At 52.3% G+C, this 125,309-nt stretch overlaps 5 protein-coding genes across 6 annotated transcripts; 2 read left to right on the top strand and 3 right to left on the bottom strand.

Moving 5' to 3' along the window:
- Window positions 1-100: 100 nt before the first annotated feature.
- Window positions 101-1,229, bottom strand: POU4F3 (POU class 4 homeobox 3). Its single transcript, XM_039701613.1, has 2 exons — window positions 1,110-1,229; window positions 101-838 (listed from the first exon to the last, which is right to left on the bottom strand). Exons 1-2 carry the CDS (start codon window positions 1,227-1,229, stop codon window positions 101-103), a joined length of 858 nt encoding a protein of 285 aa, XP_039557547.1.
- Window positions 1,230-7,889: 6,660 nt separating this feature from the next.
- On the bottom strand, window positions 7,890-30,488 carry RBM27 (RNA binding motif protein 27). Its single transcript, XM_039701429.1, is given in 23 exon segments — window positions 7,890-10,497; window positions 11,090-11,200; window positions 11,639-11,725; window positions 11,987-12,178; window positions 12,468-12,572; window positions 12,986-13,150; window positions 13,259-13,333; window positions 13,817-13,939; window positions 14,769-14,897; window positions 14,982-15,236; window positions 16,305-16,458; window positions 16,736-16,883; window positions 18,693-18,842; window positions 20,775-20,909; window positions 22,347-22,411; window positions 22,413-22,530; window positions 23,063-23,326; window positions 23,632-23,715; window positions 24,128-24,318; window positions 24,889-24,995; window positions 26,797-26,921; window positions 27,689-27,807; window positions 30,354-30,488. Coding segments are annotated over 23 exon segments (3,048 nt in total). The 5' UTR covers window positions 30,413-30,488; the 3' UTR covers window positions 7,890-10,410.
- A 271-nt stretch (window positions 30,489-30,759) lies between these two features.
- Window positions 30,760-55,749, top strand: LARS1 (leucyl-tRNA synthetase 1). Of its 2 annotated transcripts, none has more exons than XM_039701431.1 (32): window positions 30,760-30,911; window positions 31,690-31,808; window positions 32,935-33,022; window positions 33,696-33,776; window positions 34,209-34,349; window positions 35,184-35,345; window positions 35,924-36,036; window positions 36,427-36,490; window positions 37,023-37,090; window positions 37,432-37,657; window positions 38,704-38,791; window positions 38,880-38,956; window positions 39,600-39,653; window positions 40,328-40,468; window positions 41,159-41,236; window positions 42,128-42,213; window positions 42,304-42,369; window positions 42,466-42,548; window positions 43,147-43,285; window positions 45,307-45,519; window positions 46,372-46,429; window positions 47,165-47,228; window positions 47,818-48,001; window positions 48,220-48,310; window positions 49,167-49,307; window positions 49,820-49,960; window positions 50,047-50,157; window positions 50,998-51,108; window positions 52,919-53,023; window positions 54,127-54,222; window positions 54,605-54,737; window positions 55,372-55,749. In XM_039701431.1, exons 1-32 carry the CDS (start codon window positions 30,906-30,908, stop codon window positions 55,575-55,577), a joined length of 3,534 nt encoding a protein of 1,177 aa, XP_039557365.1. In that variant the 5' UTR covers window positions 30,760-30,905; the 3' UTR covers window positions 55,578-55,749. The 2 variants fall into 2 exon arrangements, with proteins under 2 accessions (XP_039557365.1, XP_039557366.1); XM_039701432.1 differs by lacking the exon at window positions 30,760-30,911 and adding an exon at window positions 30,925-31,059 and having other exon boundaries at window positions 55,372-55,660.
- Window positions 55,750-56,194: 445 nt separating this feature from the next.
- Window positions 56,195-80,809, bottom strand: SH3RF2 (SH3 domain containing ring finger 2). Its single transcript, XM_039701433.1, has 8 exons — window positions 79,835-80,809; window positions 68,796-69,053; window positions 66,904-67,209; window positions 63,198-63,292; window positions 61,151-61,321; window positions 60,734-60,951; window positions 59,916-60,250; window positions 56,195-59,152 (listed from the first exon to the last, which is right to left on the bottom strand). Exons 1-8 carry the CDS (start codon window positions 80,204-80,206, stop codon window positions 58,868-58,870), a joined length of 2,040 nt encoding a protein of 679 aa, XP_039557367.1. The 5' UTR covers window positions 80,207-80,809; the 3' UTR covers window positions 56,195-58,867.
- Window positions 80,810-89,821: 9,012 nt separating this feature from the next.
- Window positions 89,822-93,897, top strand: GRXCR2 (glutaredoxin and cysteine rich domain containing 2). The gene is made up of 3 exons (XM_039701543.1): window positions 89,822-90,169; window positions 92,133-92,348; window positions 93,352-93,897. Exons 1-3 carry the CDS (start codon window positions 89,822-89,824, stop codon window positions 93,529-93,531), a joined length of 744 nt encoding a protein of 247 aa, XP_039557477.1. The 3' UTR covers window positions 93,532-93,897.
- Window positions 93,898-125,309: the final 31,412 nt, after the last annotated feature.

The following is a 125,309-nucleotide window of genomic DNA, read 5'->3' as shown; positions in this document are numbered from 1 at the left end:
TCCCCGGCTCCGCGCCCGCCGGGCTTCTGTCCCGGGCTGGCGGGGCGAGCCGAGCCGAGCCGGGCCGAGCCGAGCCGGGCCGGGGCGGGGCGGGGGGCGCTCAGGGCGGTCCGTCCCGTCCCTCCCCGTCCCGTCCCGGGTGTCGGGGCCGGGCGGTCAGTGCACCGGGGCGGGCGCGCCGGGCGGCCTCGGCGCCCTCCAGCCAGGCCTGCAGCACCGGCCGCAGCGCCGTCATGTTGTTGTGCGACAGCGTCAGCGACTCGAAGCGGCAGATCGTGCTCTGGCTGAGCGAGCCCACGCCCGGCAGCTTCAGCGCCGCCAGCGCCGCCCCCACGTCGGCCTGGGTCACCCCCAGCCGCACCCGCCGCTGCTTGAAGCGCTCGGCGAACGCCTCCAGCTCCCGCGGGTCCGCGGCGGGCGCCGGAGCCCCCCAGACGCGCACCACGTTCTTCTTGAGGTCCAGCTTCTCGGCGATGGCCGCGATCTTCTCTGCCGAGGGCCGCGGCTGCAGCGCGAAGTACGCCTCCAGCGAGCGCCGCTCGGGCGCGGCGATCGAGGTCCGCCGGCGCTTGCGCTCCGACGGCGACAGGTGCTCCAGCAGGTCGGCGCCGTCCAGCGCCGGGTGCGGGAGCGGGTGCGGGTGCGCGGCGAGGGCGGCGGGGTGCGGGAGGGCGGCGGCGGCGCAGGGGACGCCGCTCATGGCGTGGAAGGCGGCGTCGGGCTTGAAGTGAGGGTGCAGGTGGTGGCCCTTGGCGTGGGGGGCGATGTCCGCGGCCGCCAGCGCCTCGGCGCGGGCCAGCAGGCTCTCATCGAAGCTCCCAAATATATTGCCCTGCAGCTGCGAGCAAGAGCACGCATGGCGAGGTCAGTGGGGAATTCTGTCATCTCCGCCTGAAAAACCGGCCCCGGCACCGCGGGTCCTCCCCGGAGCTCAGGTCATAAAAATTAATAGGAAGACAGCGGCCCCGCTCCGCACGGCGCGGATCGGGGCGGGCACGGGGGGGCGCGGGGCCGCGACGCGCGATGGTGCTGCCGACATGAAAAAAACATTACCCCGGTGCCTGTCAGAAAATGTGGCTCGGAGCGGCAATTGCGCTGCATCCACGTACCTGCGGGGCCGGGAGGCAAACTCTGCGCATCGCCTCGCTGCCGGCGTGCAGGCCGGGGAACTTGGGCTCCTGGAGGGCGGCGGGCACGGCGAAGGGCTGCTTGGCGTCCATGGCCATCATCTCGGCGCGGCCCGCGGGCGGCGGGCCCCGGGCATGGGCGCGGGGCTGCGTCTGCCCTCGGCACTGCCCGAGCCGGCGGGGTTGGGTGGCAGAGCTCCCGCCCCCCCCGCGCCCCCTCGCTCATCTTACAGCCGCCCTCCCGCCCGCCCGCCCGGGGCGCGCACGGTGCCCCCGGGCCCGCCGCCCCAGCCCCGCTCGGGGTCCGGCACCGCGCGGCGCCGGGAGCGGCGCGCAGCCCCCGCTCGAACCCCGCTCTTCCTCGGCCGGCAGGTCCCGGGGGAACAGGGAGGAGCGGGCGTTTCCCCGCGGGCAAACCCCGCACACCCACCCCGGGAAAGCGGCTCTGAAGTTGGCATCGCTCTGCTGCTGAGCCGCCCTTTCATTTCTGCTCTCCCAGTCTTCACACGTCTTCAGACGTTACTGTGCTTTGAGGCACCAGAGATGCAAATATTTCGCAAAATTCAAACCTCTTAAGCAGAAATAAAACCTACTCCGAGATTTAAAGTTTCCAAGTCTTATAAGCCTCGGCAAACACGGACCAAGAGCCGGAGAGCTGCTCTCTGGTTTCTGACAAACGTACTGGCTCTGACCGCGGGCAGAGAAGAGAAGCGCTGCTGCTGCGGTGAAACGGGTTCCTTTGGGACACACGCAGCGAGCCCGGATCGCAGGTCAAGGAGCGGCTCGGGTTGGAGGGGGCTCCCACCGCGGGTCGGGCCGGCCCGGCCGGGCGGGGAGCGGCGGCGGCGGGGCGGGAGCGCGGCAGCAGCACCGCGGACGCTCCGACCCGCTCTGACCCGCTCCGGCCCGCTCCGACCCGCTCCGACCCGCTCCGACCCGCTCCGACCCGCTCCGGCCCGCTCCGGCCCGCTCTGACCCGCTCCGACCCGCTCCGGCCCCCTCCTCGCCCTCCTCGCTCCCGTCCTGTTCCTGTTCCCGTCCTGCTCCCGGGCCGGGCCGGGCCGGGCCGGACCGGGTTAGCGGCTCCCTCCCACCGGGGGGAACCGGCGCGTTGTGGCGAAGCTGCCTGCCCTGATTTATGATAAAACATTTAAAGGAAATCATTTATATTTCAGAGGCCCTAAATAGCTGCATGAAAGTTTTATCTGAAGTGGCACCGCTTTAAAGGCGGCCCTGCTTGCTGGAAGTAATTAATAGAGGGATAAATTTCAGGCCTTTGTTTTGTTTTGGTTTTAGCCCTCCCTTTATTTAGTGCCAGTAAACAAGAAGATGCGGAGGGCGGGTGCAGAGCCCGACTAGCGCCAGTCCGGCTCCCCGGCCCGGCTCCGAGGCTGCTCGCACACTGGCAGCTTTTCCGTCCCTCTGCTGTTGCCTCATTCTCTCCCAGGTGAGGAGAGGCTGCCGGGACCCCGCACGCTCCTTCTGCCGGTCCCGTGGTCGCTGCCACCGCCGAGCATCACCCGCTGTCCCAGCTCAGAGGGTCCCTGTCCCGGCCCGTCCCGGGACAGCTCTCCCGGCCCCCGCCCGAGGCACGGTCCTGCCCGCCCCTCCCGCAGGCAATGCAGCTGCTGAGCTCCCTTTAATTAATGCTGTAAAATATTGATGCTCCTGGCCCCGTCTGCTGCCGTTACACCTTACAGCCGCGGGAGAGGAGTCCAAAGGATAAACAATAACAAGTTAAAGGAGCCCAGATGGTTTGCCATCAGAAACTGTCTGCAGACTCAGAGGTGTCACTGCAATAGATTTCAGAGATCATTCACCTACTGGTAAATAATTAATGACATTTCTGGAAGAAAAAACCCAAACCCATACTCTGATGAAACATTGCTGGTGACTCACTGGAAATCTGAAGGCAAAAGTCAGATTAAAACATGTGCTATTTTATCCTTTGTCACAGTTCATGGATTGTTATCCATTTTCTTAATACATCAAAATATTCTGTTCTTATTTAGATTTTAATTCAAAGCTCAAGACAGAGTGGTGCCAATAGGTTCTAGGTTTCATTGTATGAACTCCATGTAGTTTAAAAAATATGCAGTACATGCTGACACAGGAGTGATGTCCTGTGAAAGTTTGTGAAAGTTTCCTGAGATAAAACCATGAGTTATTTAATCCACAATTCATGCTGGTACCCTCTCAGCCATGTGCTGGGGGCAGCACGATGTGTTACAGTCACCAAGCTGACAGAGCTCACCTCTTTGGATGTTCTTCAGCTGCTGTTCAGAGCAAGCACACGATGTCCTGCACGCCCAGCTCCTCTGGAGGAGGCTGCTGCAGCGTCTGCTGTGAGGCAGCTGAAGCACACACAGCTCCCTCAGGGACAGCTCCCTGCACCTTCAGCCCTTTGCTCCTGCTCTGGAGGCTTGGCTCCCCTCCCCTGCTCACCTCGAGGCCTGGCCAGGTCTCACTGTTGTGCCCTTGTGTTTGTCTTCACTGTGGATCTGGAAAAGAAATCCTGTTTCCAGACCTGAGTCAAGGTTTATGTGATAAAATAACTTCTGTTGCTAAAATACAGCCAGTTCCCAAAACCATAGAATCAGGGGAGGGTTTGTGCTGGAAGGGATCATCCCCAGGCTTTGCTGGACCTCAGGAGGTTCCATGGGCCCACTGCATGAGCTCCTGTGCCTGCTCCACGTGGAGGAAGAGGGCTAGAGCTGACTCTGGAAGGTTCCTCTAGAGCCTGAGCTTGCAGAGCACATTTCCAGCACCCCATGCTGCACCATGGGTGATGCAGTTGTTCCACTGCACAATCTGATCGAGGAAATATCTCGAGTTACCCAGACAGTCAATTATTCATCAGCTAAATGGCCAAGCATCAATTACCTGGCCTGATTCTCTTATTCATTAAGGAGATTGAAGAACCCACCTTAACAGAGCAAAAAAAAAGTTGCTAAGTTACAGGAGCTGTCTGCTGCTGAGGCAGTGTCGGGCTTCCAAAGGAAAGGGCTGCACTGACACTTCCTCTGGGTCTGCAGAGTGACCTCCAGAGCTCTTGCTTCTGTGGAGCCCGTTCCACTGCAGGTCTGGGAGAACGGGCTTGGGAGAGCAGCTCGAGTTGGACTGTGCCTTGTGTGGAACCCTGGGGCCTGAAAGGGAGTCTGGCAGAACTTGGAGGGTTAAAGGGAGGGACCAGGGCAGGTCCCATCGCTCTGGGGAGCTTTCAGTGCAGGTGGGGAAGGGATGGAAAGTGTTTAAAAGAGCACAGCTGCCAGTGGCATCACAGCAAGGACAGGCTTCCTCTGCAGGCAGGGAGCACTTGGCAGGGGCACAGTGAGGGCCACCCCACACAAACCCATGGGGTCTGTGCATCGCTTCAGATTAAGTCAGAAGTACTTTCTCTCCTCTTGTGTAGTTAACATCCAAGCAGATTTGCTGGCTGCAGAGGGGCTCTAGGCAAGCACAGCCCTGGGCAGGTCCTTGGCCTCAGCTGGTGGCACAGGTGGCTCCAGGGCTCAGGGGGTGTTTGTGGGTGTTAATCCCAGAACAAAGCCCAAAGCCTTTGGCACTAGCAGAGCATTGTGGCCCCGTTAGAACACAAGAAGTGCTGAGGCTGTGCTGCAGCTCTGCTGTGCTGGGTGATGGGGCAGGACAAGCAGCCTTGTCCAGCAGCAGCAGGTGGAAAGCTCATCAACTTAGTTTTGCATTTTTCAGGAAGCAAGGTTTTGATTTGAGATCCCAGGAAAACAGGAGGCCACTCTCTTGGGAGTGGCATCCTTTACTCACCTGTAGTGTACATGAATTATAGAATTTTTTACATGCATCCCTCACTGTAATTAAAACTGCAATAAAGGACACATCAGTCCTTGATCAGAACAAACTCCCCCCTTCCTGCCAGAGAGGATGGGAGCAGTGGGGCAGTGCTTTCCACAGGTGGAACAGAACACTCAGCTGCCAGGCATCTGGTTATATTTGCTCCTAATTCAGAAATACATCTAAATGCATCTAACAGGACTGTGCCACAAGAAGTTAATGAGGAACAGGCATTAATTATTCATGCCCTGAAACAGTAGGTCTCCTAATGTTTTTGCTAATCAACAAGTGAAACATCTGTATCTTCTCAGGGCAGTCTTGGGGGGACAGAAGGACAGCGCTGACACGCTGGGCTGCCCCAGTCTCACCCTCTGGCTCAGGGAGGGTATTTGTTCCCAGCCCAGCAAAGGTGCCTCGAGCGTGGGAGCAGGAGCAGTGCTGGCCCTGCAGTGCCCCGGAGCAGCAGCTCTGCATCCTGACACGCTGCTGCTGCAGCCAGGGGCACGGGGCTGGCCGGGGAGCACGGACAGAGGGAAGGCTCAGTCCCATCCCACAGCAGGAGAGCTCAGGCTGTTTAGGCAGAGCCAGCTCCCTCTGGGTGCCGACAGCCGCAGCTGGGGGTGCTCCAGGAGCCCCCTCGCTCCTCTCGACCCGCAGGTAACCCAGAGCCACGAGAAGCAGATAAAGGGAAGAGGATGGAAGAGTTGTCTGACAGAGCCTTCACCACGAGAGAGCACCGGAGAGGATTGTGATGTTGAGTTGACTTCAAATAATTTTCACATGAATTACTAAAGAAATGTATAATTTATCGGTGCTTAAATAAATCACTGGCAGGAGTGCTTTCAGGCTGCCGGCGCAGGACGGGCTATAATTAACTCACATCACGGAGCTCGGGGCTGCTCCAGCAGCGCCCGGCACCGCCGGGGCTCGGCACGCCGGGGCACAGGAGGAATTCGGCTCCTAAAAACAAGGTGAGTGACAGCAGAGCAGTCAGAGCGCTGGGCTGGGGGCGATGCGGTGTCCCCGGGCTCCGGGGGTGTCCCTGGGCTGTCCCCGGGCTCCGGGACAGGGTTCGGGCTCCCCCGGAGCTGCCCCGGCAGTGCCCGGCCCGGGCTGAGCCCGGCTCCCGGCAAAAGTGACCCCGGTGGAGGCACAGGGACACTGCTGGGGACCCGCTCTAGTGACAGGGGCCCCTGCTCCCGTCCCTGCCCCTGCTGCTGCTCCTGTCCCTGCTCCTGCTGCTCCCGGGGCCCCTCTGGCCCGGGTCGCTGCCTCTGCCCGGCTGGAGGCACCCAGTGGTGACAGCTCCTGTCATGGGCTCTGCTTGGGCTGAAGACTCTTGATCAGGTAAAACGTGTTTTTGAACTTCAAATCCAAGAGATGTTTCTGACAAAAAAAAAAAAGTGTTTTCCAGATGCTGTGAAAAAGTAGTGAAGAACCCTGGATATTTTTGTGGGAAAAGGGGGAAGCTCCAGGTGGAGGAGGCACCTGGCAGCATGGCACAAGGCCTTACCCACCCTGTCAGCCCTGCACCCTGCAGGGCTCAGCCTACCTGAGACCACCACACAGCCCCTGCAAACTGTCTGTGGAATGATCCTGGCGAGAAAGAAAGTGCTCTAGTTTATGAATTTGGGTTTTGATCATCACAGTTGTAAGTCTGTCACAGAATAAAGCAGTGGAAGCATATGAGAACCTCCAGAGAAACATCAGACAAACTCATTTTTCCCTTTTGAAAGCCCCTTGTATCAGTGATCTCACCAGTAAAGGCATGTTACACAACCTGCTCCAGAGGACAGAACTGGGTCCCCCGTTTCCAGACAAGTTAAAATTAGATTGTCACCTTTGGGAACCCTCCCCAGAAGTTAGTGCTGAATTCCTTACAGCCTCCACTGCAGACAACAAAGAGATTCTTGGCCTGACAATGACACCAACAATTTACCTTCATGTGACTGTTCCCTTCAAATACTTCCTGCTGGCATTTGTCTCCTTCCAAGGGCTCCTGGCAGGACTGGCCAGGGCTGGGGGAAGAGCTGTCCCACCCTGCTGAACGCTGCTGCTGTGCTCAGGGAACTCTCAGAGCACATTTGGAATGGCTAGGGGAAAAAATACATTCAAAGCCACACACACAAATGCTGCTCCCCTTCCAATTCCTTGTACACCCTTTTTCCACCAAAATGAATTTTAATCGTGTAGGAAGCAGCATTGCTTTGGCCACCAAACCTTTCCTGCTCCACGCCAGGATCTGCCTCCTGAAGGAGCTTGCTGCTTGCTGCAAACGGGGCTGGCTGTGGACAGGGAAGGGCCTGGGGCAGACTCCAGAGTTTAACTCTTGGCACTGAGATGTCTCAAGGCACAGGTTGCTCATGGAGAGCCTCTTCAGCAGCACAAAGAGAAACACAGGTTTTACATCAGCCTGCAGCACCTGGGCACAGCAGGCACAGGGAGGGGCTGCAGGAGGGAACAACAGGAGCTGGTGAAAGGGCCAAAGACCAAAAATAAAGTTAATAATAGAACATATTAGTTTTCACCCCAGTCTACAAAGGAGCCAGAACTGGCAGGTGTGTCCTGCCAGGATTTGTGTCCAACAGCCCAGAACACTGCAAACCTGTAAGAGAGGGAACCAGCCCAGACTGCACAGCTTCCTCAGCTTCTGTTAAACTCTGAGCCCCCCACGAGTGCCACACAGCCTTTACTGACTCCCTCCACCCCTCTCCTCCCACACCCATTTACCTGTCTGAACACCTTGGAAGATTTCTCTCTCGGCCCTGACCTAAACCAGACCTGCACACACATCACACACATAAATCCCCCTTCACACACCCACTTCTCTTTTTCTGGATGTTGTAATTTCTTGAATGGTTCTCCTTCCAATTTATTTCAGTTAGAATTTTGTCTTTTCTAAATCTTGAACCATTCCATACTATAACTTTATTGCAAAAAAGTCAACATGCATCTTAGAAATTTGGCTTGTAATCAATAAAACAAACATTACATATATGAATTTTAATGTGTAAACAATTAGAAATTCAACAATATCTGCTATTATCCTATTACACAAGTTCACAATCTGTAAAAACTATAGTACAAGGTTACTATACACCAAGAGGAGCTTTGTTCCTTTTCACATGATTTTGCTAAAGTGGTGTTTTCCTAAGCAGGCGCCTGGTTTCAGATTTGAGGTGGTTTTGTCTATTTTGCTCAGGTTAATTCAGCACAGAAAGGGAGGGAATGGTGTGCAGTGACTTCCTTTCCCCATGCCCCCACCCTGCAGTGGCTGGCACACGTGGCTGGCACACACAGGACCCCCCAGGGCTGCTTTGCCCCAGCTGCAGGTGCATTTCCCAGAAAAGCATCCCCACGAAATGAACTTGGCTGCACTGCCCTGCTGCCTCTGGAAGCACAGAAACCCAAGCCAAGCCACCCCGAGACAGGCCCTAAAACACAGAGGTGTTCAGAGGCTTTGGCAAAAGGCAGCCCAGCTCCAGCAGCTCCTCTCCTCCTCCTCCAGCCCCTCTGCCCGGGCACTGCCAGCCCGGGGGCACTGCCAGCCCTGGGGTGGCACCTGGCACTCAGGCCAGCCTTGCTGGGGCACTGGAGGGCAAACTGCAGCTGGGGACAGCTCTGAGACGGCCCTCGCTGCCTCACCTGACACAGGTGCCACCCCAGGGTCACTTTGGAGCTAAAACCATATGAAAAGGAATCCATTCTGTGTGTGTCGAAGGCTACCGCAGTTTTTCTTACAGCTTAATTAATCCACTGTAATTTCATTTTCCAAATACAAAAATACGACAATTCTTATTGAAATCTATACGCCGGTAATTTTAGTACACAAAAAAGCAAAATATTTACAAAATTATACAGTTTAAGAAAAAACTCTGTACAAAAAAATATATAAATCCTTTTGATCCCTCTCTCCTTTTTTAAGTTGTCAGGACTCGGACATGTTTGCTGCAATGGACTTCTCAAGATACACACTGTGCCACAGACATTAAAACCCCTAGAGGTGGTGGGAGAAGAGCAAGACATTCTTGTAAGTTCATGGGGTGGGTTTCTCCTCCATTTCTTCATGCCTGGAGTTCAGTTTCAGCATTAGCAGGACAGTCCTAATTCTAGGAAAAGGAGAGGTTTGGAGAGAGACAGAATACTGGAGACATTCCCTTCAGCTGACAAGAAACAGGACATTACACAGGATGGAAACCTCAGCACAGCACAAGGACAGTCAGCAGGGCTGTGACCCCAAAGGGTGCTCAGCACCTGCCCTGCTCAGGCAGGGAAAGGGTTTGGTGGATGCTGCCCTTGAGTCAGGAGGTGCTGGGGCCTACACTGGCAGCCATGCAGGAGAGAAGAGCACTGTGCATGGCCATGGTGCTGCTTTTGTGTAGAAATGCACAAAAAGCGTGTTGGGGAGGGGCCAGGGCCAGTGGGCAGTCAGGGAGGTGCTGCTGGGTGCCCCAGGCACAAGGCACAGAGCCCAGCCCAGCCCTGCTCAGCACAGGGACAGCAGAGCATGGCCATGGGACACAGGGCACCCAGGGCACCCCAGCCACACTGGAGCCTGTCTGGGGCCAGGACACCCCAGTCCTGGGTGAACCCACCCTGCTCTGAGCCCCAGGGCTTGCCTGGACACAGCTGGGAACAGCCAGAGCAGGGCAGCTCTTTGAGGAAGACTGGAACTCCTTCCATGCTGCTCACAAATACTGAAATGCAATAAACAGCCTGACCTACACTGAGCCTTACACTGAAATGACAGAAGGAAATCAAGGAGTGGAAATGCACTCCAGTGTGTGCTCCTGCTGATGTTTTCTGTGAAGCAGAATCTGGGGAAACAGAGTGAACTGGACAATGTTATAACAATACCCTGTTAAATTGTTTCTTCCACCTCCTCACAAAAAGCAGCACAACACAGAGATAGTGTGGCTGTCACACATACTGAAGTAAATGATTTAAGAATCTAGCCACAAGTAATTCCTAAAACATGAGACTCCACAGGAAATAAAATGCTCCCTTTTTTCAACGAGCAAATGAGGCCAGTTTTTCTTTCATAATATTTAATGAAAGTTTGTCTTTCCCCTAACCTCGTAATATTGCTAAATAAAACCTGTAATATCTTTTCAATTATAAACTAACAAACCAATCACATTATAAAAAACCCAAAACAAGGTAATACAGGTGACACAAAAGAGGACAAGAAAATACTGATTTCCAACCCCCTCCCCGCTTTTTATCCTTCTTAAATAGAAAAAAATCACCACCCTGGTGAGCTTGATAATCCTGTAAGAAGTTCCTGGGCCCTTGGCTAGCTCAGTCTCACAGCTCTGTGTCCCAAATGTTTTCATACCAAACTGCTCATGGTAAATTTTGTGGTTTGAAAAGAAAGTAAAGCTCTTTTTGGCTCATCAACTTCCTTAAATAAACGTTTAAAAGATGTAGTTTGAACTATATTCCTAAAATTATACATTTCAAACATCAAGTTTCATCTTCTCCAAGAACGGGATTCATCCTCATCTTCATCATCATCATCATCATCTTCGTGCAAAAATAAATCTGAGGTTTCAGTCTCCTGGAGGAAGAAAAAACGAACTTTCAGACACAAGTTCCAAGCTATGCCCAGGGACACATCCCAGCTCACTGCACCAGCTGTGCTGGTGTCTGGCTGTCTCTCTCAAACTCACATAGTTACAATTCAATTTCAGGGGAAGAACAGCAGCCTCAGGCCAGGAAAGAGAGCAAAGCTTCAGAGGAAGCAGGAACAAACCACCACTCACCCTCTCCCAAACAAGGTTTCTGTTAAATGCTACAACAAAATAACCTTTAAAAGCCCAAGGTGTTAAGGTGAATTACAGGGAACAACACACAACTCCTAGAGTAGAGCACAGAGTGAGAAGTAAAAGGCTTTGCAGCCTGCACATACAGAACCCGAGGCTTGTTTACATCATTGGCAAATTAACAGCCCATCCACAAAGTGTCTTTTTTTCCCCCATTTTCTCTGTTTTGAAAGGTGGGAAATGTACCTGACTTCAAAACCAGTTCAGTTCCTGGTTTGTAAAAACATCTTTTATGACATTTCTTCAGCACACAGGAAACTGTATCCTAAGAGCTCTCAGCTGTTAGAGTCCAGTAAGAGTGATCAGGTTATTAAGAGATTTCCATACCTCTTCCTTGGGCTCCTCTTCCTCGACTTCAGTGGACACAGAGGGTACCTTGGGCTTGTGCCACGAGATCTGGAGCCGCCGGTCCTTGAAGCGCGAGCCCTGGTTAGCAGCCTGGGTCGAGGGCACACATTCAGAGAGAGGACCAAGCAAAGAACTACTAACATCAGCAACAAGCCAGAGCACGTGGTACAGGGGCATGTTTGAAGACCTCAAATACATAAACCATGACCACCCACTTCAGTGCTCCAAGAGCAACTTCAGCCACACCCAAATGTGCCCAATCCTGCTCCTGCCCCGGCACTGAGAGAGGAGGAGCAGAGCTCTGACCTGCCAGGGACATGCAGCTTTAGCAGGGAAAGCCCTGTGCCACTGCTCAGACCACCAGGAGCTACTTCCCCTTCAGGGGCACTACCTGCAGCAGCACCAGGCACTATCAAGCTCTAACTGGGGGATCAAAGCCTTTGACATTTTAAAATACAAAGACAGACACAAATAGTTAAACACTCTTATTTTAGATATGTGAAAAAATATATCCACGATTCTACTTACATTTTCAGCTTCTGAGCGGGACTTAAAAGTTACAACAACACTTAATGGGGAATCCTCTTCTTGAAGATCTTCAATATCTCCAAATTTCTGTGAGGAAAAGATCATTATGACTGGCAGTAATGTTCTCCTCCACTTCCATAATTGTGGTACAACTGTAGTGTACTGAAGTGACAGTGAAATCTGACTTTTTGGGCAGGAAAGTGAGAGCCAGAGGACTCCCAGCTGCATCAGCCATCACTATTGTAGCACTCGTATTTTTGGGCAAAAGCTCAGATTTATTGCTACTCTAAGACGAGCTTGATTTCACAGCAGTAAAGGCAAGGTGTATTAATTTCCAGGCAGACTTACAGAGAAGTGCTGTAGCAGTTCATCCTTCTCCTCCTCGACGAAGCCTCCCACGGTGAGCGCCTTGGGCCGGTGATCCACCACCATGTGGTTGAGCATGGCCCGGCCCCTGCCGCCCCGGCCCCGGCCCCGGCCCCGCCCCGGGGCTGCCGCTGCCTTCCCTCGGCCGGCGGGGAGGATGCCCAGGCGGGCAGCCTGGGGAGAGAGCACAGCCCCGTCAGAGGGGTGACCCCCGCAGCCCACCCAGAGTGCCTGACTCCTGCAGCCCAGGAGAGGGGTGACCCCTGCAGCCCAGAGTGCCTGACTCCTGCAGCCCGGGAGAGGGGTGACCCCTGCAGCCCACCCAGAGTGCCTGACTCCTGCAGCCCAGGAGAGGGGTGACCCCTGCAGCCCAGAGTGCCGGACCCCTGCAGCCCGGGAGAGGGGTGACCCCTGCAGCCCGGGAGTCACACACGCACCAACAGCAGCAGTCAGCCCAGCTCACCTCCACCTGTAACTGGTTCAGCTTTTTCCGCAGCTCGGTCGTGTCCTCTCCAGAGGACAGTCTCTTATGGAAGTCCAGCTCTGCATCCAGCAGCTCCTTCTGTGCCTGGCAGAAAAAGAGGTGGGAGGAGAAAACAGAAGCAAAGGGCAGAATGGTAAGGACAGTAGTAGTGTTTTATTCCACTTCAGCAGTACATTCATGCAAATGATACAGAACAATCAGGACACAATAGCCATACTTTAAATTCAGTTTTGTTTTAATTTCCTCTGTGTGGGTGTGGTCCCCCCCATTTTTGAAGGACCCACAATTCTCTACTTTAGAACTGGAACAAACATGAATGAGCTACAAGCAAAACTAGGTCATGGAGCTCCTCCAACCATGGCTTGTTTGTCCATGGTTATCACTCACATTAAAATGTTGCTTGCAAGTGATTTGATCTGATGCTGTTGCATTTTTAAGACACATTAATAGAAATAGTTACAAAAACCAAGCAGGCAAGTGTGTTGCACAATAAATACCTCTGTCTTGGACTTCAATTTGGATGGTGTGGAGGTTGTAGATGAAGTTTTTAATTCGTCCTTTAACTGAGATATTTTTCCTGTTAGCTCTTTTAAAGTCTTCATAATTTCTGCTCTCTCTTCTGGTTTCATGGCCTTGTTTTTCTCCAGCTTGGATATCAACATCTATACAATAATAAAAGAACAGGAACATAAAAATCCAGGAAAAACAGCCTTCAACAGACAGGTATGTACAAAATCAGAATGTATTTACTAGCTACATCCCAGACTTACCTTCTGGCATTCTATTTGTTTTTCTAACATCTCCTGCTTCTTTTTCCTCATATCTTGCTGGAGTTTCATTGCCTCCTATAAGAGGAGAAAATTCTTTCCATCAGTAAAAAGCAGTCTAGCATTGCAGGTACTCATACAGATCATATTGTCCTCTTCAAGCTATGGAAGTTAAACCCACAACCAAAAGTACTGTCTGCAAAAAGCAGAAGTAAGAAGTGCAGCTGATTCAATAAATAAAAAATAAATAAAATCCTCATTTCCTACTGCAAGGTACTTTACTAACATTTTGCCCCTTTCAGACACCTCTTAGGAAACATACTGTGTGCACTGTCATGCAAGTGTCTCATACCTGTAGAGATTAAATCCAAGCAAACCCAGAAAACCCAACGTGGCCAAGTGTGTCAAGTAAGACACCCCAAAAGGACACTCCACATATGATTACCCCCAGGTGTGTTTGCAAGCTCTAGAGGGGTGGTTGAGGTTTCAGGTGCCCATCAAACCTTGCATTTAAAGCACCTTGTTCCTTACACTGCCAAGCAGCCATCAAGCATTAAGTACCTGCTTTTTTTTAAGGGCTTCTTGCACATCATGAGGTTTAGACCCTGCACCAGACTTCAGAGTTGTCTTCAAGTTTGGAGAACTGTAAACCATTTTAGAGTGGCTTGTAGAAGTAGGAAATACCTGAAATAGTAAAAAACACATAGTAAAATATGGAATATTTCAAAGTAACAGTGATATACCAGCAGGGAACTTCAGTAGATCATGTCTCCTGAAACCCCAACTCAGATGTCCAGATTTGTGCAAGGAGATAGAAAGACCAAGGCAATTAAACACTTGGATAAAGACATCAGTCCAGTTAAAAGGATCTCTGAAAAAGCGACTGTCTTTCCTGCTCCATGGCAGACTCCCTTTGCATCCTGATTCCCACCAGGACCCTGCTGAAGGTGATGATCTGCCTGTTGCTTAATTTCAGTTCTGCAGTCACAGCCCAAATCCCACTTTCTGATCAAGGCAGCAAAAGCCACTCCATGCTTCCTTTCTTAAAAGGACTTCCCCACAGCCCAGAACACATGCTGCACTATGGTATCAGTGTGAATTGAACACTTATCAGCTTGAACTCTGGGTACAAATACTCTCTAAGCTTCTAGCACTGCTGTTAAAGCACAGCAAAAGCTCAAAAATTACTGGGAGAGCCATTACATTTGTCAACAAAAGGCTGGTCTCACATACTGGTTGTCAGACTTGTTAACTATCAAGCACTGCTAAAATACTTTATGCTATTTACAACACTGATAGTGTTGCAGTTGATAGTTCCTGAAGTCATTGTCCCTATTCCATACAAACAGTTGATGAAACGAGGAAGAAGTGACTGACCATGGCTGCACAAAACATTACTGAAAAGGAACAGAACCAAGAGGAAACAATTCCCAAGTTCTCTTTGCTTGCTCCTCCCTGGCTGACAAGCTAAAGCTGTACCTCACAGCATGAGCATGGTCCACTCCCAACATACCTGAGACTCCTCCACCCCAGCCCCGGGCTGGCTGAGCTCAGGCTGGCTCCCACCCGCTGCTCCCAGGCGCCTCTTCACTGGGACTTTGTTAAGGACGTAGGCACCAGATGCCAGGGGCTTGTTCATCACCTGCGTACCCAGAGATTTGAAAACACCCAGGTTAGGTACTGCTGTGCCCCTCGGGAAGGCTGCTGAGCCCTGCACAGCACGTACCTTGGCCAGGCTGCTGTGCACGGTGACGGCGGGCGGCGCGGCCAGGGCCTGCTGCTGCAGGTGCTGCAGGGCCTGCGGGCTGGGCGCCTGCTGCTGCTGCTGCTGCAGCAATGCAGGCTGCTCGCTCTCCCTGTGCCACAGCACCCGGATAAAGCGATTGCTCAGCACTGCCTCCGTGCTGGAAATGGCCTTCCTCGCCTCGTCGTTGCTCAAGTACTGAATGAGGGCAGCTTCAGGATCGTTCTGGAAAGCCACCTGAAGCAAATGTGCACAAACGCTTTATTTCTCAAGGAGGAAAAAAATCATTAGCAAACCATCTACAAATAATGTGCAATGATGAGTTGAGTATCCAGTGTATTAACAGCTCTAAACACTGGTAAGACACTATGCAATTAAAGCAAAATAGCTTTTGGCAAAGCAAAGTCTATACACATTCAAATAAACAGATGAATGAATCTCCTCCACCAACAGCATCACATATTCAGAGAACTGTGCAGTGCCCCTGGGTATGTCTGGTACCACTGGTGTTGACCCAGAGGCTCTTTATTCCAGCCTCCTGAGGGACAAGTGCTGCCTGAGGGTGCACAGTGCAAAGCCTCACCACACCCTCAATGCAGCAGCATCTCAGAGTCTTGAATAAGCATTTTTTCCTCTGAAAAAATACATAGCAATAAAAATGTACCTTGTACTTTCTAGTGTAGTGATTGAGATGATATGTTTGAAATACATTATTTCATTAGAGAGGTACAGAAAGCACCACAGTATCTTTTGGGCTAAGAAAGTTATCAAGAAATACAGAGGCTTCCCAGGTATCTCTCTCTTATTTAAACCTCTAACTGAGGACTTGAGAGGCAACCGTTTTGTCTAGAAAAATAAACAAAAATTAAATGGTATTTTACCTAGTATTTTTAAGTGCTTTTTCTGTTTTTTACAAGGCAAGGGCACCCCTGAGTTGGAGCCAGTTCTAGGATGCCAAGTGGTAACAAACTGAAGCAGATAAAGACTGTCATATACGACAAACTGTCAGATCATCTCTTTGAAAAGTTAACACAAGTTGCTCAAAAACCTGAGTTGGTTTAGACACTGTTAAACCTGCCAGCCTTTCAAATGTAGTTAGTCATCATGAAGGCTGAAACCAATATGTTTTACAGTATTAAGATAACAATACACAGTAAAGCAAGAAAAGCTTTCTCTGACCTTGATTACCTCCTCTCCCAATCCGTCTCCACTAAGATTTCTCAAAGAAACTATGCAGTATTTAAGCAGGCTTCAGGGAAAATAAAATATCCACACACAGACATAAAACTGATTTTGGTCTTTTACCTGAATGTTTACAATAGTTCCAAATTTGCTGAAGTGTTCATTGAGCTGTGTAATATTGTTCAATTCTGGTGGAATTTTTCGAACTTCTAATTTTGTATTAGTATACTGATTCTTCTTCAAAAACCCTGGCTTATTCTGGCTGTTATTCACTTGCCTAGAGAAAAGGAGAATAGGAAGAGTTCAGATAAGTGCATAAATGCCTAACTAAGGCAGCAAATGTTAACATAGATCTAAATTGCATCTCTAGAAAGTACATCCTCCAGCCACTAACAAAACAGAGCTTCCCCCGACCCCATGTTTAGTCTCCACATTATGGGAACACAGACTTGCTGACCCAACCATCCCAAATTACAGCGACTGGTGAATAGCAATGTCCACAGCACTGACAGCAATCGAGTACATTTGAATTAACATCTGTAGCTAACTCTTACTTTCCCAGCCAGGGTTTCTTCAGTGGTGGACATTCCATGCTGCTTGGAGATCTCTTCCTGCTGTCGGGCTCCAGGACAACTCTAGTGACATTGCTGCTGTTATTTGTAATGGGAATGGGAGGTTCAGTTTGGATGATAATGTTGGCAGCTGGAGGGAAGGAAAAAGGCCTGTGTTATTCCACCACACATGGAAAAGCTTTCACAAAGCAAAACAGAACTGAGATTAAAAACATAAACATTAGGATGACTTTATCAAATCGGTCAGTTTTGTTTCTGAACAAAACCATTCAGATCATTCCCTAGCCCAACTAAACATCTTGAAAAGAGAAACACACATGGTCCAGCTGGGAGGGATGGGTTCTGACCTTTAAGGCTAGTACTAGCTTGAAGAAACAAAGCTAAAGCTTCATTCTTCAGGTACTAAAAACTCGGATTCCGCAGTAAAGGGAGAGAAAGAAAAAAGAAAACCCCAAATCCCAACAAAACAGAAAAGGAGGGAAAGAACCCATGGATGGATCCCCAGGCTTTAAGTTAGAGCCCTGCAATGGGCAGGGGCTGAATTAACAACCAGCTTGCCATGTATTGACCCTTGACAGACCAAAGGCAACCGAGAACCAACCCCTTCTTTCCACTGCTATCCCACTGCCAGCCCTCCAGCCAGGTTTCAGCAACAAACTGTTAACTAAGCGCCACTATTACACTCTTTTAAGACATTAGATTTAAAGTTTGAAGCAAATTCTACTAACACAAAGTTTGCTAGAAATTTATTTGCAACCTTTTCAAGATTATGCCCTTTGTGTTAGTCTCCTGTGAATGCCAAATATTCAACCCCTAAAAAGAAGTCTGAGTTACACATCAATTTCTATGGCTTTTGTATAAGCCAGGGCTCTGCTGGTTACACTGGTGAGAACAGAGACTGGGTATTTCTGGGCATGGGATCCTCATTTTGGAGGATGGTCTGAGAGCAAACCTTTCATACCTGTGATAAAGACAGTAAAACATGTCATGTGAGGCCCTACACTGAGCACTCACCCCTGCCTTACCTGGGATGGGCTCTCAATGAAGCCCCAACCCTGCCTCTATGATAGTCATTAAGATGCAAACAGCAACAGCAATTTCTACAATAATATTTAACCATAATCCTTATAAGATGAGTCACTGGAAGGAAATACTGGGGGAAAAAAAATAAATCTTTCTTATCTACTAAGTAAGAAATACTGAAGTAGAACAATAATACCCAAAACTTAACATTTTTGGTTTTAAGAATCAGGGCAGAAAAACATAGGGGAGAAAGAAAGTTTTGCTACTACAACTAAACTTTGAAGAGCCTTGACCTGTGCCCTTCCCTAAAAGATGCTTTGTGCAAATCACCACTAAGAGACAGCAGCCACATCTGTTCAGGCAGGGGCTAGGAATTATGTAAGTGCAGACTGGGATTCCCATTAGCTGGGAAACTGGAATGACACTGGTGATGTTCGTTTCAGAGAGAACACCTGGCTGACAGTCAGAGCATGAGGCACCAAAACATGCCATGGCAGCTCCCTTCTTCACTACCATCACAACAGCCAAGGCAAGGAGCTTGGATCATCACCTCTGTGCCCTCGGCTGATCAAAAGCAGTCTGCAGACTGTGCTGCTAAATCCATCTTTAGGCACTATTTTTCTTTCTAGGAGCTACCAGTACCTGGAAAAGACCTTCACAGGCTTAAGAGGAATAAAACCCCAACCAACCAACAAAACCCTTGTAGCATTCCCAAGCAAGTGGTTATTTTTAATCAAAAAGGCTGCTTTGACTTTAATATGGGCATGTTAGCACTTAAAAAAGGTAGAAATGTAAAAAAAAAAGCTCTGAAACACTAGATCAGTGAGAAAAACTGGTGCTTTCAGCCTGAAAAGAGGGAAAAGTGTTGACGGTCTTGGACAAAAATAGCAACAGCAATGACCAGAACCCTTCCTACCTCGAGGGTTTGTATCCATCTCCCCAGATGTTAGGCCAATTAGATTTGGACGCTGCATTTGTGCTCTCGTAAAGAACTGCCGATACTGAGATCTACCAGCACTGGTAATACTAGGAGCTTCAGGGTTATAGCCATCTGGCTCATATGTATCTACAAAAAAAGGAGAGAAACGACAGAATTTTTCAAGTGAGTTTAAGACTCGGGGTTAATTTTCCTTCAAGGAAGTGCATGGATGTCCAAGAGTCAGAAGCTCTCTTGGGTGAAGAGAAGAGAGGTGGTACAGCCAACCTGTGCAGCCACTGCAAACCCTCACCTGAATTCCAGGCCTAGCCTATCTGGACACATTCTCCTTTGGTTCTTGTTCTGGTACTGTTTGTCCAAAGCACACAGGTCACAATACAGAGTAGTGCTGATCCACTGCCTGGGAAGGCCTGAGGTGTCTCTGTGACAGCGTGCACAACGCCTGGCAGTGTTTTAAGGGCAACACAGGTTTTGGTTTCAGCATTTATACTGTAGAGTCTAAGATGCAAAGAGATTTTCAGCCTTTGCTGCCCAACAGTCTGGGTCTCTTCAGACAAGAATTTTAGGTGAAGAACATACTTAAATGATTTCAATCAAAGAAAGCTGAGAAATGAGGTAATGGAACCAATACTTACCTACTGAACTCTCTTTATGTAAGAGTGAGATCAGCTGCCTAGCTTAGGTAATGCACTAATGATTATTTCCATTAGAAGTGGTCACCACAAGAATACAAGATGACAATTGACTCCTATTGTTCCTCCAGCCCAAGGTCCAAATTGAGGATAACACATTTTTTTAACCTTAAAAAGGAGAAGCTGCACAAGAACTAGAATGAATGAAGTCTGTGAAGAGCCTCCACAGGAGCAGAACAAATGCCTGTACAAGGGAACCTGACAAACATGAACGCCTCCAAAATCTCAGCTCCTTATTCTGCAGCAACAAAGACAACTCTACAGTTAAAATCAGATGCCCCCCAACATCCACACTGATAGCAGGGCCTGACACTGTAAAACAAGAACTTTCTCTAACCTCAAAGGAGCAGAACCACCAGCTCCTCTTCCCTTATTTAGAACATGATTGACTGCAAGAGGGCAACCAGCAGCTGTTACCACAACAGCCCAAGAACAGGACATGAGACCCTCCACAGAGGCTCTGGAGAACAGAATTACTGTGGAGCCCTGTGAGCTCCAACAGGCAGAATCACCCATTAGAAGTTCTGGAGCTGAAAGGATCAGATGGTGACACCTGAACACCCAACAGGACTTGGGGATAACTGAACAGATTATCTAATAAGAAATTTGATGTCTCAAGTTCTGAAAAGCATGGAAGTTACAAATAAAATGACATGGATCATGAACTGAACTAGATCCCCTCTTTGAATAAAATTCAGAATATTTACGTTAAAAAACCCAGATGAGAATATTATAAAACACTGACATTTAATTATCTTATTTTGGTGATAGAGAACATAGGAATGCCATTAATGCTTTAATTATAAAAGAAATAAATTTTGCTGTATTTAAATTGAGCAATCTAGGACTTTCCAGGTATTTTGCTATATTTTTCCCTCGTAAAAACATACTTTTGAAATTTCTGAGATCTGTTAAGGAAAAGAGATGTGTCCAGTGAAAGCTAACAACCTTTAGAAAGCTAGAATCAGTATGATTCTGGAAAAAGAAGCTCTCATCTGTATTAGTCCAAACTGGAGAGGAATAAAACCCAAGTTCAACAGCAATTACAGGTTTGCAGATCCATCTTTCACCTACTAATGTCCTACTGAATCCTACTGAAGAGGAAAGGAACATTTCTTACACAACAATGGGATTGCTGCGAGCACATGAAACCCAGAGCTCCCCACAGTGCTCCTCCTCAGACCAGGGCAGAGCACTGCTGCCACTCCATCCAGAACGGATGAAGGGCTGACCCAGGGAGAGCCATCAGACTTCTTTTTAGATTTGTATATATTGGAGGAAGACAGATCATAATTCCTAATCACACACCAACAGAGGAAATGTAAAGTGTTTCCATCAAACAGATTTAAACCAAAAGGCATTTGCTTACGTTCTGACACTGTATAGAGCAGGTTCTGAGGCAGAGGAGGAGGCAGCCTTGCTCCCACGGGTGCAAGGCTGGGCACTGCGCTTGTCCCCGGCTGGTCACGACTGTTGATCAAGCTGGACTGTGTTAAAGGTGGCCCTGCAACAACACCACCACAGAACACATCACACACTGACAGCCCAAAGGCAGAACGTGCAAACAATTCAGTGCTGTGTTTATGCCTTGCTTTGAGCAAGGTCAGGGTTGTAAGTATGCCCAATCCCACCACAGTAACAGTAAACTGAGAAGCCTCTTCAGGTAAGCTACTCTGAGTCCAACACATTTTCTCTTTCTCAGGAGAGACAAAGCTTTAAGGGAAAAGAAAAGTGTCTTTTCTTCCCCAGTGGTTTGTTAGTGCCTTAACCATAGCAGCTCCTCCCTCAGCTCTACCATGGAGAGCCAAAGCTTGCTCAGAGATCACCTCAGCAGCATTCAGACTGCAGTTCTGAAACAAGAACTGCAGGGCAAGAAGCATCCCCAGACAAGGAATTTCTCTAGCTGGTTGTGCTTTGGTTTCCACATGTTCCATATAGACATTCCTACTGACTGTAGGATCCAAAAGGACCCCAAGTGACACTACACAGCCCATCGTGTGTCTGTTCTCCCACAGCAAGTCACTTCCACCTGCTGAAGGGCTCATGCAAAGTTTAGGGTTCATCCTGGATCAAATTGTTCCTCATCTCAAAACTGCTGATACTGGACACAATTATCACAGCATCTATTTTGTCCCTGGAATAGACAGCACTGAAACAGAGTAAGCATGCCCCTAATATGCTATTTCTTCATAGACTTTATAAGATGCAGTAGGATAACACAAAAAGGTTCAACATCTCAGACCACTGCTGAGCTAAGAAATCTCTTAAGCATGTCAATAATATATTGCTTTCCAGTATGCAGATAATGTAGCACCAACACTAGATCTTTATTAGAACCTCTAAGAGACTGCATCACAACACTTCTTGCATTACAGCAGGGAAAACCTTGCCAGTAAGTGTCAGTGGCCAATCCAATCACCACCAACTGACACTGAGGTGAGCTGAAAGTCCCCCAGCTCCACTGCCCTGCCCAATTTAATTCAGTTTGCAGTGCTTGGAACATCACAGTTTACCAGCTGAATATTCAGAATTCTTTGGGCATTGCTCTGAAGAGCACCCTGCAGCAGAGGAGCTGCAGCTTTGGGCATTGCTCTGAAGAGCACCCAGCAGCAGAGGAGCTGCAGCTTCGGGCAGTGCTGTGAGCAGCGCCCTGCAGCAGAGGAGCTGCAGCTCTGGGCAGTGCTGTGAGCAGCGCCCTGCGGCAGAGGAGCTGCAGCTCTGGGCAGTGCTGCGAGCGGCGCCCTGCAGCAGAGGAGCTGCAGCTTCGGGCAGTGCTGCGAGCAGCGCCCTGCAGCAGAGGAGCTGCAGCTTTGGGCAGTGCTATGAGCAGTGCCCTGCAGCAGAGGAGCTGCAGCTCTGGGCAGTGCTACGAGCAGTACCCTGCAGCAGAGGAGCTGCAGCTCAGGGCAGTGCTGCGAGCAGCGGGCCCAGCGGCACTCACGCGGCACGGGCAGCACCACGGGCGGCGGGGGCTGCGGGTGCGGCTGCGGCACCGGCAGGCGCAGCCAGCCCCGGCGGCGGCGGCGGGAACGGGATCATGCTGGGCAAGGAGACTTCATCCACCACTAAGGGGTCGTTTCCGTGGTCGAACTGGCAGAGATCGCCAAGGACACAATAGCCTCGCTCTGCAAAACACGACATTTCACCTCGCGTTAGAAAGCACACGCAGTAGTTCTCAGTGATTTGTAACACTTTGTTTTCATGGAATTTCTCACTAAAGAAAACATGCATCCACTGCTACGTTACTATATTGTAAGGTAAAGTTTCACAAAATAATTAAAATTAGAACAATCTTTCATAAAAGCATACAAACTTACATGTATTCATCATAAAAGCTGTGGAAAAAAAGTCAGAAGTACTGCGGTTTATTTTAAACATCCACTGCAATCTGCACCAGGACTGCCAGTGGTTGAGGTATTTGTCTAGCACATAGAGAACTGTGAAAAAACTCCATATGTTCTTATCCAGCAATTGCCACAGCATACGCAAACTGCTTGCAGTGAGACTAGTTATTTATCCAGTACAATAAAGGGCACCTCTGCATCTGTTACATACAAGTACACATCACATTGCTGCTCAGATTTAGTGAATATCTTAAAAAAAAAGTAACAGAAACATTGAAATAAGGCATGAAACTGAAAACTAAGGAACAGTTACCATCATAATCTTGACATCTTCTTTTAGGAGGAGGGTTTCTGCCAAATGAACTGGGATTGCTGTGATTGTTGAAGTAGTTTGACCAGCTCTCTGTGGTGCCTTCAAGGTGGTGTGCAGGTGCAACTACAGTTACAGCACTGGGAATAGCTTGTGCAGAGGAATACTGCTCAGAGGATTTACTGGGAGATGCGGACACCGGATTATATGAGCTTTCGACATCATTTTTTTCACTCTTGTATTTTGACCTCTCTCTCTCTCGGTGCTCTGTTTAAAAAAAATAAAGCTGAGTAAAGCCTTCATGTTTTGCTCTGTACATCAGAGCCGTGAGCAAGAGATAACAACACATTCTCTGAAATACTCAGTGTTCTGCACATTGAGCTGTTCTTGAAGGAGCTCGGTCTTACCAATGGAGTAATAACTAAATATAATGTAAATAAGGGTTTACCTTCAGAAACATCCAAGTTTTCTTTGCAAAATGCACATTCATTCCTCTACTACTTATTTCACTCTGGCTTACAGCTCTCTTTTAAAGGTGAAAGAAGGGCAAAAGCCTGAAACAACAAACCTACCTCTGCCCTTAACTAACGCGGTCTCAAGGTGCGTGGAATGCTGTAATCTGTGCCACCTACTTTTCCGACAGACCTGAACTAGCCCTAAAAGAACAATCATATGGTAACTACCTGCAACTGCAAAGAAACCTTCTCTAAAAATACACAGTAACAAAACGAAAGAGGCAAACACTGCTTTGCAAAATGTTCAGTCCTTAAGAGGAAAAAAGGATAAAATCAACAGCCTTGTCAGAACACACAGCACAAAAATATGAGCTACTGCTATCCACAGGAATACACCTGTGGATAAATTAAGAGGTTAGCAAATAAGAAAACAAACCCCTTAATTGTTCTACTCTGAAGAACAGCATCCTAACTAATAATTTCAAGAACACAAAGCTATCAGAATTTGCTCCAACTTCTCAAGAGCATCTCCTGCCTGCTAATCACCCGGGATGCAGAAGTGACACTGTCACTGCAATAGGAGGCTCTCCTGCAGCAGCACCCTGGCACTCACCGCTCCTGCTGCCGTCCCGGTCCTTGCTGCGGCCCCGGCTGCGGCTGCGGCTCCGGCTCAGCCCTCTGCTTTTGCTGCGGCTCTTACTCCTGCCCCGGCGCCAGCCAGACTTCTCCCTGTACAAGTCACTCCTATCATAGTACCTGTCATAGTCCCTCCACTTCCCATCATCCCGCTTTTTCTCTCTGGACCTAGGAAACACAGACGTAGACCATGTCAGTGAAAAGAGAAACAAAATTAAAAAAGAAGCTTACAACATGGAAAGATACTGTTCACCCTTCCCATCCACCTGGGCAGTGAAACACTTAAGTCAGAATTTCACAAATTACACAGGGAAGTACAGAATCTTAAAGCTGATTCTCCAGTCTGTAGAAAGCAGGAGTAGGAACTGGCAAGGTGAGACAGTTATGATGCTCAAACCAGAACAGGCTTTAGAAGCGATGCTGACACAGTGTGAACAACTGCCCCCAGAAACTACAGACCCCAAAAATGTTCTTCATTTACATAACAAGGGAAACAATGGAACTGATGACATTCCTAGGAATTGTAATTTGAAGAATATTCGGCCTCTTTTGCAAGAGGCCAACTTCTTGTGGAGGTTTCTCATGCATGTGATCAGCATACGCACAATGTATCACAGTCAAAGGAAGGAGAAAAATCTCTATTTTTCACAAAAATCACTACCTACAAGGTAAAAAAACACAGTCAAAGGCTGACAGCAAATACAGAAAAACTTCTTAACATTGTGGCTCAAAGCTAACCTTTGCTCACTGGAATCTGTACGGCTCCTCTGGGGACTGGAATACTTCTTCTTCCTGCTCTCCCGCTCTTCTTCAACAGACTCTTGAAAATTCTGTTTAACACACAACTACCAAACAAGGACGAGTATCACTTTTTAAAATTAAAGAAAATTACACCAAAATGTAGTTCAAGTTACAGACAGCAATGCAAAGAAAACCATATTCAAGTATTACTTGCCCAGAGTACTGAAGCACTACAAGTAATCAAGCATTAGAGTCTGTTGAAGAGTTTTGGTCTCAAAACTTCCTTTTTTTTTCCTGCAGAAGAGATGCCCCTAAATAAAACCACTTTGATGTTTTGTTTCTAAACAGGATTCATGAAGGACAAGATCTCTCTTCATTTTACTTCCTTATTTAGCATAAGCAATTATATAAGTGAGGTATTTCCTGAACCTTTAAACACAAAGTCTGCAGTCACCTCTCCAGGCAGGGAAGTCACTAGCTGGCATTTTAAATAACTGCTTCAGGGCAAAAACCTGCTCCCATGGTGGAACTGGTCACATTTCTTGCTGGCCTCCACCACAGCAGGTTCAGAAGTCTGCCAGCTGTACCACTACTGCAAACCACTGACCCATTCTGTACTTCTGCTGCCATTTCACACTGCTCACAAGTTACTGTAAATTTTGGTGGAAAAAGCTTACATGCACTGATTTTTAAAATACTTTTTTTTTCCAATGGAAACCAAAAGGAAGGCTTCCTGCATCCTTCTAAAACAGGATTATCTGGGGAGAACTGGCAGAAATACTCAAGACTTGGCTTGACAGGGCTCTGGAGAGCTGCACCTGCAGTCCTGCTCCCAGCACAAGGTGTATCACATGGCACCTGGGGTCCCCTCCAGCCCTGGCCTCATTGTGATTCCACACAATGTGGATTCCACACAGTGTGGTTTATTTTGTGGCCTCCATGTGTAGGAATCACACCATACAGAGCTTCATGACACATCCTGAAGGCCTTGCTGATGTCAAAGTAACTAATTAATGTCCTGAATTCCGTAACGTTGTCCCATAAAGCTGTCCTAGATATCTTCTTTTGCTTTTTGCCACTCCCCTCCAGCCCCTCAAACCTTCTCCTCTGCCCCCACCAGAGCACTGGTAAAGTCAACTGAAGGTAGTTCTATGGGACTTGCTATAAACTATGACAGTACTTTGAGAACAGAGGGGAAACTCTCACAGTGAAAGTCTTGTTCAAATTATGAACTGCCATAAGCAAAGCTACTTCCATAAACTGTCATAACTCTGCATCACATCCTCAGGTAAAACAAGTCATCAGAGAAAAGGAAAAAGAAGTAAAAAGCAACTTTAATTTCTATCAGTTGATGAACCACAGTCAGGTAAATAAGGACCTGCATTTGCTTGGGCTGACCTGGGTTTGGCTGACTGAAAATTTCTGCAATTATTTGTCACCTTCTCTCAAAAATTTGATTGCTTTCAATTTTGCCAACAGAACTTAAAATCAAGGTATACCTGTTGGCATAAAAACCCTACCTACCTTTCCAAAGTAATTATTCCAATACAGAGGCTGACATATTTCAAGGATTTTCAGCATCACAGAAAACATTTCATGTAATTTTCATTCCTTACAGCATATACAAAATGGGAAATGTTTTGGAATGTTTTTGCTGCTTCCACCTCTCAAACCCTTCCAAGTAATCATCCACTGGAATTGCCAGAGCTGTGAATAGGATTTCTGAGTGCTTAATCAAACGTAGACTCTACAAAGGGATGTAAAATGTTCTTGTGTGAATAGTCACTGTTCTCTGGACACAGAGATTGTTAGTCACAATAGAGTACATTTTTCTGTCACATTTTGCCTCACAAATGTAGGAGAGCTAATTTGAAAATAAAAGGCAGGCAGAATAAATAACATTACCTCCTCCTTGACTTCTTCTTTCTCTTGCCCTGCAGGCTTTGTCTCTGCCTTTGTGGGCTCAGCAGAAGGAAGGTAACTCTTGGTGTACAAACTTTCAAAAAGTTTATCTACAAACCCTGAAGTTTCTGAGGATACAGAACACGAGAAAATACTGTTAAATATGCATTTAAGTGCATGCTTACATTTACCAGACAAGACCCTGAAAACAGTCAGCCAGGTGGGCTGCTGGCAGCCCCTCAGATTAATGAGCATTAGCTCCACTGAAGGAGCTGGAATTACATTTGTAGCACTTGAGGATGTTCATTTAGAGACAGAAATTCCTCAGGCATGTCACAGACAGCAACAGAGACTCTCCTGCTCTAAGAGGCAAGCATGATTGGTGCCTGTGACCAAGGAGCAAGTCCACAGCTCTCCACAAGTGCCATCAGCTACACTCAGCAGCCTCTCAAGGGCAATTTTTATGAGAGTAAATAATTTTCAACACCCTCACCAGCAGTTGAACATCACAAGAAATGCACAATAACCTTCCCAGTGAGTGTCAGACTTTCAGGTGTTTAAACCCTTGACTATGAAGCCAACTGCCACATGTGAAAGTCCCAGCAATCTGAAGGACTAACATGGACCAGGTTTTCAAAAGTTACCAAACACCTGTCAGAGAAGCTTCTGGCAACACGACTGACACTTTAAATTAAATTGCTTTTATTTAAGAACATTTCTTCCCACGCACTGTGAAAAGTCCAAGTTACCTGACTTCATCTTATGATTGTTATTTTTTTAATCACAGGATTCCTTCAAACTGTATGGAATATTCACAGCTACCAAGAAAGATTTAGAAGGCAGTAGTGGGGCACCAGCCTCCCTCCTCCCACCCAGCCAGCCGTGGCCAGCACACCTTTCTGCAGGAACACATCCAGCTGGTCAGCACAGAAAGCTTTCAGCTCCTTCTCGGGCTTGTCCTTCTTCACTAACGCCACGACATAGTTGGCCAAGGCTGAGGGGTCGGCGTCACATCTGGAGAGAGAGAGAGCTGTGCTTGGCTGCTGCTCAGGCACTGCAGAGCCCCAGCAGCTCCTGCAGCACCAGCACAGCTGCCCTGGGGCCAGCAAAGGGCTTTCTGCAACCACAGCCCAACATTGCAGCTGCCCTGGGACACCCCAGGCACACCTGACAAAGGCAGCCCTGCTCTGCTCCTCCTGGGCTCTGCTGAGGGAAAAGCTCCTTTCTTCTGGCCAGACAGAGCCCCTGCTGCTGAACCTGCACAGCTCCAATGGCCCGACAGGCACAGCAGGGCAGGCACTGCACAAGGATTAAACTGCCTTTAGAAATTAAAGCATCGTTATAAAGGAGTTCAGAAGATGTCACAGAGGTCCATTTTCCATACACACACAGGCAGTGGCTGCCCTGCTGTGCTGGGGGTTCCTCCTCGAGGACACTCCCATGCCATGTTTTACAGTAACCCTTTAAGGCTGGTAGAACACCTTGAGGGGAGCAATTACTGACCCAGGCTCTCCCCTTGTGCTCCCTCACCCGTGCCTGGTCCACAGAGACCAAACTCACCAACTGAGTGTGCAGTGATACTTCATCACTACTCTTTAAATTGGATATTGCTTTAGATCCCATTATTCAGCTGCTAGGAGCACCCCAGGTATGAAATAGAGCAACAGTATGACTAAATTACAGTTCCTTGTTTGGCCTCTCAGAGTGTGCAGATGCCAGCTATCAGGTGGAGGCAGAAACCTAAAATACTCAAAAGACTTCAAAAAAAATTAAATTAACATTTAAAGAGGTGATTGTGTATTTTCTGAGAACAGTAACTCTGGAAATTGAAAGAAAAAATTTGAAGTATGTGTACCTCAAAATAATTTCAAGTAAGAAAAAGATCCAAAAAACAAGCAAAAGGCAGAAAGCCAAGCAGAGGGCAACAGGTGAAAGAAATAAAAATCCTCAATGAGCAGCAATCAAGCAGCTCTACTCTCATATAGCCTCCAACAACATCCAACCTCCACTGAAAGCCAGGGTAAATGGAGCAATTAAGAACAAAGAAACCACAAATTGACAGATTTTACAATTCTTACACACACAGAGAAATAACCTGTATGTGATGCATTCACTGCGTGTGATGTACTGGGGCCTCACCCACTGACCCTAAATGTTCAATTTCAAACAGAGGAAGCCATCCCTCACTTCAGAACCATTCCCTTTCCTTTCCTTCCTCCATGTGTCAGCCCCCCAGGCACCCATCCCATCCCATCCCATCCCACAGTGCAGTACAGGGGCACACAAGGTGAGTGCCCTCCTCCGGGCAAGCCAATCTGTACTGGCACTCCAGTGCCACTCCAGTGCCACTCCAGTGCCAATACAGTGACACCAGCGTCAGGGCCCACTGGCCCATCCCTTGATCTTCTGCCTCACACTCCACAGTGCAGCTCAGATGCCCAAGGAGTGCTGGACACTGACTGGACTGGCAGGGAAAGTGCAGGAGCAGGAGTCGTGCTCCAGCCCAGAGACCTTCAGCAGGGTTTGACCAAACACCAGAGCAACCCTGATTGTAACAAGGGAAAAGAAAGCTGTGAAGAACTTCCAAAAGCCTAATCCTTAATGATGGCAAGTGAGCAGACCTAAGGCCTGTAAAAACCCTTCCCACAGGCAAGGGAGCCCCAAGCCTGGCCAGGCACTGACAGGCAGCTTCCCCCATGAGACCCCTGGCTGTGCCTGTGCCAGCAGCACCAGCTGTGCCCAGGCACTGCAGAGCTTGGGGCCAGCACACCTCCAGCACCCTCTGCAGCCAGTTACCAGAACCCACCAAATGCACACCCTGACCCGTGTCCACGCTGACTCCATCCCAGTCCCACTGCAAGCAGCAGCAGCAGGATGTAAATGCAGAGTCCCCACAGTTTCAACGCTGTTCCTGGTTTTGTCAGCTCCTGCAGCAGCCCCTGGCTCTGCTCCGAGATGACAGAGCTGGACTGAACTCGACAGCACAGCTGGGGCAGCAGTTGGGAGCACAGAGAATCACAGAGACTGGAAAAGCGCTCCCAGAGCACCAAATTCAATCTCTCCCCACGCTGTCCCCAGCCCAGAGCCCGAGTGCCACCTCCAGCCCTTCCTGGGACACTCCAGGGATGGGGATCCAACCCTCCCTGGGCAGTTCCAGTGCCTGAGCCCCCTTTCCATGGGGAAATTCCTGCTGTGCCCACCCTGAGCTGCCCTGGCCCAGCCTGAGGCCGTTCCCTCTGCTCCTGTCCCTGTTCCTGGAGCACAGCCCGACCCCCCGGCTGTCCCCTCCTGGCAGGAGCTGTGCAGAGCCACAAGGGCCCCTGAGCCTCCTTGGCTCCAGGCTGAACCCCCCAGCTGCTCCTCATCAGGCTTGTGCCCCAAACCCCGCTGCAGCTCCGCTGCACGCTGCAGCGCAGCGGGCCCCGGCGCTCCCCGGGCCCGGCTGTCCCGCACTCGGCCGCGCCGGGCCCGGCCCGCGGCAGGCCCGTAACGCCTGGGCCGGGCCCGGCCCGCGGGAAGCGCTGTCCGCCCGCCCGCCCGGGCCGCCCGGCCGCACTCACATGGGCTCCAGCAGCTTGGCCAGCCAGGACTTGAGCGCGTCTACGCTCTCGATGATCATGGTGGCCCCGCGCCGCCCGCCCGCAGCTACACCGCCGCCATGGCCGCGACCTGCCCGGCACCGCCCGCAGCGCAGCCTGCTGGGCATGGCCGGGGCGGGGCCGCGCGCCGCCACCAATCAGAAGGTGCCGCTCCGCGCTGCCAACCAATGGCAGCCGCCCAGAGCCCGAGCCGAGGGTCAGGGAGAACCAGCAAGTTCGGTAGAGCGAGCACATGAACCCTCGGCGACATCTTGGGGGGGGCGCTCTTAAAGGGACAGCGTGCCGGCGGGCACACCCCTCGGCCCGGCGCACCGGGCTCATTCCCCGCTCCCCGGCCGGGACGAGAGCCCGGAGCCATCGCTCCGCTCGCTCTCCCTGCCGTCCTCCTTCTGTCCCCTCCCTTCACCCTAAAAAGGGCCCGGTGCCCCCCCTCCCTGCCTTGGTACGGCCTGGGCGCCCCCGCCCGCTGGCGCCGTTGGCACGGCCCGTGCGGCCGGCGTCAGGCGCGGCAATATGGCGGTGAGTGCGGGAGCGGGGCCGGGCTCGTGCCGCCCCGCGGGGCCGCTCGCCCTCTCCTCAGGCTCGCTCTTCCGCGCCGCGGTCTCCGGGAACAGGGTCCCATAGCGGTGTGCGCGGGGCCTTAGCCCGGCGGCTGCGGCCCCTTGGGGTAAAGGTCTTAGGGAGTGTCTTGGTTTTGATGGGAAAAAACGAAATCCTCAACCTTTATGAGTGCAGAGTGCGTGTGTCTATAATGCGTGTGTCCTTTAACTATTCCTGTGTGTTATATGGTGAAAGAATAAGATCCTTTAGTACTTGGCATGTGTTATGTGATAAAAGAATGAGGGGAAGGGCTGCTGAGCACCGGTTTAGTTCAAATCGCTTGGAATGCTTTACCCATGAGCTCCTGAAGCGCAGCTAGAGCTGTCGCCTGCCCTCCTTCTGGCACAGGAGTGCTGTACGTCCAGAGGGGGATGCATCGCATGGGTTAGTGGGGAGTCTGGAATAAAACCAGAATTCTATAGGAGTTTTCACTTATAGTTTATATATCCTTCTACCTGCCCAGTTCAGACATGTCTGGCTCTTTACTGGCAGTGTGTGTGTGTCCTGGCTGCTGGGGAGCCTTTGCTGTGGGCTGTTGGTGCTTTGCTGCAGCTCTGAGCTCTGGTGTCAGAGGGCTGGCTCTCAGGACACAGGCTAGCAGAGCCCTTACCCGAGCAGATGAGGATGGGCTGGGGTGGGCTACAGCTCTGTCATTGCCCTGTTCAAACAGACTCCTCTTCCTTCCTCTGCTGAGCAGGAGCGCAAAGGAACAGCCAAAGTGGATTTCCTGAAGAAGATTGAAAGGGAGGTGCAGCAGAAGTGGGAGCATGATCGAGTGTTTGAGATCGATGCTGCAGGCAGGAGGGACCAGAGGAGGTATCGTTGTACTCAGTTTTTCACTGCTTGAAATGTCTTTTCATTCAAAATCTGCTGGGGAAGGCCACAGCACTCCTGCTTTGTTTCTGCCCCAGAGTAAACACTGGAAACTCCTTTATCCTGGGAGTGTGGAGTGCTTGGAAGCACAGGTCCTTTGGAACTGGTGGGATCCATGCTCTTCACAGGTGTGGGGGCTGGCTGGGGCAGCAGCATTCGTCCTGTGGGAAGGTCTCTGGCTGGAAGAGCAGTGACCTTGGCAGTGTGGGGTTAATACTTGTGTGTGGGAAAGTCAGACTGAGCCAAGGCAATAACTGAAGTGGTGTAACAGGTGTCAGGTTCTTGAATTGTAGATTTTGCAGGCAAACAAACGACTTGGCCTTTATTCCTGTGTGTTCATGGATTGGGGGAGTGTGTGAAGGAGTGAGACAAGGCGTGAAGTACAAAGGTAGAGGTAGAAATTCAGTGTCCTAAATGTAAATATTTCCTTAGCTGCTTTGAGAGCTCAGTTCCAGCAACTTAATACATCTTTGAAACACCCTGCAACAATATATCCCTGTGAAAGTAGTGATTGCTTGCAGTGTGCCCTTAAAATTTGAACTCACACAGTGGGAGATTAAACAAATTACTTTAAGCCTTTACTGTAATTAATTTGCAGAAGCATATTTTCTTAGCTGCTTTGAGAGCTCAGTTCCAACAACTTAATACATCTTTGAAACACCCTGCAACAATATATCCCTGTGAAAGTAGTGATTGCTTGTAGTGTGCCCCTAAAATCTGAACTCTCACGAGATTAAATAAATTACTTTAAGCCTTTGCTGTAATTAATTTACAGAAGTAAGATTAGAATTTGTTACTTTTGGGAGCATGCAATATCTCTTTCAGTGTTTCTGTGTGATGTCAGTCCTCTGTGGGTTTTTTCTTCTGTGTTTATTTTTCAGGATGATAAAGCCTGTTAGTGTATCAGCTCTTTAAAATGAAATACTCAAGTTACTGGCAAGGAAAATATTTTAACATTACTGTGGGCTGATAACAGCTGGACATTCCAGTTATGTGTTTTGCTCGTGTATTGTCTGATGGTCATTTACAAAGCTGATTATGTGTTTTAATTCTTTGGCTCTCTTCTCAGCAAAGGGAAGTACTTTGTTACCTTTCCTTACCCTTACATGAATGGCCGCCTGCACCTGGGACACACATTTTCCTTGTCTAAATGTGAGGTAAAAATTCTCCTTTGCTGATACTTTACATACTACTGTAGAACAAATGCTGATTTTGTAGTTCAGTTTTGAGCTAATAGGATGCCATGTCAATTCCTTTATAGCTTTAATAATGACTTATTAAACTTTGCTTTTTTCCCACACTTTGCTGATACTTTACATACTACTGTAGAACAAATGCTGATTTTGTAGTTCAGTTTTGGGCTAATAGGATGCCATTATATTATATTGACATAGGATGTAATTTCCTTTATAGCTTTAGTAATGACTTATTAAACTTTCCTTTTCCCCCCTTTTTTCAGTAGGAATATTGCTAGCTGAAGGGAAATTCCATTAATGTAATTTTTAATTTGATGAGATGAGGCTGCAGGTGTTTCCCCTGTTTGTTCTTTGAAATGAGATATTTAGGAGATGCTGCTAAATGGCTCAAACTTCACAAGAGCCCTGTCCCTTTGGTTAGGTGGCTGTGCTCTGTGACCTGTGTGGGAGCAGGTTTGGGTGCAGCCACAGGGGCAGGCTGGGACCAAACTGGGCTTCACCTTCCTGCCAGGGCTGCCCCAGCTCTGTCACCTGCCAGTGGCTGTGCTAGAGGAGGAGTCTGGGCTGTGTTTGAGCAGGTGCTGGCTCAGCCAGGGCTGTTCCCATTTCAGCTGCTCCATTTCCCTGTCTGCAGTTCGCAGTTGGGTACCAGAGGCTGAAGGGGAGGAGCTGCCTGTTTCCCTTTGGGCTGCACTGCACGGGGATGCCCATCAAGGTGAGAGTTTGGCATTTGCTGGGGGGTTGTTTCTGATGGGGTTTTTATCCCTAAGGCTGCTTGGAGAGCCTTGCTTGCTGTCCATCTCCAACATCATCGTAATTTATTTCAAAACTCACCAGGACAGTGTGATTTGGAACCTGAATTTGTAGTAAACATGTGTTGTGCTTGAGCTATACCATCACTTTAAAAGACAAAGTGCTGGAAAACTGAATTTTACCTGTTGTATGTTTTCCTTTACAAGAAAATCCTTGTGGTAAATCTCTTCCTACCCTGGAAGGTGTTCTGGAAATGGCAGGATCTCCTAGATCTTAATGCAAGGTCCAAAAAAAGTTTCAAGTGTGGAATGCAAAATGTTATCAGTAAAACCCACTCCTTGGCTGTGATTGTAGCTGGTGCCCTGGCTGACACACTCCCAATAACTCTGTTCAGGCTTGTGCAGATAAGCTGAAAAGAGAAATGGAGTTGTATGGTTGCCCACCGGAATTTCCTGATGAGGAGGAGGAAGAGGAAGAAAATTCTGGTAAAAAAGAGGAAGAAATTATCATCAAAGACAAAGCAAAAGGCAAAAAGGTAAAGTTTAAACCAAGCCTTCCTGGACTGAGAGCTGTGCTGTCATGGTGTGCACATTATAGGCTTTTCTTCCTTTGGCCTCACAGAAACCTTGATACAAAGATTTTTTTTTTCAAGGCAGCTGAGTTACCTTTAGGGTGGACTTGAAAAACTATTTTCACTTACCAGGTATTTAAATGAGATTTAAGCTTTTGGGAGTATCCCAAAGCAAGGCAAAGAATCAAGTCTGACCAAAGTTTAGAGATGCTCTCTATGTTGTTAATGTATGCTCTGTATGTATGTTAATGTATTCCAGAGGAGATTGTCCCTCTGGAACTGCTGGGTTTGGGGTTCTGGCTGCTCTACAGGACAGAAGGTGTGACCTTGCCTGGGTCACTGCTGGGGAAGGTCAGGAGATTCTCAAGGGACAGCAGCTGGGAAAAGTACCATGAGCAAAGTGACAGCAGCAAAGGTTTTTGGTACAGGGGTGCAGGGCTATCCACCTTTCCACGGTGCAAAAACCCATGGGTTTGAGCAGGGCCTTGACAACAGGCAGTTCCTTGCCAGGTTGTGGTGGCAGAGCCTCTGGAGGTGTTTTGGACATTGGCATGGAACAGGAGGCTTAGGGAATGAGCAGGGAACACAAGGTGTGCTAGAATACACCCTGCATTCTACACCTCTGTGAACACAGGGTGTAGAGTGGAACTCCAATCAGTTATCCTCCCTGTTAGAGGCAGGATGTGAGAATGTTTGTATTAGCTTGTGTATCTGGAACCAGAAACCAGAACATTAACAGAGGCAAATGCTCTTGTGACAAGACTGTGGGCTTCTTCCTAATCCCAACTGTTCTTTCAGAGCAAGGCTGCTGCCAAGACTGGCTCTTCCAAATACCAGTGGGGGATCATGAAGTCTTTGGGTCTGTCTGATGAAGAAGTGGTCAGTTTTTCTGAAGCTGAGCACTGGCTGGATTATTTCCCTCCCCTTGCTGTCCAGGATCTGAAGAGCATGGGATTGAAGGTGACTCTGGGTGATCCCAACCTCAGTTATGCAGGCAGCCATACCTCTGTTGTTACTGTGTTGGTGAATGTGTGCTTCTCCTTGAGATTTTCTGAGTAATACCAGCATAATTCAGGAATGTTTCTGATATTTATGGAATTAGTCATTTAACATTTAATGGTCTTGGGTGATAATTAAGTGCTTTCTAATATAGGGCTTGTACCCTGTACAGTGGTCACAGCTGGAAATTAGTCCAGTAAAGACATTATGACCCATGGTTCCCATGTGAGAACTTTTCTGTAGTCAGTATTGACAGCAGTTCTATTTGACATCACATCATTCTTCTTCCTAAAAGTACTTGTCCTGCTGGCAACAGATTTTTGAAAATGGAGAGAAATAAAGATGATGAAACAAGGCAGTGCTGAAATGCAGCCTGAGTGGTTGGTTTAAACTACTAAAAAACCTCTAAATTTCTCAGTCAGTGGAGGGCTTTTGGAGAGAAAGCTCTTTTTATTTTTTAAAATAATAGTTATGGTATTGTGAGATTCCTTTGGTTTCTTGGTTATGCTTACTTACCAGAGCCTCTTGGCCATTTTCAGGTGGACTGGAGGCGTTCCTTCATTACAACAAATGTCAATCCCTACTATGATTCCTTTGTGAGATGGCAATTCCTTACACTAAAGGAAAGAAACAAGATTAAGTTTGGCAAACGGTAAGCTGCCACTGAGCTCTGGGATTTTGGGAGTGTGGATAAGCTCAGCTGTACCAGACAGAGCCCTGTGGCACATCTCTGGAGCGTTTTTAACTCACATGAAACCAGAATCAAGCCTTGCTGGTGCTCTGCCTGACACAGTGTAGTTGTTGTGCCAGCAAAGCCTGTGAAATTTGGCTTCCAGGTTTAGTTTTCCTGTGGGTACCAACTCCAGCAAAAAAGGGTCAATTCTGAAAGCTCTTGTGAAAACTGAGCATTGGCACTGATGGAAACAGATACACACAAAATTTGAAAATGCCATTAAGAGCTCTTTTTTTCCCAGAGAGCTATTTTTTTTCTTCTTGCTGTATACACTATTTTACTCACTGTTAAATTAAAATATTTTTCTAGGTATACAATTTATTCTCCTAAAGATGGACAACCTTGCATGGATCATGACAGGCAAACAGGAGAGGTAATATTTTAACTTGACATTTTTATGCATTGCTTATGATCTTAAATACTAAATGGAAAGTAAGCTGTATATTAGGGCAAAACAGTTTGGATGTGCAGAGTCACTGGCTCTCAGCTGTCAGTGCATGTGAAAATTGAATGAACTCCTCTCTTGAGCAGATTTGTCTGGAACTATGGATAGTATTTTCCATTGTGGCTGGTTTCTGTGATTATTTGGCAATCTGTGCCAGCAGCATTACTCCTTTGTGTTGTTTTCTATTGAAGCTAAATAAACAAGCTGTTGTTAACTTAGATGTTGCTGAGACAGTGTCTGTGACTGGTAAGTTTTTGGCTGTAGGAGCACAGTATAACTTCTCTGCAGTCTGCATTTTAGTGAACAGCCTTTCACATTAATGGAAATAGGATTTACTCTGAGGAAAGCAGCAGTACCTTAAATAGTGTTTGGATTAGGTTCCTACAGAATAGGATTTATTTTCTTTCCTGCTCAAGTGACTTTAATTTATTGATTATTGCATTTTTTGTGGGAATTGTAGGGTGTTGGGCCTCAAGAATACACACTGATAAAAATGAAGGTGTTGGATCCTTACCCTGCGAAATTGAGGTAGGTCTTGACTTTTTTAGTGGCAGCTGGGCTCTATCTCCTGGCCAGAACTGACCATTGAATTAAACAGTCTGTTTTGCCTAGTGCAGAATTTAATTTCACCTGGTTATTTCCATCACTTCAAAGACCTGGTCAGAATTTTGACCTGCTCTCTTTGCTGTGTCTGCATGGACCTCAAGATGGAATTAAAAAAAAAAAAAAGGAAAACCCACAATGAACTCATGACCCACTTCTGTCTCTTAGGAAATGTTGCTTGGAAGTTGATGTTAGTTTAAAAACTTGTTCTGTATGAGCCGTAATGATTTTTTTCTGGTAACTTACCCAATACCTTTTCCCTGCAGTGGCTTGAGAGGGAAGAACATCTTCCTGGTGGCTGCCACGCTCAGGCCAGAGACCATGTTTGGGCAGACCAACTGCTGGCTGCGGCCGGACATGAAGTACATCGGCTTCGAGACGGGCGGCGGGGACATCTTCATCTGCACGCAGCGCGCCGCCCGCAACATGGCCTACCAGGGCTTCACCCGGCACTGCGGCGTCGTGCCCGTGGTCAAGGAGCTCATGGGGGAGGTGGGCAGGCTCCTCCGGGGCTTAGGAAGGCGATGCTGGGGTTCTAATTGTAAACAACTACAGGAGGGATTACAGAAATGTTGGAGTGACTGAAATCTTTGGTGACAATGCAAGCAGCAGGCAGCTTCCATGGCAGCCAAGCCAGAGCTGCTGCTGGGAGAATAACCTGGTGCACTTAGCTGGGGACAGGTGCACTCCTGTTCCCTCAGCATGATGTGGTGAGAGGATGGTGTTAAGTGATGCTTTTCTGCTTGCTGGGAAGAGTAAATGGAAAGGGAGGGGGAAAGGTAATAGCTAGAAATGGTTATGTGGAAAAGGCTTTTGTTGGTACTGATGTTTTTAGTACATCTGTGTGAATGAAGCTTTCTTAGCTGAGTAGTGATTGTCAGGGGTTTTGGGGTTTGCTCTCCTTAACTTGTGTGCTTTGTGCAAGTGTCATCAGTGGCGTTTATTCATCCTGATACAAAGCACCTTCAGCTGTTTGCATCCCTTGATCTCCATTCACTACAACTTGTCACCATATTTCCTGATCTTTTTTAGAAGAATGAAGTAGAAAATATGTGTTTTTTTCCTTTGTTAGTACACATGATGTGAATTCAAGCAAATTAGTAAGGTGGAAGACAGCTGCTGCATCTTGACTGCCTCCTGTCAGTGTGTGAATATCTTGACAATGTGCTTTCTTTGTTTAATGTACTTTTGATGCTGGCTTCCTAAGCCACTTCTGCCTCAGTGCTGCTGTGCTTCAGATACTTGGAGGCAAACTACCCTTCTGCTTTCTGTGCTTTCCCAATTCTACATACCTGCAGTTTAAGTTTCTTGGTATTTGACTTTTCTACCACATATATAACCTATATCCTGTCTCAAATAGTACCACACATTTTCATATGTATTTCCTCCTTGTCCCTCTGCATATAAAATGCATTTAATTTGTTTGTAATGTGTCAGGAAAATTTACAGAAAATTTGAAGAATATCAGCTAGGAGAGCTTACTCTACTAGGCTGAAAGCCCCTGATTTACTGTAATGCTGTTCCTTTGTCCTGCTCAGGAGATTCTTGGTGCTGCACTTTCAGCACCCCTCTCCACCTACAAGGTCATCTATGCCCTGCCCATGCTCACCATCAAGGAGGATAAAGGTAATTCTGCACCAGAGCCTGCTGGATGGGCACTGGCATTCAGTATGTGGGGACAAATCCTTTCATCTGTTTCTTTTCCTTTGCCAAGGAACTGGAGTGGTGACAAGTGTTCCCTCTGACTCTCCAGATGACTTTGCAGCCCTGAGAGACCTGAAAAAGAAGCAGGTCAGTCTGTTAACTGAATTGTTTGTTTCCTTTCCCTAGTGAAAAGGGTCAAAAGTGAATATCCAGTGAGTAAAATGAAACTTGCTTTAATTAGCATTTTGCCATCTCTAACTTGAAATCAGAGCAGTTAAAAATAAATGAAGTTTAAACAAACTGGGCTAGGACAGATGGGTTTTTTTTCAGACTTTAGGTCTGAGTTTTGGATGAGAATCATGTAACTTGTGCTGCATGTTAAGGTAGAGAAGAGCACCAGTGAAACAGAAATGAATTCCTGTTGTAGAAATTACTTCCAAAAATGAGATTAAGATTCTCTGTGAATTTCAAATGGGACTGAAAGTGGTTGTTACTAACTGCAGGAGTACATCAGTATCTGAACAGCTATCCCTGGCTACTGAATTTTGCCCACTCATTTCAGGGTAGAGCAATATCAGTTTTTCCCCTTTAAAAAATGTAGACAATTATGGCAAAGAATCACCTGGAAATGAGGTGGGGATTGAGCTCAGGTGTCAGAAATGGTGAGAAGGCAGGGAAGTGGCTTTCTCTGATTTGTAATAAAACATTATGTACAAAAAAACCACTATGAATGGATAAAAACCTTTACATCTAGATGACTTCTATTGCTTTTTTTCTTCCATCTTTCAAGGCTTTGAGGGTGAAGTATGGCATCAGGGATGACATGGTGCTGCCATTCGAGCCGGTGAGTGCACCCAGACGTGTCCATCTACAGCACATAGGATGTTATGTGTTATGTGCTCCCTGATGAGCAACAAACCAGGAGCTGTGCTAACAGACTTTCTGTTTAACATCCTTCTCAGCTGAAAAATGTAAAAGTTTTAGTACTGTCCTGTAGTTGCAATATTTGGTCTGTTAAGGGTTGCAACCAAGATTTGTTGTTCTATGCTATACTTCAAAGAGAAAGGAAAGTGTCAATTTTTATAGGAGTTATTGTTTTGGGAAATGGAATGCATCATTATCCTGATAACCTGTTGGTTGATTAAAACTGAGTGCCCTCATGGCCAGAGGAGGGTATCTGTTCAATGCAAAAAGCTGAAGTCCCTCCTCAGTGTTAGCACAGCCTCGAGGCTGAGGCAGTTTTATCAGGAAATGCAGGTTCAAGTAAAGCCATCCCAGTACTCTGCAGTACCCTTGGTTCCACGTGCCAGCTCCAGTCCTGGCACAGCTCTGTGTGGTGTCATGTGTGGGGCACACCTGGGCAGCTCAGGAGTCCCCCTGCAGCTGCCAGAGCTTCTGGGCAGTGGGTGGAGTTGCAGCAATCTGGTGTAAGCCCTGTGTAACTTGTGTTGGATGCTGTGAATGTACGGAGTGAGCAGTGGTGCAGGAGGGGTTTGACAGCCCTCTGTTAATTCTCAGGTGCCCATCATTGAAATCCCAGGCTATGGCAGCCTTTGTGCTCCATTTGTCTGTGAGGAGCTCAAAATCCAGAGCCAGAATGACAGAGAGAAGCTTGCAGAGGCCAAGGAGAGAGTGTACCTGAAAGGATTCTATGAGGGAGTAAGTAATACAAGATTTTGGTAAGTCTTGGTGAGTTCAACAACAAGAAAATAAAAGCAGGTAAAGAATTAAAAAAGAAAATCTCAGGAAAGAGGGATAGTGTCCTTTTTTTCCCAAAAAAGTTCCAAAGGACTTTTCATTTAGACTCTTCCTGCAGTAAGGTTCTGCAGTTGAAGGAGTGATGTAGAATTGGAGAAAGTTTCCACTCAGACATTCCTGTGTTCTCTGGTCATTATAACCTGGTTTCTGAGCAGGTGATCACCTTCTGGGGAGCTGATCCATTTTGTTGCAAGTTTAGATAGGGAAACTGATATGAAATGAAGGTGTTATTGTTTGCAGATTTTTTTGTTGTTGTTTTGCTTTTTTGGGGTTTGTTTTGGGTTTTTTTTTTTCCTCCTGTTTTTACCTCAGTAGCTCACCATGTGTGTTTCTCAGCTGTTTTTTGTAAGCAAGCAATAGTTTTTATTTCTGAATCTTTGCAATCTGCCATCTGTGTGGATGCTGATGTGTACAAACTGGTTTTGGGTAAAGATGACTGCACATAACGAAAAAACCCAATATCTGTACTCTTATTTTTTGCTTGTCAAAGATTGCAGCACCTGCTGCTTCCTTATATTGATTTGAACACCTGTGGCACATATTTCTTGCTGAATTTTGAAAAAAATTATCTCCTGTGACCCATCTTTGCAGGTGATGTTGGTGGATGACTTCAAGGGACAAAAAGTTCAGGATGTCAAGAAACACATTCAGAAGCTGATGTTGGATAAGGTCAGTGACAGTGGGCACACAGCTGCTTCTGAACTGTCTGCTTTGCCTTTGCACAGGGCTGGGTGCCAGAGAAACCCCTGGTGTGGTTCTGCAGCCCTCGGGCTGCTCTGGGTCGCTGCAGAGAGGGGGACCTGGTGTTCTTGGGCTCCTGGGCTGAGCAGCTTCATTAGAGATCTCTTGTTCCCTGCTTCATTCTGTCACCTTCCCTAGGACATGTTTGGTGGTCCAGTTTATTCTTTAGCACAGCTGGGAGGATACTAGAAGTGTAGAACCTGGACTGTCAAGTCTCTTTTGAGCCTGTGAAGGAGATGTGTGATGTGCAAATGCCCCCTTGCTGGGCTCCTGTTTCAGAAAATGAGAGCAGTAAACAAACAGTGATTGTGGCATCCCTCTAACGAGACTCCCTGATGAGGATTGGGAGTGAGAGAGGCTTCAGGCATGTAGTCATCATTCCCTTGGTATTGTGGCATTGTTATGTCCAGATTATAATGCATCAGCATGACGTGTGCAAGTAGATTTGAAGCTCAGCATCCCATTTTCCTTTGTCTTTCCCCCTCCTTCTGTCCCCCAGAGTTTCCTAGGAGCTGTTTCAATCAGGGGGCATAGTCAGTGGGGAATATTTTGTGCTTGTGTCCTCCTTTTCCTCATGCATTCTCACAAAGTGCTGTGAGCTGGTACCTTAGAGAAGTTGTCCCAGGGTACAGAGTCAAGCCTTGCCTCATTTTGCCCAAGGGGATACTGAGGCAGAGAGCTTGGGCAGTGGTGAGAGCTGTGCAGTAAATGCTGTAAACCAAATTAGAATGGAGGGGATGCTTTTTAGTAAGTTGTCAGGATTTTCAATACTTTGGTAAGTACTTAAATCTCAGCTTTTGTTGCCCTTTCAACTCTTAGGGTGAAGCCATGATTTACATGGAACCTGAGAAACAAGTTATATCAAGATCTGCTGATGAGTGTGTGGTGGCCCTTTGTGACCAGTGGTGAGTGAAACAGAGCTGCAGTTACAAAGTTGCTCCAATTGTACACTACTTCTCAATTGCTTTATTACAATAAACCTCTCCTGACTGTAGGTATTTAGATTATGGTGAAGTGAACTGGAAGAAACAGACGTCAGAGTGCTTGCAGCATCTGGAGACGTGAGTTGTGAATGTGGCTGTAAAGGAGGAGAGCGACTTTGCTGCTCTTGCTGGGGTCTGAGAGGGCTGAAGGCAGTAAGAGCTTCTTTCTTACAGGTTCTGTGAAGAGACTAGGAGAAATTTTGAAGCTACCTTAGGTTGGCTACAAGAGCATGCGTGCTCCAGGACATATGGCTTAGGTAGGCAAAACATTCCTTTCTCCGTTGGTTCTTTGTAAGGATGGTACTCCTCGATTACTTTGGAAGGCTTAAGTGCTGTACAACATCCCCAGTGGTATAGGGAAGTGTGGGAACAACGTTTTCCAACTTGTATCTTGGCCCAGCATCCCAGAGAAGGTGTGCTTTGCTGGACGTGCATGGGGCTGGTAATATTTGCACTACTACAGGTAGTCTGTGCAGCATCTTAGTAGTTTTCTACTGGGCCATTGATTTGGAAGGGACCTCAGAAGAGGGAGCTTATAGCACTTCTTGAGTTTTTTCCTTGAATCCTGATTGGCCTTCATCTTTGTGTAGCCTGACATGGGACAGCTGCTAGATGTGCACTGTAACCCACAGCAGATGCTCTTGAGCTGAGCTGTGCCAGGAAATAGATTGAAAATCAGCAACTGTTTGCTCTTGACTAAAATTTTCAAATGCATAGTTTAATTTTTAAACCAAATATTTTTTAAACCCATAAGCATGAGTTCTAAGGTATGTGTGTGTTTGTGTTCCACTGAAAGTCACCAGCTGCTGTGTGTGGGTCGGGGTGGTGCTGGTGCCTGACACAGCCTTCCTGCAGGGACCCGCCTGCCCTGGGATGAGCAGTGGCTGATTGAGTCTCTCTCTGACTCCACCATCTACATGGCCTATTACACCGTGGCTCACCTGCTGCAGGGGGGGGACCTGAGGGGCCAAGGAGAGTCTCCTCTGGGCATCAGGTAAGGAGAGCGAACCATTACGTTCTCTTGTTTAATTCAGTGCTTGTCTCCTGAACTGCTCAGCAGAAAGACTTGCCGAGGAGGCTGAGTCTTTGCTTTTGTGTGTAAAAAGTGTCTTTATTGAACTTAACCTGCCTTGAGCTGAATTGGAACAGGTTTGCAGAGGGCCAGTAAGGGAAGAGAGGAGTGTGACAGGCAGTGAGAAAAAGCCAGAGGGAAAAAATGCTTCTGAAAGCACCTCTGAAAGAACTGTGTGGAGAGTAAATCACCTTTTTCAATAGTTTGACTTGCCTTGAAATGGGCCTTGGCAGGTCGTTGGGTGATTGGTTTCAGTGGCTGCTTAGGTGTCTGAGACTGCTGTGCACCACAATAAATTGTGGTGCACAACTAAATCCTACTACAGAGGGAGTAGGATTTAGTCCTTGGGTTTTGTTACTGTCACTCTCCTGGAAGCTCAGAACCATCTTTTATCCACAACTTGTCTGTGGGAGCCTTCAGAGCAAGGGGGAGGAGGCGTGTGACCTCTTGGTTGGGGTGGCTTTTGAAGTGTGGTGAGAGGGGTCAGAGAGATGGCATAGTACAGCTCACTCTGGAGTTGAAAAAACACTTCAGATTGTGCCTTGAGTCATCTGCTTTAACTCTGTGTGGTTTCTGGACTAATTTCTGGAGTAGTTTACATATTGGAAAGGAAACTTTTCTTACTTTATGTTATAACTAATCTGAAAATCATTTCCAAAGTAAAGATTGTGATACTTACAGACAGAAATACCTCTGAGACTGGGCAAGGCTATCATTTGGGCTCAAACCTCTGTAATTACAGAGAAGCTATGCACGAGCTAGTTGTGTCTAGAAACAAGCTTTGAAGTGAGCATCCTGGGCCCTGAATTACAGATCTGGTGTAATTAAGCATGTACAATTAGAGTGCTCTCCTATGCAAGCAGATAACATCTAGCAGCCTTGGAAAATGCTTTTTACTGATACTTGCTCTGTGGTGTGAAGGAAAGGGGGATTTATGACCCATCCTTTCAGTCACCTTCAGTTACAATGAATTTGGCACCAAACACAAGCCCAGTCACAGCACAGCAATTTAAAGCCTAGAACGAAACCTGCCAGAACCAAAGCAGCAAATCTGTGCCTGTAGGATTTCTTCTGGACTGGTAGTACAGACCACTGTCTGAGGTGTTTTTTAATGTGTACTGGAAGTATTTGGGGTCCAGAATGCTTTTCCTCTCTGCATAGCACAGGTCAGGTGATAACACATAGCAAACTTTGGCTTGAAAGTATTTAATTTGGAATGCATGCAGTATCTGGTGCCCTCCACTGAAGTTCTGGGAGCCAGGAATAAGAATCTCTGTAGAAACAAGCAGGATGTGTCAGTGCAGCCCAGTGGCCACAGAGCTGTGGGTATCAGTTGCATCTCATCAGTACTTTCCTTCAAAATTGTGGATCTTACCTCTGGTAATTGGTAACATGTGTCTTGCAGTAAATGTTAATTTTAAATTTTCATTCCATCTGAAGTGGGAAAAGACCACAAATATTTTCCATGTAGGAGACAACCTTGAACTACACAGCAGTTCTCTCCTGTCCTCCTGCTCTTGGGCTTCTGGGAGGCCAGAAGGAATGGCTCCTTGAGGCATGCCAGTGAGGGGCTCTCAGTGTTCACTTAAGGCCACAGGTGCTGCTGAGGCTTGGGTGGTGACATTTGGAAAAGAAATGATCAGTTTCCAGGATATTCAAGATTATGCTTGAATTATTAATATTTTCTCCTTTATGGGAGTCTTTATCTTTAATTGGGAAATCTCTAAAGGCAGTTTAAGCAGGGCGTGGCTTGAGCAGTTCTGAATTTTGTTTCTGACATTGGATTCACTCACCTGAACTCAGGTGAAGGCCCTGGGCACTCTGTTTGCTGATCAGGTGGACTGTGTGTGAGAATGGAGCCACAGGTTTAAGCTGCCTTGCAGAAAGTGCTGTAGAACACGAGGAGCTTTTACTGACTGCAATGTGGGACTGATTCTGTGCAGGGCACATCAAATGAGCAAAGAGGTTTGGGATTACATCTTCTTCAAGACAGCTCCATTCCCTAAAACTGAGATTCCAAAAGAAAAGTTGGATAAGCTGAAGGAGGAGTTTGAATTTTGGTATCCTGTGGATCTCAGAGTTTCTGGCAAAGATCTTGTTCCCAATCACCTGTCATACTACCTCTACAATCACGTGGCCATGTGGCCAGAGCAAAGGTGAGTTGGGAAGTGATGCAGGTAAAGCTGGAGACTTTGCAGTTCTGTTACATTTACTAATGGTCTTTGGACTGTACAACATTTAGAATTGTCTTGAAAATGTATTCTTTCATATTGCAGCTTTGATATAGTTTTCTGTAACAGAAGTTACTCAAATGGAAAGATTTTTTACCATTATTTCCCCTGTTTTTTCTGCATTATCTCCTCCTATGGATTTCCCAGTGTTCAGTTGTATTCCTGCACTGGAATTTGTTTGACTTGATTATTAAGTCTCCTTAATTCCTTCTGAAGGATGATTAAAAGAGCCCTATATACTCCCATGGGCTGTGCAGGACTGGTTGAGAATCTTTGCCCATTGCATGATGCATTTATGGTGAAGATACTGTTTGCATTCCCTTGAATTGTGGTTTAGGGGTTGCATAAAACTGTATCTAGGAAAAGTGTGTTTCTGATGTATAGTGAAGATGATTGTGGATAATTTAATATCTCCTTCCTTCATGGGTAGAAATGTGGACCCAGCACCACTGTATGCTCTTGGGCAGTGCCAATCACTTGTCTTTAAATTAAAAATACCTGAACTGAAGAAGGTGACGTAAATGAACTGTAATTGCAGGTGCACTGCTCCCTGCCCTGCATTTCAGCAATGATAATCCTTAGCCTTTATACTGTAGTTCTTTTCATCTTCAGAGACACTCCTTAATATATTTAAGACAACCCTTAGGTATTTTTTTTGAAGATTCCACTCAAGGCATTCATCTCAAACTGGAACATAAAATATTTATTCCTTTTCTTAAAAAAGAGAAAATGTATTTACTTGGCCAAAAGATTTTTATCTTGCCTTTCTTTGAACAGGGAAAAATGGCCAGTAGCTGTGAGAGCCAATGGACATCTGCTCCTCAATTCTGAAAAGGTATGGTGAGGTTTTGTGTGACATGGCTTTTGTGTGGTCAAAATAGGCATTTGCTAACCCGACTGGAAACTTCATCTTGGGATGTAAGCAGGGGTTAGAGTGACATTTCTTCATTAGTGCCCTCCACTTTTTCATTCATTAGAGGTAGAGACCTGCTTTGCCTGTGATTCTATGTAACACCTTCTCTTAAGTCAGCTCCTGTGTAGTCTCACCAATTTAGTGAAGAGTTTGGTGCATTTCTGTTAAGTTTTATGGTAATTATAGAATATTCATTTATTTAGGTTAAGTTTATCGTTTCAGAGCATTGGAGTAGGTGCAGTGAGAGGAAAAAGTTTTGCCAATAGCCTGCTAATATGTGCAAGTTCTGACACTGAATTGAATGAAAAGTGCCTGAACCCAGGAGTTAGGCCTTGGATACTGTCTGGTCTGAATCAAAAACCCCCAAAACAAACCCTAGTGGAGTCCTTCTTGAAAAATCAATGCATGGTGATCTGAAGCTGCCAGTTTTAAAGTAGTTTTTAAGTTTAATTTAGGGAATTTCTGGGATTATGTTTTGTTGCTGAGTGCATGCAGAGTTCAGTCTGCTTTTGCTGTGAGACCTCATTCAGATTTACCAAATGCTTTTTGCTGTGATTCATGAGAAAATTGTTTGCTCAAACCCTTGCTGGGTTTGTCTTGCTTATCCACCAACACAGGGGATGTGTGAAAAAACAAACACTCTTATCTTTCTTTCAGATGTCTAAATCGACAGGCAACTTCCTCACCCTCACTCAAGCTGTTGACAAGTTTTCTGCAGATGGTGAGTGTGTTCTGACCTGCATCTGATTGTCAATTATGCCAAAATGACTGAAATGAGTGTTTAGCTCTCAAAGGAGTTTATTGGAGTATTGAATGGCAATAAATCTGCCACCTACCACCTGTTCCTGTTGAAAAGCTGAACTCCACTTGGAAGACTGGGATGTGTGTTAGCACACCTGGTTCAGCAGGAGCTGCTGCTGGGGCTGAGCTCTCCAGGAGCAGCCTGCTTGGTCTCTACGTTCACTGGAGAGATCAGAGCACAGGACACACTGTTGGTGTGCATGGGGTGTGTCCATATGTGTGTCCTGTGTATCCACGTGTGCCGTGCTCCTCCCTTGCCCCTGTGTTTGGGCAGGGACCGTGCTGGTCTGCTGGTGTCTGCCTGCTCCCCTCCCCAGGAGGGCAGTGTTCCTCTCCCAGGAGAAGTGCCTCCTCTGAGGCATCTCTGGCTGGCCGGGCAGTTGGTGACCTGGTTTTGCATTTGTTACCTCCAGCTGAAGGGAGCTGTCACAGGGGCAGGAGGCACAGCACCCCATGGGTGGGGGCCAGCTCGTGGCACCCAGCCCTGCAGCTGATCCCCTTTCCTTCAGGCATGCGTTTGGCCTTGGCTGATGCTGGAGACACTGTTGAAGATGCCAACTTTGTGGAAGCCATGGCAGATGCTGGTATTCTTCGTCTCTACACGTGGGTGGAGTGGGTGAAGGAGATGATTGCAAACAGAGACAGCCTGAGGAGTGGCCCAGCCAGCACCTTCAATGACAGAGTCTTTGCCAGGTGTGGTACAAAGGTTAATAATACAGTCTGGACCAGGATTTTCCTTGCAAGGTGGAATCTTGTAGTTATTTTTTCAAAAAACTAATGAATTCCATAAAGCAGAGCTCATTCCAGAACAGGTTATGGGGTTTGGCTGCATTGGTGACAGTTTTACAGTGTTGCCATTACGTGGGGCAGACTATGCTGTATTGATGTTGTCACTTCCCTTCCCTCCCCAGTGAGATGAATGCAGGTATACTGAAGACAGAACAAAATTATGAGAAGATGATGTTTAAGGAAGCTCTGAAAACTGGCTTCTTTGAGTTTCAGGTAGGAGGTGTAAGAAAGTGACACCCAATATTTGTTACTTAGTGAATTTCTTTTGCTCCTTCTGTGTCTGATCCTTAATCATACAGCTGAATTGGAATCAGAATTGTGTCAAGAAACAAGAGTACTTCAAGGGAATAAATGTGGAATTGTAGAGTTTTACAAAGTCCAGAGAAAAGCAAATGCAATTCTATAATCATACAGCTGAATTGGAATCAGAATTACGTCTATTGCAATTCTGCAAATAGTCTTGATATCTAATATGAGCAAGGAGCTGCTTAAAAAAAGACACTATTAAAAAGAGTGTTGCCTTTCTTTAGATCTTTTGTGATAAAGGACTCTTCATAAGAAATCCAGATAATGCATCAACAAAATTGTTTGGAAGCATAGTGCTTTTTGATACCCTCCATAAACCATGTCTCCAGAGTGTCTGCAGAGCCATGCTGCTCCATTTAATGAATTACACATGCTCCTTCATGTGGCTGCTTTGAGATACTCAGGAGCAGGGTTAAATAGGCTGAATTGTGTATAATGATAGATCATATTCATTGCCTTTTTCTTAGTTCTTATTAGTATCTGTATGTAAGTTATTTGGGATGAGAGCACCTGATACACAGCTGTGGATGTCTTTGTCTTTTATGTTTGTGCCAATAAACAGTTTTGTAAAGTACCACATAAATGCAAAAATCCAATGGCCAGCTGGCAGATTCACATGTGGGTGCTTCAGGAAAATACAGTTCTTAGAGCTCAATGATGGATTACGGCAAGCTGCTCACGTTCTGAAGGCGTGTTGGAGCCTGCAGGTGTGTGAGTGACTCTCCCTGGCAGCAGAGGGCTGATGGCTGTGTTCTTGTTGCAGGCAGCCAAAGACAAGTACCGGGAGCTGGCCATCGAGGGCATGCACAGGGAGCTGGTGTTCCAGTTCATCGAGGTGCAGACTCTGCTGCTGGCTCCCATCTGCCCCCACCTGTGTGAGCACATCTGGTCCCTGCTGGGGAAGGTACTCACGTTTTAGTGCTGTTATTGATTCAGATCTGAGCTTTTATGGATTTCAGTAACACCCATGTCAGGCTTACAGATATTCCTGTACAAGTAGAAATGTCAGAATCCAAGAAGTCATAGTGGCTCCTTGTCCCTGGGACAGACCTGGCCTATTGCTGTGATGATATGTGCAACATTAATACCAGTCACTATCATTGTCTGCCTACAAAGAGGTGATCTGATATTTAGTGCAACAATGCAGTAATCTTACACTTCTGGGTAAAGCTTAGTTTTGATGTTTTTTAAGCCCTCTGCTCATAGATGGCATTCCATAGGCATATGGTAGTTGTGATTGTATGTGTACTCCTGAACACACTCGCAGTGTGTGCCTTGTCCTTTAGGCTCTTGTGGGTAGGCTCTCACTGAGGTCCAGACTGGCTAAGCTCTCTTTTCCAATCAAGCTGTAGTGGTTGGAAGCCCACCAGGTAACGTGTGTTCACTCAGTGCATTCCTGCCTTGCTCTGCCCACAGGCTGAGTCCATCATGAGGGCCTCGTGGCCAGCAGCAGGGCCCGTGGATGAGGTGCTGATTCGCTCCTCTCAGTACCTGATGGAAGCAGCTCACGAGCTGCGCCTCCGCCTCAAGAGCTACATGGCACCTGTGAAGGGGAAGGTGAGGCTGCTCTGCTCGTGTGCACCTGTGATAATTCTGTAGTGCCTAGGGACTCCTTCCTGATTTTATTTTTTTTATTTCCTCAGAAAAGTACAAAAGAGCCTTCCCAGAAGCCTTCTCACTGTACCATCTACGTGGCAAAGAGCTACCCGCCCTGGCAGCACACCACCCTGTCCGTCCTGCGCAAGCACTTCCAGGTGCCCATCCCCTCCTCTGCCCTCCAGCTGCCTGCCAGCTGGCTGGGGGCTCATCTGTAGAAAGTTTATAAGCTGTACCTTGTTACCAAATTATTTCAGTACAATAATTTTCTTTATGCTTTTACAACTGTCCAGTAAGTTTTGATGCTTAATGAAAATGTCGCAAGGACTGCCATTGATTTGACAGTTGCATTTCATTGGTTTTGACAATCTGAGTAAAAAACATGCCTGTGCTCTGTTTTTCTTTCAATTGTAAGTGGTTAGTTTTTAAATATTCTTTACAAGTATGTTTTTGAGGAAACATGGTTGACTGACAGACTGCTGCTGCCTTACTCTGCAAGCGGGCTAGGAAGCTTTGTTCTAGTCCTTGAGTAAGTGTATACCACTCAGCAGTGTCACAAGAAACAGCTGAAATGGAGTAAGTCAGTCATAAGAAGTAGTATGTTAAGGGAACAGAAGGATCTGTGCTTCTGACATGGGGAAACTGCTGAGAGTGGCTTTTGGGATCCTGATGAGCTGTCCTCAGCATGAACCCACCAGGGTTGTAGCTGATAGATTCGGGAGTCCTGACTATTCCAGCTTGTGGCAGTGAGATAAACCAACATTCCTCTTGTGGAATTTCTTCTTGGGGGTATTCACCTTTGGGCATTGTATAGGCTTTTTTCTGTATTAGTGTTAAATGCTGTTTGGGTTTCAGAAGGATGAGAAAACCATCTGTGGAATCAATGATGCTGACAAACCTTGCTGGTATTTATGGGAAAGCAGGAAAGGTACATGATATTAAAAGGCAAGTTGTTCATGATAGCTGTTCTCTTTAATGCTTGTTCATCCCTGTTTTAGGCCAGTGGAGGTCAGCTGCCAGATAATAAAGTAATTGCCAGTGAGCTGAACACCTTGCCAGAGCTGAAGAAGTATATGAAGAAGGTGATGCCTTTTGTTGCCATGGTTAAGGTAAGTGTCAGAGGGACAGCTGTGGTACAGGAAAAGCTTTTGTGATTGCAGTGTCTCTCCCCTTGCCCTTTGCTTATTTGGCATCTTCAAGGGTTTGTTTATAAACGTCTTGTACATCTCTAGAAGAACTACATAATAAAAATGTGGCTGTGTGAATTAGCCCAGGTGAGCTCTGGATCTGGTTGAGCTTGGTGCTTTCTGTGTTTTGTGGGTGATGCAGTCTGTAATTCAGACATACCTGGATCCCTCTGTATTTGAAATGCATCCTGTTTGACTTCTCCAGTTTTTTTAAAATCTTGGCTTCCATTTCTTTAAAGAAACTTTCTTGTGCTTGTGTTGCAGATGAAAATTCAATACAACAACTAGGGAGAGCCAAGAAGCAAAGAATTAACAAATCTTTTTTTTTTTAAGAAATGAGGGGTTGGAGTGTATTATTTAAAACCTTTTTAATGACTTTTCATGATCTGTAGAAATTGAGAGGGATTAGTAATGGAAGAAAATCTTAATGAGTTTAAAAAAAATTTACTTTTTGTCCTTAAGCTTTAGCTTGATTTTTGAAATGCACATAATAATTACTTCTCTTTGTAAGCTTTGTCATGTGGAGTGGAGCTGTTCTTTGCTGTCTCTGTGGGGTTGTTCTGATTGTTCCTTTTCATGGGAGCTTGGAATCTTCAGAGGAGCAGAGAGCACAGAGCAGTTCTGGAGCTTCCTAAGTTTGTAAGAACAGTAGGGATGTGTTAGATCCACTGATCCAGCTGGGAAAGGTCAGACAAAAAAGCTCTCAGACCCAAGAGTTAGGGCTGAAACATTGCTGTGTTTTGGTGTCTTTAGTCTGGCAGCAGTGAGTGATCCTGGGGCAAGTGGGGAAGGAGCTGAGGCTTACCTCAAATCCATCTTTTTGCTTCCAAAGAGCAGAAGCCTTTGTTTCCCACAGAGACATGGAAACTCCCGAGCTCAGACTCCCCTGAGCAATGTCTTTCTCTGAAACCAATTATTCATCAATTCCAGGGTACAAGGAGCATCTCTGCTTGTGCTTCCTACTCATCAGAGGAGGGCTGAAATGTAGGAGCACCTCTGTGATTTACAAAGGGAAGCAGTTCCATGTTGAAAGGGAATCTTCACATTAAACTGATGAGGAAACCAGGAAACCACAGCCATGCTGAGGCTGACAAAGCAGAGCTTCAAAGGAGACAGCTGGCTCAGCATGTGAGAGCCAGGCAGGGACAGATTAAACTCCAAAGAGGAAGTTCTGTTTTAGTTAAAAAAAAAAAAAATTGTGTGGTTTTTATACTGCCTTTAATACTGTGTCTCCTGTGACTGTTGCTGCTGGCTTTCTGGACTAATTAAGTTACTTTTATGTTAACGTACAAAGTGGTTGTTATTTCCCTGCAGAGAACTCACTGTGAGCACGTCCAGGTGTTGTGGGCTCGTCCTTTATTTTAAACTGGGTCATAAGCCTGAGTTTCCTGCTGTGAAATACCACTGAAATGCTGACTGATTTTGTGAATTCTCAACCTGCACATTAAGTAGGGATTTAAATAACTGTGAATGTCAAACACCTTTTCAATTCTATATTAAAAATGTGTTCTAATTGCTCTTACTCCTCCCATCAGTGTCACCAGCTCCCTGTAGAAGAAGAAGCCCTGTTACAAGAAAATTATTGCTCCAATGCTAATGTTGTGCCAGCAGAGAGCTCTTGGATTTACAAGCCTATTCTTTTCATGACTAATGTGGATAGTTTGCCATTTTGAAGCATCATTTTACTTGCAGCCTTTAGAGGGTTTTAATACTTTTTCCCTCCCCCCCACAGGAAAACTTGGAGAAAAATGGTTCTCGTGTTCTTGATCTTGAGCTGGAGTTTGATGAGCGTGCAGTGCTCATGGAGAACATTGTCTATTTGACAAATTCCCTGGAGGTGGGTACAGACCTGGCACCTACCACTTGGCATTTATTGGGGTAGCTGGAGCAGCAGCCTTCCCTAAGGCTCTAAGCCTATTTATTAACTTCTGGGTGTGCATAGCTCAGGTAACAGTTTTCTATCAGCTTTGTCTCCATTTGTCACGTAGATGGATATGGATCTGCTCAGTGTTGGCATGAGGTACAGGGGTGGGTGTGCACTGCAAGCATGGGCCCAGAAGCCAGGGCTGCTTTTCACTGCAGTACTGGTGCAGCTGTGACAGGGACGTCCACTGGCACTTTGAGGACACGTTTTTCTCTGAGCCAGTCTGTATCTCACATTTCCAGCTGAAGAAATGGGAAGGAGCTGCTTCAAGGCATTAGCAAGACCCCTCAGTCCTTGGGCACCTACACTGGTATGCTGGCCACAGCAGGCTGGCTTCCCTCTGCAAGGAGCAGGCCCTGGGCAGGGCTTTTCACACTGTGCTGTGTGAAAGGCATCCAGCCTGGCAGCAGTTGTGCTGCTTCATATGATGAGCAGAATTTAATTTAATAGGGGCATGGTAATGAGGGGACAGCTCAGGCACGTGGTGTTAAAAAACCCCAAACAAACAAAACCAAGCAACCCCAACACCAAAAGCCAAAATCAAAAGCAACTGTTTTTTAAGAATTAGAAACTATACATATTGCAGGGCTGGATGTAACCTGTGCAGTGTGAAACAAGTGTGACTTTATTGGGCTTGTCCCATGTCAGAGCAAAGCTGAGAGCGAGCAGCAGCTTTTACTTAAACTCTCTGTAAACCTTCAAAGCCCCCTGACATGGGGGAGGGAGCAGTGTGTCCTCAGAACAGCCAGAGGGGCTGGGAGGTCTCTGGGGGTCCCTGTCCCCAGACACTGACAGTGGGGTCTTGGGCACCTCACACTGGGAGTAGGTGACCCTCAGAGGTCTCTTCCAAACAAGATGTTGTTGCTTCACTTGTGCTTTTGTTGCTTTATGACAGTGCAGGTTTGCTTTCCCCTTTCCTACATGAACAGCTGTTTCATGGGACTGTAACCTCTGCTGTTCCCTCCAAAGCCGTTAAAATCCTGCTTATTCCCTCCTCCCCATTTTTTCTTTTACAGCTGGATCACATTGAGGTGAAGTTTGCTTCTGAAGCAGAAGATAAAATCAAAGAAGACTGCTGTCCTGGAAAACCATTTTCTGTATTCAGAACTGAGGTAATATCAGAAATTCAGATATTGAAAGTCTGAAAACTTCATTAAAAAACTTACATTGAAACTGTACTTTTGTCTGGGTTTTTTTAAACATGCCATTTAAAAACTCTGATCAGACATGAATGTTTATCATGTATGAATATTTCTAACTCTCAAAGTAAAAATGTCATGATTTCCCTAAATATGTTTTAAACCCTTGTTACACTTTGGGCTGCATTTTAGAGTTGGGGCAGTGCTGGTATCCAGCCTGGTCAGGCAGGTTCTAATGGGATTTTATCCCTCTGGAAGATTCATTAACAGCAGATGTTTGTTTGGTTTAGTTTCCTGTTTCTCCTGAGGGATCACATGCAGGGTTCTCCTTTAAGGTCTGTGTTGTTTCTCACAGCCTGGCGTGTCCGTGTTCCTGGTGAACCCTCAGCCCTCCAACGGCCACTTCTCCACCAAAATGGACATCAGGCAAGGGGACAACAGAGAGAGCATCATCAGGCGCCTGATGAAGATGGACAGAGGGATCAAAGGTAGCCACCAGTGCAGCTGTGCCAGCTGTGCCAGCTGCTGAGGGCGTGCACACAGGGGTGGGACATGCCCTGTGTGTGCAGGGATGTGTCACTGCCAGCTCCTGGCGTGGAGGTTGGGCAATGACTGAGGTGAAGCAGGGACTCCCTCCCTGCCTTCCCAGGAGGTGTCAGTGTGCTGTTGGGCACGGGGCTGGAAGGCTGCACTTGCAGGAAGCCTTAGCTGCAGGGTCCCAGGCTTCTTGGTCTGCTTAATCCCAAATCTTAGTCTGCCTGTGGATGGGGAATTGTATTGAAATCAACTCTCACCTTCCCCTTCCTCCCAGTCTCTGCAGTTCACTCCTCAGAAAATGAGGAATAATTGTTCAGTTACTCAGACCTGTCCTGAGCCAGATAAAGCAAATTCAGTGCTTGGAATGTGGTATTAGGAGCTGGTGTTTCTGTGTGGTTTATCCCTGTTTCTGTTGGTAACTCGCTGTGTAACCCCTGAAGGACATTGCTGGATTGGTGGAAACCTCAGCATGAGTTATTCCCATGAGAATGCATTTCCCTGGAGCAGGTGTGGAAGTTCCAAGGTTCAGCATTGCTGTGGTCTGTGTACAGCTCCCATGGCCTGACAGCTGCTCTCTCTGTGCAGATCTCTCCAAAGTGAAGCTGATGAGGTTTGATGATCCTGTGCTTGGGCCCCGCCGTGTTCCAGTCCTTGGCAAAGAGGAAGCAGGGAAAACTCCAATCCTGGAGCAAGCCATCTTCCACATTGACCTGGCCCAGAGGCACGTCTGTGTCACTGAGAATGGCCTGACAAGGGACATTGGGGACACAATTGTTTACCTGGTTCATTAACTGCTGTGTGTCTAGTGAGAAGGTTCATGGAGGGACTTGGGAGCATTTGTATTAAACAAAGGGGAGAAATTGTTCTGTAAAAATAAAAAGCCCACTCAAACCAACCTGAGTTCCCATGTGAGTTGCCCCTGCTCATTTAAACAGGGATTTAATAAAATTATTTTCCTCTGGTGCTTCAGCTTCTCTTGGAAAGAAACAGTTACCCTGGAGCCCCTTCTTTTCCAGCTGTGGGCAGGGTCTTCAGGAACAAATTTGAATGTCATGCTTAGAATTCCACTCCTTCCTCCAGGGAGCTGTGCTGCTTCCCAGCTGCATTCAGCTCCCCCCGAAGCTGCTCCAGCCAGAGGCTTTAACTGCAGAGCCTGGTGCTGCCTGCCTGGGGAGAGGGTGGCCCTGGCAGCTACAGTGCCACAAGGCCAGGAGCACCATGGGCACCTGTGCTGCCTCAAAGGCCTTCTGGCACACTGGATGTCTGGGGTCTCATCATTGTTTGTTCTCTCCTGGTGCTGCCTCAGGTGCTTTTATTCCATTTCATACCCACAGCCAGGTCACCCCCTCCCCTTGCCATCTGTTCCCAAGAGGCAAAACCTGAAATAAGAAAGTGAAAATAAACATGCTTTCATGCAAAAGGTTTTAATGGTGCCACAGCAGCTCCCAGAGGCTGGTGTCTCACACGGTGGGTGCCAAAGCTTTCCTGAGCCCCATTTTCCCCAGTGCACCCCCCAGTGCTTGCAGTGCATAAGGGGCTGTAATCCATTTGACCCCAATTAATTTAATTATCTACAGGCTACAGAGCTAAGCATAGTGCTATAAACTTAGATGAATAAACTTCTGAAAACTTAAAATGTCTTTAAACTATTGCTTTTTTTTTTTTTTACAGAAATACAAAATAAATAGCTTGAGGATTAATACAAAACAGTAAACTAATATCTTCTTGTTTATTGACTTTTCTCCCAAATAGTACCTTAAATTGAAAAAGCCTTTTTAAAAAATTAACTTCATGGAAAAAATACTCAGCATCCCTGGATTTGTACAAGTGTCTCTGAACAATAAACTAAATATATTTTATTTAGTCCTCCTACCCATCACCAACTAAGCAAATATTATGCATCCTACTGTTTCTAAGATATATATATATATATATATGTAAAAATAGTAATTTATGATTTCTCACTGATGGTGACCTGGCTGTAACATTTCACTGGAGCATTCCCTGGGCTGGATGCAGAAAGCAGACAATGGAACTCCCTGTTTGGTTGTGTAAAGGATTAGGGAACTTTTGTTGGCCCTTCTGCCTGTAGGATCTATTTTGGCTGTGACTTTGGTGTGGATAGATCTTTCCCCCCTCAGCTCCCTCCCCAGCCTGCCACGGGTCCCTGTGTGCTGTTCCCCAGGCAGTCTCGGCTCTGATGGATCCCGTTGGGAGCAAAGGGAGCAGCCAGGGCAGCTCCCACGGGCTTCATGGGCAGTCTGGGGTTCTAAACTGATTTCATGGATATTTGGAAGTGTTACTTTTCAAATGGCACAGGTACTGAAGTTTATACAAAAAACCTGAAATGCCTTGAGCTGTGATTACACTTCAAACATGCTGCTTCACAAACTAACTGCAGTGACTGTTGGGCAGTGAATAAACCTCCTAAGAATGATAAATGTGTGATTTTACACAGTCCCAGGCTGCTCTGGTGCTTCCAGCTAAAACCTTTCAGAGCCAGTGTTTGCATTCTTAGTTCTCAGAGGGAGAGAGGGGCTGGTGGGCTGGGTGCAATTCTGCTCATTTCTGGGTGTGCTGGGATGTGTGGCTGTGTCCCAGCCACAGAGCCAGCTGCCTTCTGGTTCATCAAAAGGATGACAGGGTCAGCACAGAGCCAGCACTGTCTGCCCCGTGGCATTCAGCTGTCCCTGAGGTGGCATCGCTGAGTTGGACTCACCCTCATTTTGCAGCTGCTGCCACCTTCTACACCTGGGCACAGCGCATGCCTTCAGCATGCCGGGGTGTTCCTGCAGGAGCTGGGGTACTGACAGGGCACAGAGTGAGCACAGATCTGTGCCTTGGAGGTTGCTGTGCCACAGAAAATCCCCACAGGCAGACCCAGCTTTCCTGCTCCACAAACAGAAGTCTGGAAGAGGGAAGCTCCAGGGGCTGTGGTGTAGTGAATTGTTTTATCCACTCCCTCTGTGTAGTTTTAGGAGAAGATGTCCCCCTCTGAGGAGCCTCCATTGACAGTGGAGTTCCTTCCCCGGGTCTGTAGGCAGGGAGCCGAGGATGGGATTTCAGGGCAGTTTCGGAGGGAGCACAGCTCCTGTCAGGAGAGGGCGGCCGTGCCTGCAGCTGGGCTGGGAGCTGCGAGGGATAAACCAGCGAGGGAAACTGAGCATGAAAACCAAAATCTGCTGCGCAGAGGTTTGGCAGAGAGCAGGCACAGCTGTGAGCCAGCAGAGCTGTGCTGGCTTCCCTGGGATTCACAGGAGAACGCTTGGATCGGGAGCTGGGAGCCAGAGCTGGGGCTGCTGGGGCACAGCGGGGTCTGGGCACGGTGAACTCTGCTCTCTCTCTCACAGACAGTGTTTCATGCTTCTGAAACCCATGAATCCCACTAAGATATTTACAGCAGCCACGTCTGAGTGGGCGGGCGGTGGGAGGGGGCTGGAAGGAGCTCATGGGCAGGAGGTAGCTGACAGGTGACCAGAGGAAAGCAAGCAGTGAGGAGAAGGGAGATTCAGTGCCCTCACTGCAGAGCCTGCGTGACTGCAGTGATGGCAAAGCCCCTTCCATTGGCTCTTTGCCTTCCAAATCACCTTTTAGGCTTCTGTGTTAAAATTCCTGGGCTAAAACCAATGAGAAAAGCAAGCAAGCAACCAGCCTAACAAAAAATCTGAGTGACCCCCTCCCCTCAAAGGCAGCATGAACCATCAGCCAGGAGCTGACTGATTCTGATTTATGGTTTCTTTATCCTGAGGCCGGCAGGTAATGAGCCGGTGTTTGATCTCTGTGGGCCTTCCTGCAGCCCTGAGGAGATCAAAGCAAGTGTCACTCCCTCCGATTCCTGCGCGCTTTCCTCCCCTGCCTGCAGCGCGGCAGCGCCCCGGGGGAGGTGGGTTCTGCGGGGTCCCGCACATCTCCCCGCCGGGCAGCCCGGGGCTCGGCGGGGTCCCGCAGAGGGGCCCGCAGCTCTCGCAAGCCCCAGCTCGCAGCTGCCGAGTGCGGGGGCGCGGGGGAGCGGCCCCTGCCCGGGGGGCGCGGGGGAGGATGCGGGGCTGGAGCGGGAGGAGGGCAGGCGCGGGCGGGCCGCTCAGTTCGCTGAGATGCTGCTGTAGCTCTTCTTGATGGGGAAGGTCAGCTGCCCCGAGAGGTCCAGCGAGAGCGCCTTGGGGTGCAGCGCCCGGCGCGGGTGCAGCGGGCTGGAGCCCAGGCGCGGCGAGCACAGCAGCAGCAGCTCGGGGCCCAGGCGGGGCTCGGGCAGGAGCCCCTCGGGGCCGGGCTCGGTCCTGCTGCGGGGCAGGCGCGGCGAGGGCTGCAGGCTGTGCCGCTTGGGCGGCGGCGGGCTGTGGTTCTGGAACCTCACCGTCTTCACTTGCTGCAGCGAGAAGGGGGCCAGAGTCAGGCGGGGGCTGCGGAGCTGCCCGCCCGCCTGTCCCTGGGCACCGCGGGGATGGGCTGGGTGTGCGGGGCACAGCAGGCGGGCAGGGCAGCCCAGGGTGATGCCCGGTGGTGGCAGGGGCAGAGAGCCCCGGGGAGCAGCGCTGGCAGCTCAGGGAGAGCGGGTCTGGGAGCGGGAGGCAGCGCAGCACCAGGAGATCCTGCTGATGCTGAGCTGCCTGCGAGCTCTGAGGTTGGCTCCTGGGGGCATGTGGAACGATTTGGGCACGTCTTTGGGTACTGTGGGAAAGGGAAGCTGTCACAAGGGCAATTTTCAGAATGATTTTACCTTTATGGAATTTCTCTCTAGCTGCTAAAAAGGAAAGAAATGCCCATTCCCAATGGCTCAGCCCAAGTGACATGAGGGAGATGGGGGAGTTCTGCAAAGCTCTGCCTGACACCAGCTCTGTGGAATTTGCTCCCAAGCTCACCGATTCTTGCCCAATTTATGACCTCAGAAAAGTCTCGAGATTTGCTTGTGACTGAGCTTGGTGGCAGGGACAGAGCCCCTGCAGCGCCCTGCCTTTCCCCAGGGCTTACTCTGAGCAGCTGCACCGGCAGCACCAATACCCGATTTCCATGGGAAGGAATCGCTGAGGATGGAGCAAAGCCCTGGGGCTTTGGCCCTGTCGCTGCTGGCTGGGGGATGCCCTGGGGATGCCCTGGGGATGCCCTGGGGCACGGGCGGGTTCTGGCCGTACCTTTTCGGCGCTGTTGCGGGAGGATTCTGGTTTCACCAGGATGGACGGCGGGGCTGACGCCGGCGGCTTCGGGGCTGCCTCGCTCTTCACCGAGGGCTCTTTGGCGTCCAGGATCACCGAGCTGCACACGGAGGGGCTCCGGCTCTCCCCTGCCCTGACCAGCAGCGCCGGTGCAGCCTCATAGGAGGGGCTGGGCCTCGTCGTCTCGTCCGCGCTGGGGATGCTGTGCGGGTAGAGCTGGAAGTGCTGAGCTCGGCCCGCAGCCGTGGGACGCCTGAGGGAGCCGGTGATCTGCACGGGGGTGCCTGCCTGCCCTGGCCTCTGCAGGGATCCGTCTGGGGAGCAAGGAGCGCGGAAAGGCATTTAGTCAGGAGTCCAAAATGTGCAGAGTGAGCAGCAGTTACAGCAGTGGTTACAGCCCCGCACCACCAGCCCTGCTGACAGCATGCTGTGTGTGGGGCTGCAGCCCCGGGGGTCACCCTGTGCCCACCCCTGTGCCCCGATTTCGGTGTAAAAGCACTGCCAGGGGCCCCTGCCCGGGCACTGCTGCCCCCAGGGGCTGCTCTGCTGCCAGGGCTGGGAACACACGCCTGGCTCCCAAACACTCTCGGAAGTGCATTACAAAACAGCGTGTCTGGGATGAAGATAAACCTTGCGGCCTCCTTGTAGGGAGTACAACCGCCCAGCTCGGCACAAAGCTTTGCAAGGGGTTTTTCCAGGCTGAGTCACAGCCCCTGGAATTCCCGAGCGGGACCATTAACCCAGCAGCTGGGGTGTTTTTTGGGAACGTGTCCCCGCTCCCCCAGGCCCGCACTCACTCCTCCTGGCGCTGCCGCGGCCGCGGCGCAGCGGGGCCGGTGCCAGGCGCGGGGAGGGCACGGGCACGGGCACGGGCACGGGCAGCAGCAGCGGCCGCAGCGCCCGGCTCTGCCGCGGGCCGCCCTCGGCCGCGCTCCCCTGCGAGGACAGCGAGGAGGTCGACAGCGTCCACGAGGTGTACAGGGCAGGCATCTTCGAGTCGGACAGGCTGGATTTCCTGTTGGAGAAGAAGGGCGAGGGCTGCCGGGTGCCATCCCGCCTGGAGAGGGACCCCTGGCCCTGCTCAGCTCTGGGGGGTCCCTTGTCAGCACGGGGGGGATGCTTTGCCGTGGGTTCTCTGTGGAAGCAAGAGCGCCCCAAGTTCTACGTGTTACCCCCTTCCCTCTCCCCGTTTTGGTTTTCTGTAAGTGCCAGACCTGAAGAGGGGAGCGACGTAGTTGCTGGGGAAGAGGCCGACCCTGCCGGTGACGAGGGACATGCCCCGCAGCCACCCGTCCTGCTCCTTGCCGAAGACACGGACCCCTTCTCCCCTCTGCAGCTCCAGCTCGTCCGGGCCGTGCGCCGCGTAGGAGTGGAGAGCCACGCACCTGGGGAGAGAGGGCATGAGGGGAGGCAGAACTGCCCCCGGCGGGGCATGCAGCACCCCGGAGCCCCGCGGTGTGACCCTGCAGGGGGAGGATGCTGCTGGCCCTGCCTGGAGCATCCCGGAGCTCTGGTGTGACCCTGCAGGGGGAGGATGCTGCTGGCTGTCCCTGCAGCCTCCTCAGCCAGTGCTGGGTGCTGCCTAGCAGGGAGGAAACAGCCTGGCACCTCAGGCCAAAGGGGACATGGATAAAAGAAGAGCCAGCAGGAATGGGGAACCCCAGGAGGGTGGTTTCTGTCCCAGAAGTGCCAGCCCAGGGTGTCAAATGTTGTGGGGAGGAAGCTGCTGCTCTGCACCTCACACAGCCAGTGCTCCATCAGAAACACGGATCAGGGCTGACAAGTGCCTGTCCTAAGGCAAAGCTCTTGAAAGAGCACAGTTATGGTGCTCAAGATAGCATCAGGCAATTCTGCCTTTGTAGCCAGAGGCCTGGATCTGCTTGCCTGGAGCATCACCAGGAGGTGTTGGAGGCCAGGGAAGAGCACCACTCTTGCCATGCCTTCCTTCCTCCCTCCCTTGCTCCCTGCCTCCTTCTCCTTGAGTGGAACAGGAGTCCCAGCCACTGGAGGCCATGGAGAATGGACAGAGCAGGAGGCAGGAGGAGGTACATGACTCCACTCCAGGGCAGTGAGGAAATCAGACCAGAAATTAGTCTGAAATCCCCCCTAGACCTCTCTTTTGTGATTCTGGGATTGGGACCAAGGGCTGAAGCTTTGTTCTTCTCTCTGACCCACACGTGAGCACACAGCAAAACAACAGCAAAAGCAAATAGTGTATTTCTCAAAACTTTTCCCTATCTGTTCCTTAAAGAACTTGAATTTGTCTCCAGTGTAACACATTTAATTGCACTGTTGTTTTTTTCAAGGGGAACGTGATCTGCTCCAAGAATCAGTGAGTTACAGCCCAACACGCCAGGTATCAGGTGTTATTTACAAAACAAACTACAGACAGGTGTCTGGACAGGCAGGGCTACCCCAGAACTCTTAGAAGGGTTTCTCTCCCCCTGTTCCGCACAGGCCTCTGAGGGTTTGACCTGCTGGGTGGGTGTGTGAGGGGGCTCCCTGGGGCTGGCTCAGCCCCGCTGGGCTTGGGGTGTCCCTGCTCAGGAGCCACCTCGAGGGGAGGCTCTGCTCTGACACTGCACCCGGGCAAGCCAGGCAGCTGCTGGATGCTCTCACACCACCCTTCTGCAAATTATTTTAAGGCCTTGGGAGTTCTCTTGTCCTTTGGGCTTTTTGTGTGCTGGAGTCTTGGCTGGCTGATGTTGGTGTGTGTGGGTCCCAGCACTGAGCTGAGCTGAGGGTGCTGCTCTGGGCATTCCCACAGCCTGGCCCTGCACCAGGGGTGCTGGGTGCTAGTAAACAGCGTGCTGTGATGCTGTTGTTATTTTGGATGCTTTACTAAAGTGCCAGGGTGGTGAATCTCATTTTGATGTAATCATCACAGAGCATTATCTGCAAATTTTAACTCTGTGAAAGTTTTCAGAAATTGGATTGTTCAAAACACCAGTGGCCATGAAGGTTTCAGGATAAATAACTAGAGGCACTTAAGGAGTAATTAGTTTCTTTACACTTAAATAAAATTAAAATGCATTATGGACAAACAGACAGAGCTGTTTCTCCACAGAAGCTGCAGTGAGGCACAAGGATTCACTCAGCTGTGGTGTCAGGTCTCTAAGACCAGCCAGGCACACTCCTGCTTGGATCTGCGCTGGGATCCAGGCTGTGCTCTGCTCTGCCTGCACCTCCTGCCTGGCAGCAGCAGCTCGGGGTGAGGCTGCAGCAAACCACACCCCAAAGCACCCCAGTTCCCTTACGTACAGGTAAGCTGGCCCGTGGTGCTGCAGGTGGGGAAGGGTCACGATGGCTGCCGGGGGCCCCAGGGGTGCTGCTGTGGGGTAGTAAGAGGTGCTGACCTGTGGGAGAAAGGAAGCAAAGAAAACAAGTTATTAATCTGGTTATCAGCTCCTTTCAGCCACTGCAGGAGCAGCTAACACTTGACTGGCTTCACCCACCCTTCAAAAAACCACCAGAGACCTTCCAGGAAATAGAAGAGCCTGGAAAATTTGACTTAGAGAAAGACCAGGCAGCAAGAGGAAGACCCAGAATCACGGAGTCATTTAGGCTGGAAAAGACCTCTGGGATCATGGAGTGATCCCCACCTGGTCCTTTCCCCAGTGTGTTTGCACCTGCAGAGAGGTACCAGCCACCACAGTGTCCCCTCCGGGCTGTCACAGGGGTCCCTGGGGTTCCAGGGAGGAGCTGCAGCCCCGTTTCTGAGGTCACTGTGCCTTCAGCTGTGCCAGAGGGTGGCTCCTTGTCCCCCCCTGAGGCCACGAGCAGCGCCGGGCTGCTCCACTCCCTGTGCTCCTCATCTCCAGCTGGGCTGATGATGATGATGATGCTGTCCCCCCGAGGGGGTCTCTGAGGAGAGGTGTGGGCTCTTGGGTGTCCTGTGCCAGGATCTGCTGAGCATCCAGCCACGACCCCCGACCCAGGGCCTGCCTGGGGGTGTTTCTGTTCTCCTTCCGAGTTTGGTTTTGTGTCCCTCGTGCTTGCTGGGCTCTGCAGGGTCCCAGCTACCAGACGTGTGGGTCTGTGCCACCTGGGCACACTCTTTGTGTCCCTCTGCCTTTGCCCTCCTGCTTGCATTGGCGCTGGCAGCACAGCAGCCCTGGGCTGGGGAGATGGAGCACGCCGTGCAGGCAGCAGGAGGGAGCAGGAGGGAGCAGGAAGGAGCAGGAGGGAGCAGGAGGGAGCAGGCAGGGAGCAGGCAGCCCGGCATTCTCGGGACGCCCTTCCTCCTGCCGGGCTGTCCCTTATACACAGCCGTCCCTTTTCCCAGGCTGTCCCTCCTTGTCGGTCTGTCCCTTCTCTCGGTGTGTCCCTTCTCTCGGGCTGTCCCTTTTCCCGGTCTGTCCCTTCTCTCGGGCTGTCCCTTTCCCCGGTCTGTCCCTTTCCCCGGGCTGTCCCTCTTTGTCGGTCTGTCCCTTTTCCCGGGCTGTCCCTTTTCCCGGGCTGTCCCTTCTCTCGGTCTGTCCCTTCTCTCGGTCTGTCCCTTTCCCCGGGCTGTCCCTTTCCCGGGCTGTCCCTTCTCCCGGTCTGTCCCTTCTCTCGGTCTGTCCCTTTTCCCGGTCTGTCCCTTTTCCCAGTCTGTCCCTTCTCTCGGTCTGTCCCTTTCCCCGGGCTGTCCCTCTTTGTCGGTCTGTCCCTTTTCCCGGGCTGTCCCTTTTCCCGGGCTGTCCCTTCTCTCGGTCTGTCCCTTCTCTCGGTCTGTCCCTTCTCTCGGTCTGTCCCTTTCCCCGGGCTGTCCCTCCTGCAGCACAGGGTGACTCCCCGGGCTGAGCAGCTGCGGTGGGGAGCCAGCCCTGCCCGGGCCGCAAGGCGCCGGCCGTGCCCGCAGTGCCCGAGCCGGTGCCAGCGTGGCCTCTGCCGGGGCAGAGCGGCCCGGGAGCGCGGGGCAGCGGAACGCCGCCGGGATGCGGCTGCAGCCGCGCTCCCCAGCTGCGACCGCAGCATCTAGTGATGCCAGCCGGACTTTAATCTCGTGTTCGTTTCAAATCTAATTTCTAGTGGTCATGTCTGTAAAGCGGTGCTGGAGCACTGGCTTGGCAAGGACCTCGGGAAAAAGAAAAGTGACTCACCCGCTCTGGTGCTCTCCAGTAAATTAAATTAATTAAAACACCCCAGCAATTCCGCTTCTGTCTCGGACCTGGTCAGCTTCAAACCCTCTCTGCATTCCTCGTTTTCTAGTCCAGGCAGGATTGGACCAGGTGCTCATAAAGTTGACTGGAAATTATAGTTCTGTTTTATTAATTACCATGATGCTTGAAATTTGGATATTTGGAGCTTCTTTTTTCCACATTGGAACAAAATGACAGCCTTTTGCTGGTTTTTCTGATGGAACTGTGTTGAAGTGTTTCTTTCTGGGTGGCAAGCTCCATGTTTTTCACCTCTGTGTTCCCCTGTGCCTGGGAGCAGCCATCATTTAGAGCATCCTCAAAGCTGCCTTTGCATTTGCAGCATGCAGAGGGGAAAAAAGATGGGGAGAAATATTTTCGAGCCACGTACAACTGATTTCAGCGCACTTGCTGATCTCCCACGAGCACCTAGTAAGTACGGAGGGTTTAATTCCCTGCCTCTCCCGAAATCCCTCTCTGGCTCCATCTCCCTTTCCGGCGTGTCCCCGATGTGTCCCGGCTGTGCTGACACAGGCAGGTCCCCGCTGGGAGTGTCCCTGATGGAGTGTCCCTGACGGAGTGTCCCTGCTGGCAGTGTCCCTCCTGGAGTGTCCCTGATGGAGTGTCCCTGCTGGGAGTGTCCCCGATGGAATGTCTCTGCCGGCAGTGTCCCTGACGGAGTGTCCCTGATGGAATGTCCCTGATGGAATGTCTCTGCCGGCAGTGTCCCTGCCGGTGCCACCGCGGGGCTCCGGGCACGGGCCCGCCCGGCTCCCCTCGTTCGTGGCTCGGTGTAGCGGGGTGTGCTCCCTTCCCTTCCCTTCCCCGGGCTGCAGGGCACAGCACAGCTCGGTGTGCCCGGGAGAGATCCCAGCGGCGCAGAGGGAGGGCGTGGGTGCCCCGCTGCCCTCGCCCCGCCGCCGCTTGCACAAGCGGCACAAGCACAGGCACGGCAGCCCTGCAGACCGGTTCTGGCTCCGGCCGAGCCCGGCTTGGCAGCCGGGGGGAAGCGGAGCCGGAGGAGGAGGCTGGGGCAGCGCTGGGAATTCCCTTTACGGGCGAGCGGAGTCCGTCCCGGGGCTGGTGAGGGATGCCAGGCAGGCAGAGCCGCGGTGGAGCCCTGCAGCCCCGGCACAGCCCCTGCCCCGCTGGCTGTCCTGGCTGCAGCCCCTGCTCCCTCGGCTCCCCGCACCCTGGCAGGGATACCCGGGCTTGGAAGGGATCTCACTGCAGCTCGGTCACTGCAGCCCAAACCCAGGGGCAGAGAAGGAAAGCTGCATCTGTGCAGCCCAGAAATGGCACAGCTGAACATCTGGGAGCAGCACTGCTGATGGGAAACAAGCGATTTCCAGCCCTTGTACGGCCCAACCATGACATGTCCCCTCTCTCGTTTCTGCTCTTGGCAGTGGTTCACACCGAGACTTTCGGGAAAGACCCTTTTGGGGGTGTGAGAGAGGATACAGTTCCAGCTGAACTGTGGAACTCCTGCAGGGTTTGCTTTCCCCTCTGTAAGCCGGGATATCACATCCCAGCTGTCTGCAGGCTGGTGCCCAGGACAAGGAGCCGGCTGGGTGTTCCTGCCTGGACACTGCCAGGGGCTGGGTGACTTCTCTAAAAAAGGCTGGAGCAACCTTCACTATGAAAGAGGTCATATAAATGTAAAACCCCCTTTTCCTCCCATACCAGATATCTGTGAAGATTCTGTGCTCAGACCTTCAGCCAGAGGGGGCAGAAGGAATGAGACTCGCTGCCTGGAGCGGATGAACTCCACAAGGCCAGCCTGGGTGCCAGCCCAGCCCGGGCTCAGGGTGCCCCAGGGTCACCCCGGGCTGGGGCTGAGCCCTTACCTGGAGCGGGGGGCCGCAGGGCAGCTCGGCTTTGTCGCTGCTCTGGGTGGGCACGCTGGGGTTGCTGGAGCTGATGAGCACGGGGGAGCTGATGTGCAGCGCGGGGCGCTCGGCGGGCGCGTGCACCATGCGGTTCAGGGTGTTGAGGGCCGTGGTGATGGAGAACTGCCGCAGGCTCTTGCGCCGGGCCTCGGGCGCCTTGGGGAACGCCGCCGGCTCCGCCGCCTTGGCCTTGGCGCGCAGGGACGCGCCCTTGGGCGGCGGCGACCAGCGGCCCTTGGCCTGCAGCAGCTGCTGGGGGCTCGCCTGGAAGAGACAACACGAGGCACGGAGGGGTGTCAGGAGTTACCCCACACAGCCCTCCTCTGCTCCGCTCCCCTTGCCTCTGGCAGCGGGGGTCAGGTGCTTTACACTCTCCTTTACACTCTCCCCTGACACTCTCCTAGTCCAGAGCTTTGGCTGGCAGAGGTGCCAGGAGAGCTGTACGTGATAACTCTGACTCTGGATTAGAAGGGATGTTTGGACTCGTTGCCCTTTCCCTGTCTGTGCTGGCACACGTGGGTGCATCTTGCAGCTGAGGGTATGGCACAGGCTCAGAGAGGCCCTCACTGATGCTGGCATTCCCAGCAGGATTACATCCACCCAGTTCCACCTCTGCCAGCCTGAACATTCATGGCTTGATGCTGCTTCCATTGAAAACCCCTGGCTTGTCAAGGACTGGGGCTGGTGAGGGAGAGGCAGGCCCTGAGTTTGCATATGGGCACTGTTCACACAGAACTTCTTGGAAACTGCTGATCAGGGTGTTAGTAGCAAAGGGCATGTGGTGACAGCGTTCGTCACCACCATGGTGCCAGAGGAATTAATCATGATTTACTGCTGACATTAATGAATTGCAAAACCTGAGATTCTCACCCACTCGTGGGAGGCAATGTGCTCAGTGCCTGGGATGGACAGGGAGACCATGGCAGGGGAGGTACAGGTGGCTCTAGATGTTGACATTTACAACAGGGGTGGTTTTCTCATTTCCCCTCTCCAAAATAAGGCTTAAAGCCCACAGTGTGTATGTAGGTACACACGTGCCATGGCCATCCTGTCATTTCTGTGTGTGTGCAAACTGGAAATGTTTTTCTGCCTATCTAAATCCCAGGAGACATGATGAAGTGGGGCACAAACTGCATGTCAGAGCCAGGAGAGCCTCGTGTCTCCCACAGTAGCCCTGCCTTTGCCTCCTCTAGAATTAATTTCTAATTCCTTGGTGGCTGTATGTGTCCCTTAACTAACTTGTGTCTCTCAACGCCAGACTTGAATAAGTCATTATTAAAGCTAGAATGATTTCATTAAATGAAAAGTCATTTAAAAAAAAAAATATTAGAGCTTCAAATAAGATGTTTTGCTTGTGTCCTCCTATAAAACAGCCGCAAAGCAGAGCTTGCTGTAATTATGGGCATTACAAGTATTAATTTTATTTCTAGGAACTGGTGCCAGTGCCATGTACACCCTGCATCTCAAGGTAAACTGCACAGCAAAATTAATGTCTAGACCGGAGTTCTGCCAGGGAGGGGGGGCTGGAATGTCTCTGGGGCTGTCCTGAGTGCCCTGTGAGCACAGAGCTGGCACTGGCTGGGGCCATCCCCCTCCCTCTGTCACCCTGATATTATCTGTGATAAGGCTGAACTGTTCCTTCAGCAGCCAGAGTGATGCTATCGAATGTATTGATGCTGTTTGGCAAAATGCCTCCCATCCCTGAAAACAACGTGTTTAAAGCTTTTTACATCCTGTGTGAAAAAGGAACAGCTGTCCTCTCTCCCAGGTACCGCTGCATCACCAGCACACGGAGAGAGGCTGTGCAGTGGCAGTGCCAGGGCAGGGGTGTCTGGGGGAGCCCGGGGTACCTTGGGGAAGGTCGGCGTGTCCCTGCTCCCCGCCTTGTCGCGGCCCCGCAGCTCCAGGCTGTGGAGGGGGCGCGGCAGGGGCAGCTGCGGGAGGACCTGCACCGAGCTGGCCGGGAGCACGCCGCTGCTGCCGTTCAGCTCGCCCAGGTACCAGTCGTCGTCCAGCTGCCGCAGCAGCACGATGGTGTCGCCCTTGTTGAAGCGCAGCTCCCCGGGGTTGTGCCCGCGGTGCGTGTACAGCGCCCTGGCTCGCGGCACCTGCGGGGACGAGAAACAGCCCCTGCAGCCCGGCTGGCACCGCCGGCCTCCCCAAAGCACCCCGAATTCCTGAGAACAAAATGCAGCCGTCTAAGGCTTAAGCATGCATTTATTAGGATTAGCTACCCACATCCTTCCTTGATGGGTTGCACTAATGAAGACAAGCTCCCAAATACCTATGCTAAGTTTGTATCAAGATGAAAAGCAGGCTGGACTTGTTTAAGAATATTAAGAAACAGTTAAGGCCTTAAACTGGTCTTCCCATGGGATCCTATTGCCTGCTATAAGGGGCTGCTCCAGCACAACATCTATTTTAATGGCCCAGGTATTTCTATTTCAGAGGGACTGGAGGTCACAGCCATCACCCAGCCGAGCTGTGATCTGCCAGGAGACGGCAGCAGAGCAAGGTGAGTGCAGGTTCTGTGCTCCCCTGGCTCCATCCCTGCTGTGACAGTGTGACTGTGGTTTAATCCAGCCTTTCCTGGGTGCTGGGAAGGGCTGGGCTCATGTTACCATTGCTGCAGTGTAACGTGACACAGAAGAGACATGGCAAACCCACAAGAGATGCAGGGACTTGTGATCTTGACTGTGAGCCAGAGGAAATGGCCAAGTTGCCCTAGGAGAGCTGCTGTGCTGTGCCCTGCCTGTCCCTGAGCTCTGCCTGGGGCTCTGCTGTCCCTGCAGCGAGGGCTCCGGGCAGGCTGCAGCCCCTCCTCAGGGACAACCCAAATGCTGAGCCCCCTTCTACCCTCTCAGGGATAACCCAAATGCTGAGCCCCCTTCTGCCCCCTCCTCAGGGATAACCCAAATGCTGAGCCCCCTTCTACCCTCTCAGGCATAACTCAAATGCTGAGCCCCCTTCTGCCCTCTCAGGGACAACCCAAATGCTGAGCCCCCTTCTACCCTCTCAGGCATAACCCAAATGCTGAGCTCCCTTCTGCCCTCTCAGGGATAACCCAAATGCTGAGCCCCGTTCTGCCCTCTCAGGGATAACCCAAATGCTGAGCCCCCTTCTGCCCTCTCAGGGATAACCCAAATGCTGAGCCCCCTCTGCCCCCCCCTCACACATAAACCAAATGCTGAGCCCCCCGTTCTGCCCTCTCAGGGATAACCCAAATGCTGAGCCCCTTTCTGCCCCCTCCTCAGGGATAACCCAAATGCTGAGCCCCGTTCTGCCCTCTCAGCTGGGCACAGCTGTGTGAGCTCCTCGCTGGGCTGGCCCTGGCTCTGGAGCCGTGGCCAGCTTTAGGCTGAAGTGCAGTGCCCAGGGACTCGAGGCTGCTCAGCTGCTTCCTGCCCGGGCTCTGCAGCTCTGGATTGTCCTTCTCCTCTCTCCAGGCTGCCAGGTGCTGTGGCATGGTGAGGACAGTGCCCTGCAGCTTCTGCAAGCCACAGTCACCCCTCCCACTCATCTCACAGCAGGTTTCTGTGCCAGTGACACTTTCCAGATTTCCTGCCTTTGCCTGTGCATTTCCCCAAACCCAGCTGTGCCTGTGGCCAGGGCTCAGCCAGGACTCCTGCAGAGCTCCCTCAGCCACTCTTCAGAGGTCGGGAAGGTAGAAGCAAGAATATCAACCTTAGTTTCCAGAAGTGTGGAAAAGATTGAATTTGCCATGGAAATAGTTCAGTTTTTGGAAAGAGGGCATCTTCCAGCACCCCCAAACCCTGATGCCTGGTAAGGAAAAGGAACCAAGAAGAGAAAAATCTCATGTACTGCTTTTACTTCAAAGTCTTTGAAATGGGAAGCAATTAGTTTAATGTTTAGTTCTAATTAAGTCATTCTCTGTCTTAATTTGTGCTCAGAGTAAACACATGTGCTTGGCTCAGTGACACCACCAGCACATTGCTGGGAGAAAGGAAAGGGGCAAGGGAGGCTTGGCCAGTGCTGCTCCCACCAGAAAACCAGGATCACATCCGTGGGGCCACGGAAACTCCCTGCAAACACACACCTGGGCAGGTGAGCTTGCCATGGGGAGAACGGGCTGGGGACAGCAGCTCTCCTCCAGAGCCACGCTGGGAGCATGGCACGAGGAGCACGGGGCTGGCACTGCCCAGGAGCACCAGAGAACAAATGGGACCTTCACAGGGTGAGAACAGGGCTTGGGGAGGAGGAGCAGCAACGTCTGGGAGTGAGGGGACGGCAGGATGCAGCAGAACATTAAAGGCAGCATGAACGGGTTATGGAAATGCGTTAAAAGGAAGAGAAACCATGAAATGAAATGAAATGCATGCCAGGTGCTAACTGGGAACGGGGAGCAAGCAACAGAGTGCTGGGAGCCTGGAATGTTCTTTCTTCAGCAGGCAAGGGGGTGAGACGGGCAGGCTGGGATAAACACCCAAGCCCAGGTGGGACAGGAGTTTGTGGGGGCAGCTCTGGCTGACACATCCCTCCATGCGGGCTCCTTCTTCCTCTAACCACACTCACAACCTGCAGCTCTTCCCCTCCTCTTTAACCCTTTCCTCACACTTTTCTGCCCTTTCAAATCTCCCAACCCAAGTCAGCTTTTCCCAAAGTCCGTAGGTTTTGATAATTTCAATTTTTTTTAAATAAATTCTGTTTGGTTTCTCAGATACTGAGCCAAAAATATCCCATCAATTTCCTAACTTCATGTAGGACAAACTAAGCCTTTACCTACCCACAGGCAGCAACTGAAGTGCCCTGTCACAAAATAAAGCTGCAAGCTGGGGATTTCAGAAGGACACACATAGTCATGTGTGCAAAACACACATGTTTTTAACATGTTTGTAGGGTGTAGGAGAGAACTCCTGAGCCCTGCAGTGCCAGGCACGGAGCTGGAGCTGGGGTGGGCCAGCAGAGCCCCTGGGTGGGCAGCCAGGGCCAGCATCTCCCTGCTGTGGCTGCAGCTCTGAGCCTCTCACCTGGGCTGGTTTCTGCCCACTCCCGGCTGCCCCAGATCCTCTGCGAGCGATCTGTTTTGCTTTATTCAAAGTAGGTTAATTGCAAAGGCAGAAACCGGGGTGCTAATTAAGCTGTGATAAGGACAAGGAGTGCCTGGGGGTGGCTGAGGGCAGAGGGCGAGGCTGTGCCGGGCCGGAGCGTGGCCCTGGCAGGGGAGCAGGACCTGCTCTGCTCGGTGCAGCCTCTCCTGCCCGCTGTCCAGGCGCTTTTCGGCAGCCCAAAGCAGCATTTCGGTGCAGCAGGGGGGCAGTGGCAGCACACTGTCCAGCCAAGGGCTGCACACACGGCCAGTCCCTGGGGCACGCTGGGCTGGGCAGCCCGCAGAGGAGCTGGGAGCAGCTCTGTGCAAGCTCAGCTGCAGGCTGCTCCAAGTCTGTGTGCAGTGTTGCTGCCAGCAGCAGCAGAGAGAGAGAAACCACAGCGAATTTTCGGCAGCCCAAAGCAGCATTTCAGTGCAGCAGGGCAGTGGCAGCACACTGTCCAGCCACGGGCTGCACACCCGGCCAGTCCCTGGGGCACGCTGGGCTGGGCAGCCCGCAGAGGAGCTGGGAGCAGCTCTGTGCAAGCTCAGCTGCAGGCTGCTCCAAGTCTGTGTGCAGTGTTGCTGCCAGCAGCAGCAGAGAGAGAAACTACAGCGAGGAAACCCATGGTGGGGGTGCCTGTCACTTTTCAGCGCTGCCTCACTGTTCCTGATTTTCCCCTCTGTTTTCTCCTCCATCACGCCCCAGTGAGACCCAGGAGTCACTTCAGGCTCCCAGAGCAGCTGAGCCCCAGGTGCCCCTTGCCTTGGGGTGCCTGGAGAGAGCGTGGGGAGCCTGGGGAGAGAAGGCAGCAGGGAATGCCGGGTGTGGGGCAGAACCCCTTGCATCAGCACTGCCTCTGGGGGAGATGCTTTCTGTCCTTGGCCACTCTGCCAGCAGGGATGGTCGTGGCAGATGCACTTCAACTCCTTGTCCCCATTCTCAGTGGATTTGAGGCCAATAAGGGAGAAAAGATTTTATTTTTTTACTATTTTTGGCATTTGGCATCGGTTGTGTTGGGCAGCCATCCAATGCCTTTGAGTCTCCCTCTGCACAAAACAAAGATTAAAAATACGTCTATGAGTGTGAGGAAGCAATGTGGGGCATCTCTTCCTAGCAGAGAAGTGCACTCTGTGGCTGTCTGAAACGAGCTGAAATAACTCCTCACGGCTGGCACAGGGGACCCACGAACGACCCCTGCCCAGGGCAAGGGAATCCACAAAAGAGAGAAGGAGCAGCAGCAGCGTGTGCCACTGGGGTGGGGATCACTGGCAGCAAACCAGGAGCACGGGGAGGAGAGGCTGCAGAAGGCAGCTGGAGTGCCCCTACACCTTGTCCCAGGCTCCCTTTGAGCCCACCCCAGGGAGCAGGGGTGCCAACAGCAGCCTGGGTCCCCCAGGGCAGGCTGAGGCCAGGAACGTGTCTGGGCTGGAGCCCCCAGCCCCGAGCCCGTGTCACACAGCTGGTGACACCCGTGGGACCCTCCTGAGCCCCCTGCTCGACCCCTCCAGCACTGCCAGCAGAGGGACAGGATGGACCATGGGACAAGCACAGGGACCCCGGGACAGCTCCTCGCTCTGCAGGGACACAGCTCCCCGAGCCCCAGCTGCTGTCCTGCTGGCTGCAGCGGGGATGCTGCTGCCAGATGCACCAGCAATGCCTCAGTCGGGTTGGCACCGGTGCTTGCCCAGCTTTGACTGTCCTAACCCCGTGCAGGAACGCCCTGGAGCAGCTTCCCCCGTGCCTGCCCTGCTGGATGCCTCTCAGTGACCCCAGGGGACTGGTCCCAGCCTGGGTGTCACGGGAGCTGCCCCACAGGACAGGACAGCCCCGGGCACTGGGAATGTCTCCCCTTAGGCAGGCAGTGAGCCCAGCACAGATCTGAGGGCTCAGCCCCTGCTCTGGTGAGCTGTGGCTGGCACTGAGCCCCTGCAGCTGGCTGTCACCCACCACTGACCCCGAGGGACGTGCACACACTGCCTTTTGATGCAGATATCAATAACATCTCCATCCCCTCTGATTCCTCAGAGCTGCCTCCAACATCCTGCCACGACTGCCCATGTCTCCATGGCATGAATGAGCCCCATCACCTCTTGTGTGCTCAGCTAGCACAGTTCAGGGCTCTGCAGGATCCAGGTGGATGAAAAGAGCTATTTGAATGTAAATTAATTGCCATTACAATTCTGTTTTTCTGCATTTCGGCAGAGGAGATAACTTCAGCCTTGTCACAGAGAACAAAACCTTCAAAAGTGAACTTGTCATTTCAATCTCTTCACGTAATTATATTCTGAGGATTCAGACAGTTGGGTGGTTTCTGCATTATTCCTTCCCTGAGGAGGATTGTTCCTGTCTTCCAAGCACACGTAGACTGTGTGCACCAGGGAGAGCAGAGCCAGTCCCTGCTGCTCACGTCAGCCCTGGAGCTGCCCCTGGGCCTGCCCAGAGGGATGCCAGCCCTGGCCAAGGCTGGTGCTGGTGGCCACCTGCTCCTGAGCCAGCTGGCCACCACGGGGAGATGCTGCAGATGTGAACTGAAGGGATTTAGCTGCTTTTGTGCTGCTCCACCTGCAGCTGTGGGGCCATGGCAGAGGGGCTGGGAGCACCCACCCCTGTGCCCATCACAGCCCTGGGGCATCAAGGCTCCTGTCACTGCTGGCCTGGCTTTGGAATGCAAAGGTGACACGGAAAATGGGGGACGTGGTTAAAGAAAACTCAGAGCAGCTTCTCTGAAGGAGGGAATGAGAGGTGCTGGGGCAGCCAGCCCCTGGGGAACGCCTGGAAGGTGCTGGTGATGCCCTGGGCTGCCAGGAGGACACGGCTGCACCGGCTGCACTGTGCCTGTGCGAGCCAGGGGGACGCTCGGGTGAGCAGGAGGAGTGCCCAGGGCTGGCTCAGGGCTGGGCAGCACAGAGAGGACGTGGAGGGGCCCGCAGCCAGCTGGGCTGCAGAGTGTGCTCGGAGCTCTCAGGCTCCTGGCTGGTGCTGGGATCAGATGAGCCCTGCTGCGTCAGCAGGCCCGGGCAGGGGCTGGGCTGTGTGTCATGGGTAAGCTGCACGAAAACAAACTGTGTCAGCCCCTGGCGTGCCCAGTCATGATGCTCTGCCTCAGCAGCACGGTTCTCAGAAGAGGCTGTTTACTGTGCAGGGAGGAACCTGCATCCTGCTGCTCCTGCTGCTCCCCAGCCCTCCCTGTGCTGGAAAGGGAGCGCTGCCGTGGCTCCTCAGCCAGCCCTGCCAGCCCTGGGCAACGTGGCCACCTCTGCCAGTGGGCACCGGGCCTGGCACTGGTGAGACAGGCTGGGGCAGAGCTGGCAGCAGGGAGAGCTGCCATCCCTTGGGACGCTGCTGCCTCCAGCCCTGCACCCCCTCCTCCCCACCCTTCCCTCCACAGGGAAAACGACAAACCCGGGCCAGGGAGCAGCCCAGGGACCCCAGGACAGCAGCCAGAGAGCAGCAGGGTGTGAGAGGGGGCACCCAGACTCCGGGGCTCCTGGCTGACCCCGGCACTGCTCGCACAGGAGCCCTGCTGTGCTATTCCTGACTCGCCATCTGAGCCTGACTCATTGCCTTGGAAACAAATTAAAACACTTTTATGTGTTTGCAGCTTGGTGCCTAATTTTGTAAAACCAGGGAAACTGGCTCCTGCTGCTGGCCGTGGAGGTCTTTGGGTTTCCACAGCAGAGGTGGCACCAGGGGTGCCCTGTGCCCACACAGCTTTCGGGGGCTGCCTCCCATCAGCCTACGCTGACCTCACTCTCTTTGAAGCAGATAAAAGTGCTAAAACTGCGTGCAGAGGGAGAGCACACACCAATGCCTGGCACAGGGTGCCCGCAGCACTGCGGGAGCAGCTCCTGTTCTGCTGGAATGAGACAAACCCGGGTGGGACAGGGCAGTGGAGGAGACTGGGGACAAAGCCTTCCTCCAGAAAGGCCGCACGACCACTCGTAATTCTGTAGCCAAATGAAGCATCTCCGTGTCCTGCTGAGGGGCTCTGTGACCCCCACCTACCCTGCAGCTGCGAGGATGCTCTGGGGGAAAGGAGCCAGCACCACCCCGGGCAGAGCCCTGGCCTGGGCAGCACCCACGGGTGGGGGACATCCCCAGAGCTCTGGGCCAGCCCCAGGGGTGGGACACACCTTTGAGGTCCCTGCTGTGACACACGGGAACTGCTGGGGCTTTGGGAGGGTGGGAAGGGGCTGGCTCAGTGAGGAGGCCAGGAAACTCTGCCAGGTGCAAACATGGAGCTTGCTTTGAACAAGACTCCAAGGAGCTCCAGCAATCCAAGCCCTGTCTGTCAAAGGCAGAAAGGAGTTGGAGATGATTCTGGAGGAGAAGAAAATACCAAGACGCAGGCACTATCTATAGACGTCCGTGTGAAGGTGGGACGTTGGAGTGCAGAGTATTTTTATCCCAATAGAGGTGTTATCTGTCTATCTCCCATGAAATGCTGGAAGGGGGTGTTGAGCACTCAGTTCATGCAAAGAGAAAATAGCCCAAGTCACAGTTAAATCTGCGTGGTCCGTGTTTTCCTAAGGCAAGCTGTCACACTGGGAACTTTTTTCCTCTGGCTCACTGTCCCATGCTCGCTGCATGACAAAGCTCAGCAGCCAGGCAGCTGCTGGGTGCTGGATGGGCTTTGGATGGGCAGGGGGTCACCCTGCCCCTGAGGGGTGAGGGAGGTTCCTGCACAGCTCAGCACACACGGCCTCTGGCTCACCAGCTCACGCTGGGCTGCAGCCAGCTGAGGAGGAGCTCCAGCACAAGCTGAACCACACCTGGCACATGCCAGGGGCGGCTCCCGGGAGTTCAAAGGCTCCGGCGTGGCTCATCCACGCACACACCTCCCAGGAAGTCCCTTTATTCTCGGATTCCAGACAGTTTATTATGTGGAGATTCTGAAACTCCAAGGTGCTCCTGCACTGACGTTCAGGGTCTGCAGGCCGGGCCGAGGTGCTGGAGCAGCTGCGGGCAGAGCAGGGGCTCGGGCTCGGGCTGGCCGTGGCACACACGGACGGCTCCACGTGCACAGAGCCAGCACGTGCCCACACCACGCTAGCTCGTAGGAAGTGGATTCAAAAGGGATTTAAATGCCAGCAAATAAATCGCTTGGGATGGGCTGTAATTAGAAAATTCCCTGTTTTTTAACAACTGGCTCTGGGAAATTCCTGACCGCAAAGCCGTGCTGTGCTTGTGCTAACCCAGCAGCTCCGGGGGGGCTGCTCCCTCCTGCTCCAAAGGAGACGAGCTCTTGGCTTGCTGGGTGATGAGGGATTGATTTGGTTTTCTGCCTCCATGGTTGCTCATGAGCATGAAGAGCAAAGAGCTGGCAAGGAAACCTCTCTGCTGAGAGAGAAACTTTGATCAAACTTGCGATGTTCTCAGCTCCAGGGAGCGAAGAGAGTTTATTCATAGAACAGCCTGGGTAAAGCCAAAGGCTGGCCCCTGTCCTGGCTGGGGGTGGCTCTGGCTGCAGGGCTGTGTGAGGCACGGCAGCGTGTTGGCTTTGTAGCACAAGGCGGTGGAGAGCACCGGGGTGGTCAGCAGCCCCTGCAGGCTGGGGCAGTCTGTTTTTGGGGAGCCCTGACCTTCGGCTGCAGCAGACACTGCAACTGTGAGCAGCCAGGGGAGAGCTGTGCTGGGTGAGCAGCACTGCAGGGCAGCTGCTCTCACTGACAAAAACAATCTGCTCTGAGGCTCACAAGCATCTGGAGGTCTCTGCTTACCCAGATTCCTTCAGGTGACCCTGGAACTCAAGCACCCATGGGGTAGGGTGATGACAAGTCACCCTCATCATCTTGCACTGCACGGGCACGTTCAAATGTGTCCCTGCTGTGCTGGGTGACGTGCTGCTGTCACCAGTGCCAGCTCAGGGGAGGCTCCAAATCCATTAACGCCCCACTGGAGCACCCAAAGTAACGTCTGGTCCTGAATGCAGGTATTTAAAACCACTAAAACCAAAGTGTGACTAATACATTGCATTCTTCACCTTGCAGCAGAGGATTCCAAAGTGTTTTATAATTAAGTAACTAATTAAGTCTAAGAGTATTTCAGCGTAATGTGTTTTATATCCCTTCCCAGAGAGGCACAGGAGCTCAGAGGGCTGTCCCAGTGCCAGGGAGCCAGCCACAGCTCCCTCAGTGCTCACTGGCTCTGCTGATTTCCAGGAGTTTGGTCTTAAGTTGGTCCTAAAAGCTTTTGGGAGCTATTGATGCATGGATGTTGCCATTATACACCAGCATCAAGTTCCTACCTGTCCTGAGAACCAGTTAAAGAAACATGAAATGAGTGAGAGAGAAGAAAGCCAGACGAGTGTACTTGTGCTCTTTTATCCAGGGCCAGGAGAGTCCAGTTGGAAAAGCTACAACCTTCTCCTTGTCAGCTGGAATGCTGCCTGGGGTGGCAGTGCCTGAAAGCTGTCACTGCTGGACGGTTTGTCCCTTGCACCATGGTTTGTCCCCCAGCAGCTCCTGCAGCTCCCCGGGGCTGGGGGGTCCCAGCACGGCTCTCACCCCAGCAGGGCTCTCACACCAGCCCAAGGACCTGCTGCACCCTGCCCTGCCCCGTGGCCCTCTGTGCTGCAGGCAGCAGAGTGCTCTGGGCTGGCAGTGTCACCCACCCTGTCCCTGGCCGTGCTGTGCCAGGCAGGGCTCTGGGCTGGCAGTGTCACCCACCCTGTCCCTGGCCGTGCTGTGCCAGGCAGGGCTCTGGGCTGGCACTGTCACCCACCCTGTCCCTGTGCCCCTCTGTGCTGTGCCAGGCAGGGTTCTGGGCTGGCAGTGTCACCCACCCTGTCCCTGTCCTGTCCCTGTGCCCCTCTGTGCTGTGCCAGGCAGGGCTCAGGAAGGGGACACGGTGCCTCGGGCTCAGGCTGGCACGGGGGAACACCAGCGAGAGGAGCTCCCGAGGGATGCCTGGTGCTGGTGTGTGACCCATCCCGAGCCCTCATCAGCAGCACAGAGATGCCCTGGGATGCCCGTGCCAGCTCACACCCACAGGACACAGCACCTGGGCCATGCCTGTCCAACCTGTGCAGCTCTGAGCAGGCTCTGGGGCTCCACAGCCCTTTCAGCCAAGCTTTCCAGTGTCATTGAAAGGCTTTAGAGGCATTGCACGGAGCAGTTCAGGTGAGAGAAATGGAAATCCAGGAATATAATGTGGTAAAGGTGAAGCCACAAGTCTCTACCCTAAATTCCACCTAAGCCAAGCTCTTTTAACAGATCTAATATCCTGTTCTCATTACTCAAGAAAAGCTTTTGTATTGTTAAAGAAAATGATGGAACTAACTTAGAATTTTTAAATTAGCCTAGTACATCATCCCTAGGCACAGTCATAAGTGAGTCAAATTTAATATCCTTAACGAGTGAACTTCCAAGAACTTTGGACAGAACAACAGCAGCTGCATTGGGCACCCCCCTTCTTTTCCAGTGCGGGGAAACTGAGGTGCAGCTATGGAAATACCTTCCCCACCACTAACAGTTACAGCTCTGCAATTACTGACTTAATTGCTATCAGTCAAAAGCACTGTACTGCCTGAAAGTCCAAGCACCTGAAATGCCCTCAAAAGCCAGGAAGCATCTGAAAACTCGGAGAAAAGAGCTGCTGGGAAGTTTTTGTAAGAAGGGCAGGCTGGCTTTGTCTCAGCCTGGGAGTCAGTTTCTGCTGTAGCGAGCTTGAAACAGTCAAATATCACACTGAACCAGCAGCCAAATTTGCACACAAAACACCCAGTCCCACTTCAAACACTCTGCAGTGCTGCTAACAGAGGAGGTTCCTGGCTCTGGGCACACAGCAGGAACCTTTCTGAGCTCATGGGCAGAAGAAAGAACTGAGAGCCTCCTTACCCCCTCCGTGTGGATCCGGGGATTGGTTGCCAGCCGGTGCTGCTGCAGCTGCAGCCCCCTGGGGACCCTCCTGATGGAGGCGGGGGAGGACAGGACCCCCGACCTCTGCACCGAGCCGAACCTGGTGACGTTCTGTCCACACCTGACTCCATCCAGGAGGCGAATGAGGAGCAGGTTGGAGGGCAGCTGCTCGATGCTGCCCAGGACGAGGGTCCTGCACTCGGGGCACCGCAGCTCCTTCTGCGATTTCAGGATCCTCTGCAGGCAGGGCTTGCAGAACGTGTGCTGGCACGGCAGCACCTTTGCTGTGGCGTCGAGCTTTTCGAAGCACACGGGACACTCCAACAGGTCAAGGAGAGCCAAGTCATCCATCTTCAGTGCAGAGCCCCTTCAGGAGCGGGCCCGGGGCCATCCACACCCCACATCCACCGGAGCCGCCCCAGATGCCCTCCTGCGAGAAGCAGAGCCTGGCAGAGCAGCAATCCTCACGGAGGGCGAGGAGGAGGGAGCAGGGAGCAGAGCTGCGCTCTGGAGCGCGCAGCGCAGCCACCTACATCCCGAGCCGCGCTCGCAGCCGACTGCACCCGCTGCGCCCAATTGCAGCCGGCTCGCAATGAGTCACTCCTGACTCAGCTGGAGCGAGGGGACGGCTCCGGGCCGAGCTGCGAGCCCCGGTGCGGCTGGCCGGGCAGAGCGGAGCCGGGCCGGGCGCGGAGCGGGGCGGGCTGCAGCGCAGGACTGGCACGGCACGGCAATTCACCGCCCAGGAGATGAGAGTGCCGATAAGCATCAGCCCCGACCGGCTGGTGCCGCCCCGGCCGCAGCGCCGCTGGCCGCGCACACCCCCGGCCGCAGGGAGCGCGGCCCGGCTCGGCTCGGCCCGGCCCGGCCCGGCTCGGCTCTGTAAAGTCCTTCAAGCGCCGCCGCTCGCCGCGGGTAGCTGGCTCCGCAGTGCCATCCTCGCCCGGTCTGGCCGCCTCAGCTCGCCGAGTCAACCCCCGGCGATTATTCCTCCCACAGCCCGGAGCCGCCAGACCTGTTCGGCTCGGCTCGGCTCAAGCCCGGGCGTGCCGCGGCCCCGCCGCTGTGCCGAGGGCACGGGCAGCCCGGGCACCGCGGCTGGCACGGGGCTGCTGCGGGGCAGCGTGTGCCGGACCGGCCGGACCCGGCTCCTGCCGCGCCTTGGGGGGATGCTCGGCTCGGCCCGGCCCTGGCACCGGGGCACAGGGGCACCGGGACAGCGCCAGCCGGGCCGGGTGACCCTCTGCGCCCCAGCAGCTCCCAGCAGCTCCCAGCGCTGCCAGCTCCGGGCTGCTGCCCGGGCACGGGGGCCACAGCCGGGTGCCAGCCCCTGCTCCGGGTGCCAGCCCAGCCATCGAGACCGGAGCCCAGCACAGCCAGAGGGTCCGAGGGGCCCCTTCCTGCCCCGCGCGGCGCTGGCTTCGGCCAGGGACCCCCCCGGTACCTGTAATTTGCATTCCCTCCATCAGCTGAATTCCTGTCTCGGGTCTGCCCGTTCGCACATACTTGTGGATTGCCTAAGGAGAGCAGGAGGGGCAGTTAAGGGCCAAGACCATTTCCCTTACAAACCTTGCGGTGGTTCAGCCCTGTGTTTTCGACGTAAGAGTGCTACAAATGTTAGAGAACAAGACTGTAAATCCGAAGATGTCTCAGATAATGCAGTCAGGCTGCAGCCATCCCTGCCCTACTCTCAGGAATCTTCAGAAGTACAGTGTGGAAAGGGTTAATGTGTTTTTTCAAAAGTTCTCCCCCCCACCCAAGATCATGATTATATTAAAACAAAATATTTCTGTATTTCTGTAAAGTAGTGGCCATTTAGCTAAACTAGAATGTTTAGGAGCCAGTGACCCACTCTGTCTCACCTCAAGTTTCCTTTTGCTTTGGTGCTGCCCTGCAGCCTGTCCCGTGGTGCTGTGTGCTGGGCTGGGGGGCACACTGGAAATGGGTGAAGCTGCGAGCAGCATCAGCTCCTCTGCCAGAGGTTTGAAACACAGCACCTGACACAAACTCTACTGAAAACAAAGGTGGTGAGGGTTGTTTTTCTTTTTTACATATTCTTCCCTATTTGTGCTCTGTGATTAGCACTCAGTTTGTATTTTCATCTGATTAGATTAGGAAGGAAACAGAGCTGTGAAGTGCCCTGCAGTGGGGAGGTGCTGGAAACCAGGAGTGGATGGTTCTCTGCATGCCGGCTCCTGCTCACCTCCTGCCTGTCTGGAGAGTGATCCTTCGGCTTTCCTGGGCTCTAGGGCCAGGCTCCCACTCTCAGAGCAACGGGGGGACCGAGGCTCTGCTGGGGGATGCACCTGCACAGTGCAGTGCACAGTTCCCACTGAATTCCCAAGGGACACCGCTGGCCACAGCTGGAGTGCCTCGCAGGCACTCAGGAGGGCCAGGCTGGGGAGCCCAGCAGTGCTGAGCACTCTCGGGGGGCCCAGGGGATCAGGGGATGTTCAGGGATGTGGGTGGCTGCAGGAAGCCCCCTGTGCTCTCCATCTCCTGGGAATGCCACCAGGGACAGGCCCTGGGCAAGCTCCCCTGAGCCTGGCAGTGCCCCTGGCCCTTCCTGTGTGCCTGGGGCACAGGGTATTGATCACCCTGATCACCCAGGGGACCCGGACAGCCAAGAGAGGCTCCGATCCGGGCTGCATTCTCTGGTTCTGATGCAATACAGAATCTGTCTATGCTAACATTTATATTTAAGCTAATTCATCTCCGGAATGCCCTCAGACTGAGCATCCCCCACTCCCCAGTTTACATGAGAAAACCAGGAGACGAGGCCACACAGCAGATCAATGTCCAGTCTGGGATCAGGACGTGGGGCTTTGCTGGTTTTCCACTTCACACTCAGACCATTGAACTGTACTATCTGTCACTGCCTCTCTTCCAACGTGACTCTTACTTGGGGTTAGAAAATAAAGGCAGAGCTGGACAGCTGCTCGTCCTTGCCTCGCATTTCAGCAGTCTGGAGCCGATGCTGTGATTCACTCAGGGCTGGATGCAGAGGGTGCCTGCTCTGGGCACGGCCCCACTGACCACGGGAGCCCTCTGCAGCTCCCAGGGGATGGATGCCTGGTGCTGAGGGGATGGAACTGCTGAAATATGTGTTACAAGACTGGGTTACTCAAAGAGCTCTATCATGGAGCTGGAAACTGGGAGACAACGTTGAGAGTGACGTTCCCCCTGTGCTGCCACACCAAGTGGTTGCACACACGCTCCCCTAGGAGTGCCTCTTGTGGCTTCCCCCAGCTCCAACACTGACTCAGAAAACAGCTCCAGCGGATCCCAAAGCAATGGAACAGCTTTGTCCCTCATGGCACAGGAGCTGCAGGGGCTGGGCTCAGTGGCCCTGCAGCACTGCTGCAGCCAGGGCTGTGTGTGCCACGGGAGGGCACGGCAGCACCCCCAGGGCTGACAAAAACCTCAGCCACTCTGCACCATGCAAGTGGATGCCACATGCCTCCTTCCCGGGGGAAGGGGGACCTTTCAGGCTGTTTTTAGCTCCTGGAGGGCAGGGAGAGGGGGTGCCTCTTCCAAGCTGCTACAGATTATAGATCTGAGCTGGCAGCTCGCCCTCCCACCCACCCACAAACTCGGCGCCCAGCGCTGTGCTGGAAGGGGCGAGTGGCAGGGCCTGCCTGTGTCTCCAGACCCCCAGGGCGGGCTGGGAGTGCCCTCCTGGCACGGATGGCCGGCCCTGTGGGCAGTGTGTGCCGGCCGTGGGCTCGGAACGCGCGGCGGGGCGGCAGGACCCAGCACACTCAGTAAATAAGTTGTGTTTGCCTGAAGATGTAATTAGGCCAGCGTGACTCTGCAGGGATGTGCAGACTGTGGGGACCTGCAGCCAGCAGAGAAAGCCTCTCTGCAATTCTCCACCTCTCAAACCAATGCCTGGCGTCCTGTGCTGGGCAGCAGAGCAGCCAGTGGCCACCCCTGCCCTGCCCCAGCCCCGCAGCCCCAGGGCCCCACGGGGACAAACCCTGCATGGTTCAGGCTTTCTTCTCCTTTTTTCCCCTTCACGAGGTGCATACACATCAGCTGGAGGACAGAAGGCAAACACTGAGACCCCATGTACACTTTCTAAAGAGGAGGGCTTAGGGGAGCTGTTCGTTAAGCTCACAGAGGGCTGAATGCTCTGTTTTGCCATTACAGCCTTGAGCAGTCTGGCTGTTGGGCACTGTGCAGGCTTCAGCTGATTCTGAAGTAGCTGGAGCAGAGTGGTGCCTGTCCAGAAATAGAAAAGTATTTTTAAATTAAATTTATTCACTGATTTTCATGAAGACAGATTGTTGTGTGTTTGTTGAAGTGTCATTAGGAGTAGTTGGCGGTGGAACCAGGCTGAGCAGCAGCGAGAGGATGGACGTGTCCTTCCTGTGACTGGGGAGGTCGCCCAGGCCACCTCCTTCTGCTCCTCCTCCTCTTCCTCCTCCTGCTGCCTGGTCCCTGCACCTAGCAGGAATGTGATTAGAGCTGACACCGGGCCTGTGAGCCTGTGGGACAGACACAAAACCAGCTCTGATACCTCTGGCATGGCCCAGGGCTGGAGCTTCCCCAGGGAGAGGGGGGCAGTGGGCAGCCCCCCGCTCTGCTGGGAGCTGAAGCTGCCTGTGAGCCCCCAGCAGGCAGTGCCCAGTGCCCCCCACCAGCTCTGGGCTTTCCGCTACACTGTCCTCTTCCCTGCAGTGCAGAGCAGAACCACGGACACCAGCACAGCACTCTGCTTCTCTGGGATCTGTCCCATCACTGCTGGACCCGCAGGGGTGCCGCTTTAATCCCCCAAGACAAGAATTCAGGGTTTCCAAGTAGCATGGACCTGAACACAGGCCCCAGAGGGGGCCATGTAGGTTTGACAGCAGAAACAGCAGGCTGCAGTTACCTGATTAAACACATGGAAACAGCCCTTGATGCTGCTTGCATCACCCTCGGTGCTCCCAGGTGCTCGTGGCCCCCAGCGAGTGCTGCAGGCAGGAGCAGGCTATAAATCCTGTGCTCTGCACCCCCAGCTCCGGGAGGGGATGGTGCAGGGCAAGAGGGGCAGCTTGGAGAGGTGAGCATTGACCCCAGCACTGCAGGTGTGCTGCTGCTCTACCGGGTGCAGGAGGGGCTGGTTCAGCTGCTTGCCCCGGGGCTTGTGAGCTCTGGGGCTCAGTTTGAATTGGGTTCTCCCACTCAGAGAGCAGAGCTGCCTGTGGGAGGAGGTCTGGGGAGCAGACCAGGCTGCTCCTGAGCCTGCTGAGCACACACAGGGCTGGAGCCCTGGTGCTGGAGCTGCCCTGGGCTGGCAGAGCAGTGTCCATGTCTGCAGGGCAGAGCAGGCTCTCGGGGGCTCACCTCCATCACCAGGTGGGTTTATCCAGCAAAGCACCGTTTCCCTGTGCCCTGGCTGTTCCTTGCCTACTGCACATGTGTTTTCCTGGGCTCTGGTCCCAGGCTGTGCTGCTGCTCTCAGGAGAAGCCCAGGCAGAGCTGTGCCCACAGATACAACTCAGCACCTGGGAATTTCCCTCTTTGAAGCGCCTTTTCCTGTTTTCTCCTTTGTTTCTTTGTGACTTCAGGATTTTTGTGCTTACTGAGGCAGGTGCAGAGCAAGCTGGCTTTCATCACGGAGCCTGCCTGCTCTCCCGGAGGTGCTGGGCGTCCTCCCCTCCCGCTGACTTCAGCCTCCAGGAATGTGCAGCGGGCCCTGCCTTCTGCCGGCTCCGGGAAACCTGAGCTTGGATTGCTGGAAAACGGAGTCCCGTGGGCTCACGGCGAGTGTGAAGGTGTGTGCGTGTGGCTCTGTGCACCCTCGTGCTTGTGAGTCCAGCTCGGTGCAGTGTTAAAGCATCCGGAGTTTTAAATAACCCGTGACTTTGGCGTTTTTGTGGGAACAGCAGGCTGAGCACAAAAGCGAGCCCTGTCAGCCCCTCATGGGGGCAGGTGATGCAGCATGACATCACCCTCAGCTTAATTAGGCTCAGGACTCCCGAGGAGCTGTGAGGTGTCTGCATCAGAGGCTCAGCCCGTGCTGCTGTGGGCTCGGGGCTGCTGCTCCCTGCAGCACTGCCGGCCCCAGCCCCAGCCTTCAGCCCTCTTTGGAACAATTCCTCTTTGGAATTTGGGCACGGGAGGGATGTTTGGGAACGCCGGCGGTGGGGGCTGCTGACCCAGGGCTGACAGTGAGCAACCAGCCTCTCACTGCTGATGCTGCAGGAGCTCAGAGAGTGGAAGAAGAGCTCTGGGGGAGCCGGGCTGTACCACCCACCTCCCTCTGCAGCAGCCAAGCCGTCCCTGGGCTGTGGGAGCCACGCTGTGCTCTGACTGGGAGGGAAGAGAACTCCTGCTTCAGCTCCTCGGATTTTCACAGGATCTGTGCCTGCCCCTGTGTTTCACAGCAGGAACCACCCACCTGGCCGGTGCTTCAAGCTGTCTGTGTAAGTCCTGGCAGAGGATGATGATGGCCAGGAATGCCAAAAACGCTTGGTGTGGGTCAGGCTGCTTCCCCTGGAGACAAACTAGTGCCTCCTGCTCTGAACATCCGAGCTGACACCTGGGCCAATCCTGCAATGATTTCCATGATTTGGAAATAGTTGTGCTGTAGTTAGGGCCATCAGTGCCAGGGCTGCTTGTGCAGTGCCACCCACTGCAGCTCTGTGTGCTGCTCTTTTGTGCCTGTTTCCTGCAGATGACACTCAACAGATCCAGTACATCTCTGTAGGAGCAGGAACACTGACCAGGCTGATTTGGGGGACCTGCATTAGGTACCTCTGAGGGCCCCCCACGCTGGGGATCCCAAACCAAACCCTGAACGTGGCACAGCCAGCCCTGAGCACTGCATGACCTGTCAGGTCTGGCTGGGGCAGCTCGTATTTTAAACTTCTACACCCTTTAAAAACTGTTCATTTTAAAAAATGTATTATTTAATGTCAGATAAAAGATTACAGATGTTCTGAGCTGCTGGCAGATATCAGTTGGAGACAGCTGGAAGCAGACCTCTGTCTTGGCTCATGTGGACAGTTTGTAAAAGTGCCAGCTGAGGCTGTCTCAGTGCTGCTGAATAGGAAACTCCCGAGCAGTAGGTAGCAGAATACTTGCACTTTTTGCGGTTCTCTTCTGCAGATGCCAGTATCTCCTGGCACAAGGAGTGATGAAATCCAGGCGCAGGCTGCCAGGCCAGAGGGAGTGGTGGCTGTGCTGTGAATGCCCCGCCAGGCCTTGCTCTGTGTCACACGGGGCGTTGGGACACATCTCGGATGCTGTGTGCCCGTGGTGATGCGAGCAGGGCACTGCTGCAGCTGAGCCCCATCCTGCTGCTCCGTGCAGGGCGAGGAGGGCAGCAGGGCTTGCTCTGAGCAAGCACGGCACATCAAAGCGTTTCCCAGCCAAACTTGCAGGTGGAAACACGCTTCAAAGTCCAGCTCCCCGTGGCTGTTCTTCGGGCCCGCTGCGCAGAGCCCCGGCTGTGCTGCTGGGGCGAGGGCTGCTCTTTGCTGTGCGGCGCCTCCGGCTGCCCCGTGCTCCCTGCCGCGGGGCACAGGCCCACGCTCGGAAGACAGATGCCATTAAAATGCAGCGGAGCGGAGTCTGCAGTCAAATATAGTGCTGTGATGATCTGGGTCGTGCAGCTTAATGATTTCACTGTTGAATGCTAAATTATTTTTGTTGCATTTTTAGTAAGGCTCGTGCGGGCTGTGGGAAACAAACCCCCGCTGGCCCCGGGAGCTGTGCGGGCGGCGGGGGCTCCTGCATCCCGCACGTACCCGTGCCAGGGCTCCCCCATCCCGCTCCCGCACCCGCCCAACCCAGGGCTCCTGCACCCGCACCCACCCGTGCCAGGGCTCCCCCATCCCGCACGTACCCGTGCTAGGGCTCCCCCATCCCGCACCCACCCCTACCCGTGCCAGGGCCCCTCCATCCCGCACCCACCCGTGCCGGGGCCCCTCCATCCCGCACCCACCCGTGCCGGGGCCCCTCCATCCCGCACCCACCCGTGCCAGCCCCGCACGCTCCCGGGTGGCGCTGGGGATGGCCTCATCAAACAGCACCGGGCAGTCCCCGTTCGGATTTTACTGACTCGGGGTGCTCAGAACAGCTGAGCAGTGCAGACCGGCCCTTTGGGGAGCTGTGCAGGAGCTGTCAGTGCACAGACATGAAGAGGCGTGCGGCTCTGGGGCCGGGGGTGACCCGGGAGCTGTCCTGCAGGGCTCTGGGTGGCAGGAGGCCGGGCACGGGCTGTGCCAGCAGCACGGCGTGGCTCTGAGCTGTGGCACACCTGTGAGCAGCTGTGCAGCGGCGCTGCTCGGCTCGCAGCGCTGCTCCTGCTCTGTGCTGCACTGCTGCTTTGAGCTGCCTTCCCTGTCTGGTTGTTCCCTCGGTCAAAAGAAAGTGAACTCCAGCTGAGGTGGCTCACAGTGCGATTTGTGTCAGGTTCTGGCCCTGGGGACCCTCTGAAAAGCAGCAATCTGAGCCGGATTCAGTAGGGTTCATGGGGCAAGGGCTGGATCTGGCTTCCCAGGGAATGCAGCAAGAGCCGAGCATGGCCCGTGCAAATCCCATTCTCACACAGGTGAGGCTCTGCCGTGCAGCAGAAGGAGCCTGGCAGCAGTGCTGCCGCGGGATGCCAAGGGCGGCTCCGTGCTGGGCGCTTGCCCGGGCCTGTTCAGGCCTGCTCGCCTGGTGCAGGAAACATTTTCTACATCTCCTCGTGATGGGGCTGCCACAGCCCAAGGGACCCTCAGGGCGGCGTCTGTCGTGACAGAAACTGCTCGTGGTGGCTCTTTGGTGGTGGAAGGGCTGTGCAGTGGAGTTATCAGCAGGCAGCCTCTAAGGTGTCAATCTGGGACCTCAGGAACAAACTTTCAAAAGACACAAAGAATTAACCTATTGAGAGCCTTGAGCTTTAACAGTGCTGGGTTTGGGCTGAAAGAAGCTAAATGAAGCCCTCTGCCTACATCCTGCCAAGGCAGAGTCCCCCTTGATGTGGATCTGTACTAAAATCTTGGAACTCAAAGAGAGAGAGATTTTAACTTCTGTTGGGGACCTACATGATTCAAGTAGGTGTTGGGAGAGCAGTTACCTGTAGATGTGTTCGGTACCACATGTGCTCTTTATTTTAGCCCTCGAAAGGTCAGAGGAGCTCGAGGTGCCCAGGCAGGGAGGGCACAGGAACCAACCCCTCTGTGACAGACCAGCCCAGTGAGGTCCCAGCTCTGGGTGACCTCTGGGGGACCTCTGAGGATGGGCTGTCCCGGGAGGTGTCTGGCTTGGATGGCTGCCTGCAGATGGAGGTCTGGCAGTGCTGGGGAGAGGAAGTCCCTCAGCTGGGGCTGCATCAGTGACTGTCTCCTAAAAATGAAAACCAAACCCAGAATGGTCCAAAAGGCCCTAAAAGGCATCAAGAATTACAAATAGGGATTGAGCACTAACGAGAGAATATCTTAATTAGATCTCACAACCTGTAGAAGAACACATTCGATTAAAATGAAACTGAGCTTTGTGCTCTGAGGGTTTCAGTGTGAGAACGGGAGAGGAATTATTCACATTTGCAATTTGTGAGGCTGGATTGCTTTTTCTCTGAATTTGTCTTTTTTAACTTTTTACCTTGTCAGAAAATGATGAAAAGCTACTGGGATGATGTATTTGGGGTAGTTCTTCTCACAGCACGTGGCAGAGGCATTTCCATGGTTTCAGAAACATGGGTAGAGTTTCCCATTTAATCCTCTCCTTCCAGGTTAACTCCTTTCCTGCTGTGGTGTCCAGCCTGGCCCCCACCCACCAACCTGCTCTTGACTTCACCACCAGTGATATTTTCTCTTTGTGAAATTCTATCAATATTTAATCCAGCGGTGTCAGTTTTGCTGTAAGATGAGAGCAACTACTAGAAACCTTGAATTATACATCATGCGGCGGGGGAGGCTGGAAGTGTCTTCTTTTGGACCCAGAGCTCTCGGGGCTGATCTCCAGGATCTGCAGCTTGCGGTCCCAGTGATGGACGAGCCCCAGAAGAAGCCCGGCCAGCGGCACGAGGGCCGGCCCCGCAAGGTGAGGTTCAAGATCTGCTCGGCCTACAGCGGCCGCGTGCTGAAGCAGGTCTACGAGGACGGGCAGGAGCTGGAGCCCCCGGCCAAGGAGCACTCGCGGCGCTTCCTGCGCCACAGCTTCGAGCCCGAGGAGCCCCTCTGCGCGCCCGGGGAGCTGCCCCCGGGCAGCTGCTGCTGGCCCACGGCCCTGACCGCCCGCAGGATCAGCGTCCTGCGCGAGGAGCAGCCGCAGCACGGGCACCTGGGCAGCGCGCCCCTGCTCAGCCACTGCCAGCCGGGCGCCAGCCTCGGCAGGGTAAGTGCTGCCCTCACCCCCTGGGCACAGCTCTGGGACAAATCCCGCTCTGCAGGCTAAGTGCTGCCCTCACTCCCTGGGCACAGCTCTGGGACAAATCCTGCTCTGCAGGGTAACTGCTGCCCTTTCCCCTGCCCTCACCTCCCTGGGCACAGCTCTGGGACAAATCCTGCTCCGCAGGCTAAGTGCTGCCCTTTCCCTTGGCCGTGCCCCTTTGGGCACAGCTCTGGGACAAATCCTGCTCTGCAGGGTAAGTGATGCCCCTACCCTTGGCCGTGCCCCTTTGGGCACAGCTCTGGGCTAAATTCTGATCTGCAGGGTGATGCCCTTCCTCCTCTTGGCACAGCTCTGGGTCAAATCCTGCTCTGCAGGGTAAATGATGCCCTTACCCTTGGCTGTCCCCTCTGGGCACAGCTCCGAGCTAAATCCTGCTCTGCAGGGTAAGTGCTGCCCTTACCCCTGTCTCTCCCCCCTCTGGGCACACCTCAGGGCTAAATCCTGCTCTGCAGGGTAAGTTCTGCCCCTGGCCGTCCCCCCTCTGGGCACAGCTCCAGCCACATCCTGCTCGTGGGACGTGGTGACAGGAGCCTCACACTGCAGCCTCATCCACATAAAACTGTTCTGTCAGGCCAGGCTTGAGGAGGGGGGTTGTGAATCTCCAGCCATTGCTCCGGGAATCTCGTGTGCTGAAAATGCCACACGTGGCAGGGTCCTCAGGGTCTGCAGGAGGGAACAGCGTCTGCCAGCTGTGCTCCAGCTGTGCTCTGGCTCCTCCTGGTCCTGGTCTGCATCTGTCCATTGGGTAGAGTAAAAGAAAACATTTCCATACATATTGATATCTGTACATGGGAATCCCACTGCATCTAGATCAGTCAAATGTAAGGAGGATGTCAAGTTAATGAGATATATTTAAAATACTAAAGTTGTGTGACTTTGGCTGGCAGGAAGCCAGTGCTGCCATCAGGGTACCAGGTGTCTGCATCCTCTGGCAGCCAGAATTCCGCTTTGGCTACTTTGACAACCCCAGCTTAGTTTCACTGGCTATTTTCTTAACATATAATTAATGCCACTGATAGAGAAGTGCTTCTTTAGTCCTTATAAAGAGGCAGTAATGCACAATATGTGTAAATAAACTTTATGGCCTTGATTTGAGCACACTGAAAGTCTGTTAATTCCTGGTGCTCATCAAAGCTGTGTGTGGGAAACCCATCTGGCTGATACTTGACCTGCTGACACACTGGACATGCAGTTTGCCTGAAAACATCAGACCACAATGAATCTCCCCTGCCCAAGGACAGTGCACTGCTGTGATCTTATCCAGCCCGTTAATTTGTTTTGCATTCCTGGGTAAGGCTCCTCGCCCTCCCCAGTGTCCCCAGCCACAGATACCTGGGGTAACCACACTGTCCAGTACCAGCTTGTGCTGCCCTTGGTGCTTGGAGACGCCGTGTCTGTGCAGCACACAGGCTCTCACCTGCTGCAGGTGGGCAGCACTTGTGCTCACCTGCCTCCCCTCGTGTTCCCCCCACAGGGAAGCAGGAGCCCCACTGCCAGGAGAGCACCAGCCACCACAGCAGCTGATGTGACTGAGGCATCTCTCAGGAGAGTGTCTCCTTTTGCAGGGCCTCTTGACCATGGCCTCTTGACACAGACACTCGGAGTGAAATATGACGAGTGTGTAAAGCAATAGGCCCCAGTAACTCCATATGACACCAGGGGGAGGGACCAGGTCAGCCAAGTGCTGCCCTCAGGGACATGTTTGGCCAAGTTTAGCTTTAAAAGGGTTAGAAAAAAAAATACAAATTTACCCAGAAGGGCTGTGCCTCCACCAATTTTCTGGATGCTCTGGGGGTGGTCAGGGGAGCTGGCCTGGTGGAGGGGACACTCTTCTGGAAGCTCAGGGACCATCAGTGCTTGCAGAGTGAATTCATACTGGTGAGACACTGGCAACTTCCTTCTTCAGACTTCCCCAGTTGTAGATTTTGGCAAGATCATCATCTACACCAATAACCTGAAAATCGTGCGTGCACCGATGGACCAGAAAGAGCTCATGAGAAGAATCATCCAGACTGAGGGAATAAATGACTGGACGTTCGTGTACCGGGAGAAGAAAGAACGACTTAGTGGTGGATATAAAAGAGATGTGGAGAATGAGGTCACTTGCAACCAGCATGTGCAGGTAAGAGAAAATAGAAAGTGCTTTTTCCCCTTAGCCCTCGTCAAACCACCCAGGCCCCATCCACCTCTGTATCTGGCTGCTGGCTAAGTTTGGGTAAAAGCACCATTCCTCGTTTCCCTCAGGAGACAGCGACCAGCACTGCTGGGATCCTGCTCTGGGGGCAGCGGTGCTGCTCACATCTCCCACCGATTCCTCCCCTGGAGACGGCTGGCACTTACAGAGCTTGGCTGGGCTCCATCCCTTGTCACCCCTCCCAGTGGGATAAGGGCAGCCAGAGTTTCTCCAGCCTGACGAGGCTAAACACAGCTGCTCTGTGGCTGAGACTGCTTCAGGCTAAAATTTTAGTATCAGCTGAAATAAGGTTGTGCCTTACATTTGCTTTCTCACGGGGGAGTCTTTGTTGGCCAGAATCCCAATTAGTCTGACCATGATTTGATCCCACAAAACCTAGTGCTGCCACGTGGAGCTGATAGAGTTTCATGGAACTGAGCGTGGGTCACAGCAGTCCTTCTGCTCCCGGGAATTTCAGGGTGGGATTTGAAAGAGGCTGCCTGGCACAGTGGAGAGAGGCAGGCACAAAGGACAGCTCAAAAGAAAGTGTCCATGGTGGTGATGAGGGATTTGGGCAGAGAGGGTGACGAGCAACCCCTGAAGAGATGAAGTGTGGCCCAAACCTGAGGCTACAGAGTGGGAATGGGGTGATAAGAAATGACAGGAGGATGGGTGGAGCTGTGCAGAGGGGAAGGATGAGTTTGGAGTTTTGTGTTATAAGCCCAGTCACATTAACTTCTCATTTTCTAGCAGTAGCCACAAATTGTCCCCAAGCCTTTGGGAGCCTTTTTGTCCAAGTCCTTGCTGTGGAGAACCGATTGTCATGGGCAGAGTGGTGTGTCAGGAGCAACGTGATGGCAAAGACTGGGACAGGAACTTTCCCTCTCTCAGGAATGTTCCCGACTTCGGTACCTCACACCCACTAACACATTTTTTCTGCTGTCAGCTTCAGGAGGGCGATGCTGAGCACGGCTGCTCCCAGTGCAAAGGCTCGGGCTGCGCTCCCTGCTCGCTGTGCCACGGCAGCAAGTTCTCGATGCTGGCGAACCGATTCCGGGAGTCCTACCGGGCGCTGCGCTGCCCGGCGTGCGACGAGAGCGGGCTGCAGCCGTGCCGGGTGTGCGCGGCCTGAGCCGCCCCGCGGGGACCGGGGACACCGGGGACACCGGGGACACCGGGGACACACGGCAGAGGCACTCTGGGCACGTCCCACCGCCAGCGGGGAGCTGCTGCTCCGCTCCCCGAGCGCTCCGGGCTGCCCTGGGGCCGGGCTGGGCTGGGCTGGGCCGGGCTGGCAGGGTCAGCGTGCCCCCCACCCCAGGGCACGGCACCCCCGGGGTACCCCTGAGCCGAGGAGTGCTCGGAGCCAAAGCACCCGTGCAGGTGTTCCTGCAGCTGGGACTCGGCCGGGACGGAGCCCGTGCTGCTGGCACTGCCCTTCCTCCCCTGGTGCTGGTGCTGACCACGGGGAGCTCCAGCAGGAGAGGGGCAGGCAGCCCTGGCAGGCGTGCAGGTGACAGCAGTGCAGGCGTGCAGGTGACAGCAGTGCAGGTGATATCAATGCAGGTGTGCAGGTGGTACCAGTGCAGGTGCAGTCAGTACTGGGACCAGTCTGTACCTGTGCAGGCGGTACAAGTGCAGGTGACAGCAGTGCAGGAGTGCAGGTGATACCAGTGTAAGCGGTACCAGTGCAGGTGATACCAGTGCAGGAGTGCAGGCGGTATCAGTGCAGGCAGTACAAGTGCAGGTGATACCAGTGTAGGTGGTACCAGTGCAGGAGTGCAGGTGATACCAGTGCAGGCAGTATCAGTGCAGGTGGTACCAGTGCAGGTGTGCAGTGATGTCAGCACAGCTGTGCAGTCAGTAGCAGTGCAGCCGCAGTCAGTACTGGGCCAGTCTGTACCAGTGCAGGTGCACAGTCACCACTGGTGCCAGCCGGTTCCAGTGCAGGTGCACGGGGGTTCTGGTGCCAGTGGATTCCCAGCTCTGTGCTCCGTTGGTCCCAGCAGTCCTCTCTGGGTTTAACTTGCTGAACACCAGCAGTGGCACTGCTGTTGCAGCTCTCTCTCTGTGCCCTGCAGGGTCACAAGCATTTCCCCAGTTTTGCTGATCTGACAACCTGCCTGCCTCAGTGACACAGGGATTCCTTTGGGGTCTGATTTATGGGGAAATTGAAAACCCTTCCCAAACCTGGAGGTATAAAAAAAAGTATGTGAATTTATTATTCTGAATAGAAGTTATTAAGCTTTAGCCTCCCTACAAGGCAGGGCTGAATTAACACTCCCCTGGATGCTGCTCAGCACTTCTCGGGACCAGGCTGAGGGCGAGCAGGACAGCTCTTGCTTAACACTAATCCCGTGTTGTAATCTGCAGCAGGTAAACTCTAATTAGTGAGATGAAGCAACGATGGGGATCCTCGCACAAAGCACAGGGGCTGTGCTGTGAGAGCCTGAGGCAAACAGGGGAAATGGTATTTTTTCTCTAAAGCATTAATTTATTACTTTTTATATTCAGGAGTGGTGTCAGTGCAGCCTTAACTCCCGTATTGCCCCTGAGACCCTGACGAGCTAGAGGCTGCTCACATGTGCTTCACGCTGAGGCTGCAAGCCCAGGCAGGGTAATTTATGGCCAAGTTCCTCTTTTCCTGTGGTAGGTTACAAGGTTTCTCTGCAATACTGAAATTATTCAAAATAATACTGCTCTAGCTCCTACACTTCCACGTCTTCTGCTGAAATTGTGCTGTGGGAACTGAGGGTTTCTTTTTTTAAAAGTACAGCAATCTACAGGAGATACTTGATTGGCTTCACTCATTATATCAGTATCTGCAATGTCAAAAAATGTTGTCCTTGGGGTATCACTGAGGGCAGGTGAGACTTCCCAAATCAGAAATTGCTGTCAGGCAGATCCCTTCCCTTAAATACGAACTGTTTGATCTCAGTTTGTTGGGCTTGCTGGAGAGTTTGCTGGCTTCAGATAAGAAAAAAGTAACCAGGCAAAATTGCCTGATAGTGTTTACACTAAAACTAGACACAAATATGCACTTATAATATCAATATTTATTGTTCTTTGGTAATTATAATGTTTCTCAACCACTGTCACTCCTCCTGGCTGTGTCAGCTGTTCCCATCATGTACACATGTCACAGGGGCGATGCCTGCAGCCAGGAGCTGAGCTCTGCCCTTGCTCAGTCCTATCCCACGGATTCCTGGGGACTGTGGACCAAACAGAGCAGGGATTTGCTTCCCCAGCCTCCAATGCACTCCTTTCATTTTTGGTAATACACTGGCTTGATTTACCCAATAAATGTTCTTATTTCACACGGCAAAAGTTTGACTTTTCCTACAGCATCCAGGTGAGCTGACTGCCGAGGCAAAGGGCAACTTGTCCCGTGCTGCTGGTGTCATTTCTGCTGCACCCAGAGCCCCATCCCTCCCTGCAGCCCCTGGGCTGGTGGCACGGGGCGGGGGGCACAGGCTGAGCCCAGCGCCGCCCTGCTCCTGTCACCAGCTCAGCAGCACAGATGTGGCTCTGGCCATGGCCCAGCCCTGATGGGCAGAGCCCCTGCAGTGTGGCACCGTGCCCCTGCAGTGCCACCATGACCTGCCCTGTGCAGCCTGGCTGCTGCTGCTGCCACCCTGCAGCTGGGCACTCAGCTCTGCTGCTGCCCTTCCAGCAAAAACTGTCAGATCTTCACAGACTGGATTGCTTTATGGGTCAGGGTAGGAGTGGAAGATGACGTGTTGCACTGCTGCTGAAAAATAACAAGTTTTTCCTGTTTGCTGAAAGCCTGGAAAGATGACACTGGACTTGCTGAACTCACCAGGCTCCTGTAATGATCTCAGCGGGGTCAGCTGAAGTGTCTCTGGTGAGAATGGTGGATGGAATACAGGAATCTCTAAAAATGTGGATTTGGTTTAGCTGAGCACCTATTATTGTTCTGGTGTTTAATGGCTCAGTAATAGAAGCAGACCCCTGGAGTGGTGGTGTGCCCTGTACCAAAACCCAAACTGTGCTGTGTATGATATCCTTTTACAAAGGGAAAACCCAAATATCTCTGCAGCTGCCAGGACTTTGAACAGTAAATACAGGTAAAGATGTTTAATCTAGAGTCTGTTTCTCATGTTTTTTGTTAACTTTCTACAGCTGTTCTTGTTTTGCCTTAGAACAGGAGCACACAAAAAGCCATTTAAGCATTTCTCTGAAGAAAAAAAAACCTCAAGAGCAAAAAAGCAACCATTTCTTCTCATGCCCTGCTGCAGCACTCCAGAGCTGCTCTGGCAGGCTCGGGCAGCCTCATTCACTCACTGTTGTTGGCTGCCACACCATGGCGAACCGATGGATGTGCTCTGAAAGGCGTGGGAAAGCTTGGAGCAAACTTGGAAAAGAGAACTCGGGGCCGCCTCTTGCTGACTTTGTTGAGTGCTGGGCAGTTCGAGGTGCAAGGAGAAGCAGAGTTGGTGCTCTTGGTGGTGAAGGGTTTGAGCCAAAGCAGGAGAGGGGCAGTGGGGCTGGCAGCAGCAGGAGAGCAGAGCTGGGGGGTTCAGTAATTTTACTGGAGGTTAAATCATCCCTGTTTGTAGGTGGTGCAGGGCTCTAACCCAGAACGCAGTGGCATCGAAGAGGTGATTCCCAGAGTTACTAATAAATGCCTTGGTTAAAGCTGACTGGAGGGCTCCTGCCCTGGTTCTCTCTGTTGTGACGCTGCAGGTGGAGCCTTGGAATGTTGCTGTGCTGCAAATCAGGGTGGGAAGGTGCGACCAGACAGGCTCTCAGAGACACCAGAGCCAAAGCTCTTGGGGTTCTTCAAGGCCATGTCAGTGCCAAAACACCTCCTGGCCCACAGAAATCCCACGTGTGGCCTCAGCTGGGGGTTTTGTGTATCAGCTGCAACTTGTGGTCCATGGGGATGGAGCACAGAGGTCCCTTGGACAGTGGAAAGCACCACTGTGGGGTTTGGGTTTTTTTGGGTGGCCTTTAATTGATTGCAGGGTCGTTTTAGAGTGAGTCTGTGACCTGGGAACAAAACACTTTGTTCAGGTGTGATGGATTGACCTGTATTTGAAATATGCACGTCCCTATGTGAAAGGGTTTTGTATTTATCAATCTTTATCACAGTGACTAATCTGTGCAGTGGGTTTTTAATTTACATTTATTCACAGCCACCACCCTTCCAAAGCAGAAAACAAGTGGAGGAATCTGGAAAGCTTTAGCTGAATTTGCAATATCTTTGCCTTATTTCCCTGCAGTTAAAAAGGAAAGAATTGGAATATTTATGAATTTAAACATTATTATTTTTGCAAGTCTTTGAGGCTGTAGTTTTGATTTATGTGGGCTACATTTGATCTACATGTAAACGCAGCCCTTCATTGCTTTGAAATCTTTTGATTTTATACGAAGTGCTCCGTGTGAGCTGCAGTGATGTCTGTGTGCTGCAGAACTCTGTGCAGCCTGGTGATTCCCCTGCAACAACTTTGAGAAATGCTGCTGGTACCTGCTGCTCCTGGAAACGTGGCACACTTCAGCCAGCGAAGGTACGTGGGGTCAGAACTCCCTGGATTGGGAATAATGGCCAACGCGACCCATTCTGCCTGGTGTTAGTGGAAAACTGTCCGTGCATCTGCTGGATGATGGCTGAGGGCACAGGAATTCCTGGGGTTGTTTTATTTGCTGGGGTTTTGCAAGTGGGGAACGGCTGGTTCTGGTTGCAGCAATGCGAGGGATGGACCTGGAACCCCCGGGACCCCCGGGCTGAGGTGCTGAGGATTTCTGGAAACACTCAAAGACAGCAGTGGGGTGGGAAAAATCATTTGGAACCATGGGTGGGTTACAGGCAAAGTCAGCCCTGTGGTAGCTTTAGGTCCAGTCAGTGTGACGGAGGAGAAAACTCCTTGGAATACACAAATCATTCTGGAAAGAAATTCATTACAGGAGCTCAATGACGATTTTAGGAGAAGTGTTGGGATACCTGTCCCCATTTCCCAGCCTTTGGCATTCTGTGGGATGGCGTGTGGGGCTGGACGCTGCTGTGGGCCGGGGGTCTCTGAGCCTGGGGTGTCCCTCTCCCCGGTCTGTCCCTCTCCCCGGGGTGTCCCTCTCCCCGGGGTGTCCCTCTCCCGGGTCTCTCCCGGGTCTCTCCCGGGTCCCCCGCGGGCGCTGCGGGATGGCCACACGGTGGAGCCACTGCCCGGGAGGTGCCGGGGGACAGCGGGACAGAGGGACAGCGGGACAGAGGGACAGAGGGACACCGGGGCCAGCAGGCCGGGGTCGGGGGGCCCGGGGCTCTGAGGCTCCGGCTGTGCTGCCAGCCCCGTGCCCGCCCGGGGCAGCGGCACCGGCACCGCCGGGCACAGGGACAGGGCTGTGCTGCCTGCGGAGCCGCGGAACGCACGGACAGGGGGACAGGCCACCCCACCCGGGGAAGGGACCCTGCAGGTGGCCGTGCCTGGCTGGACACGCGTTCTGGGGCTCTTGGCCTCCCCCAGCCATTATTACATCTGCTCGCAGACTTGCTGCGTTATTTCTTTCACCCTTACGTGTGGGAAATTGAGTCTATTTCTGTTTAAATACTGGGTAATAGAACCTGCTATTTAGTGAAAGATTTATGTAAATGGCTCTTTGTTTCACACGATTGGGCCTCGGAGAGAGCAAGTTACATCGATAATGTAATTATGCCCCTACTGCCATTTCAAAGCAGCACGCAGTGGAGAAGCCTCCAATTTTGGTACAGAGCAGGCCTTGAAAACCTTGTGCTTTTTGAATCAACTTGTGTTCTGCAGCAGGAAAAACTAGAAGGGCTAGGTTTGTTGAACAGCTTTTTTCAGGAGTTGTCAACCTTTTTAGCTTAGAACACAAGGTTCCTTTTACATCAGAATTTTGTTATATCGGAGTTTAGGAGCACCTGTGATTGCACATCATAATTGTACTAGGTAACTCTGTTAGCCTTAAAATGCAATTTCCCTGCCTAAAGCTTTGTGTTTTCTTTCATACCAGGTTGATGGCAGTATTTCTTTATCCTGGCACTCGTATTAGTATGGAAGTTGCAGTAATGCTCTGGTATTATCTGAGATCACTGAATTATCTTGTGCTTTACAATGCACTTTGTCATCCGGGTGAATGTTGATTGCCTTTTGCCATGGGCAGTCAGGTCCCTTCTGTGTCTCATTCCTGGCCACAGTTTTGTGCTCTCCCAGGCAGAGGTTCTTCCTCAGCAGTCCTGTTCTGTGCACGCTTTTCTTACACAGGATGGTGCCCTGCAGCAGCCTGTGCCATGTCTAGGATGAATTAACGTGGGAAACAAGCGCCGTAGGACCTGGTGGGGAAACAACCCACTTTCTTCCTCCTACAGGAACTGCAATCAAATACTCATTTTGGATGAAACAGCAGCTCTCAGGCATTATATTTTTAGTCCCCAATGCTTTAATCCCCAGAGTTTTAGCCCGTAAATTCTTTGCCATGCAGCTAGAGATGTGTTTTGGTTTGGTGGTGGTTTCTGGTGCCAGGTTTGTGCTGTTGGTGGGTGAGCTGCTGTCGAGAGTCCCATGGCAGGGCTGCCCTTCTCTGCAGGTCACGGAGCTGCTCTCACACTCCTCTGCTCTCTGCTTAGGGAGGGCTCCATGCTATCCACGTGAAGTGCTTGCCCCAGCTCAGAAACCGAAGCCAGCGAAGTTTCGTTCCCCAGATCCCACCAAACGCAGCTGTTGGAGAAGGTGCTCCATGATCCCAGAGAATTCTTTCCCCTGGGCTGCCTGCCAGCTGGCTGCTCCTCCGGGAGCGTTCTGTTCTTGATCTGGGTCATTAAATATTAAAAGGCAAAGTGATTCTAAAAGCCAGCCATTTTTTAGAAGTACTAAATAACTGTAATTTGTTTCCTAATAGATAGTTTTGTCCTTGTCACTGAGTCCAACTCAACAGAAAAAAGTGTGTGATGAGACAGGGATGGGCTGTAAACCCCAGGCACAGTTGTGTGTGCTCACTGCCTGGAGAACGAGCCTGGGAGCAGCTGGGCTGGGGCAGGATGGAGCCAGGGCTCAGTCTGTGTGCTGGGATGGGGCAGGATGGAGCCAGGGCTCAGTCTGTGTGCTGGGCTGGGGCAGGATGGAGCCAGGGCTCAGTCTGTGTGAGCCAGGGCTCAGTCTGTGTGCTGGGCTGGGGCAGGATGGAGCCAGGGCTCAGTCTGTGTGCTGGGATGGAGCAGGATGGAGCCAGGGCTCAGTCTGTGTGCTGGGATGGAGCCAGAGCTCAGTCTGTGTGCTGGGATGGAGCAGGATGGAGCCAGGGCTCAGTCTGTGTGCAGACCAGCACTGGGTTATGCTTAAAAGAAAAAAAAGAAATCTTCCCCAAGTGCTCTGTAATTTGCCAGCACTTCTGCTTGTATTTGCTGTGTTGTAAAGTCTTCCAATTCTTTGTTTTTATTTAAAAAATGGTAATATATGCTGCTGTGGCTCTTCCCTTCTGATTCTCTTCCCTCATCGGGTTTGCATTTGGGGATTACTTACTGGAGACTTGCAATGTGCCAGAGTGTAATTCCTGAAATTGTAAGAGAGGTAATTTAGTCGAGTTGTAAAACCCTCATGCTTTGCTGTGGTTTGTCTTGTTTCAAAGGATCCCGTTTCCTCAGATGGCTTTTTTGAGAATTAGAGAAGCTGCTGGTAAGGAGAAGCCTGGGCCCTTCCCCTGCTCCTGGTCCGGGTGGGTTGTGCTGCCCTGCAGGTAACTGCTCAGAGTGGGCTCCTCTGGTCCCTCCTGGGCAGGCTGGCTGTTGGCAGGACGGGGGGCATGGGGGCGAGGTGACCTGCAGGGTCTGGGCCCTGAGCAGCCCCCCAGCCTTGCAGTGTTTGTGTGGCCCTGGGCAGTGGCTGAGGGCTCTCGTGTGGGATAATCTGGCTGATGTGCCCTCCAGAGCCCCTGGGGCCAGCAACACTGCCCAAATGCTGAGAACAGATTCTACCCTATTTTTTTTGTTTGCTTGTTTTTTTGTTGTGTTTAAAGCCGTAATTCTTCCATTCCCCAGATCAGGCTGTTAACCCAACCCTAACCTGACACCTGCTTGGAAAAAGAAGCTTGACTTAGCAGAAAAGCAATACAGCCCTGCAAATCAGTGTCTGACAGGACACAGGATGTGTCCTCTGCAAGCGAGGAGCCTGTGAGGCTGGGGGGGAGCTGGGAGCACCCAGCCTGGGCAGCGCTGGGCACTGGGCAGCCTGTGCCTGCCCAGGGCTGCTGCTGCAGGCACAGCCCCTCAGAAATGGCTTTTTGTTGCTTTTTGAGTGCTTGGAGTGAGAGGGGTTTGAATAAGATTTCCTGGGCCCATGAATGCATTTGGAGCAGCAGATGTAGGTGTCCTGGAGCTTTCCTCTGGCTGCTTCACACTCGAGGTCTTTGGCCAGAGCACAAATAATTGCTGGAAATTAATTTTCTGTGCTGCTCTGCAGCCAGAGCAGGCTGCCTGCTGCTCTGCACAGCAGGTGAGGCAGAGCCTCCGCTGTGCTCTCGTGTCTACCAGCAGATGCTTGGACAGAAGTTTAAAAATTATCAGCTCCCTCCTGCTTGCCAGCCCTTGGCATGGAGCGTGCTCCTTCCCAAACCATTTCCTTTCCTTTCCTCTGGAGGTGTCTGCTGTGCCCCAGAGGTGTGAGCTGCCATGGGCTTGGCCTGGAGATCATGCCTGGTGCAGAGGGGGACACAGAAATGACTGGATGCACATTTATGGCAGGATCAGAGTGGAATTTCTAACTCCTGTAGCTTTGAAATGAGCAGGTATGTGATACATGTGACTGTCCTTAAAAAAAAAGATTTATTTCCAGCTGATGTCAACCCCATTAATTCCTACTTTGTTCTGGTGTCTCTTGTAATTTGTCGTTGCTTTTCCTGTGCTGTTCCCTGGGAAGTGTGGCAGGGCTGTCCAGCAGGGTCCACATGACTTCAGAAAGCTCTGAGGGTGTTTATGAAAAACCCAGTAACTTCAGAAAAAATTAAATCCCTTGTGGCTCAGGCATTTTTGAAAGCCCACATTGGGATGCTGGACACATTCCTCTGGCTTTTTAAACTGCGTTGTTTCAGAAGTTTGCTGGGAGCCTCTGTCCTCGCTGGGGCTCCCAGAGCTGCATTGCAGTCAGTGTTGGGCCTGTTGTGTGGGGATGTTCAATCCTGCAGCTGGTCACGGTCGTGCCCTGTGTTCAAGGTGTTCCTGTGGGGCAGGTCCCTGTCCCCGGTGTGCTGTCCCTGTCCCCTCGGTGTCACCTGCACAGGGACGGGCACTGCTGGCTGTGGCTGCAGCTCCCCAGGCTGCTCCCACACCTGCCCAGCTGCCCTGCCCAGGTGGCTCGGGGTGGCCAGGTGTGCTCAGCACAGCGCTGCCACCTCCCCAGGAGCCCCTGGAGCTAGTGGGACCCAGCAGTGCAGGCTGGACAAACAGGAGTGACACCTCAGCACGGAGCAATGCACAGTGACACTGGGGCGAGAATGGACTGGCACAGCCACACACGACTGTGCAACTGCATGGAGAGAAACAGGAACCACAACTGCATGGAGAGAAACAGGAACACAGCTGCATGGAGAGAAACAGGAACCACAGCTGCACGGAGAGAAACAGGAACACAGCTGCATGGAGAGAAACAGGAACCACAGCTGCATGGAGAGAAACAGGAACCACAGCTGCACAGAGAGAAACAGGAACCACAGCTGCATGGAGAGAAACAGGAACCACAGCTGCACGGAGAGAAACAGGAACCACAGCTGCACGGAGTGTGCCCAGCTGGCTGGGCACTGCCTGTGCCCAGGGCTGTGCCCACTCCTGGGGCTGTACCCGGGGCTGTGCCCACTCCTGGGGCTCTGTGCCCGGCTCTCCCCCCTCCTGGACCTGCCCCGGGCAGCTGCGGGGCTGGTTCCTGCCACAGGACAGGGATGGCACCGTTGGGATCCCCGAGTGCTGCGGCTCTCTCGGGTTAGAGCCGTGCTGCCTTCACAAACCCATGCACTGAAAAAATCAAACTGCTAATCCATCCCTGCAAGGACCAGTGGCTTTGGCACTGGGCGGACCCTCATCCGTGGGTGTATCCAGTTTAGGACTGACCGTCACATCCTTTATTATTTTCAGCTAGAGAACTGCAAATCAGGGAGGGGAGACTGCGACCTTCCTGGTGTCCCTGATGCATCTGGGGCAATTGAAGTGACACTTGCTTGGTCCCAAACAGTCAATTTAACCACAGCACAGTTCTTCCTCTTAGTGGCAGGTGCTATTTTGTCCTCAATAAATGTGTATGTGGTGCTGCCAACTGCTCCATATTCTAGCAAAGAGTTCTGCTTCCAGGCAGGGCATATAAATGTCTGGAAATACCTAAGAGCAAGCGGACATTACCATAAATAAATGATAAGCCATGGAAAGGGCATGATGAGGCATATCTGAGTATCTGGAGGCCAGGAAGCACTGGTGTTACTGCCTTGGCTGAACTCCTGCCCCAGTCCCAGAGCTCTGCAGTGCTGCTGAGGGGATGCAGCCTGGGAGGGCTCTGGGGCTCCTGCCTGCACTATCAGACCAGCTTGTGTCCTGTCAGCTGCTCCCCTGCTTGCAGGAGGCTGTGTTTGGGTGAGGGACAGTTTCTGGGGTAATGCACCTGTGCTTGCCCTCAACACGTGTGCTGTGCTAGGGACGAGCTCACCTGGGCAGGTCCACGGTGCAGGGAGGGACCTGAAAGAGCTCTCAGCACCACCCCAAAGGGAAGGTCAGTGGTCACACGCTGCTGTCACTGCCTGCATCTGTGCTGAGGTTGTGTGCTGGCCAATTCCTGTGTGTCTGGGCAGGCGATACCTGTCTTGCTGCAGTGGAGAATTGTGTGCAACCTGAATTTTTGGTGTCATTTGGTGCCCCTCAGTGTTTTGATTTGACTGCTTTCCCCCTCCTCCCTGGAAACCTTCCTTCACTTTTCATTTGGCATGCCTCCACTGCCGTCAGATTTCCATTACTGCCCAGCACTCCCCTGGTTTCCCTGGGAGCTGCAGTCTCACAGCACAGAGGGTGCAGCATGGGGTGTCTCCCTGGTGGGGAGCGGTGGTTCAGGAGCAGGACTTCCGAGCTGGAGCTGGGAATTAAAGTGCTCCCACACAAAAGCTCCCTCTTTTGAAGAGCTTTGCATTGGATGTAACTTTTAATTTGGTTTTGAAAGCTGGGCAGGCTTTGGAAACTGTCCCTGACATTATCTGAGCAAGGATATTGCTAGACTTTTTATACAAAAGACACTTTAATTAAACTCCCATCATGAAAACAATTAGACCAAATTTGCAGTACTTAACTAGTCAATAATTTAGTAGTTGGAGCTCATTAATAGACTTCTCCCTGTGCCTGTGCTGTGCTGCTGTGGCCCTGCCAGCTGCCTGCCCGGGGATCAATCTGGGGTCAATATCTTCCCTGAGCTTCTGTCCCCTGCCACGGTGGCACTGAATAAATAAATGAATGAATGAATGAATGACCTCCTGGCAGAGCAGCTGGGGGCAGAGGTGGGTGCTTTGTGCTGCTGTCCCTCTGGGCTCAGGAGCTGCTCCCCTGCCAGCCCCTGAGCTCCCCTGTGCCACCTCGGGTGTCCCCTCCAGCCCTGTCCCCTCCAGCCCTGACCCCTCCAGCCCTGTCCCCTCCCAGCCCTGTCCCCTCCAGCCCTGACCCCTCTGGGGACAGTCCTGCTGGGCCTGGGGCAGTGCTGGCCCTGGAGGGGCCATCTCAGCCCCTCCTTGCGCTGATGTTCCTCTGCCTCCCCGTGTTTGCCTTTGGGGCTGTTGGGCAGAATACGTGCAGAGATGAACCCCCTGCTCAGGGATCGAGCCCCAGCTCTGTAACACTGAGTTTACCCACTAATCACTCAGCAGGCAGAAGAAGGAAAGGGTGGTCTGCTCTGCCCCTGTTTCTCAGGACAGGCTTCTCACAGGCAGGCAGCTGTGTGCTGGAAACTCACACAGTCAGTTTTGGAAACAAGGTGTGGTGAAGGTAAGTAATTTATTACTTGAATTTCTTCCCTGAATTAGATTCTATTTTTTTTTTTTTAATCACCAGATTATCTGTGCTCAAAATTAAATTGATGTTTTGAGTCCTGATTCTTTACATCTTTTAATTGATGAAAAAAATGTTTGACCCTTTCTTTTGTCTACAGAGAATAAGCAGAACAGAAATGGATTTACTTTTATTATGGTAATAGTTTTGTTTCAAATACATTTTAGAACAGGGCATGTATAACTGTATCAGTTTCTGTAATTCATTCTCATTCCTGATTTCCCCCAGGCATTGAGGCAGTTCTTCTTCCTAATGCCTCGTTGTACCAGCTAATACTGTAATAACAATTTGTGGTTCTATAGCACCTTTACACTGAAATAGTCAAAGTAGGCTCTGGGAATTTATATCACGTCACACATCTTTCTCCAGCCGCTGGATGGTTTTTGCAGCTGGAGGAGTTTACAGCAGCCCCAGTCACTCCCCCTCCAGCAGTTCTGGCACTTCAGTAGCTCAGGATTATGAACGGGGATAAAAGCTCTCCAGCAGAGCACCCCGAGGGAGCCAGCATTCCAAGGCATTCCACTCCAGGGAGCTCTCCTGCTGCCAAACCAGACCCAGGGACTGTCCTACTGATAAACCAGACCCAGGGAATTGTCCTGCTGACAAACCAGACCCAGGAACTGTCCTGCTGACAAACCAGACCAACAGAAGCCAGCATTCCAAGGCCTTTCACTCCAGGGAGCTGTCCTATTGACAAACCAGACCCAGGAACTCTCCTGCTGACAAACCAGACCCAGGAGCTGTCCTGCTGACAAACCAGACCAACACCCACACCTGCCCTGGGCATGGGGGGCACCGCAAGCCTTGCTCTCTGGCACCTTGTGCTTTGAAGGGACTTGTGGCTCAGGTCATGCTGTGCAGTCCCCAACTATCAGTGGGGACCGTGTGGTTCATTCTGGCGAGGTTTGGAGTGGTGTGGTTTGGAGTGGTGTGGTTTAGTGTGGTTAGGTTTGGTGTGGTTAGGTTTGGAGTGGATTCCCCGTGGGCACTGCTGTGGTCTCTGCAGACAGTTCTGTGCTCTCTGGACATTGCTGTGGCCCCGTGGACTCCCCTCTCTGCTGGAGCAGGGCCCACGGCCCCAGCCTCTCCCTGGTGCTTCTGCAGCTGCTGCTGGAGCCTGTGCCCCGAGCTGCTGATGGAAATGTGCTTCATTTCCATGGCTGGTTATTGATCTGTTGGTTTCTGTAGCCCGAGCTCCGTGTGTTGAGGCTCTGAAAGGGAAGAAGGAGCAGTGGCAGCTGTGCAGTGTGAGCGGGTGGGGACAGGCCTGGCGCTGGCTGTGGCAGCAGAGCCGTGGTCAGATGTGGGTGACCCTGCCCACGGTGTCCCCACAGGGCTGCAGGAGCCCTCAGAGCCGTGGCTCTGCCTACAGGAGCTCTCAGAGCCCCTCAGAGTCCCTCAGAGCCAAGACTGTGCCTACAGGAGCTCTCAGAGCCCCTCAGAACTGTGACTGTGCCTGCAGGAGCTCTCACAGCCCCTCAGAGCTGTGGCTGTGCCTGCAGGAGCTCTCAGAGCCCCTCAGAGCTGTGACTGTGCCTGCAGGAGCTCTCAGAGCCCCTCAGAGCCGTGGCTGTGCCTACAGGAGCTCTCACAGCTCCTCAGAGCCCCTCAGAGCTGTGACTGTGCCTGCAGGAGCTCTCAGAGCCCCTCAGAGCCAAGACTGTGCCTACAGGAGCTCTCACAGCCCCTCAGAGCCCCTCAGAGCTGTGACTGTGCCTGCAGGAGCTCCCACAGCCCCTCAGAGCCTCTCAGAGCCAAGACTGTGCCTACAGGAGCTCTCACAGCCCCTCAGAGCCGTGGCTGTGCCTGCAGGGCTGTGCAAGGGCAGCACAGGCACAGCAGGCTGGGCACCCCTCTGTCCCCAGGCTGTTCCAGGGGACCCTTCCCTGGCTCAGCCCTGGTTCTGGGGCACCCAGGGCACTCGGTGGATCACAGCGATGGTGTTTAAAGGTTTGCAGTGCCCCTAGCACGAGTGGCAGTGATTGATAAGCGTTGCCCTGGCCTGGCTCACCCCTTACCCCCTGCCCTGCCCCTGGCTCTGCCCCCTCACGCCCGCTGGGGCTGGTGGCACTCTCAGGAGGCTGCTGGCAGAGCCCAGCCCTGATTCCTCCTTATCTCCTCATCCTGACAGCACTACACCCTGCTGGAGAGCTGGGGAGATAAGGGAGCAGGGATCATGGGAAGCAGCAGAGTGAGGGGCAGGAAACTGAGCAGGGATGAGCTGCTTGACGAGCAGGAGAAAGTACTGCATGAATATTAAATTTGTGCATGGCTATGATAAAGCTCGTGTATTTACACAGTCCAGATTAAATATCTGTATTTTATAGAAAGAGACGGAAAAGCTATGCTTCGTAAAACTCTTCAAGGACACCAAAGGCTCTGATTTATTTAATCATTATTTTTGTAACTGAGACATGAGCCTATTCTGTGGGTAGGGTGGGGTTTTTTTAATGCCTAATGGACTGCCAGTGCCATTTCACAACTCCTCACATTTGTCACATTTCTCTTATTTTATTCCAACTCAGAATAAAAATATATGAGAAAAAGTTGTCCTGCCCCACTTTGGGGTTTTTTGGTATAAGTCATAGTGCATTTGGGTGGAAATTACAGAGTTTATTTTTTATTGCTTGTTCAGAAAAGGTGCTATGAATGATGTGCCCCCACATTATTGCCAAAAACTTTCTTTGTGAATAATTTGGGAGCCTGAGCAGAAATGTCAGTACATGGCAGCTAGCAGCAGAGCCCAGTCTGGATCTGCTGGTGAGCATCACTCCCTGCTGGGGTAAAGGAGGCTCTGGGGTCTGCAGGCACAGTCTGCAGAGTTCCCAGCCCACGAGGGGTAGTGGTGAGCCAGGGCTGTGTGTGGAAGTTTGAAAACTTCATTACAACGTGGCTGAATTAACTTGTGCATGCCCAAGGCAGGAGCTCCCTGCCAGGGTGGGGCAGCCCAGGTGAGAGGTTGTGAGAGCAGTTCTGAGCCAAGGTAAGGCCACGCAATAAAGAATGCTTTGGTAGGAGGAAACTTCTGCTCTGCTGATACATTATTTATCCCCTGTGAGTGCTCCCACATCTCTACCATTTTCACTTGGTTTCCTTTCCGAGTTCCTTTTGCTTGACTTGAACACATGGAGGTGGCAACTGACTGCAGGATGTGGTGTTTGCTGAGTGCTGAGCTCAGACAGTAAATCCTGAACGGAACGATGTTTTGTCCTGGTCACAAGGAGAGGGAAAGGTGCTGGGTGCTCTGTGCAGAGAGCACAGCCCGCTCTGCTGGCCTGGGGGTGCAGGTGTGGTGACCGGGTGCTCCATGCCCATCAGCTCCACTGCAGCCCCCAGGCTGCTGCTGCTGGCCCTGTGCCCCTTCACCCGAGCTGAAACCCCACGGGGCCCGCAGGAGGTGTGGGTGTGTGACCTGCTCCTGTCCCTGTCACCTGGGGCAGCCCAGCTCCTGGCAGTGACACACGGGGGCTGCCCCGAGAGCCAGTGCTGCTGGCAGCTCTGAGGCTGCCCGTGCTCCCCTCGTGCCCTGCACGGTGTGTCACTGACAGGGTGGGCTTCGCTCCAGGGCTCACCCGGAGCCCTTCCTGTGCTGGGGACAGTGTGGGGTGTCCCAGCAGGACAGGGGTGGCAGGGCGGCTCTGCAGGAGCTGAGTGCCTCCTCCAGGGCTCTGCTGCACGGCCTGCCCGTCAGGGCAGCTTTCAGCTGCAGCCGTGGAGTGCAGTTTAATGGGCAGCTGGGGTTTGCTCTGCGCTGCAGCTGCATCCTTGCCCTCTGAGCAGGGTAAATTTAGCTCCCCCAAGCCTGGCCTCCTGGGGCTGAGATCTGTGTTTGAACTTTGCTTGAAAGGAATATATTGATCAGGCTTTGATTTAGTTGTTCCTTGCTGAAAAGGCACCAGGTAATGACTTTACCTGCCCTTTCCTATTTTATTCACTTAATGGAGTCCCCTCCTTCCCCTTTTCCTCCTGAAGACCATTTTGCCTGGAAGTCTGCAGCACTGTGAGCAGAAAGAGAAGGAAGAGCAGCTGTCACCCTGCCAAGGTGACTGACCCATGGGTGACTCCCCTGGCACACCTGGGAGCTGCACTGCCGCCAGTGGTTGCCTGCTGCTGGGCACAGGGCAGGTCCAGGTGGGACTGAGGGACTCACACTGCTTGTAGCCTTCAGAGCAGGTGTGTGTTGGGCTGTGCCAGGTGTGTCGGTGCTGCACAGATGTGTCAGTGCTGCACAGGTGTGTGTCGGTGATGTACAGGTGTGTGGTGGTGCTGCACAGGTGTGTGGTGGTGATTTACAGGTGTGTCAGTGCTGCGCAGGTGCCGCAGGCTGTGCCAGGTGCCACCCAGGGCAGGACACTCCTGGGCTGTCTCAGCCCGGCCGTGCCGGGTCCCTGGGGGCAGGATGGCCCCTGCAGCCCCAGCAGGGTCCGTAGGAAACGGGCACACAGAGCACCACGCTTCCCTTCCCACTCCTCGCTGTGGCGGGTGACTGGTGCTCGTGAGCTGGGACTCTGAGTACTGAGCAGTAAATATTTACCAAATGTAATGGCCAAGACTAAATACATTCATTAGCATATTTATTCTTATTGAGTTGCTGCTTTGTGTGCCTGAGGAAATTATCAAATTGCTTCTATTTGAACTGCTCTCTATAATTTTAGGACTGGCATTTTTAGTCTCACATCACTCTGGATTTTGGAATTAGGGTGAGGAAGCATTTGCATCTGCCCCCGGCCCTGAAGTCAGTTCATGAACAGTAAAAGTTCAGTAAATCCATCCCCTTCTCCAGAGCCCAGGTCACCCAAGGGCTTGGAGCCAGGCACAGGAGGAGAGCGGGGTGGCCCCGGAGAGGCCGGGACTGCGGGCAGGGAGCCGGGAATGTGGGAAGGGAGCTGGGAATGTGGGAACGGAGCTGGGAATGTGGGAACGGAGCTGGGAATGTGGGAACTGGGAATGTGGGCAGGGAGCTGGGGATGTGGGAAGGGAGCTGGGAATGTGGGAAGGGAGCTGGGAATGTGGGAACGGAGCTGGGAATGTGGGAAGTGGGAATGTGGGCAGGGAGCCAGGGATGTGGGCAGGGAGCTGGGAATGTGGGAACGGAGCTGGGAATGTGGGAGCTGGGGATGTGGGAAGGGAGCCGGAGATGTAGGCAGGGAGCCGGGAATGTGGGAAGGGAGCCGGGAATGTGGGAGCTGGGACTGCGGGCAGGGAGCCGGGAATGTGGGAAGGGAGCTGGGAATGTGGGCAGGGAGCCGGGGATGTGGGCAGGAGCCGGGGATGTGGGAAGGGAGCCGGAGATGTAGGCAGGGAGCCGGGAATGCGGGAAGAGAGCCGGGAAAGTGGGAAGGGAGCCGGGAGCGCGGCAGCGCTCTGGGAATGCCCCAGCCCGCCCCCGGCTCCCCGGCCAGGGGAGCAGCTCCGGCGCTCGGGCTCCGCTCTGCCGGAGGTGTCCGGGCTCCGTGTCCCGTGCTGGAGCCAGGTCACCCCGCTGCTGCAGGGTGTCCCCGCTCCCTTGGTACCGAGGAGCTCCGGAGCAGCAGCAGCGGTGGCCGTGGGCTCTGGGGCCGTGTCACCGCACCCAGCGCTGCCCGTCCCGGTCACTGCACCTGCCTCGAGCTTCTCAGGAGTAACTACTCACTCCGTACTCGCCTTCGGTTTTCTCTGCCCGTGTGTTCCCAAAGACAAGCATTGCCATGGGAAAGGACCGGACCAGATCTGGTCCCCTCTCTGGAGCATCTTCCCTCGGCTCTGCACTGCCCTTCTCCAGGGGCCCAGGGATGGTGCCTGCTCCCTTTACCGAAAAATCAGAGAGGTGATCAGCCATCGCAGCCGGAGGGGCTCAGGAGGAGCACAAAGGCTGCTAAGGCTGTGGGTGCCGTGCCCATCACGGTGCCAGGCTCTGCTCTGGCACCGCTGCAGCGCTCGCAGCAGCTGCCTCCGGCAAAACAGCTTCCCTAGGAACAGGTTTCTGCTGTGGAATTTAACTGCAACAAAACAGTGTCAGAACGTGGGGAGCTGCTTTGGTGGAGCTCCAGGACGGGCTGGGACAAGGAGGGGGAGCTCTGGGAACTGGGAGCAGAGGGCAACAGAGGGTGTGAAAAGAAGGACACAAAAATCCCCGAGCAGGAAAGGTGGCTGGATCACCGGCGGGACAGAGGGGCAGCGAGGAGGAGGAGGAGGAGGGAGGAAGCAGCACTCGGGCAGGGCCGGTGGGACACAGTGCTGACCACGAGCTGTCTGAGGCCGAGCCTGGCCCGGCAGAGCTCTGCTGCTCCCAGCAAAGCGCTGCTGAAGTTTGTCCTCAGCCCTGCTGCTCATTCCCACCCGGCAGCAGTGACAGCTCCAATTAATTCAGTTCAGGGTAGCTGTGCCGTGATCTAAACCCATCATTTAAACTCCTTGTTCCCAGCTTTCAGCTCCGTGTGATTTTTGCTGCGTTTATTTGTTGTTTTGTAAATCGTTTTGCGTCTGTCTCACTAATGGGACAAACATTCCGGTAGGAGTGGCAGGATTTGGGGCATTACCTGCTTTAATATTTATCAGCTGCTGGATTTGAAGCAGTGCCAGGGCCCTGGGGAGCTGCGGTCCCAGTTCCCTCTGCAGCCAGGAGACCCCAGCCCTGGGAGCCCGGGATGTGTGGCTGCTGGCCAGGGGACAGCAGGGTCCAGCCCCAGGGCTGCTGGCCATGGGGGATGGCAGGGTCCAGTCCCGGGGCTGCCTGGTGCCTCTCCCTCGGCCAGGACACCCCTGGGTGCCTGCAGTCACTCTCTGGGCTGTCCAAGACAAACTTCACACAGCGTTTGTATTTCTGGGTCTCTCGCCTCGTGGTTATTTACAGTCAGATATTTTTGCTGGATGTGATTGAAGCTTTGTTTTGGTTTTATTCCCAGGTAATAAATTGCTCACCTGAGCTCCCAGGTGGAGCCTGGCTTGGCCCAGAGCCTGGGCCAGCTGTGGGCAGGAGCTGGGCACAGGCAAAGGCCAGTGAAGCCACGCCACTCTGTCCATCTGATGCCACAGAGCTGTTTGTGTTGACTGAAGCTCCAAAGTGCCAGGACAAGGGGCCTGGCAGAGAGCCTGGATCTCCTGCAGCTCTTTGGAACTCAGTTCCAAAGGGGCTGAACATGTGGTGGACAGCATTGGGGGGTGGAATGAGACAGGCTTTAAGGTCCCTTCCAACCATTCCATATTCCGTGACAGGGTTTTCCTTCCTGATAAAAGCCATATTTTCAAAGGAAATAAAGTCTGCCCAGGACTGGATCCTTTCAAAGGGAGAATAATTCCGTTTTCTCCCAAGATCCTTAGGCAGGGCTGGGAGCAGGGAGTTGTGGCTGGAGGCAGAGCTGAGCACTGGAAGCTCCCACATTGGCTGCTGCCTTGTAAACAGAAGGTGAGAGAACATTTGTGACATTTGGAGGGACATTGCTGCCATCTCGGGTCACCCACACTGGCTTTGGGACAGCACACACTACATTTCACTGCTTTTTTTAAACTGCCAGACACCATTTGTGTGAAATAGAAATTGCTCCAAGTGTCAGGAACCAGCTTTCCTTCGCGCAGGAATCCAGAGTTTGTTCAGTGGCACAGGCAGCTCCCCCCTGTGCCTGCTGCCCCAGCAGGGTGTTCTGGAGGTCTGGGGGGGTTTCCTGCCTCACCTGGGCCCGTCCCTGCCCTGCTCCTACACGCACAAAGGGTTTATGGGCCAGAGCCGAGGGCTGGGCACGCACCCTGAGCACAGACCCAGAGCTGACTTCCCTGATTTCTCTGTAAATTCCTTCAGGATTTTTCCTCTTCCTTTGGCTCTCATTTGCTTTAAACATCAGCACAGGCACAGCCTGGGCCCCTCTGGCACCTCAGCCCTGTGCAGATGAGGCTGGGCTGTGGAAGTGCCAGGGTTTTATACGAGTTTCCCATTGACACCACGGGAGAGACCTTGCAACCCAAGCGCTCTGCCTTGATTGATTCCTTCTCATTACAGCCCTGAATTATTTGCAGAGGGAAATGACAAGGCCTTATTTTCTCATGGTGCTTTATCTTTCTAGCAAACGCATCCAGCGAAGCTGCTAATGGAAAAGCTTTTAACCCGGGGCGAGGCTGTGTCCGGCCGGGCGGGCTGTGACGGGGCTGTGACGGGGCTCGGGCTGCTGCAGCCTGCTGCCACCTCCACAGCTGTCCCCAGGCGCTGGGAGAGGACCAGACAGCCCCAGGGGACTGCCACAGCAGAGAGGATGAGCTGTTTGCTTCACAGACTGAGGAGAACAGAAAGGACAAGCTCACTTCCCTGCTGCAGAGGCAGGGATGCTCCACGGCGTGTCCTGCTTTCACCAGCGCCTTCCAGACGGCCCCGTCAGGAGGGATGGTGCTGGTTCTGCCCCATGGCAAAACGAAAACACATTCCTGGGGAGGAATTACTGGGCAAACCTTTCCTTTCCCAGCCAGAGGAGCCGGGATGGGGCATTCCTGTGCCTCCTGCGCCAGCAATGCTTCTCCTCTGCTTACATCTTGCTGGGTTTTCCTTTTTAAGCCTGCAGCATTTTCTAATGATGAAAAAGCAGGCTGGCTGGGCATGTGGGGAGAGAGATGCAGCTCTGAGGAAAAAGATAAAGAGCTTCTGCAAATATTTATGTACAGAAAATCGAAGGAATGGTAATGAACCTCCTTTCCAGGGGAGCTGGATGTGTTTGTGTGGCTGGAGCAGGTGCAGGAAGGGGCAGCAGCTCCCCACAGACCGAGCTGGGTTAGGGGACACCCAGTGACATGTCTGGAGGGAGGGGAGAGGCTTTTGTGCTGTTCCTCCTGGTACAAGCCCCAGGCTCCCAGGGACGCCCTTGGTGCTGGGGGTTGTGCCCTCGGGGTGATGCTCTCAGGTGCCTCTGTCAGGCCATCAGCACCTCCCAGTGCCTGCCCACCGCCCCGATTTAACCCTCCGCAGGGCTGGGCTGTGAAGGGCAGGTTAGCCCTGCTCCTCCCTGGCCTGGCCTGGCAGGGGGAGCAGAGCTCGGGGCTCAGGCAGCCCCCAGCACAGGTAGGAGCCTCTGCTCTGGGAGCAGCCCGGGGAGGGCTGGGCAGCGTCCCTGCCCCTGCCAGGGGTGTGGGCACAGGGCTGGAGGGGCTGTGTCCCGTCCTGGAGAAGGGATGCAGGGAGGATGGAGGTGTCCCAGGTGGTCCTGCAGCCCCGGGGCTGGCCGGGGGGAGGCTGCAGGAGCAGGGAGGGCTCCCTGAGAGCCAGGGGCCCACAGCTGGAGCTCATGTTTTAATGTGACCCTGAGCCCATTTTCACCCACGGTGTAAATTTGTTCCCTCCAGTGTTTCTACTAAAAGGTGCAAATATCTGGGAAATTCCATATTGTGCAGTGACCTACTTTACAGCTTTTTTTTTAAGTACTGGGAAAACTGCCAAAAAGTCAAGTCTTAATTTTTCTGAGGCTGGGCCTTTGCTGCTGCCTGTGTGTGGAGCAGCAGCAGTGGGGTGAGTGTGCAGCCTGAGCGTGGTGTCCCCTGGGAGCCAGGAGTGCAGCAGCCCTGGCTGCCTGGAGCCTGCCCAGCTGTTCAACCAGCTCCTGGCAATAAAACCCAAACTTCTCACTGTGTTTGCACCTCGGTGCCGATGGCCCTGGGGTGTAGGGTGCTGTGGCTGTGCTGGGGTCTGTCCCTGTGCCCGTCCATCCATCCTGAGCTGACCATCACCTCCAGACTGGTTTTCCTCTCTGGCCACTGCAGGGTTTTGACCACTTGGAAGCAGGAACAAGTTGGGCTCCTCAGTTGCATTAATTTTTCCTGGGTGCATGCGGTTGGTTGGGTTCAGAAGGAAGGAAAGGAATTCAAGTGAACGTGGCAAGGAGTCAGAGCTGTTTTCCATAGCCATCTTTGAGTCCTGCTGGAGACATAAACAAGGAGTGGGCAGAGGCTGAGGGGCTGCAGTTCCAATTAGAGGCCATCTGCTCGAGTTCATGGGCTGCAGGTGATTTGTACAGAACACTTGCAGGGCTGCGGATGCCTCAGCTGGCTGGGGAGGGAAGGAGGTCAGTGCTTACCTGAAATGTGCCTGTTATTGGCTGTGCTGCTCGCTGTTTCTGCAAGGCATCATTTAAAAACAATTTTTCTGAATTGCACCATCTGGAGGGAGGAAGAAAATCGATGGAGTATTTACATGAGGCTGGGCACTCTCCCCACCTCGGGGCCTGCTGCTCTCAGGTGAGAGCAGGGCAGGAACAAGGGCTGAGGGAAAACAGGAGCCCAGGCTGGCTGTGCCAGGGCTGAGCAGCAGCCTTGGCTTCTCCCAGCTGCCCCTTAGTGACTATTGACCTTCCTCTGGGGTTGTTGCTATCCTGACAGTGTTCCGTGGCTTTTTTCGGGCAAATGAGGTTCAGGAACTTCCTCCCCCACCGAAGGGATGGAGCACTTCTGGCCTCCTGGCATGAGGGCAAAGCCTGGAGGCAGGGGATGCTCGGGTGGGCTGGGGCTGGTTTGGTGGCAGTGGATGCATCATTTCCTCACGTGGGACAGCTGCCCAGTCTGCAGCGTTCCTTGTGCAGTGCCCGAGGGTCTGCCGGGTGCTTTGACAGCATCCCCTCCATGCCACTGCTGCTTGTTGTGCTGGAGATAAACTGAGGGCGAGCAAGGGGAGGATTTGGGAAAGGCCAAGCCCAGCTTTGCCTTTGCTGCCTCCCAGCACGCGTGTGACACCAGCTGCAGACGTGTGAACAGGAACCCGCAGCCGTGATCATCCTGAGAGCCATCCCAGAGTGATTGCTGAACTAAAGACAGCCGGGGGTGACACAGCCGGGGGTGACACAGCCTCTGCTCCCCCTGAGCCCAGGCTCGTGCTGCTGCCCTGGGGCTCTCCCCAGCCCCCTGCCCGTGCAGCACCCAGGGGGCCCGGGGGGCAGCGGGCTCTGGGAACAGTGAGGGTCAGACCGGGGCAGCCACGGCAGCGCCCGGCCCTGCTCAGCTGGGCTGTCCCTGATGGCACCCGCGGGTCCCCTCTGCTCTGTGGCACTTGGGGACGTGGTTCAGCGGTGGCCTTGGCACTGCTGGGGGATGCTCTCAGAGGGCTTTTCCAGCCTGCTGCTGTGGCTCCAGACTGAATATTGTGTTTTTCGGTGTCGCTGCAGCTGGGTGACCTCAGCAGCAGCTCCTCTGCCCTGCCCCATCGCCCAGGCCTGGCTCAGGCTCTGCTAGGGCAGGGCAGGGGGGGCTCAGCCCTGCAGCACCAGGAGATGCCCACAGCCCCGCTGCTGTGGGGGGATAAATGCTCCTTGGTTCACTCACAGGAAAATGTCCCCAGGAAGGAACTGCCCAGTGCTACCTATGCTTTGCAGCTGATTGAATTTCATTGACCAGGTTAATATTGAGCCCTTGTGCAATTACTGGCAGAGAATGGAATATAATTTTTTTTGCCTTGCTTTTGAGCTGTAGAAGGAAGGTTTATATTTCAAATGTTCTTTTAATCGTGCAAGCCGGCTCTTGAAAAAGTCCCTTTAATTTAGGGCAGGCTGGAAGAGTGCAGTTCATGAGGTTTTTCCCCAAGTAAAACTTTTTAATTTTTTTTTTTAATGCTGAACTATAGCTAGAGAAGGCATTAATCTTCATTACAGAATAAGCTTGATGTGAGCCTGTGTGGCCTCTGTGACCAAGGCAGTCTTACTGCGTAGCTCAGGGAGCAGGATTGGGATGGCTGGTGGCTGTATGTAGCTTTGGTTTTGGAGTTGTTTTTCATTGTTGGCTTTATGGCTGTTCAAAATCTTACTGTACAGGTGCAGGGGTTTTTTTAATAATCCCTTCCTTCAGGCCTCAGCTGCACTAAGAGCCTGCTGGCAGGCTGAGGGCAGGCTGGGTCTGCACAGGGCAGGGATTTATGGAAAGGACAGGTGGCACCAAGCAGGGAAGGGGAAGCTGTTACTGAGGTTTCTCTTTCTGGGTACTCCCAAAAAGGGTCTCAAAACAGGGTCTGAAACCTGCTCATTTGTCATTTGGCATGACATTTAAATGCTGAATTTAAGTGAAATTTTGAACATCTAAGATCAACCGGAATATTTTCTGTGCTGAATCTGTCGCATTAAAAATATCAACAAACACGGAAGCGGAGAGCGAGGGGGGCTGCCTGTTTGGACACTTCTGACAGCGTTTAATGGCACGTTGTCAATGCACTGCTCGAGCGTGCCTTGAATGCAGGACCATCCTCCAGTGCAACCAGGGCCGGGTGCTGCAGGCGGGTGGGAGGGCTGCAGGGGGGCTGCAGGAGGCAGGGATACTGTAGGGGTGCTGCAGAAGTCTGGGGCGCTGCAGGGGAGCTGCTGCAGCCAGAGGTGCTGCAGGAGGCTGGGATGTTGTAGAGATGCTGCAGGGGTGCTACAGGAGCCAGGGATGCCACAGGGGTGCTGCAGGGGTGCTGCAGGAGGCAGAGGTGCTGCAGGAGGCTGGGATGTTGTAGGGATGCTGCAGGAGGCAGGGATGCTGTGGGGGTGCTGCTGCAGGGGCGCTGCACCGGGGCAGGGATTTTTGTGCCGCTGCTCTCCCAGCAGCTCTGGCACTGCCAGCCCCGTGTCGGTGCCCGCACACCCGGCTCCCTCCTCCCCAGCCCTCCCCTGCAGCCCAGGCGCTGCTGCCAGCGCTGTGAGGTTATTTGTGAGTCAGAGCAGCGAGGCGAGGGCTGGGAGCGGAGCAGTAGTAAACAGGATCCTGCAGACTGGGAAAACTGCTGACTGAGATGGAGAACACAGCACTTCCACCTCCCAAAAAGGCACCGCTAATAAGTTTGTTTTCATGTTGTCTTTGCACGGTTGTGGCTGATGAATCACGGCAGGTTCAGCCCTGAAAATCACATTCAAACACATGTGCTCGTCCCAGTCCAGGAATCTTCATTATCCAGGCTGCCTAGGCTCGGTTCCTGGCATTTTAGCATTAACTTGTGTTTGTCTGAACGAGATTTGGGCAGCCCTATAATTGACTCAATAGGTTTTTTTAAATTCCACACGGTTAATATCACTGGTAGTTGCAAATCTGTCCAGTCAAGAGCAGAGCTCACCTGGGGCCCGGCTCGGCGCAGACCTCTCCCTCCTGCACGGCTGCAGTCAAGAGCAGAGCTCACCTGGGGCCCGGCTCGGCGCAGACCTCTCCTGCCTGTCTGTCCCTTCTGCAGTGTTTGTTTAATTTGGGCTGTCACTGCTTACACAACGTTTCACTCTCGCCTGCGGTTCCCAAGGTCAGGCCCAGGTTTTACCTGAGCCAGCAGCAAGGCCCGTGGGGAGCTCGGGGTGGAAGGTGTGTGATGGAACACAGGACACCTCAGAGCTGGCTGTCTGCTGTGGGTGGTCAGGGAGAACTACTCCAGAGCTGGGGCTCTGCTTGCAAAAGTTGTGTTAAAGAGCTTGTCTGAATTCCCAGAGCTTGCTGCTGGGCACGGAGATTTCCTACATCAGCTCCTCTTTAATGGCTTTTCCCGCTCGCTGGAAACAGGGCAGGTGCTTACCTTTAAATGCAGGGAAAGGAAAGAAACCTGGTTGTGGGTAATTCACCTTGACAACATTAATTGTAAAACTGGGACAGGTTGGAATTTATCAGCACTGAGTCATCTTCCACCTGAGCTCTGCTGAACTTTGGGGTGTGCCAAAGCTGTCCCTGTTTTCCACTCAATTCCTGCAATGTTTGAAAGCTGTTGTGGCACCGGAGGCTTTCGACACCAGAGCTGTTCCTCACGTTTCCTATTCCTGACTTAGTGGTCCTGTCCCTTTGCCACCTCAGGGTCTTTGCAAAGGTAAAGCCAAAGCCAGCTAAGGCCAAGTTTTGCAGAGCAGTTTCTGACTGTGGGAATGTGAAGGGTTAAAAATGCACAATAAATAACAGCAGCAAATTCCTGGGCTCTGATGGATTCTGCCAGGCGTCCGTGCCGTTTTCAGTCTCATGCAGCTGGCAGTTTTGTGTTTCCAATATCTTAAAAAGGGGAGCCATAGAATTTCAATCACCTTCCATCTTAGCAAGAGCCTGACTCCAGAATAACTCAGAGGGACTGACTCAACCATATTTTTCATGTTTCCCAAATGAGCAGAGCAATGCCCTGGAAATCAGGAAACAGGCAGCAGGGCCATCTCTGTCTGGGGAGATGAAGGTCAAAGACACCTTCATTCTTCTCAAGGCTTTTCCTCCCAAATGAGTTGTAAAGGTGAGCGCAGTGCAGGCAATTAATTGTGGAGAAAGCCAATTCTTACGTTGTGTTAAAGGATGGAGAGTGGGTTCCTGTGGTGCCAGGCTCTGTGTGTGGTGCTGTCACCTCCTGCTGTGTCTCAGACCCCAAACTGATCTACGTGAGAGGCAGCAACACTAAAATGGCTCAGGGCATGCCTTACCCTAATGGTGGAACCTCCCCTTTGCCCCCTGTGGCACATTCTGCAGCACTCCAGCCCCTCAGTGTCCCTCGGGTGTCAGGCTGGCAGTGCCTGTGCCCTGCACACACCTGTCACTGCTTTGTCCCTGCTCCATGCCCAGGGCTATGTGCCCCAGCTGGAAATGCCCTGACCCAGCTGGCACCTTCCCGTTCCACTCCAGACAGCTTTTATTCTGCAGTGTGCAATGCAGGTAAGCAATCGCCAGGTTACACAGAACTCTGAAACTGCTTTGGGGCATGTCCTGGGCACCCCGGTCCTGGGCTGGCAGTGCCTGTGCCCTGCACACACCTGTCACTGCTTTGTCCCTGCTCCATGCCCAGGGCTATGTGCCCCAGCTGGAAATGCCCTGACCCAGCTGGCACCTTCCCGTTCCACTCCAGACAGCTTTTATTCTGCTGTGTGCAATGCAGGTAAGCAATCCCCAGGTTACACAGAACTGCTTTGGGGCATGTCCTGGGCACTCCAGTCCTGCCCGGGACACGGCTGGGCATCAGCAGTGTGCCCCACAAACAGCACAAAGGAACCTGCTCTTACGGAGTGGTTTTCCTTCCTCCTGGCTGCTCTCAGTGCTCCTGTCTGATGCTGTTCTGTGGCTGATCAGGTGTTCTGGAGCCCTTCCCTGGGGTAAGGTGTGGTTGCTGTGCTGTGCCCCTTTCCACGGGCTGCCTCTCGCTTCCTGCCCCTGGAGCCTTTTCCCTGCCTGGTCCTGCCGACGGGTGATGGGGGTGGATCACAAACAGCCCTGCTCGAGGGGAGGGCTGGGGTGATGCTCAGCCCTGTTGTGGCACAGCCTGAATTGTGTCTCGGGCTGGCCAAGTGCTGCTGAGCCACTGTCAGCCAGAAATGGCCTTTGTGAAATGGTTTCTTTATCAAGAGCTTCAAAGAAGCTTTTTAGTTGTGGTTGCAAGTCAGATCTTCAATTTTATTATTCTGAAAGGTTAAAAATCAGCTGAATTGTAATGTTCTTTCTTCTGGGGTCACTGTGCAGTACTCAGCCTGGAAAGGAGGGAGATGTTTTTCATCTCCTCTGAGGCTGAATCTGGAGTTCTTTTGTAGTAGAAAAACACCCACAATAGCAATGCAATGAATTTTATTAAAAGCCCAAATAAATGTATTTACATATGGCAAGGATATTCTACCTGCTCCATGTATTGCAGTGTCTGCTGAGCTGCTCTTACTAAAAATGGGCAGAAATTTATAAGGACTTTGTCTGTTTAAAGCATGGAAAAAAGCTGAATATCAATTTACGGTATGGGGTTTTTTCAACTGTGGTTGATGGAAACTGTTTACTGAGTTTTGTGTGAAAACCTTCAACCTGTGAATTTCAATTTCATAGTTCATTCGCACGTGGGAAGTTAATTTGAGATGTGAGCAGCTCTGATCTGATTAGCAGGTCAGGAGCCCTGGCATCTCCGGAGGGAGGGGCAGGGCCCTGGCTGGGTTCTGTGCGGGTGGGCAGGGGCTGAGGCTCCCCCCGGGAGGGTCTGCCTGCTGTGCTGCTGCTTCTCCCAGAGCCCCTCAGTGCAGGGTCGGGGGCTGCACAGGCACAGGAGCAGCCCCCAGGTCACGGAGTGCTTTGGGTGGGAAGGGACTCGAAGCTCATCTTGCTCCAGCCCCCTGCCCTGGCTGCTCCAAGCCCTGTCCAGCCTGGCCGTGGGCACTCCCAGGGTTGGGGCAAGGTTCTCTTGCCTGCTGGGCAGGTTGGACAGGGTGTGAGACCCCTCGAGCTCCTCTCCCCATATTCAAATCAGGGAATTCTCACTTGGACTCTGGGTTTCTGCCAGGAGCCTCAATTCCACTTTGTCCCCACTTAATACAGAGCAGAAAAAGCCTTTTCATGTTTATCACCCAGACAGTTGCCGTGGCTCTCCCAAGATTTTATCCGAAGTGACTTGCTCCAGCCTTGTGGAAGCTGCAGTGATGGAAGATGCCTCAGCAGATTTCAGTGGTGTTTGGTTTCCAGGGGTCCCAGCAGCGCTCAGCAGCGCAGTGAATGAGCTCACGGGGCTCCTCTGCTCCTCCCTGGAAGGAGCCAGGTTTTGCTCAATGAGACAGGTGGGAGAGAGGCAAGGTGAACTGAAGTTTACCTTCTTTCATACATGTCTAACAGGATACAATTAAATATTAAAACTATGCAGTTAATTCTGCTGTATTTACCAAAAGAAGATTTTCTGAGGAGTGGTTGTTATGGAAACAGTAGCCCTCTGTCCTTCCACTTGGAAAGGATTTATTTTAAGGGAGCTAAAACCCTTTAAATATTCAGCAAGTATAAAAAGGTGAGATCATAATATTCATCTTACATATCCTCTGCAAGCTTCAAAAACTTCCCTGATAGCGAGGAGCAGGAGAGGCTCCAGAGCCTGTCTTTAATGTGAAGAGGGGAAGGGACTCAAAATAAGGGATGTGGGTGAAGGGCAGTGAGCTGCTTGGAGGAGACACAGGGGCGTGTGGGAGCCTGAACAGAGACCCCGCTGGCACTGTCCTTCCCTCGGGACCTGCACCGTGCCCCTCCTGGCACTGCCACTGTGGTGGCTGCTGTGGGACACCCCTGTGTGTGGGGGCTCCATGGGGACACCCTGCTTTGTAGGGCGAAGGGCAGTGAGCTGCTTGGAGGAGACACAGGGGCGTGTGGGAGCCTGAACAGAGACCCCGCTGGCACTGTCCTTCCCTCGGGACCTGCACCGTGCCCCTCCTGGCACTGCCACTGTGGTGGCTGCTCTGGGACACCCCTGTTTGTGGGGGCTCCATGGGGACACTCTGCTTTGTAGGGGTTCAGTGGGACACCCCCTGTTTGCTGTTTATAGGGTTCAGTGGGACACCCCCAGTCTGTCAGGGCTCTGTGGGACACCCCCTGTTTGCTGTTTCTAAGGGTTCAGTGGGGACACCCCCATTCTGTCAGGGCTCTGTGGGACACCCCCTGTCTGTGGGGGTTCAGTGGGACACCCCTGTCTGCAGGGGCTCCATGGGGACACATCCTGTTTGCTGTTTCTAGGGGTTCAGTGGGGACACCCCCATTTGTAGGGGCTCTGTGGGACACCCTATAGGGTTCAGTGGGACACCCCCTGTTTGCCGTTTCTAGGGTTCAGTGGGACACCCCCAGTCTGTCAGGGCTCTGTGGGACACCCCCTGTCTGTGGGGGTTCAGTGGGACACCCCTGTCTGCAGGGGCTCCATGGGGACACATCCTGTTTGCTGTTTCTAGGGGTTCAGTGGGGACACCCCCATTTGTAGGGGCTCTGTGGGACACCCCCTGTTTGGTGTCTGTAGGGCTCTGTGGGACACCCCCTGTTTGCTGTCTGTAGGGCTCTGTGGGACACCCCCTGTCTTTTGGGGCTCTGGGGCTGGGCACTGCTGGGCTCTGGGGCCGTGGTGGGAGCCCTTCCTCCCTTTCCTGGCTCTCTGCAGCAGCTCAGAGTGGGTCTCTGTGGGGTAGGAAAGGGATTTTGTGTTCAGTGAACCAGAAATCAGCACACCGGTGTCTCGGGTGGCAGCTGCAAACACTGTAATTTGCTGAACAATCACAGGCGTTAAAAAAACCCAACAAACCAGTTCCTGGGCTAATGGCAAAATAACCCACCTGAAGCTACAGCAGGAAAATTGTTCCCTCAAGTATTTTCAAACTAAAAATCAAGCTTCAGCTTTGCTACATTCCTGTTTCTTTTGTGCTTGCTGTCAAAAAAAAACCCAAAAAAACCATTTAGAGCTCAACTATAGGTTAGAGAAATTTTTTTCCACTGAAAATGAATTATAAATATATCTTGAATTGGAATTTTCTATTTCTTAACCTTTCTTTGGCTACAGCACACACTGGTGTGTTGTGCTTCTGACACTTTCCTGGCTGGGATTTCTTCCTACAGTAGTTATTTTCAGGTTACCCCACGGGTATGGTGAATGTGAGCATTATAATGAGGTACAAACCTTGAACAGCCCCCCGTCCTGGCAGCCCCCCATCCCAGAGCCCCCGTCGTGGCAGCCTCTGGGGCTCCGTGCCAGGGGCTCCCACCAGCCCTGGCATCACATGCCAAGCACAGTCCTCTCCTGTGCAAGCATTTTGATTTTAATTAGCAAAGACAGTGCTCGTGGAGTCTCATCTGAATTCAACTGGCAATATTTCATTGTGTGCCAGGAAGAGTTTATGAAGCTTCCAGATCAAACAGGAGCTGACGAGGGGATGGGAAATCAATGCTGCTTTAATAAATGTTTTGCATTTGAGAAGGGGAAAGGGGAACATCACTTTCAGTGGGAAAAGTTGAAACTCGCCCTCCTCCAGACTCCTCCACAGGCAGAGCCCTCGGTAGAAGCCCAGCCTTTGCAGTGCCTGGGGCTGAGGGGATGCAGCTCTCGGGTCGTGGGGGCTGCTGCTGCCTCAGGGTGAGCAGGTGACAGGGTGGGGTTCTGTGCCCAGCTGTGCCCCTGCCTTGGTTGTGACTCCTTTTGTTGGGGGCTGCAGAAATCCCTGAAGGGCCCCGTGCCCTGCTGGGCTGGTCCTTTGCAGTGGATGTCACCCCGGAGAGCACCTTGGGAGCTGGCACCTGGGAGGGCAGAGCTCAGTCCTGGGCAGGGTCCATCCTGGGCAGGGTCCATCCTGGGCAGGGTCCGGTCCTGGGCTGGCTTCAGGGTCCATCCTGGGCAGGGCTCAGTCCTGGTCTGTGTCCATCCTGGGCAGGGCTCAGTCCTGGGCAGGCTTCAGTCCTGGGCAGGCTTCAATCCTGGGCTGGGCTCAGTCGTGGACAGGGTTCATCCTGGGCAGGGCTCAGTCCTGGGCTGGCTTCAGTCCTGGGCTGGGCTCAGTCCTGGGCAGGGTCCAGTCCTGGGCAGGGTCCAGTCCTGGGCTGGGCTCAGTCCTGGGCAGGGCTCAGTCCTGGGCAGGGCTCAGTCCTGGGCTGGGTCCATCCTGGGCAGGGTTCAGCCCTGGCTGCTGCTCCCCGGCAGCTTTTGTGGCACCAGACTTTGCTGTCAGGTTTCACACTGCAGAGAATGACGTTTGCGTGACTTTGAGGACCTTTGTCCTGTCAGTTCTGTGCTCCACATCTGCTCAACCATTTCAAGCACTGCCTTTTGCTCTTGAGCGTGGATTTTAGGAGGAACTGAATCTATTGCCTGCACATTAGTGCCTGTTTTCTCCCGTGGTCCGGTGACAAATGATTTGCTCTGAAATCCAAGATAACGGCTTTGGCTACTGCAGGGCTGATCTTCACAGGCAGCCAGCACTGAAAACCAAATTCCACCCCAAGGTGCTGATTCTGCAGCAAACTGCAGAGTTTTACACTCCATTTGTTAAAGTCCATTTTGGAAACTCTACAACAAATGTATTTTGCTTCTCTACTTTGATTAATTTTTCATGAGAAATAAAATACAATTGTTATTCTTCTCTTCTGAAGACAAGGTGCTCAGAGAGAAGCTGTTTTAATCAGAAGAAAAAGTTTGAAAACCAAAATTTTAAAAATAAAGGATTTTTTGTACCTCTCTTAAGAAGAGGAAACAGCTGGGCACAGAG

Source organism: Passer montanus, unplaced genomic scaffold (genome assembly GCF_014805655.1).
Source record: "Passer montanus isolate IOZ18808 unplaced genomic scaffold, ASM1480565v1 scaffold15, whole genome shotgun sequence".
Classification (NCBI taxonomy): Eukaryota; Metazoa; Chordata; class Aves; order Passeriformes; family Passeridae; genus Passer; species Passer montanus.
The sequence above is the reverse complement of the archived record's forward strand: the minus strand, read 5'-3'. Positions and strand labels throughout refer to the sequence as shown.

Coding starts and splice junctions, on each gene's coding strand:
- GRXCR2 (XM_039701543.1), top strand. CDS start 89,822: ATGGACGAGCCCCAGAAGAAGCCCGGCCAGCGGCACGAGGGCCGGCCC. Junction 90,170..92,132: donor CGGGCGCCAGCCTCGGCAGG/GTAAGTGCTGCC, acceptor TTCCTTCTTCAG/ACTTCCCCAGTTGTAGATTT. Junction 92,349..93,351: donor CTTGCAACCAGCATGTGCAG/GTAAGAGAAAAT, acceptor TGTCAGCTTCAG/GAGGGCGATGCTGAGCACGG.
- SH3RF2 (XM_039701433.1), bottom strand. CDS start 80,206: ATGGATGACTTGGCTCTCCTTGACCTGTTGGAGTGTCCCGTGTGCTTC. Junction 67,210..68,795: donor ACACGCCGACCTTCCCCAAG/GTACCCCGGGCT, acceptor TGTCTCTTCCAG/GCGAGCCCCCAGCAGCTGCT. Junction 63,293..66,903: donor CCTGCGGCCCCCCGCTCCAG/GTAAGGGCTCAG, acceptor TTTCTCCCACAG/GTCAGCACCTCTTACTACCC.
- POU4F3 (XM_039701613.1), bottom strand. CDS start 1,229: ATGATGGCCATGGACGCCAAGCAGCCCTTCGCCGTGCCCGCCGCCCTC. Junction 839..1,109: donor TTTGCCTCCCGGCCCCGCAG/GTACGTGGATGC, acceptor TCTTGCTCGCAG/CTGCAGGGCAATATATTTGG.
- LARS1 (XM_039701431.1), top strand. Junction 35,346..35,923: donor TGAAGAGCATGGGATTGAAG/GTGACTCTGGGT, acceptor GGCCATTTTCAG/GTGGACTGGAGGCGTTCCTT. Junction 38,792..38,879: donor CACCATCAAGGAGGATAAAG/GTAATTCTGCAC, acceptor TCCTTTGCCAAG/GAACTGGAGTGGTGACAAGT.